This window comes from Oncorhynchus masou, chromosome 1, assembly GCF_036934945.1.
Source record: "Oncorhynchus masou masou isolate Uvic2021 chromosome 1, UVic_Omas_1.1, whole genome shotgun sequence".
Classification (NCBI taxonomy): Eukaryota; Metazoa; Chordata; class Actinopteri; order Salmoniformes; family Salmonidae; genus Oncorhynchus; species Oncorhynchus masou.
This window is the reverse complement of record NC_088212.1, coordinates 27,484,826-27,629,004: the sequence shown is the minus strand read 5'-3', so window position 1 is coordinate 27,629,004 and position 144,179 is coordinate 27,484,826. Positions and strand designations below refer to the sequence as shown.

The 144,179-nt window shown below is 41.2% G+C and overlaps 1 protein-coding gene across 6 annotated transcripts; it reads left to right on the top strand.

The window, feature by feature from the left end:
* The first annotated feature begins 52,172 nt into the window (after nucleotides 1-52,172).
* pbx3b (pre-B-cell leukemia homeobox 3b) lies at nucleotides 52,173-136,072 on the top strand. Of its 6 annotated transcripts, XM_064967119.1 has the most exons (11): nucleotides 52,173-53,122; nucleotides 53,847-53,920; nucleotides 114,703-114,944; nucleotides 116,520-116,710; nucleotides 117,954-118,089; nucleotides 119,674-119,703; nucleotides 125,462-125,627; nucleotides 126,230-126,307; nucleotides 126,752-126,864; nucleotides 128,329-128,418; nucleotides 133,889-136,072. In XM_064967119.1, exons 1-11 carry the CDS (start codon nucleotides 52,929-52,931, stop codon nucleotides 133,979-133,981), a joined length of 1,407 nt encoding a protein of 468 aa, XP_064823191.1. In that variant the 5' UTR covers nucleotides 52,173-52,928; the 3' UTR covers nucleotides 133,982-136,072. The 6 variants fall into 6 exon arrangements, with proteins under 6 accessions (XP_064823191.1, XP_064823187.1, XP_064823188.1 ...); XM_064967115.1 differs by lacking the exon at nucleotides 126,752-126,864 and having other exon boundaries at nucleotides 133,889-133,977; XM_064967116.1 differs by lacking the exons at nucleotides 119,674-119,703; nucleotides 126,752-126,864 and having other exon boundaries at nucleotides 133,889-133,977.
* The last annotated feature ends 8,107 nt before the right edge of the window (nucleotides 136,073-144,179 follow it).

Here is a 144,179-nt window from a genome sequence, read left to right as displayed (position 1 = left end):
CCCCTCAAAAAGATGAGAGAGGCCTGTAATTTTCATCATAGGTACACTTCAACTATGACAGACAAAATAAGATTTTAAAAAATTCAGAAAATCACATTGTAGGATTTTTAATGAATTTATTTGCAAATTATGTCCTACCAACATATTTTTCTTCATAACATCCTATTCTATTCCCAACAGCAGAAATATGACAAACATATATAAGAATTATCTGACCATGTAAATTCCTAACTCAGCCTACCTAGATATAGCACATACATAAAACAGACACACACACAAGTGCAGAGAGAGTGATAGAGAGAAAGAGATAGGAGAGTAGCACAATCATCAGATGGTGCCACAAAGTATTGGCAAAGAAGTATGGGTTGCACCTCTGTCACTCGGTCGTGTCATTGTTATCAACGTTCCACAGAGAGAGGCCTGTAATTTTCATCATAGGTACATCATAGGCCTCAGCCACTTTGGTGTCCAAAAGTAGAATGGGGGCTAATCACTTTGAAATGGAGCTAACGACTGTTTTGCCCAGTGATATAGTGTAGTCACAAAACCTCAAGTCTGAATCGAGTCCCATGTGCTCAAGTCCGAGTCCAAGTCACAAATAGTTGAGTCACGAGTTAAATTACGAGTCCCTATGGCTGAAGTCTGAGTCCCAGTGCTTGAGTCCTGGTCCAAGTGCTCAAGTCTGAGTCACTGGGTCCACATATATTCCAAATAAAGTTATTTACCCAGTCAGATACAGTGTTGTGGCAACACGAATTCAGTCATTGAATTATTTGCTATCCCTTTTTCTTTCTTTCTGTGCCACCAACTATTTATATAGGCTACAAGTAATGTTAGGGTCATGTTCAGTTGGAAAACATTCTCGAACATTGCAGATAGAAATTCCATGAATAGAACATGTCAGAGGAACATGTTTGTTCTACATAGAATATTTCTATATGAGCGTTCCAAAACTTTGCATCCTGCTGGATGGAATGTGCCCCGAAATGTTGGCTATAGGTAACATGACTGAACAAGGACTACACAAATGGTTTACGGTCCGGTCCGCAAATAGACTAGTTTTAAAACAGCCCGCGATATGCTTTTTGAATGTAAAATGCCAGTATTATGGGTCATATCTTTTGAATGGCAATCTCTCAAAGCAGTTCTCTCGGAGGAATAAGAGAGACTTGGCTACAGAACCTGACTATGAAATGCAGTGGGGAACGTGGGAGGGTTGAGTGAGACTACAAATACAAAGACAGGCTACTTTTCTATTCTATAAGGAAGAGAAAAATATAGCTAGACTGTTGCTTTACTATTAAACTCAATGCTGCTATTGTCTTTAATTTAGTAAAGCAGTTTGTGTTTCATAACCAGGCAAAGGGTAGCTAACTAGAAGGCTGGTGGTGACTGGTTGGCTACGGGAAAGCAAGAGAGTCGCCTGCGCGATGTGTATAATCGCAGACGTAGCCTGTCTGCCCACACTCATGCTTGCTCCCCCGCAGCTCACAGGCTGATGCAGAGTGTGGCACATCCTTTCCATAGCTGAACAGAACTGCCTTGCGTATCTGTGCAGCTAATATTATTTGTGCTTATCACTGAAAAGCTCTAAATCGCTCCAAAAACTATTGTCCAGTTCACTTAGTCAGATTTTAGTCAAAGATATAAACTGAAATGAAGAAAAAAAATAGTATATTTAGTCAGTTACTACTGAAAATAGGTCTGACAAATGTTTGTCACTACTTTTATTGATAGAATTAACACTGCCTAGTTGATTATTGTAAGTAATCTTGGTCTTACTGTATCTTTGAGTTCATAATGGTGTAATTGGTTGCTTAACATTTTACACACATACTGTACCTTAAGTTGTAAAAGCTTCAATACCCTCCTACTGTTTGGTCTGCTGTATAGTAGTTTACTCAAGACATGGTGAGTCTGCTAGTACACTATCTGTTGCTAGTGCACGGTGTCTCCTACATCAGTGTCATTCATAAGTCTTGTAAGTTTGGGCTTTCGTTTTTGATTTCCTCTGAGATACATCTAATTTTGGTGAGCACCCTCCCTCAGATTATTCTCTATCTCTTCCCCATTCCCCTCTTCCAACAGTCTATCCAATTGTTTTCAGCAACACAACAGCATCTCCAAGCAACACTCAACTAAAGTAACAAACAAGAGAGAAAACTAACACAAGACCCCCCCCCCCCGCCCCCACCTCTCTCAAGCCTCTTTCTCATATAACTTTGCCAGTCCTTGGAACTTGCCAAATCCAGTCATGCCTGCTTAGCTTGCTGGACTGATTGTGCCAGAAAATAAAATAAGACACAGATGTATACAAAGTCTTGGTGGTGCCAGTGTAGAGACAGCTAATGGCTTCATCTCGACCCTCCCATTGCAGCTGGGCACAGGTGGGGATAATTAGAGATCTCTCCCCGCTCAAAGTCAATTCTTTACCAGTTGTGACAACCGAAAGGATGCTTGCATGCTGTGCCCACCCCCTCCAGAACCCCAACCCATCAACCCTCCAGAAAACAACCATGTGAGCCCATTCCCACTTGATACCACTGGGTACTGCTTACCATCCTAGGTGGGTAACAATTTGTGTTGGCAACGACGGTAGCAATGCAAAGTTTCCCAAACAGACACTCCCCGCACATACGTCCTGCTGAAAACATAGTCCCAAACCAGACCTTCCACTGTCGGGCCAGGCTGCCTTGACTAGCTGGAAGAGAGCAGCCAAAGCATGAAGCAGAGAGATTGGGAGGTTATTACAAAATATGGCAGATCATACCAGTCAGGTTGGATAACAGCAGGCAATATTGGCAGATAATGCTCACAAAGAGAATACAAAACATATACTGTAGTGTATTTCACAGCAAGGCAGTTGTGGGTTGCATTAAAATCAGAGCTGATGCACCATGACCACAAAGATAACAAAGGAAACAACTGCAATTGAAAGGGCTCGTAGGTGAGAATTTCACGGTAAAGTCTGCGCCTTTTCTATTTGGTGTATGTGAGAAATAAAATTGGATTTGAAGTACATGAAAAATACCAAGTTCTGCATTATGTTTTACCTCCGTATCTCCCCGGTGAAGCCAAAAGTGGTCCGAAACAAATATACCGTAAATCACAATATTTCAGTCTCATAATTCTGTTTCATTTATTTATTTAGTCTTGTGGAACTGCATTTAGCAGATGCTCTTATCCAGAGCAACTTGCGTGCATACCTTTTCACACATTTTCATACTTTCTTGAATGAGCTCCAAAGAGAGAACTGTGACCCCAGCCCTCATTCTAGAAACATGAAATAATCCTGCAGGACCAATTCCTAATGTATAGTGCATTACTATCATCAAAGGAGGGTGCCTTACAAGACTTGAAAGCCATTTCAAGCCTTTTTTCCCCTTTGTGTTAGCCTGAGTGACAGCAGAAAGACATGTGTCTTCATATGAGAAGAGGCAAGTCTCATTACAGCATATTTGGTTAAAACTGAGTGATTCAAGTGCTTCTGGATAATTCAGACACACAGATATAAAACACGTCTTTCACAGCACTTTACCTGACACTGTTCATCTACACATATCTATTATCCCCGATGGTCCTTTTTTTGTCACTATTTCAAGTCTAAAATGAAATCAAGTTTCTGGGGAGGAAGTGGGAGGTATTACAAAACCCTGAAGACACCCTGAACCTTTCCAAAAAGGATACAAATTCAGAATGTAGAATTTGAAAATAACAGTCTATTAATTTAATTTTCACAGACTTAAATAATAATATTTGAAAAGTTAACAATGCCTTATTTTACAGTCCTTTCAGCTATTTGCCTGGTATTTACAGAGAAACTATGTGGTGACAATGGAAACTTTCCAAATCTTCAACTCAAAAGAATTTAAGAATTAAACTTGTTCCATGTAATGGGGGTAGTTATTAACACCATAATCTTTCTGCAATGGGTACTCATTAGACAGGAGGACCAGGGGAAGACTGGGACATATGGTAATTCATAGAGGTCTACCATGACTAAGCACAGAAACATAGTGACACACTGAGTTGACCTGATAGAGCCTTTAGAAATGGAACAGAGTGGATCCATCTGTGACAATGGAAGCTTGCTGGCATAACATGAATAACAATGGGGGGAAACTCTTCCCACCTCCACTCCAATAATGTCTCTAACTTAGTAGTAAACACAAAAAGAGATTACATGCAATGATGTAAGAGGAAATTAATGAGGAAAATGTGTAAGCACATATTTGAAGCCAGCAAACAGTTAACATAACTTTCGACAAGGAACTTTCAACCTAAAACGTCTTATTGCATGTACAAGTAGGTTCATGCAGCTAGCATACAGTAAATAGTTGTTCAGTAATTCATAAGAAGATACCCAGGTGGGCAACTTACATTCATTATCAGACTGAAAGAAAAGGGTTTCTCCAGAGCCAAAGCCAAATTGATACACAAGAGTCCATAGTCAGAAAGATTTTAGTTCATCTTGACTTTCTCTTCTCCAGCACCAGGGCAGTTGTCCCCATTCCTGCTGCAAAGGCAAAGAGAAACATGTGAATGAAGGAACAGGGAGTAGGGAGAGGGCAGGTGGGTAGGAGGGGAGAGGGCAGGTGGGTAGAGAGCATGCCAAGCCCAGTGGTCAGTGGGTATCAGGGAGAGGTCGACTGTCACCTCCCGCTGACTGAGCTAAGACAAATCAGGCAATCAGCACCTCAAGGACTGGACAGCGCCAGGGCAGAGCACAACCTGGATTCATCACCACTGCGTCACATATGGCAGACTGATACTGTATGTCAACATACCTATTGGACCTTTAACTTCCACTCAGTGTCTAATTAGTTGAAATATATTACATTATTTCATAATCATTACAAAACAACTTGTTTTTATGACCTTCAGTGATCTATATCAGATCTATTATTATATGATTTTGACACTAGCGTGTCCTCTACTGTATATATGATCTTGCAATTGTATACGTACATGTAAAACTGCTTGGAGCAATGTACTGCTTATCAACTTAACTTGAGTGTGTTTTAACCAAGGTCCTATTTTGTTTTTACATCCCATCAGATAAAGTGTGAGAGAGAGAGAGAGAGAGAGAGAGAGAGAGAGAGAGAGAGAGAGAGAGAGAGAGAGAGAGAGAGAGAGAGTGTGTGAGTGTGTGAGTGTGCTTGTCAAATTTCTCCTTAGCTCCCCCTCCTCTGAAACCAGGGGATATATGGTGAACCCCAGTCCTGCCTCCCAACCTCTCTCCTAATTGCATTGCTTTTTAGCACAGTAAATCTAGCTGTGTCACAAGCTGCACTCAATGACATGACGTACTGCCTCAATGACAGCCTGCCTGGCTGCCTGTTCCCAAACTTGCTGGCTTTGGTTTGAACTGTAATGGTGTGATTAATGGTTAAATTAATTAATTGCTGAATGTATGCTAATTGTTTAATTGGTCGCTTGATCTACATAAGATCATTTATAAATTAAATGAGTTGATTTACAAAGTTTATTGATTGAAGGTGACAATGAGTTATTTGGCTGACTACCTGATTTGCAATTCCCCCAATTAATTCACAAAGCTCTTTAAAGAGTGGTTTTGCAAAGTGCGCCCTATCCAGGTGATCTATACCAGACCTGACACAACTGCACTTATTTATGAAACCAGACAGGTGATAATGATGCATTAATATTAATGCCAACTGTAAATTCTCATAAGGGCTGGCTTCATGGAAACGCAGAGCATTTGTCATTGTAAATCCATTTAAATTTCACATTTCAAGTGCAGATTAATGTGGAGGTCTTTGGTAAGGTCAAGTATCTGATGAGAATAAAGTTTGTCTGTCTTCGAGCCACAGGTAAGGTCTTCCTTTCTATAAAAAGAGAAGCTTCATGTCGAGGCAAGTGCATTTTGCATGAATACTTCTAATTGTTAAGGTCCTCTTCCATAAACCCCTACAATTTCTTAAGATACAGCAGGCCTTTTTAAATGAGGAAAATGCTGCTTTTTATTGCTCACTCTCCAGAATGACCAAAGAGACAAAAAGCTCAGCAAAAAGAATGACAAACTGCTTCAAAACCCATTAAAGGCTTATAACTCGGTATGCATTAAGGCATATTTCAATATTTGTTTACAAGGCTCTAAGCCGATAAATCTAACAAGATTTTTTTTTCATTGCACTTTCCCTGGCACTGATTTACTGCAAGGTTTTAAGACGCTGTGCGGATAAGCACTGAAAGCAGTTGGCCCCTCGCAGAAAAATAACCCATGATGGAACAGAAGGTGGGAAATAAGGCCCAGAAGGCCCCTTCCATACACTGTACTAACATGGCAAAGTCCCAGCACAAACCAGCAGCACCTATGTCCAGCCCTGGCACCACACATCTGCCCCCTGCCTGGGAGACACAGGCTGCCATTTCCGTCATGCCCTCCCCGCAGGCATCCCTCTCCAGCCAAAGACCGGCCTGGATCAGTCAGCAGTGCAATAATGTTGGCAAAGTAAGGCGCCATTGCTCCCATACAACTCCTCCCCAGAGAGAGCTCACCAAGTGCCGGTGCCAGGGAGAGTGTGGAGCTATGATGAAGTGTAGGGACTAATGACTAGCTGTGTCTGGGCTCAAGGCTTCCCAGCACTTTGATCACAGACAGGTCCTGTGTGTGTTCTGAACTGCTGATCCGTTTCACTGTGGTGTCACTCCTCTAAACTCAGAATGTCTTCCCGGAAATTAAACTATTTCAACAGTATCAAATGCGTGCATCTCCACACCTCACTTAATTGAGATACAATGATACTGGAGAATGGAGACATTCCTCTCGCTGATAAAGATAAGAGTTAGATAAAAGTTAAGAGTGGACCTCGTCACTCCCTTCTTACGTAATGGGTGAGAACCGTTTTTTATCACCAGGACAAGCTGTGAGGAGCGTCATTGTTCACTGCATGTACCTGCCTTGTCTTCATGACAGTACACAAAAGCAGATGGTTGAGGATAAAGAAAAAGAGACAGGATCTCACAGGAACACCATAGGCCTACAGTAGTTGCAATATGGCTGGGTGATTGAATAATATGTACAGTGTAGTTATGTTGTATTACAGCTATACCAGTAAGGGGAGAACCTTATGTATGCTGTCATACCTATCATTAAGTCTTTTTCAGTCTTTCAGTGAATAGATTATGAATCCCAGATTTAGTCCGAATTCTGAACTGCCAAGAATTCTACCGTCGGACACATTCATCTTCTTCTTTGTCTTGTCTCCCGCCGTCTGTTTATTCTGGCATTCATCAGCGCCATTACTGTCATGGCCGTCAGCTCTATTTGGCGAAAATTACAAACAGCAGTCATTTTAGGTGCAGGTTAAAGTTTGCTAATTTGTAGTGAGACCCATACATCCCCCTGCAGAGGTGTTTCAGGGATCCCAAGACATCATCACACTGCTATGCACTTCTGGTTGGTCCTGCCTCAACATCAATCCACCAGGCTTGTGTTTGTCTTATTGTTGATCTAGCTGGGTTTCTAAAATAAATCTAAGACTTGATAAGGCATAGTTGAGTGAAGTACTGGTCTCTAAATCCTTCTCACAGCAATCGAAAAAAGGTATTCTTTGATTTGGGAAGACTCATGGCAAAGGATTGAGACAGGCTTATCTGCCACTATGGTAGAGTAGCAAATAAATGGAATGCTAGGCTGGCAGAGAAATGTATTCAGTGTGGTGGTTGTGATGTTAGGGGTCACAGAGGTGGAGGTGCGGTTTTTGCTTGGTTATTTGTGTTTTGTGTGAGGTAATGAATGGCGATGGGTAGTGCCAGTAGCTTATTCTGTGCTGCCAAGCATGATTTATGACAAGAGGGTACTCTCTGACTTTACCATTTGCCATTGGGCCTCCCCCTCCTGTCCATATTGTCTAAGAAGGGTTGGGGGCATCTAATTGACAAAGTAACTGCACACATCTGACTAGATGTATATCTACATACAGTAGTCTGCCATCTGAATCCCTCTTTGGCCATCCAGAGTACTACAGGAGGAGGTCAGAGACTTGGCAGTGTGGAGCCATGACAACAACCTCTCCCTCAACGTCAGTAAGACCAAGGAGCTGACCGTGGACTACAGGAGAACGAGTGAAGCTAAAGGCCACCACCAAATCGATGAGGCTGTAACAGGGCAGGTTGAGAGCTTCAAGTTTCTTGGTGGTCCACACACACCCGCACAGTCGTGAAGCGGGTACAACACCCCTCAGGAGGCTGAAGAGACTGCTTGGGCCTTCAGATCCTCAAAAAGTTCTACAGCTGCACCATCGAGAGCATATCGACTGGCTGCATTACTGCTTCGTATGGCAAATACACCACCCTCGACTGCAACACTATACAGAGGGTGGTGTGGACAGCCCATTGCATCACTGCGGCCGCTCCACCCGGAGATCTATCAGGTACCGTCAGAGAAAGACCCAAAAAATGTACAAAGACTCCAGCCACCCAAGCCATTGACCGTTCACTCTGCTACTGTCCAGCAAACGGTACCGGAGTTTCTGCTCTCGGACGAACAGGGTCCGAGACAGCTTCTACCCCCAAGACATAACAGTGCTAAATAGCCATAAGACTGCTAAAGAGTTGATTAAATGGTTACCCGGACTATCTGCATCGACCCTACATTGCACTGACTCAAAACTGTACACACACACACACACACACACACACACACACACACACACACAAACACACACAACACACACACACACACACACACACACACACACACACACACACACACACACACTACTCCTACTCTGTTCTTTATTTTACTCATATTATTATATATCCTGGTGCCTAGTCACTTTACTTTGCCTTTATATACAGTGCATTCGGAAAGTATTCAGACCCATTGACTTTTTCCCCCAATTTTTTTTACATTACAGCCTTATTCTAAAATAGATTTTTTTCTATTATCCTCAGCAATCTACACACAATATCCCATAACGACAAAGCAAAAACAGGTTTCTAGAAATATTTGCAAAAAATAAATATCTTATTTACATAAATATTCAGACCCTTTGCTATGCATCCTGTTTCCATTGATCATCCATTATATGTTTCTACAACTTGATTGGAGTCCACCTGGCTATAAGAAGACAAACACCTGGCTATATAATGTCCCACAGTTGACAGCGAATGTCAGAGCAAAAACGTGTCGCCACTTGGGTGTCAGAAGGAAGAGAAGTAGAAAAGTTGTTGACTGTCATCCGCATAACAATGATAGACCATGTGAGTAAATGATGGAGCCAAGTTATTTGGTCTATTGAGAGAAGAGGGCCTAGAACCAAGCCCTGGGGCACACCAGTAGTGAGAGTACATGGTGCAGACACAGATCCTCTCCACTATCATCTGGTGAGACCCACCTGCCAGGTAGGATGCAATCCAAGAGTGTGCACAGCCTAAAACGCCCAGCCCTGAGAGGGAGGAGAGGAGGATCTGAGGGTTCACAGTGTAGAAGGAGGATGAGAACAGAGGAGAGAGAGTCAGCTTTGGCAGTGCGCAGAGTCTCCGTGACACAGAGAAGAGCAGTCTAGGTTGAGTGACCCATCTTGAAGCCTGACTGGTTAGGGTCAAGAAGATTGTTCTGAGAGAGATAACGAGAAAGTTAATCAGAGACAGCACGCTCAAGTGTTTTGGAAAGAAAAGAAAGAAGGGATAGAGGTCTATAGTTTTTGATGTCAGATTAGTTGAGTGTTGGTTTCTTGAGGAGGGGAGCAACTCGGGCCATTTTGAAGTCAGAGGAGGTGCAGCCAGTGGTCAGAGTCAGAGATGAGGGAATTGAGGAATGGGAGAAGGTCTCCAGAGATGGTCTGGAGAAGTGAGGACGGGATGGGGTCGGGCGGGCGGACCTCACTAGCCGCAGGATATAATCTGGAGAGAAAGGGGAGAAAGAGGTCAAGGCATAGGGAAGTGACAGTGACAGCATGGAATTCAAATGAGGAGGTGGAAGGTGAGAGAGGGAGAAAAGTGAAAATATTCATTTAGGAGAAATGAGTAGCCCTGTGCTACCATTGTGACGACCCAATGCTCTCAGACTATGAGAGAATACATAGTCAGATGAAGAAAGAGCAGCTGGAGTAGCAGTGTTCGCTGGGGTGATCCATGTCTCCATCAGGGCCAAAAAGTCAAGGGACTTAAGAGCAACATAGGCTTAGATGAACTCAGCGTTATTGACTTCAGTTGGGCAGTTCCAAATGCTGCCAGAGACTCGGAATTCCACATGGGTTCACTAAATTAGAAGGGTTGCAGGCAAGGGGTGGGGAGCATCTGTAAAGCCTACAGGGAGAGGTGTGAACAGGTATTGAAGACACACACATAGTTGACAAAGCTACAAAAGTGATAAATTAGATCATCTATAAATAACTAGGTAATATATTCAAGAGAGAGAGTGGTGTGGAGTCTTCCTCTCTTTCCTGTCTCGAACAACTCCGCAGAACTTTGTTTCGGCGACGGGCTTAGTTATGCCACAAAACCACCACTGACACAACCACTGCTTAAAGCTGCTGCTGAGAAACCAGGGAGACTGAAGAAGTACATTAATTGCCTAGCAGAGGTGGAGAGCACACCTCCCTGTAGTAATTGCTGACCATTGGTTGATTGAGCCTGTTGTCTGGGAAGCTAGGTCAAACCACTCCTCCTTCAATACAGCCTCTGATTACGAAAACAAGTCACAAATTGCCCTACCCCTTGATCGTTGTTGATTTGTCAACAACTACATGTGTCTGCAAATTATGAGCAGTCAGCAGTTCACACACCAAGTATGCCACTTGGAAGATAGGCAGCACTTAAAGTAGATGTCCCTAGCTAGCAAAGGTCTTGGTAGATTTGCAGTGGTCTGATACTCCTTCCATTTCAATATTATCGCTTGCACAGTGCTCCTTGGGATGTTTAAAGCTTGGGAAATCTTTTTGTATCCAAATCCGGCTTTACACTTCTTCACAAAAGTATCTCGGACCTGTCTGGTGTGTTCCTTGTTCTTCATGATGCTCTCTGCGCTTTTAACAGACCTCTGAGACTATCACAGTGCAGGTGCATTTATACAGAGACTTGATTACACACAGGTGGATTGTATTTATCAACATTGGATCATTCAGAGATCCTCACTGAACTTCTGGAGAGAGTTTGCTGAACTGAAAGTAAAGGGGCTGAATAATTTTGCACGCCCAATTTTTCAGTTTTTGATTTGTTAAAAAAGTTTGAAATATCCAATAAATGTCGTTCCACTTCATGATTGTGTCCCACTTGTTGTTGATTCTTCACAAAAAAATAGTTTTATATCTTTATGTTTGAAGCCTGAAATGTGGCAAAAGGTCGCAAAGTTCAAGGGGGCCGAATACTTTCGCAAGGCACTGTAAATACATTTGATTTGATTTGATCTTAGCATGGCTAATTTAGCCACATAGCTAATTTAGCCAAACAGCACAACCCGTGTTCATCTTTAAACAAAAAAGGGTACAGTTGACTGTATGTGTTTTGTTACTCTCAGAGTCAATGATGGAGCATTGAGATGAAAAGTTTGAGGCGGGCATGACTTGTAGACGGTCTAGTCGTGTATTGTTGTTTGTGAGCACCTACAGTTGTGCTGTTGAGTAGACAAAGTGCTGCCAACAATTCAGTGAAAAGGCCAGAAGATTTTACTACCAGCCCCTCTCCCCATGCCAAAGAACAGACTGCAAGGGTGTGAAAAGTTTGAGGAGCACTTGGTGTGTGCTTTCATAAACACCTTTGGCTGTCTGGGCTTGTTTGCATCCCACGTTCTCGTGATGCTCCAGGATAGCAGGATGTCCACAGCAGGACACACACTCATCAGTGATCAGCCAACATTTTACTACTTTATCCTAGTCAATACACAGGTACTATATCCACTCCTTACCCTAGTCAATACACAGGTACTATATCCACTCCTTACCCTAGTCAATACACAGGTACTATATCCACTCCCTTACCCTAGTCAATACACAGGTACTATATCCACTCCTTACCCTAGTCAATACACAGGTACTATATCCACTCCTTACCCTAGTCAATACACAGGTACTATATCCACTCCTTACCCTAGTCAATACACAGGTACTATATCCACTCCTTACCCTAGTCAATACACAGGTACTATATCCACTCCTTACCCTAGTCAAACAAGGTACTATATCCACTCCTTACCCTAGTCAAACAAGGTACTATATCCACTCCTTACCCTAGTCAATACACAGGTACTATATCCACTCCTTACCCTAGTCAAACAAGATACTATATCCACTCCTTACCCTAGTCAATACACAGGTACTATATCCACTCCTTACCCTAGTCAAACAAGGTACTATATCCACTCCTTACCCTAGTCAATACACAGGTACTATATCCACTCCTTACCCTAGTCAAACAAGGTACTATATCCACTCATGCCCCTCATGTCAATAGATCATGCATACTAACCTTCACACACAATACCCACCACCAACAAACACCAGTCACCCACACCAATAGCTCTGCTTTTCTCCAATTTAGACTTCAAGCTTAGCATAAACAATCAGCTAAGCCTCCATAATACAGAGAACTTGTTATGTACTTGAGTGAAGACCCAAAAGCGGTTTTAACAGAAAACAGAGTTCTTTAATGAAAAAACAGGAATGGCATAAATCCTCTTCCAACGTTGACAATGGAACAAAAAGAACGTAGTATAGTGCAGGATGCACCTGCCAGGCAGACTCCGACAGGATAGGACAAGGTGGAAGCAAACGAGACGACAGCTTGCTTCTGGCATCAAAAACACAAACAAGAATCAGACACTGAAAGTAGCAGGAACAGAGAGAGAAATAGAGACCTAATCAGAGGGGGAAGAGAGAACAGGTGTGAAAGAGTGAATGAGCTAGTTAGGGGAGATGTAGAACAGCTGAAGAATGAGAGACAGAGAAGGTAACCTAAAAAGACCAGCAGAGAGAGACAGAGTGAAGAGAAAGGACAGGAACAGACATAACAAGACATGACAGAACTGCCGTGTAAATTGTAGCCTACTTACATTATAAACATACCAACTATGACAACAAGACACCGACCATGCTCATCATGGTCATGGAAAACTTCTGTACAACGTTTACCAGTGTGTGCTGTAGTAAAGTGGAGCTGTTTTGTTGAAAGTAAATTTGGTTCTATGCCGAATTGTAGTATTGAAGAGAGTTTAGAACATCTTTCATTGAACTGCTACAGAACAAAAAAATATGACAATCTTTCACAATGTTTTGATACTCACATGGATGACAACATCTATGGTAGACAATAATATGCATTGTCAACAATAAGATTTGGAAGAAAATATGTATTACAATGTAAAACAACTTGTCCCCTCAAACACTATTTTTCATCAAAACAGAAAGAATACGAAGATAAAAGCTGGACTCCAACAAACAAGTTGACCTGCAAAAACTTCCATAGACAATATTAAATATGTAAATAACGTTAAGTTGCCTAATTATAAACTCATGTGAAAACAGATTTGTATTTATATTAATTAATCTATTATGTTATAAAATGTGAAATGTGAAAAAGAAAACATTAAAGATAGATTAGATTATTAAAATAAAAATGATTTATCAAAGGTGACTTACACAAGCTCCTGGTGCTGAGCTTGATGTTGATGCAGCTGCAGATGTTGATGGGATAGAACACATAGAACAGTCACATAAGCCTCTGTGGTAGTTAGTTAGCAAGCTAGCTAATGGTTAGATATGGTCCGGTCCGATAGGCTGTAGATTAAGTAACTTAACGTAGCAGTTGTCTAATAACATTGATTTGTTTTGGAATGTCTAGCTAGCGTATTATGAAACTTAGCTAGCTTGATTTTGGTTTACATATACAAATGTACAGTGGGGAGAACAAGTAATTGATACACTGCCGATTTTGCAGGTTTTCCAACTTACAAAGCATGTAGAGGTCTGTCATTTTTTATCATAGGTACACTTCAACTGTGAGAGACGGAATCTAAAACAAAAATCCAGAAAATCACATTGTATGATTTTTAAGTAATTAATTTGCATTTTATTGCATGACATAAGTATTTGATACATCACAAAAGCAGAACTTAATATTTGGTACAGAAACCTTTTTTTTGTTTGCAATTACAGAGATCATACGTTACCTGTAGTTCTTGACCAGGTTTGCACCCACTGCAGCAGGGATTTTGGCCCACTCCTCCATACAGACCTTCTCCAGATCCTTCAGGTTTCAGGGCTGTCTCTGGGCAATACGGACTTTCAGCTCCCTCCAAAGATTTGCTATTGGGTTCAGGTCTGGAGACTGGCTAGGCCACTCCAGGAACTTGAGATGCTTCTTACGGAGCCATTCCTTAGTTGCCCTGGCTGTGTGTTTCAGGTCGTTGTCATGCTGGAAGACCCAGCCACGACCCATCTTCAATGCTCTTACTGAGGGAAGGAGGTTGTTGGCCAAGATCTTGTGATACATGGCCCCATGCATCCTCCCCTCAATATGGTGCAGTTGTCCTGTCCCCTTTGCAGAAAAGCATCCCCAAAGAATTATGTTTCCACCTCCATGCTTCACGGTTGGGATGTTGTTCTTGGGGTTGTACTCATCCTTCTTCTTCCTCCAAACATGGCGAGTGGAGTTTAGACCAAAAAGCTCTATTTTAGTCTCATCAGACCACAAGACATTCTCCCATTCCTCCTCTGGATCAACCAGATGATCATTGGCAAACTTCAGACAGACCTGGACATGCGCTGGCTTGAGCAGGGGGACCTTGCGTGCACTGCAGGATTTTAATCAATGACTGCGTAGTGAGTTACTAATGGCTTTCTTTGAGACTGTGGTCCCAGCTCTCTTCAGGTCATTGACCAGGTCCTGCCGTGTAGTTTTGTGCTGATCCCTCACCTTCCTCATGATCATTGATGCCCCACAAGGTGAGATCTTGCATGGAGCCCCAGACTGAGGGTGGTTGACCATCATCTTGAACTTCTTCCATTTTCTAATAATTGCGCCAACAGTTGTTGCCTTCTCACCAAGCTGCTTGCCTATTGTCCTGTAGCCCATCCCAGCCTTGTATAGGTCTACAATTTTATCCCTGATGTCCTTACACAGCTCTCTGGTCTTGGCCATTGTGGAGAGGTTGGAGTCTGGATTTTTTGGGGGATTCCGTCTCTCACAGTTGAAGTGTACCTATGATAAACATTACAGACCTCTACATGCTTTGTAAGTCGGAAAACCTGCAAAATCGGCAGTGTATGAAATACTTGTTCTCCCCAATGTAGTTTGCTAGGAAATTAGCTAAGTTAGTTACGTTACCTCTGCTCGACTTCTTTTCTTCTGAACTGTTGGCTGATCAGATGCTTTTGTCTTTGAAGCGGAAAATCGATGGAATAGCTTCACTTTTCAACTTTTGATGACCTGGCAACCCCTCATTTAAGACTTCAGGTCCGTTTCGATATCCTCTGGCATGAAAGCGTTGGCTACAAACAGGGACATTTGGACAATTCTCCATGGGAGTATTCACATCAAAGGCAGCGTTCTATATTGTCGCCAACAACTGTCGGCTGAGGAATATATCCATCAGGCAACAAATGAAATGTTGCCCCAGATGGAGATGACAGGACGGGGAGAGCGGTGAAACCAATAGACAGCGTGAACATCATTGTGGATCTTGGCTAGAAGTGTGCTTGGTAGTTTGCAAAATTGTATAGGTCTCTGCAACTTAAAATGAATGGTTGTGCTCCCCCGTGTCTACTTGCGCAGGCGTTGGATGGCATCAACCAATACGTCTCAGAACCTTTGATCTAGACAGAGGGAAACACACTCAAAGAATCCCTGTCAGTTATATTTATTATTTATATAGCTAATACCATCAGTAGCAAGCCAGATTTGCTGGCTATTTTTATTATTTTTATGGGGAATGACAGCTGACCGTGAACAGTGTTTGTATGTCCATGAAAATCCTGGAAAAGTCATGGCATTGTAATGTTGTGTTTTCCAGGGCTGGAAAAGTTTTGGAAAATAATCAAATCTGAAATGTTTTGGAAAAGTCATGCAAATATTTTATATACATTTTTTGCTCATGTAATTCAGTAAGGCACACTTTTTTTAAATATATATTTTAGAAATCAATCCATTAAGACTTCTTAACATTTGAGAACTTTCAAACCCACACGATTGCCTGGACTTGAGAAGTCACATAATTAGTTAGATTGCACACAGGTGGACTCTATTTAAGTGTCACATGATCTCTCGCATGATCTCAGTATATACACCCGTTCTGTAAGGCCTCAGAGTCTGCAACACCATTAAGCAAGGCGCACCAACAAGCAAGCGGCACCATGAAGAGCAAGGAGCTCTCCTAACAGGTCAGGGACAAAGTTGTGGAGTACAGATCAGAGTTGGGTTATAAAAAAATAGCAGAAGCTAACATCCAACAGAGCACCATTAAATCCATTATTAAAAAATGGAAATAATATGGCACCACAACAAACCTGCCAAGAGAGGGCCGCCCACCAAAACTAATGGACCAGGCAAGGAGGGCATTAATCAGAGAGGCATCAAAGAGACCAAAGATAATCCTTAAGGAGCTGCAAAGCTCCACAGCGGAGATTGGAGTATCTGTCCATAGGACCACTTTAAGCCATAAACTTCACACAGCTGAACTTTATGGAATAGTGGCCAGAACAAAAGCCATTGCTTAAAAAAAAATAAAAAGCAAACATGTTTGGTGTTTGCTAAAGGGCATGAGGGAGACTCCCCAAACATATGGAGCTTTTTGGTCATCAAGGAAAACACTATGTCTGGAACAAACCCAACATCTCTCATGACCCTGAGAATACCTTCCCCACAGTGAAGCATGGTGGTGGCGGCATCATGCTGTGGGGATATTTTTCATCGGCAGGGACTGGGAACCTGGTAAGAATTGAAGGAATGATGGATGGCGCTAAATACAGGGAAATTCTTGAGGGAAACCTGTTTCAGTCTTCCTGAGATTTGAGAATGGGACGGAGGTTCACCTTCCAGCAGGGCAATGACCCTAAGCATACTGCTAAAGCAACACTCGAGTGGTTTAAGGGAAACATTTAGATGCCTTGGAATGGCCTAGTCAAAGCCCAGACCTTAATCTAATTGAGAATCTGTGGTATGACTTAAAGATTACTGTACACCAGCGGAACCCATCCATTTTGAAGGAGCTGGAGCAGTTTTGCCTTGAAGAATGGGAAAAAATCCCAATGGTGTCACGCCCTGGTCGAGGTATTTTGTGTTTATCTTCATTTATTTGGTCAGGCCAGGGTGTGGCATGGTGTTTTTGTATGTGGTGTGTTGGTTTTGGGTTTGGGTTTGTAGCTTAGTGGGGTGTTCTAGTTAAGTCTATGGCTGTCTGAAGTGGTTCTCAATCAGAGGCAGGTGTTTATCGTTGTCTCTGATTGGGAACCATATTTAGGCAGCCATATTCTTTGTGTATTTCGTGGGTGATTGTCCTTAGTGTCCTTGTTCCTGTATCTGTGTTAGTTTACACTAGTATAGGCTGTTTCGATTTTCGTTACGTTCTTTGTTTTGTAGTGGTTGTATTTAGATTCGTGTTACGTTTTGTTCATTAAACATGGATCGCAATCTACACGCTGCATTTTGGTCCGACTCTCTTTCACCGCATGAAAACCGTTACAAATGGCTAGATGTGCCAAGCTTATAGAGACAAGATACTTGCAGGTGTAATTGCAGCAAAAGGGTGGCTCTACAAAGTATTGACTTTGGGGAGGTGAATAGTTATGGCCACTCAAGTTTTCTTGTTCATGTCACCCCCCAAAATAATTTGAATCTTCAAAGTGGTAGGCATGTTATGTAAATCAAATGATACACACACCCCAAAAAATCGATTTTAATTCCAGGTTGTAAGGCAACAAAATAGGAAAAGCCACCAAGCACCAAGCAAATTGCTTATTTTGGGCATAAACTAAAATGAGGTGAACAATTATACATTGTTCGCCTAATTTCAGTTTGTCATACAATAAGCAATGCATAGTATAGAGAATCTTTTTACCATCTACATCGCTCTGAAATATCTTTACATTGACGAAAACATATTGTATTTTATGTTTGAAGCTGCTGGACAAAACCTGAAAGTAAAATACTTAAAAAAGCAACATTTAAGGAGTTTGCGAGGCTTTTAAGCTAAGTGTTGTTGCAATTTGCCTAGTTTCCACAAAGGGTTTTTGTTTTACATGTAGCTCATTTAAAGCTGGAATCCTTTTTATTGGTGGAACTGCCAACAACAATGAAGAACTGCAAACAATGATCACAGTTTTTTTCCCCTCGGGCATCACATTGTACACACGACAAAACAGCAGAATAGGTACTGATTTTACAATGCTTACCACGCTGCCCTCCTTTGTTCCTCTTCCGTTACATCAACAAAACAAAAGCAATATCAAAGGCGCATGGGTGAACATTTTTACGAAATAGCCAATCTTGACTTGGCTATATAGTGGAAACCACAAGTTAGGTAGCTGACTGACTTCCACTTGTTGCCATCTTGAAGTGCTGTGCATCCAGTGCAAATGATTTGGATTATATTATTGGGGTGTGCAATGTGTGATCAGGTACTTAGCCAAAAAGATAAGTTTGAGAGTTTGCAAGATAAGTTTGCAGTGTTGTTGCTTGCTTCCAGCGGCTACCACTATCGTTTATGTGTCCTGTGCATGCTATTCCATATTGCCTTTGCTATAGACCTAAGTAGGTTAAGCGCAATCATCCGCAGTGTATTTATATTGCTCACCCGCTAGCACAGCAATGTATAGGCTAGTGTTCCATGTTACTACTGTATTTGTAGGCTGCCATTGTATACATTCTGTTTCTAGAGGTTTCCAATAGAAGCCAGTTTGTTCTTGTAGCTACCTCAGATCTAAACTCAGCAAAAAAAGAAACGTCCTCTCGCTGTCAACTGAGTTTATTTTCAGCAAACTTAACATGTGTAAATATTTGTATGAACAAAACAAGATACAACAACTGAGACATAAACTGAACAAGCTCCACAGACATGTGACTAACAGAAATGGAATAATGTGTCCCTGTGCCAAAATCAAAAGTAACAGTCAGTATCTGGTGTGGCCACCAGCTGCATTAAGTACTGCAGTGCATCTCCTCCTCATGGACTGCTCCAGATGTGACAGTTCTTGCTGTGAGATATTACCCCACTCTTCCACCAAGGCACCTGCAAGTTCCCGGACATTTCTGTTAGGAATGGCTCTAGTCCTCACCCCCTGATCCAACAGGTCCCAGACGTGCTCAATGGGACTGAGACACGGGCTCTTCGCTGGCCATGTCAGGAAATCACGCACAGAATGAGCAGTATGGCTGGTGGCATTGTCATGCTGGAGGGTCATGTCAGGATGAGCCTGCAGGAAGGGTACCACATGAGGGAGGAGGATGTCTTCCCAGTAATGCACAGTTTTGAGATTGCCTGCAATGACAACAAGCTCAGTCTAATGATGCTGTGACACACCACCCCAGACCATGACGGACCCTCCACCTCCAAATCGATCCCGCTCCAGAGTACAGGCCTCGGTGTAACGTTCAATCCTTCGAAACGATAACCGCAAATCCAACCATCACCCCTGGTGAGACAAAACTGCGACTCGTCAGTGAAGAGCACTTTTTGCCAGTCCTGTCTGGTCCAGCGATGGTGGGTTTGTGCCAATAGAAGACATTGTTGCCAGTGATGTCTGGTGAGGACCTGCCTTACAACCATCCTACAAGCCCTCAGTCCAGCCTCTCTCAGCCTATTGCAGGTAGTCTGAGCACTGATGGAGGGATTGTGTGTTCCTGGTGTAACTTTGCAGTTGTTGTTGCCATCGTGTACCTGTCCCGCAGGTGTGATGTTCAGATGTACTGATCCTGTGTAGGTGCTGTTACACATGGTCTGCCACTGCGAGGACGATCAGCTGTTCGCCCTGTCTCCCTGTAGCGCTGTCTTACGCGTCTCACAGTATGGACATTGCAATTTATTGCAATTTATTGCTTTGAAAGACAGGGTCCTGAAAAAGGGACGTTTCTTTTTCTTGACAAGCCAGGAAGAGGCCAGATCAATCCCATATCTTCTCTCTCTCTCTGGTGATGTTGCTTTTACTATATGTGAATGTGATGTAATTGCATCCACTAATGTGTAAATATCCCTGGGTTTAGAAAAGTAATGTCATTGCAATGCATTCATTAGCATGTTTATGTGTTTACACATCTATTGAGGTGACATTCTCAAGTAATTTTACCAACCAGTGTTTTAGTACAAGCTTTATAACATAATGCAAGTCATGTACATAGGGGGTCTAAAGGGTTAACTCTATATGCTAGCCATTGACATAAGACTTTGAGTGAATTATTAGTAACTTTGCAGCATCATATTCAAAATTAAAGAATGAAACTCTAAATGCTAAGTTGTACTTGTCACAAGTGATCAACTTGACAAGACATGGCTTAATGGCCTACATGTCAAGTTTAGTACTGTTTGAATTATCTGAAGCTGAATTGTAAAACTTTCTACTCCACGTAATTGCCACGTCGGAGGTGTTGTCAGATCAATCGTTTCCTCTGCAACATTTTCTCCAATTAAGCTCAAAATATTATTTTAGGGATAAACAAAACATTACTTCTGTGGTAATTATCAAGTTGCTGCTGTCAGAGAAGTTGAGTATCTCTCCCTCTTTCAGAAAACATGACCCAAAGCTCAAAAGGCCAGTCATACTTATGATGTCCCCACAGGCTGTCATAATAGACCTTCAAACTGCTACAGAGCTAAGCATTTCCATGTGTTTCTAATTTAAATGTTTTAATCTGCGTGTTCAATATTGGCAGCTTGTGTCTGAACTTGCTAATTGATTTAAAGATCCCATTTATTGTAACCTTTAGGTAATACTAATGGCCACAAATAATTTGTTATTCAGTACTGATAACCCCAAGTGGGTCTTGATCTGTGATAACTTTAAGTGAACATTTCTTATCCGTACCCAATGTTCTGACCCTTCTGGAGAAAAAAGTGGACACAATCCAAGCAGACAAATTGTAGCTCGGAGTAAGCAGTTGCTGTCTGTGCGAACTCTGACAGGTAAGATGTTGTTTCCCTAATGAAGGAGAGTTGTTAATTAAGAGCACCATACAGGGTTGTGGCATTGATGGCTGGCAGACACATCTGTGTCAGGACAGACCTGGCAGGAAGCAGCTGTACACAGGCAGCCGAAATAACAAAACAAATAAACAAACCAAGAAGGCTCTCAGATTGAAGTCAAAAGTGTGTATTTCATTTTACTGAAGACATCACATGTCCTGTTGGTACCCATAGGTTAATCTGCTTTATATGCTGAGATTGAGTGCACTGTGTGTGCCAGCTATGTGCCCTTTGACCCCTGGCACATTCAAACAGGAGTGACAAATGTACTATAGTTTGTTTTTCAATCACCCATCAAGAGACCATTGAGTTCATAAATAATTCACTCTGCAAGGTGATCTATATTGTTAATGCCAAATTCTATACTAATGATGCAACATAAATGCCACTTGATTTCAGTTGAGCATTTTTATATTTCAGATGCATTTTTAAGGACCTCTGTCTCCTTAAATCATATTTGTATAATAAAATAAATGCAGTTAAAATGTTCCAGAAGGATTTCAACACCGTAAGGATAAATTACACATATGGAAACTCTATTAATTTCAGTGGTACATGGCGTCATATTTAGATTTAATACAACGTTTTTAATGAAGCAGATTGGAAAAGGGATCCTCTCCTCCATTATCGGATGATGGATAACTGGGAAAGGTTAGCAGCCACTCATTAACACTCTTAAATTACAAAAGTACTTGCAGCCTTAAATAAGATAAAATAATATTGCGGGGAGGGGCGTTGAATCTAGTCCAGGCATAATTAAATACACTGATGTTAAAGTGTTCTCTGGCAAGGCTGGTTGGAAATGTTGCCATGAATTAAAATCAGGTGGCACACTTATCTATCAAACCATGTCAAAATCATGGAAGCTCAAAACTATTGGTGAATCTGTTGTAGTTAGTACAGGTGGCTGGCTAGCTGTTCAAGACATTTACATTTACATTTAAGTCATTTAGCAGAAGAGATTCAAATTCCAGTGTAATTTTTGTTGTTGTTATGAACAGCATTAAAGCTTACCCTGTTTTTTCCCTTTTCATACTTATTTAATATTTAATTAGAACAAAGCAATCAGAACATTACAAAATGGTGGGAATTTGACCATGTCTCTCAAAATGTGTGTTTGTCTAGGAAGATAGAAAATGTCACAATGCCCTTTCCAAGTCAGCCATGCTAATCATCATACTAGGATGAAGTAATGCACACGGTATGTATACAAAAATATAGTCAATTTGTGGCCGGCCTTGTGTGTATATTTTTTCATTAATTATAGCCTGACAGCTACATACTGTACTTGCAAAGGGGTTAAGAACTAGAAAAAGAAAAGGGAGACTGGTAACAGAGCATCTGATAAAAATAGAGGTCATGGTAAGGTATTCTTCATTTTGCTGAGTCCTACAGAAATGGGCCCACTTGGGATGTTGCTATATAGGACATATGCTGCTAAAACACTGGCGTACAACCCAATGATTACTACTTGATCCGTCCTCAGTTGAAGGATCATGCTTGTGGCAATCAACTTCCCTGAAGCTTACAGTGCTCAACCCTAGGCTTAAAAGGTAATGGCCTAAAATATAGATAGAGAGGAGACAGATGTTTACGTAGTGAGCCGGCATTAAGACAACATGGTGCCCCCCTCCACTGCAGAGGAGCCCGATTAGTAACGTTGGGAGGAATGAGGGTGAAATAAGAGGGCCTCTGGCTGTGTCTGCGAATAGATCATTAGCACACCTCTTTAGCTTCCCCATGTGACGCTTTATTGCTCTCCTCTCCTGTCAGAGAATCATTAGGCCTGATCATTAGTGACATCGGCACATGCACATCACTCAAAGCGGTGCAATATTGGCAGATGAACTGCCCCTGGACCACAAATCTGAAGGAATGTTCACGTGGCATCACAATGACAGAGGAGTGACACTGCCTGCCTCAGACCAGACGGACAGACTGTAGCTCTTATTTGACCTGGTTGAGGTGTGCTGCTCCCCTCACTCAGCCAAAGGACATGTGGATTTATATCTTCTCAGAGTTTAGGTTTAATTAAATGTAAAGTAGGGAGATACATCTATGGAGAAACCGTTCATCACATTGTGTAGTTAACACCTAGCCAAATTGTTTGTTCTATGACCAGGAAGTGTAAGACAATATTGCTGCCCTACTGTACAGTCAGATCAAGCAGGTGAAATGTAGAACTTTGACCTCAATTGTGAGGCCAATGACTTGTGGTTGTTTACATATGTACCTCAAAACGGAATACAGAATTAAATCATTACGCGTAAAATCAAGTACAAATTCATTCAAATTGAAAATTATTAACCAAAATACATAAAATTCCTTTAGCTATCTTGCATTACAGATATTGTTGGAGTTTTGAGTATTATCTGTAAATATATTTTCATTCTTTAGTGACTGCGAACAATTGTTGCCCCTTTTCTGTGATCCATAAACAATGATAATTCAATTGTCTCGTGTGACTGGAACACCAAATAATGCAATTTTATCAATTACATTTTGTCTTAATTGTTGACTTCACTTAGCAGAAGTACCAACACAGCAGAGCACCATGCCATTTTTCAATTAAAAGGTCCAGATGTTTTTGGAGGCTTCAGTAGACACAAGCAGTTATGAGAAATGCGGTATCTGCATTGTAATAATCACTACAACATCAGCTCCAGGCTGCATTTACATACTCATGTTTTATTCCAGCCCTTTTTCTAATGTACCGTTTAATTATACTGAGCGCAACACAATGCCAGACTCCCATAGCCCAAAATGTATTATTTTACAGTTGTGTGGAGAGGCTACAATCAAGTCTGCTACTGAATCCACATGACAACATGCACTACCACATACATTCGATACTGTATGCATATACATGTATCCTATACAGTACATCATATATACCATGCATGACATATACATGTCTCCTATACAGTACATCATATATACCATGCATGACATATACATGTATCCTATACAGTATTTCACATATACTATGCATGACTATTGTAATAGTGGCAGACAACTATGTGTTTTGCAACTAGCTACTATCTGATATTATAGTGGCAACACATGTTAAGTTAAAAGGAGACTGCCATTCTGAGTGCACAATAAATACATGGAAAAAACATTTGTCATACAAATAAGCAGACATCTATCATGTAAAGGTCACAAGTTCCGTTACGATGAGAAGGTGAGGAGTGAATACCCCTGTGCAAAGCAAACAACTGGAACCAATTCAGTGTGCATTCTATTTCCCCCTCTGAAACAGCCAAGCATGAAAGGACCACTCCAATTCAGATGGAGGGTCTGTGAGAGGTATATAGAGATACAGTGTGGCACGCGTTGAGGTCTAATCCAAACACACTCCTCTACAGAAGGCAATCAAATCTGGCGTTCATGTGTAAAGACACTTATCTGCTTGGGGAGTATTTCAACATCATATTTTCCTAGGGAAGTAAGTATCAGTACTGACAGCAGTTTGCCACTGTGAATCATTCAGAGCATCTCAATAGGAATGCCACCTAGGAAAGAAGAAATAACAGTGACATTTTCTCAGAGGTCAATCCTGCAATCACAAAGACAACTAACAGATTTGCTTCTTAGTATTTCATTTATCCATTTATTGAAGTCACGGTGGATGAGATCATAGGGAGATAATGATACAGATTTTAATCAGAAAATCTCATTTCGCTAACATGCTTTACCCTACTTTCCATGTTTGCTGCAGGCATGTTTTTGTCATTTGTTTGAAAACAATTTTGCTCTATCATCGCCACGCAGGTAATATATGGCACATTATACTGCTCGAAGGAAGGGAGACTTAATGCGTTTCTAAATTCAAAAACAAATAGCTCACTTTTGATATTGTTGTTCAGATGGTGTATATTTCTGTTAGTTCATGCCATGCACACCACACTTACCTGTTTAGTCAACTTCCATAAACAGCACATCATTCATTCTCTACTGTCATTGGTCGCTTTCAGTGTAGCATGACAAAAATCCTGCTGAAGAGAGAGACTGATGTTGACAAAAGAGCTGTAATATGTTCCTGCAAGTCTGTACTTACTTTCCCAACCTCCAGTGAAATGAGTTACTGTTTTAGAGAGGGGTGATAATCACATTTTCCCACTCTTACTTTATATCTTTAGTTCATTGTCATGGCTAATGGAAACTCCCCCACAGACTGTCACTCCTTCCGTAAATTAGTGAACAAGTCCTCTTCCAAAACAATGACTAATACTGCACTTAATCTTGGAAACGCTCAACTTCCATGAAAAATCTTAGAGAAGCGGCAGGAATGACACTGATGCATCGGAGTATTGTCTGCCATTGCATTCATCATGTTCCTGACTTAATTAATCTTGATAGGCTCGATACTAAATTACTTTAGCTCACACATTGTTCATCAAAAGCGTTGAACAAATGTTTATTGTACATTTCTGGTACCTATGATAATTATGGATGTGTGATAAGACATGTTACATAAAAATGAGCTGACAGTTGAGATTCACTAGTAGTTTTAAATGTTACACAGACACAGCAGAGACGAGTGCTATGCATTGTAGTTGGAAGTCTACAACTCGTCGTTTCACTGACCAGTACCTCGGTAGACGCATCACAGTAATGGTAACATTAATAACATGAATTACCTTTCACTCCACATACTCCCTGATTGTAGACATCCCCCATGTGTCGTCTCCATATTCACATGCTTTATTTCAACTCTTAATTGTCAGGTGGTAGATGATTGTTCACTAAAAGGCAACCAATCAGTTTATCATGTTAATGCACTTTTTCATTGAAACAACGTACAAACAGTTAATCAGAATACAAATTGTGGTTACACTTTACTTCACAGTCCTGTTTCAGCTAATATTTTACCAGTATTTATTAAGGACGTTTGTGGTAACTATGGGTAACTTACCTGGTACCAAATGGTAGGTAATGGTGCTTGTTAGAATTAATAGAGAAACAAGGGAGTAAGTATAGGTCATTACTAAATTATTACACTTCTGAATACCAGGTAAATAACAGACTGTAAAATAGAGCCTAGCGGAAACTTCATGAGGTATATGCAAATTAAGTCTCTCAATTACTTCCCTGAAAAAGCCCATGCAGAGAAAAACACCCCTGAGATGTACACATCTTTAGCTCTGACATAAGGAAACAGACATGCATAGCTCATGTTATTTATCTCCCAAATGAACTCATTTTTCATGACTAATTCATATATGTCGAGGGGACTCCTGGGCACACACTGGTTGAAATTACGTTGAACCAACGTGGAATAGACATTGAATTGACGTCTTTTCCCAGTGGGGAAGAGGAACATTGAAGGAGGAAAGCATTGTTTGCAAATTGCATAGTCATTCATTTTGATGTATAATCGTCTTCTGTAACTTATAGAGAAATAAAAAGTGATGTTCTTAGAACAGAGCACACAGTCATCACTAATAGGTAGACCGAAGCATTTGTATTGTTTTGCTAATGCTGACACACCAAACGGATTGACAGTGCCTAAACATACTGGGAAGTTTGCCAACCTTTCCAGGCGCTACATTTTAAAATACATCATCATGTCACATCTTTAATGTAACATCATCTATTAGGCACATGGCAAACTAAGAAGAATATTTTTAAATGATGGGTTTTATGGCTTTGTGTTGGTGATTAATTCAATAAAAAAGGTGTTTCACAAATCATCCCTTTAATTAGTGGCAGCGCTACCTCTATCTGAGGCTGGTATGCGCGTTGGGGGCATAGGGGAGCTGGAGGGGGGGGGTCCTTCACCAGCTCCAGGCAGCCTGAGCTGCACACCCAGGTGCTGGTGTCAGCTGGAATCCAGCTGCTCACACAGATTAATTTAATTATTTTGTTATTTCTGTCCTCTCCTTATTTTCCTTAATTCTTTGTCTACTTTCTGTCAGTCTTTCTTTTGCTCTCTCTTTCTGTCTATTGTTTGTCTACTTCGATACTTTCCCTGGGTCTTCAAAACACCTGTATCAAAATCACTGTAATGTATGGATAGTTACGGAATATTGTGCATGTTGTAGAACTGTAGTAATTACGGTGTTATAACTAGAGGTTGACTGATTATGATTTTTCAGTGCCAATACCGATACCGATTATTGGAGGACCCAAAAGGCCAATACCGATTAATCGGCCGATTATTATATTTTTTTTGTAATGACAATTACAACAATACTGAATGAACACTTATTTTAACTTAATATAATACATAAATAAAATCAATGTAGCCTCAAATAAATAATGAAACATGTTCAATTTGGTTTAAATAATGCAAAAACAAAATGTTGGAGGGGAAAGTAAAAGTGCCATGTAAGAAAGCTAACGTTTCAGTTCCTTGTTCAGAACATGAGAACATATGAAAGCTGGTGGTTCCTTTTAACATGAGTCTTCAATATTCCCAGGTAAGAAGTTTTAAGTTGTAGTTATTATAGGAATTATAGGACTATTTCTCTCTATACCATTTGTATTTCATTAACCTTTGACTATTGGATGTTCTTATAGGCACTTTAGTACTGCCAGTGTAACAGTACAGCTTCCGTCCCACTCCTCGCTCCTCCCTGGGCTCAAACCAGGAACACAACGACAACAGCCACCCTCGAAGCCACAGGCTCAGAGCGAGTGACGTTTGAAACGCTATCAACGTGCACTAACTAGCTAGCCATTTCACTTCGGTTACACCAGCCTCATCTCGGGAGTTGATAGACTTGAAGTCATAAACAGTGCAATGCTTAACGCACAATGAAGAGCTGCTGGCAAAACGCACGAAAGTGCTGTTTGAATGAATGTTTACATGCCTGCTTCTGCCTACCACCGCTCAGTCAGATACTTAGACACTTGTATGCTTGTATGCTCAGTCAGATTATATGCAATGCAGGACACGCTAGATAATATCTAGTAATATCATCAACCATGTTAACTAGTGATTATGATTGATTGATTGTTTTTGTAAGATAAGTTTAATGCTAGCTAGCAACTTACCTAGGTTTACTGCATTTGCGTAACAGGCAGTCTCCTTGTGGAGTGCACAAGGACTAGTTAACTGTAAGGTTGCAAGATTGGATCCCCCGAGCCAACAAGGTGAAAATCTGTCATTCTGCCCCCAAAAGAGGCTGTTAACCCACCGTTCCTAGGCCGCCATTGAAAATAAGAATGTGTTCTTAACTGACTTGCCTAGTTAAATAAAGATTAAATAAAGGTGTAAAAAAAATAAGAATAATCGGTGTCCAAAAATACAGATTTCCAATTGGTATGAAAATTTGAAATCGGCCCTAATTAATCGGCCATTCCTATTAATCGGTTGACCTCTAGTTATAACACAGGTATAGATCAACTGAATGTAAAGTGTAACCAAACAGTCAGCATGTCAATGCATACAGTATGTATTGTCTTTATCATAATTTATTTAAAGTGTGTATCCCTATACCTTAGTACATGTTACATTTGCTAAGTATGCAGTAATACAACAATATTGTACAATGCTATACAAAATGTAAATGTTTTCATTGTTCAATCCAGATTTGAATAAATAGTTTATAGAATTAACCATGCACATTGACTGTATAGATTTCCTGTACAATAAATCATAGCAGCAAATGACATACAGTATGTGTGATAGCCAAGATCTAATTCACCTTCCTTAAACCTTAATGGGAAACCCTTTGACGCACTTGCTTAATCCACTTCTCTTTATCTGGAAAATATTCAGAATAATGAAAGAGATTCATTTTATAATGATACCATTTACATAAGTACTGTATTGTGACAGTCCATGTAACTACTGAAAGAGATTTTTGTTAAACTACTAGTTCTAGGTCATGTGAGTTGTGTTATCAGTCCTCGGCCATTTCCATGTAGATTCATCCTCAATGTTAACTTCATGTACACATAAGAGGGCTGATAAAGAAGCATTGGTCTCCTTAATGAAATCATGGGTTCTATCCATCCATCCTTTTCTATTGAAAACTGCTCTTCGCTTCAAAGTTGTTCTGCTTTATTAAAGCTCATTACCATTTCACTTTTAATAAACGCTCTTTAGAGTCATTACCTGCAGTAGAGTTAAAGGCTCAGCTATTAAAAGGTTACTTTAGTGTGAATAATGGCCTCCTGATATACTCAAGTTAATTACTATTGGAAACTGGTACTATTCTAATTTAATGCTGAAAGCCTAGTGGAGGATATGCCAGAGTAACAAAATTGTTTCAAAAAAAGTATTCATGGTCAACAGACCTATGCTATCTCTTTTCACAAGGATAATGTCCTCTTCTAACACTAAAGAAACTAAACCTGAAGGAATTCAGTTACCCCACCCCCAATATAAAAAATGGGAAACGAGGAACATTATTTTTAAAGAATGGAATTGAGTCTCAGATGTTCTGTCTGAATCAGTCGAAGCCTACTTCATAAATGACACTCCCCATAAATGAGAAAGAGAAAAAATAGTACAAATGTCCCTCATTCTTTTACTTCCTATCTTTAAAAACCTCAAAGTCAATTATGTAGATATAATTTCAATTCAATAGCATTCATCATTATATCCTTTCTGAAGAAGATTATTTAAAGCTATGAATGAGTGCCCGTCAGCCTGTTCAACAAAGTCGTGGGCAACTTTAAATAGTAATGGTCAAATTGGGCAGCAGGTAGCCTTGCAGTTAGAGCGTTGGGCTCGTAACCAAAAGGTTTCTGGTTTGAATACCGGAGGTAAAAAAAATCTGTTAGTGTGCCCTTGAGCAAGGCACTTAAACCTAATTTGCTTCAGGGGCGCCATACTACTATGACTGACCCTGTAAAACAACACATTTCAAATAAAATAAAATAAAATTTTATTTGTCACATACACACGGTTAGCAGATGTTAATGCGAGTGTAGCGAAATGCTTGTGCTTCTAGTTCCGACAATGCAGTAATAACCAACAAGTAATCTAACTAACAATTCCAAAACTACTGTCTTATACACAAGTGTAAGGGGATAAAGAATATGTACATAAAGATATATGAATGAGTGATGGTACAGAGCAGCATAGGCAAGATACAGTAGATGGTATCGAGTACAGTATATACATATGAGATGAGTATGTAAACAAAGTGGCATAGTTAAAGTGGCTAGGGATACATGTATTACATAAAGATGCAGTAGATGATATAGAGTACAGTATATACGTATACATATGAGATGAATAATGTAGGGTATGTAAACATTATATTAGGTAGCATTGTTTAAAGTGGCTAGTGATATATTTTACATAATTTCCCATCAATTCCCATTATTAAAGTGGCTGGAGTTGAGTCAGTGTGTTGGCAGCAGCCACTCAATGTTAGTGGTTGCTGTTTAACAGTCTGATGGCCTTGAGATAGAAGCTGTTTTTCAGTCTCTCGGTCCCAGCTTTGATGCACCTGTACTGACCTCGCCTTCTGGATGATAGCGGGGTGAACAGGCAGTGGCTCGGGTGGTTGTTGTCCTTGATGATCTTTATGGCCTTCCGGTAACATCGGGTGGTGTAGGTGTCCTGGAGGGCAGGTAGTTTGCCCCCCGTGATGCGTTGTGCAGACCTCACTACCCTCTGGAGAGCCTTACGGTTGGGGGCGGAGCAGTTGCCGTACCAGGCGGTGATACAGCCCGCCAGGATGCTCTCGATTGTGCATCTGTAGAAGTTTGTGAGTGCTTTTGGTGACAAGCCAAATTTCTTCAGCCTCCTGAGGTTGAAGAGGCGCTGCTGCGCCTTCTTCACGACGCTGTCTGTGTGGGTGGATCAATTCAGTTTGTCTGTGATGTGTACGCCAAGGAACTTACTTAACTTAACTTCACTACACCTATCTGGTGCATGTGACAATAAAATGTATTTTTTATTGATTTTCTACAGAGCTTCAATAATTCCTAGTACAATAATTCCTAGTTCCAGTACAGTTACGACCTGTGCCCCAGGTCTCTATACCACATATGCAGCACATGCATTAGTATGTGGAGCACTGATATTACAGGGGGCTCCCATCAAACTGTTATCAGCCTGCTTGATTCAACTCTCCAAAGTATTTATCTGGTCAATATGTCAGTGTATTATGTCTGTTTGTAACAGTGAAAATGTGAATGTATTATAAATTGTATTTTTATTTTTAAGGACTCTTGGAAGATTAGTCCAAATGATGACTAAAAAGAGATAATAATAATAGTAACTTATTATTATTATTATTATTATTATTATTATTATTTTCCTAATAAAATAAAATCAATCCAATGACCATTACTGTAATCACCATACTACTGTATTATCCTTCTGTTGAACTCTATGTTATCTTCTTCTCACAGACTTTAAGAGCACTTAAAGCGGGCCTCTTCATCTCCGGCACTATTTCAAGAGGTAAAAGCCTAATTCCAAGAATGACGGTATAAAAGGCCAGCACAAGGGCTTTTACCTCACATTGGTATTCAAGGTTTGCTTGACAACAAATCAAATGTTTGTGTTTTTTAACAAGAAGCTGCAGAACACTTTACATGTTCTTATGGAATGTGTTATGGATTACTTTGACTTTAGGGACAGAGAGGCTAAAAACACCCACTAGAACCAATGGTAAAACCAGCAAGTGATATACAGTAGTGGTGGCTAAGAGTCACTTCCTGGTTTTACTGAGGTGTGGGTTTGACAGGAAGGGGAGAATCCATTTAGGGAATTTGATTAAGCTGGCCCAGGGTGCCTGGGTTTTGTCACGCCCTGGTCGAAATATATTATGTTTATTCTTTTATTCGGTCAGGCCAGGGTGTGACATGGGTTATTGTGGTGTGTTTTTGTCTTGGGGTTTTGTGGGATGTCTAGCGTAGTCTATGGCTGCCTGAGGCGGTTCTCAATCAGAGTCAGGTGATTATCGTTGTCTCTGATTGGGAACCATATTTAGGCAGCCATATTCTTTGAGTGTTTCGTGGGTGATTGTTCCTGTCTCTGTGTTTAGTTTCACTAGATAGGCTGTATAGTTTTTTCACGCTTCCGTCTGTTTTCGTACATTTCGGTATTTTCATGTCAAGTCATTTTTCCATCATTAAACATGAGTAACCACCACGCTGCATTTTGGTCCGCTCCTTCTTCAACAGAAGAATGTCGTTACAGAATCACCCACCACAACAGGACCAAGCGGCGTGGTAACAGGCAACAGCCGCAGCAGGAGCAGCGTAACAAAACTTTCTGGACTTGGGAGGAAATCCTTGACAGGAGAGGACCCTGGGCTAAACCAGGGGAGTGTAGCCGCCCCAAGGTGCAGCGAGAGAAGGTGTAGACATGGGAGGACGAACTGGACGGTAAAGGAACCTGGGTTCAGCCTGGAGAATATCGCCGTCCCAAGGAAGAAGTGGAGGCTGCGAAAGTGGAGATGCGATGGTATGAAGAGGCAGCACTGCGACGCGGTTGGAAGCCCGAGAGTCAGCCCCAAACATTTCTTGGGGGGGGCTCACATGGAGTATGGCTACGCCAGGTAGGAGACCTGCGCAGACTTCCTGTGCTTACCGGGGGGCTAAAGAGACCGGGCAGGCACCGTATTATGCTGTGGAGCGCATGTTGTCTCTAGTGCGGGTGCATAGCCCGGTGCGGTACATACCAGCTCCTCGTATTTGCCGGGCTAGAGTGGGCATCGAGCCAGGTAAAGTTGGGCAGGCTCGGTGCTCAAGAGCTCCAGTGCGCCTGCACGGTCCGGTCTATCCAGTGCCACCTCCACACACCAGTCCTCCGGTGGCAGCTCCCCGCACCAGGCTTCCTGTGCGTGTCCTCGGCCCAGTACCACCAGTGCCAGCACCACGCATCAGACCTACTGTGCGCCTCGCCTCTCCAGCGCTGCCGGAGCCTTTCTCCTCTAAAGCGCTACCAGAGTCTCCCGCCTGTTTAGCGCAGCCAGAGCCTCCCGCCTCTCCAGCGCTACCAGAGCCTTTCTCCTCTCCTGCGCTGCCGGAGTCTCCCGCCTGTTCAGCGCTTCCGGAGCCTTTCTCCTCTCCTGCGCTGCCGGAGTCTCCTGCCTGTTCAGCGCAGCCAGAGCCTTCCTCATCTACAGCGCTGCTGGAGTCTCCCGCCTGTTTAGCGCAGCCCGAGCTGTCAGTCTGCATGGAGCAGCCTGAGCTGTCAGTCTTCATGGAACAGTCAGAGCTGTCAGTCTGCATGGAGCAGCCGGAGCTGCCAGTCTGCATGGAGCTGCCAGTCTGCAAGGAGCTGCCAGTCTGCAAGGAGCTGTCAGTCTGCAAGGAGCTGTCAGTCTGCATGAAGCCGCCAGTCTGCATGAAGCCGCCAGAGCCGTCAGTCTACATGGAGCAGCCAGAGCCGCCAGTCAGCATGGAGCAGCCAGATCCGCCAGTCAGCCAGACTCTTCCAGATCTGCCAGTCAGCCAGACTCTTCCAGATCTGCCAGTTAGCCAGACTCTTCCAGATCTGCCAGTCAACCAGATCTGCCAGTCAACCAGACTCTTCCAGATCTGCCAGTCAACCAGACTCTTCCAGATCTTCCAGTCAGCCAGGATCTGCCAGAACCGTCAACCAGCCAGGATCTGCCGGATCCAACTACCTGGCTGAGCTTCCTCTCAGTGCTGGGCTTCCTCTCAGTGCTGGGCTTCCTCTCAGTGCTGGGCTTCCTCTCAGTCCCGAGCTTCCTCTCAGTGCCGAGCTTCCCCTCAGTCCCGAGCTGCCCCTCAGTCCCGAGCTGCCCCTCAGTTCCAAGCTGCCCCTCAGTCCAGTGGGGTTCTGGGCGAGGACTACTAGGCCATGGTCGGCGGCGAAGGTGGACTATCCTAGGACGCGAGGAGGGGGGGACTAAGACATTTATAGAGTGGGTTCCACGTCCCGCGCCAGAGCCGGAGCCGCCACCATGGACAGACGCCCACCTGGACCCTCCCTATTGTTTTGATGTGCGTCCGGGAGTCTGCACCTTAGGGGGGGGAGGGGGGTTCTGTCACGCCCTGGTTGAAATATATTATGTTTATTCTTCATTTATTCGGTCAGGCCAGGGTGTGACATGGGTTATTGTGGTGTGTTTTTGTCTTGGGGTTTTGTGGGATGTCTAGCGTAGTCTATGGCTGCCTGAGGCGGTTCTCAATCAGAGTCAGGTGATTATCGTTGTCTCTGATTGGGAACCATATTTAGGCAGCCATATTCTTTGAGTGTTTCGTGGGTGATTGTTCCTGTCTCTGTGTTTAGTTTCACTAGATAGGCTGTATAGTTTTTTCACGTTTCCGTCTGTTGTTTTTGTACATTTCGGTATTTTCATGTCAAGTCATTTTTCCATCATTAAACATGAGTAACCACCACGCTGCATTTTGGTCCACTCCTTCTTCAACAGAAGAATGTCGTTACAGGTTTGGTGGAACCGGGCTGCGTTCTGGGCGTGAGCCAGGTGCGCCGTTCTGGCTGACGTCGAATTCGGCTTAAAACAAAAGTGACGTTAAGTACGTGGAGTAATGCGTAGGATTCTATGTTTTTATATTCAAAAATGATTGAAATAAAACCTAGTTTGAAAATGTGAACACATATTTTTACGGAAAGAGATGTATGCATCATGCTGCCTTGTTGACAAAATGACAGAGCGGTTCAGATTACTGTTTGATTTGAGCAGGGCGTGCCTCCCTTGCCGGCTTTGCCCGGGCCAGTTTATTCGAAACGCCTCATTTTGACTGCCATATTGTGGTCAGAAATGTTTGGTAACTAGGAAACTGTTCATAGTTTAAGAGCCTAGTTTTCTCACTCTAGTGAGAACTTTCTCAGTCTTGTAAGATATATTAAAACCAGGTCTGCCTAGAGTTGCCACAGGCCAGATCAGCAAATAGATGCCGAACTCGCTCCATTGTGAAGGAAGAACACCAATGTCTGCAACTTCCAAGCACACCACTACATATAACATCCCTAGTCCAACTTTACTCCCTCCACCCCTCCGTTTCCTCCAGAGACTGACAGCTGGGCTTAGTTACAGCATTTAAAGATGCTCTCACTGGCAGACCACAAAGCTTTCAAATAATCCATTTTCTCTCAATCACATAATACAGGAAGAAAAATAATAATAGCATGATGATATCACCACCTAACAAATTACACATATTCCACAAGCTAAAGAGAAAATTACCTTAATGTTCAAGATATAGTGAAAAGAATCAATCTAAACTTCCATTTTTATTTGTCTACTTAAAAAAATGTACTGTAATTGCCTTATTAATTAATCTAGGCAGAATGCACTATGTGAACTTTTTTTCTAGCACTCTGTTTCGCTCGCTCTCAAGGTTGTGTGACTTTAACTCTACGCCTAAGTAAGACTTATGGGTGTCATTATGAACCCTTTCATAAATCCCCTGGCCCTTTTTGCTGGACACTAATAAGTACAGGTCAGGAGATCATCTGATCACTTTTTCACACAAGATTGCATTAAAACAAAGTCAACGATTAACCAGGTGACAGAGCATGCAGGAGGAATAGGGAGAGGCAAGTTGAAAATGTAGTCATGATGAAAATCTGAATAAATTTTGCCAACAGTAGACAGGTCGTTGATGTTTTGGATAAATCGTGTGATCATTGCCAGTCTCCATGATAGACAGATTATTTGCTGAACAATGTGTCTTTGAAGCCCACAGGTCAGCCACTGTCAGCCGAGCAGATACTGCACATTATATATGAAAGAATGGGCAGCCGACTTCCATCAAAGACATGATGAAGAGACGTTATGCAGACATTTTTCTTGATCAAGAAAATGCAACCGCTATTGAGCAATGGCATTGTTTTACAATAAATTCTTTCATTTTTTCAAACAAACTATTGCATGGGCTGAATGGCTTTAGAGTAGCACTACTATTGTTCACGTTTCACATTAATGAGTAGCCAACAGAGAAACCAGTCACACTGATGATACTAACAGACATGCTCAACAAAGGAGTTTGAAGTATAGAAACAATAGAAAGCATTTTCTGTTGATGAGAACAAAATATAAGGGGATTGCTGTTAACATGTATGATACTGTAAGTGTACCTGAATGCACAGACACCTCATTCAGACAAGCTGTTTCTTTTCAGTCACTGTTACCTTTCTATTGCCTGCCTTTCTGCTTGTTATGTCTTTGAGCTTTTAGACGAGGACACAAAAGAAAAACTTGAAACCAAACGTGACTATCACACAGTGCTGTCCAACATTAATCAACTATTTTTCATCTATTGTGAAATATAAAGTGTGCTTTTGTGGCATCTGAGGCATTTCTCATGAAAGATGACTGGTGATATGGGTAAAATGAAGTGAATCTGTCTACTGCTTAACAGTGCCAGTCCAGCAAGAGAAACAGTCTTACAATAACAACCAAATCCAAGTCCTAGACCTAGAGTATACAGTATAGTAAAAGTCCTGAAGAATACATTAGAAGTGATGATTCGGCATATAGCATAATAAAGACAACAACAGGGAAAAATAGGTCATCTAATTTGTCTTTATACGCTGAAGTATTAAAAAAAGACAAATTACAATTAACAAAAATACAGGTTTCTTGTATTCCTCTGTTCTACTGAACCTAATTAAAAAAAAAAAAAAATATGAAATATGAAAAATATGATTACAAAATTTTACCAATCCGGCCAGGAAGATCTGTAAAGAGCACCACAGTATGGTTCATAATACCCATAAAACCTAGCATTCAAATAAGGAAATGGTTCCAATCATTTTTCCATCATTAATTTTTCCCACAGGGGATTTTAGAAACACTTAAAATAAGGGCTGTGTTTTGTGTAGGCTTACCCTGGCGTGACGTTTTGATAACTGTGTAAATCTCATGTATTTACCCCCCAAAACTAAAATGCTAATTAACTGCTAATGTGGCTATCATTAAGAACTACAAATGCCATGATGATCTGGACGAGACTGCCGAATCTAAGCAAAGGTAAGAATGTATACTATCTAATGTAAGCAAAATGTTGTAATTAATAAATTGCCTACATTGCTTTAAATTGACAATTCTGTGAACTGTCTTGTGCAAGTTTTAAATTTACACAATACCTGTTAGCAAAGGTGTCAACTAGAGATGACGTGCAGGAGTTGCAGGGATTTGTAGTCGTGCATGATATCTACTTTGAGGTTAATTAGCATTTTAGAATCTGAGAGTAAATAGAGCAGAATATATTGATAAAAGTCACCTTGTCCGAGGGAGATTATTAACATGCTTATCCAAACGTCACGCCAGGATAAGCCTACACGAGACACAGACCTTATTTTAAGTGTTTCTAATATTCCCTATGGGAAAAGTTAATGGTAGAAAAATGATTGGAACCATTTCCCTGTTTGACCGCTAGGTTTTATGGGTATTATGACACCTCCACTGTGGGGCTTTATGTCCACTGGACAGGAAAGTTGTCTCTATCCCACCCAAACAAGTGCTTGCATTACACTGATGAATGGAGCACCCTGCCAGATTACTTGATTTGATAAGCAGTACAAATCATCGGTAACATAATACATCACAAATTGTTTTGTCAGAAATTTATGGTACAATTTATCAAATGACCATCGCAGTGGGCTGAGTTATGGTGTCATATCTGGCATGATGTCAATACTCAAGTAGAGTTGAGGGCAGCCTGGCTACAGTGATTTAGACACACTGTGATATGACCTTTGCACAATGTTTAATTCATGTAGCAGGAAAAAAAATGCTGTAGCATTTTAAATCAAATCAAATCGTATTTGTCACACGTCCCGAATACAACAGGTGTAGGTAGACCTTATAGTGAAATGCTTACTTACAAACCCTAACCAGAAATACAATTACTTTTTTATACTAAAATAAATACCTACAAAAAATAAGAATACCCATGCCAAATCCTTTCAGTCTCCTGAGGAGGAATAGATTTTGTTGTGCCCTCTTCATGACTGTGTTGGTGTGCTTGGACCAGTTTGTTGGTGATGTGGACACCAAGGAACTTGAAGCTCTCAACCTGTTCCAGTACAGCCCCGTTGATGAGAATGGGGGCATGCTCGGTCCTCCTTTTTCTGTAGTCCACAATCATCTCCTTTGTCTTGATCACGTTGTGGGAGTCCTTGCTTTGTTGTCCTTGCTTCACATCACATGTTGTTACCTACCCTTACCACCTGGGGGCGACTCGTCAGGAAGTCTGGGATTCGGTTGCGGAGGGAGGTGTTTAGTCCCAGGGTCCTTAGCTTAGTGATGAGCTTTGAGGGCAGTATGGTGTTGAATGCTGAGCTGTAGTCAATGGATAGCATTCTCACATAGGTGTTCCTTTTGTCCAGGTGGGAAAGGGTAGTGTGGAGTGCAAAAGAGATTGCATTGTCTGTGGATCTGTTAGGGCGGTAAGCAAATTGGAGTGGTTCTAGGGTTTCTGGGATAATGGTGTTGATGAGAGCCATGACCAGCCTTTCAAAGCACTTCATGGCTATAGACGTGAGTGCTACTGGTCGGTAGTCATTTAGGCAGGTTACCTTAGTGTTCTTGGGCACAGGGACTATGGTGGTCTGCTTGAAACATGTTGGTATTACAGACTCAGACAGGGAGAGGTTGAAAATGTCAGTGAAGACACTTGCCAGTTGGTCAGCGCATGCTCGGAGTACACGTCCTGGTAATCCGTCTGGCCCTGTATCCTTGTGAATGTTGACCTGTTTAAAGGTCTTACTCACATCAGCTGTGGAGAGCGTGATCACACTTTTGATATGAATTGTGGGTGTATCATTCAGGTAACACAATTGCTTTATTTCTCATAGTCATCCAAATGTTCTAATCTTTTAGATATCTGTCTGATGATATTTGAATAAGATGATGGATATTCAAAGTTTACGTTCCAAGCTGTTAACAGAGTATATTGAATAATACACTGTTATCAGAATGTTTCACATAATTATAGGCTACAGCACATCACTGACAAGGCAAGCAACTTATATTATTGATGGGAAGATACTTTAGTCCTAATCAAAAATCTATCATATCACCCTAACACACATACCAAACAATTAAAACAACTGAATAACTAGAACTCACACCCTTCTCACGATTATCATTATTGCTAGTTAGCATCCTCACAGCTTCTTCTATGATAAATACACAACAATGATCTCACAAAACTTGCTTGTGAATCATATCTGGCATATTGATTACTCATTGATTTATAATGCATTGTTTGATGGGAAAATACTGTCATGTTAGGCTAATTCTATGCATAATTACTTCATCAACAATGCAGTGCAATTTCCTCCAATATTTCATGATCGGTTTTACGATGCCAGACATGTTTTATTTGCTCTCCAGTGCAAGCCTTGAAATAAAGGCCTGAGTCCAATGTAGTCATAAGATAATCAAGGAAACTGCAGTAAACAGTCAGCGAATGGCAATTAAAGGGAAAGACCTTAAAATGGTTCCTCAAGTCAAACCTTGATCCTATATTGGATGGGAAATATTGCCTGTGTCCATCCCACCACTGGCCAGTCTTAAAGCTTACTGCGACGACTACATGGACTCCTCACTCTCAGGGTTTATGGTCTGTGTAATAATTTTAAGCAAAGAAACCAGTGCATTCAGTGGAGACGGTGTAACAGCTGGAGTCTAGGGAGGACAAGTAGAGTATGATTGATCATTGGGAGCAGTATAGCTGTGTACCTCTCACCTTCCCCTCGTGCTTATTGCCTGGTTCTGATCTCTCACATCTGTCTTGACTTCCAAAAGAAACAGTCCCCCAGGATACCTCTCACAGTTACATTCCTAACTCTGTTTTTATGAGCGAGAGGAACTTTGGGGTTAGAGACAAGACATTCAAACAATAGTTTTGTGATTTCCAGTATTTTAAATTGTACATGTTGTTGTATTGTTAGTTTTAGGGTTACAGTAGGTTAAGGTAAGGATTAGGGTCAGGTTCAGGGTTAGGGTTAGGTTTAGCGATATGGTAACCGGTTCGCAAGAGTTTGCACAAAAACGGAAAACATCAAATTGTACATCAAGCTGAATGTTCAAATTCTCAAGCTTCATTTTGTATTGACTACAATTCTCATTTTTGCTTCAATTGTAAAACCTGTCATAAAACCCAGCAACCATGTCAAATCACAAAAACCATACCGCCCTCATCTTATTATTTTAAAATTATAGTGGTTGCCAATATACAGTATCAGGGCCTTTAGAGGAGTCTACGGAGGAGCGGTGTAAACAGCCATGGTCTACAAAGCAGGAATGACCAAAGATAAAGAAATGAGGGGTGAAATGCACATGCTCGAACCCAAATCTATTGGGTAGTTACTCATTTCTAATGACCCATTAAATCAGGGCACATCTTGAGACCTCTTTTTCAAACAGACTGCAAACTAGATGGTGTTTAGAAATGGTCTGCAAATTCCCTCTCAAAAATTACTGCTGTCTTATGAACATGTCGTATAAATGTCGGTATGCTAATTGTGCATTTATAACATTCTTAATGGTTTGTTAATTTACCTCCTACACTAAGATTGCACTTGAAATGAGTTAATGACTACAGTGGGAGTGAACAACAGACAATGGCAGATGCAGTATTTTAAACATATTTACCTACCTTTGCAAAGAGCATACATGGACCTGTAGATAATCAACATTAAAGTAGGCACCATGGAATATTTTCTTTGCAGTTTAACCCTTTATCATGAATAAGACCATTTCATAGATTCATTTTGGATTTCAATACACAGTCCCATATTAAATGCTTAATTTCATAAAAATGTCCAGGTAACTGCCAAAATAAAGGAAACATCAACATAAAGTGTCCAGAACTGCATGGCCAGGCACGACTCCAACACCATCATGAAGTTTGCAGACAACACAGCTGGTAGGCCTGATCACCGACAACGATGAGACAGCCTATAGGGAGGAGGTCAGAAACCTGGACGGGTGGTGCCAGAATAAGAACCTAACCCTCAACGTAACCAAGACTAAGGAGGTGATTGTGGACTACAGGAAAAGGAGGACCGAGCACGCCCACATTCTCATCGACGGGGCTGTAGTAGAGCAGGTTGAGAGCTTCAAGTTCCTTGGTGTCTACATCAACAACAAATTAGAATGGTCCAAACACACCAAGACAGTCGTGAAGAGGGCACAACAAAGCATATTCCCCCTCGGGAAACTAAAAGGATTTGGCATGGGTCCTGAGATCCTCAAAAGATTCTACAGCTGCAACATCGAGAGCATCACTGCCTGGTACGGCAATTGCTCGGCCTCTGACAGCAAGGCACTACAGAAGGTAGTGCGTACGGCCCAGTACTTTTAAGTGGGGCTAAGCTGCCTGCCATCCAGGACCTCTACACCAGGCGGTGTCAGAGGGAGGCCCTAAAAATTGTAAAAGACCCCAGCCACCCCAGTCATAGACTGTTCTCTCTACTACCACATGGCAAGCGGTACCGGAGTGCTACGTCAACAGGTAATCAAATGGCTACCTGGACTATTTGCATTGTGTGCCTCCCCCCAACCCCTCTTTTCACGCTGCTGCTACTCTCTGTTTGTCATATACAGTGCCTTGCGAAAGTATTCGGCCCCCTTGAACTTTGCGACCTTTTGCCACATTTCAGGCTTCAAACATAAAGATATAAAACTGTATTTTTTTGTGAAGAATCAACAACAAGAGGGACACAATCATGAAGTGGGACGACATTTATTGGATATTTCAAACTTTTTTAACAAATCAAAAAACAGAAAAATTGGGCGTGCAAAATTATTCAGCCCCTTTACTTTCAGTGCAGCAAACTCTCTCGAGAAGTTCAGTGAGGATCTCTGAATGATCCAATGTTGACCTAAATGACTAATGATGATAAATACAATCCACCTGTGTGTAGTCAAGTCTCCGTATAAATGCACCTGCACTGTGATAGTCTCAGAGGTCCGTTAAAAGCGCCGAGAGCATCACGAAGAACAAGGAACACACCAGGCAGGTCCGAGATACTGTTGTGAAGAAGTTTAAAGCCGGATTTGGATACAAAAAGATTTCCCAAGCTTTAAACATCCCAAGGAGCACTGTGCAAGCGATAATATTGAAATGGGAGGAGTATCAGACCATTGCAAATCTACCAAGACCTGGCCGTCCCTCTAAACTTTCAGCTCATACAAGGAAAAGACTGATCAGAGATGCAGCCAAGAGGCCCATGATCACTCTGGATGAACTGCAGAGATCTACAGCTGAGGTGGGAGACTCTGTCCATAGGACAACAATCAGTCGTATATTGCACAAATCTGGCCTTTATGGAAGTGGCAAGAAGAAAGCCATTTCTTAAAGATATCCATAAAAAGTGTCATTTAAAGTTTGCCACAAGCCACCTGGGAGACACACCAAACATGTGGAAGAAGGTGCTCTGGTCAGATGAAACCAAAATTTAACTTTTTGGCAACAATGCAAAACGTTATGTTTGGCGTAAAAGCAACACAGCTCATCACCCTGAACACACCATACCCACTGTCAAACATGGTGGTGGCAGCATCATGGTTTGGGCCTGCTTTTCTTCAGCAGGGACAGGGAAGATGGTTAAAATTGATGGAAAGATGGATGGAGCCAAATACAGGACCATTCTGGAAGAAAACCTGATGGAGTCTGCAAAAGACCTGAGACTGGGACAGAGATTTGTCTTCCAACAAGACAATGATCCAAAACATAAAGCAAAATCTACAATGGAATGGTTCAAAAATAAACATATCCAGGTGTTAGAATGGCCAAGTCAAAGTCCAGACCTGAATCCAATCGAGAATCTGTGGAAAGAACTGAAAACTGATGTTCACAAATGCTCTCCATCCAACCTCACTGAGCTCGAACTGTTTTGCAAGGAGGAATGGGAAAAAATGTCAGTCTCTCGATGTGCAAAACTGATAGAGACATACCCCAAGCGACTTACAGCTGTAATCGCAGCAAAGTACTAACTTAAGGGGGCTGAATAATTTTGCACGCCCAATTTTTCAGTTTTTGATTTGTTAAAAAAGTTTGAAATATCCAATAAATGTCGTTCCACTTCATGATTGTGTCCCACTTGTTGTTGATTCTTCACAAAAAAATACAGTTTTATATCTTTATGTTTGAACCATGAAATGTGGCAAAAGGTCGTAAAGTTCAAGGGGGCCGAATACTTTCGCAAAGCACTGTATGCATAGTCACTTTAACTATACATTCATGTACATACTACCTCAATAGTATCCAATTGTACATACTATTTCAATAGGAACCAATATACACCGGCAGTTAGGAAAGCTATGGCTAGCCTTTTCAAGCAGACATTTTCATCCTGTAGCACAAACTAAAAAAACGTTCTGGGAAACTGTAAAGTCCATGGAGAATAAGAGCACCTCCTCCCAGCTGCCCACTGCACTGAGGCTAGGAAGCACTGTCACCACATATAAATCCACTATAATTGAGAATTTCAATAAGCATTTCTACGGCTGGCTATGCTTTCCACCTAGCTATCCCCAATCAACATTCCTGCACCCCCCACAGCAACTTGCCCAAGCCTCCCCCATTTCTCCTTCACCCAAATCCAGATAGCTGATGTTCTGAAAGAGATGCAAAATCTGGACCCCTGCAAATCATCCGGGCTAGACAATCTGGACCCTCTCTTTCTAAAATGATCTGCCGAAATTATTGCAACCTCTATTACCAACCTGTTCAACCTCTCCTTCGTATCGTCTGAGATTCCAAAAGATTGGAAAGCTGCCGCGGTCATCCCCCTCTTCAAAGGGGGAGACATTCTAGACCCAATCTGCTATAGACCTATATCTATCCTACCCTGACTTTCTAAGGTTTTCGATAGCCAAGTTAACAAACAGATTACCGACCATTTTGAATCCCACTGTACCTTCTCCGCTATGAAGTCTGGTTTCAGAGCTGGTCATGGGTGCACCTCAGCCATGCTCAAGGTTCTAAACGATATCATAACCGCCATCGATAAGAGACATTACTGTGCAGCCGTATTCACCGACCTGGCCAAGGCTTTTGACTCTGTCAATTACCGAATTCTTATCGGCAGACTCAATAGCCTTGTTTTCTTAAATGATTGCCTCGCCTGGTTCACCAACTACTCTGATAGAGTTCAGTGTGTCAAATCTGAGGGCCTGTTGTCCGGACCTCTGGCAGTCTCTATGGGGGTGCCACAGGGTTCAATTCTCAGGCCGACTCTCTTCTCTGTATACATCAATGATGTCGCTCTTGCTGCTGGTGATTCTCTGATCCACCTCTACGCAGACGACACCTCTGGTCCTTCTTTGGACACTGTGTTAACTAACCTCCAGACGAGCTTCATTGCCATACAACTCTCCTTCTGTGGCCTCCAACTGCTCTTAAATGCAAGTAAAACTAAATGCATGCTATTCAACCGATCACTGCCCGCACCTTCCCGCATGTCCAGCATCACTACTCTGGACGGTTCTGACTTAGAATATGTGGACAACTACAAATACTTAGATGTCTGGTTAGACTGTAAACTCTCCTTCCAGACACACATTAAGCATCTCCAATCCAAAATTAAATCTAGAACCGGCTTCCTATTTCGCAATAAAGCATCCTTCACTCATGCTATCAAACATACCCTCGTAAAACTGACCATCCTACCGATCCTTGACTTTGGCGATGACATTTACAAAATAGCCTCCAACACTCTACTCAACAAATTGGATGCAATCTATCACAGTGCCATCCGTTTTGCTCCATATACTACCCACCACTGCGACCTGTATGCTCTCGTTGGCTGGCCCTCGCTTCATACTCGCCTCCAAACCCACTGGCTCCAGGTCATCTACAAGTCTCTGGTAAAGCCCCGCCTTATCTCATTTCACTGGTCACCATAGCCGCACCCACCTGTAGCACTCGCTTCAGCAGGTATATCTCTCTGGTCACCCCCAATTCTTTCTTTGGCCGCCTTTCCTTCTAGTTCTCTGCTTCCAATGACTGGAACGAACTGCAAAAATCACTGAAGCTGGAGACTTATATCTCCCTCACTAGCTTTAAGCACCAGCTGCCAGAGTAGCTCACAGATCACTGCACCTGAACATGGACCATCTGTAAATATCCCATCCAATTACCTCATCCCCATACTGTGTTTATTTATTTATCTTGCTCCTTTGCACCCCAGTAAACCTACTTGCACCTTCATCTTCTGCACATCTACCATTTTTCAAACAAGAAATAAGACAAATAACTGGAAAACTTGAGCGTGCATAACTGTTCACCCCCCCGAAGTCAAAACTTTGTAGAGCCACCTTATGCAGCAATTACAGCTGCAAGTCTCTTGGGGTATGTCTCTATAAGCTTGGCACATCTAGCCAGTGGGTTTTTTGCCCATTCTTCAATGCAAAACTGCTCCAGCTCCTTCAAGTTCTTTAAGTCATACCACAGATTCTCAATTGGATTGAGGTCTGGGCTTTGACTAGGCCATTCCAAGTCATTTAAATGTTTCCCCTTAAACCACTCGAGTGTTGCTTTAGCAATGTGCTTAGGGTAATTTTCCTGCTGGAAGGTGAACCTCCATCCCAGTCTCAAATCTCTGGAAGACTGAAACGGGTTTCCCTCAAGAATTTCCCTGTATTTAGCGCCATCCATTATTTCTTCAATTCTGTATAGTTTCCCAGTCCCTCCCGATGAAAAACATGATGATGTTCTCGGGGTGATTGGAAGTGATGGGTTTGCGCAAGACATAGCATTTTACTTGATAGCCAAAAAGCTCAATTTTATTCTCATCTGACCAGAGTACCTTCTTCCAGTACCTTCTTCCATATGCCTTTTGGCGAACACCAAACGTGTTTGTTTCTTTTTTTCTTTATGCAGTGGCTTTTTTTCTGACCACTTCTGTAAAGCCCAGCTCTGTGGCGTGTACAGCTTAAAGTGGTTCTATGGACAGATACTCCAATCTCTGCTGTGGGGCTTTGCAGCTCCTTCAGGGTTATCTTTGGTCTCTTTGTTGCCTTTCGGATTAATACCCTCCTCGCCCGGTCCATGAGTTTTGGTGGGTAGCACACTCTTGGCAGGTTTGTTGTGGTGCCATATTCTTTCCATGTTTTAATAATGGATTTAATGGTGCTCTGTGGGATGTTCAACGTTTCGCATATTTTTTTTATAACCCAACCCTGATCTGTACTTCTCCACAACTTTGTCCCCGACCTGGTTTGAGAGCTCCTTGGTCATCATAGTGCCGCTTGCTTGGTGGTGCCTCTTGCTTAGTGGTGTTGCAGACTCTGGGGCCTTTCAGAACAGGTGTATATACTGAGATCATGCGAGAGATCATTTGACACTTAGATTGCACACAGGTGGACTTTATTTAACTAATTGTGTGACTTCTGAAAGTTGCATTGGTTGAATCAGATCTTATTTAGGGGCTTCATAGCAATGTGGGTGAATACATATGCACACAAAACTTTTTTTTGTTTTTTTGTTTTGTTTTTTGCAACAAGTTATTTTTTAAATTTCACTTCACCAATTTGGACATTTTTGAGTATGTCCATTTCATGAAATCCAAATAAAAAATACATTTAAATTACAGGTTGTAATGCAACAAAATAGGAAAAACGCCAAGGGGAATGAATACTTTTGCAAGGTACTGTAGTGTGTTTACACAGATAGTGGTGCAACAGTGCCTCTTCAGCCACCCGAGCCTCGGCCTCTAAAAAGCGGAGACAGTACAGGTGCATTAAAGCTGGGACCAAGAGAGTGATAAACAGCTTCTATCTCCAGGCCATCAGACTGTTAAACAGTCACCACTAGCCAGGCTCCACACAGTACACTGCCCTGAACTTTAGCTAATGTTACTAGCAGGCTACAACCCGGTACTTAGAGACTGCTGCCCTATGTACGTGGAATCATTCAACACTGGTCACTTTAATAATGTTTACATACTTCTTTGCCCACTTTATTTGTATACTGAACAAAAGTATCAACACAACTTGTAAAGTGTTGGTCCCATTGTTCATGAGCAGAAATTAAAGATCCCAGAAATGTTCTTCTACAATTTTGTGCAAAAATTTGTTTACATCCCTGTCAATGAGCATTTCTCATTTGCGGAGCAGTATTTCTGTTTGTAATAAAGCTCTTCTGTGGGGAAAAACGTATTCTGATTGGCTGGGCTTAGCTCTCCAGTGGGATAAATACCATGAAATAAATTAACAACGTACACAAACCAAAGAAAATACTGTTCGTAATTTCTCTGGTCATTTGGTCATTTACTGAAATCTCCCTCAGCAAGGGGATCACAGAGCCAACACTCAGACCAGGATCCACCTCACAGTCTCCTTACGACCGTTGGTAAAAGAGGTGGACACATCACCAGTATTTATAGTTCCTTTTGAATCTAAAAAGATTGAGTCATAATAACAAATGATACATTGTTAATTCCTATCATTTTGACATATTAAAGCACAAACATTTGAATATTCAATTAATTTGGAAATGTTGTTGAATTCATTCGTTTTGTGTTCAACAAGATTTACAGAATTGTCATGTTTTTTTTAAACTCTTTAGTATTCCCTGACCCCTTGCAGACACCAGGCTTCTAAAATCATACACCCATAACATCCTCACTTAAACGTTATCCACCCATCACAACAAAGCAAGCCATTATATCAGTGCATGCTAATCTCCTAATTAACAAGCTAATTAGGCAATTACAGCTTTGCAGAAGGATGCTTAAATGAAATATGTCAACACAGTCACTGCTTTCTATGGCACCTGTGGGTCTTTTCAGATGTCACATTGAAAAGCATAATATACATTTGAACAGATGAAGCATAATATCAATTTAAACAGATGACGAAGTGTTGTATATGCACACTCATGTGTAGTTCAAACAGACTAGCATTCTCTGTGTAAAAGTCCTCATTTCATTACTAGTGATGAGTTCATTTGGCTCAGTAATTGAAAGTCCTTAAACATTTTTTACCACACATCCTTTCCAACTATACCATGCCCATTCCCAACAAAATCCACAGAAGGTAAATCATAGATCATCAGAATATTTCATTATGCAATGTGATGCGTAGATTTCTTGCCCTGGACTCAAGTGGTGTAACTGTAACAGCAATAATTTATTTCAAATGTTAATATGTTCTTTATAGAAGTGGGGCTTGTTTCAATGAATCCTGATCAACCAAAAGCAGGTATACAGTATAATGAACTTTCAGTTATGACTAACTCCTCTTTAAACCAACTGAGGTGGAATTACTAATGCATTAAAAGGTGATTTTTGTATCCCTCAGAAGCAGTGGTTTCCTACTGCAGATGATTAGGGAAGTTAATAGAAGAAGAAGAAATTATTCATTTTAGATTAGTAATATGGTTTCAGAATTGAAATCATAGTTTTATGACAATAATGCGCTCCTGGTTATGTAAACTGTGCGGAGAATGTACAATGCTACTGTGTCGTTTTGCAGGGGGCTGTCATAGTACGGAAATGAATTATGTTGACATATGGCTGAGAACAATGGTGAAAAGTCATGCTATGCAATGCAATGAAGAATCATGCACTGCAACAGAGGAGAGGAGCTCGAGCTGTACCTTTGAGCCCTCCTTGACAGGTATGCAGTCTGACTTGACAGCTCAGTATTTCAATGATAAATGCAGTAGTCCTGGGACTCCCTATTCACTAAACTCAAGACTGTGTTGAGCTGATACTTCAAGGTCAAGTGAATAAGAAAGAGCGGAACCACACAGTTTGCTAAAGAAGAGAATCTCATTTGCTTTTTGACTTAGTAGAAGCTGCTTGCCGCGATCTCAACCTTCAGACCTTTTAGGTTCTTGACTGAGTCTAGAACCAAATCTCTCTTAAATGTATTTCATGATTTCTTTCAAAAAAGAAATGTAAAAAAAAAAATATGTACCTGCACGGTGTTCAATGAAGTGATGCAAAAATAGTTGGTGATCCATTCTGATAACACTAAACCCCTTTTGTCCATGTCCAATAATGGTTGTTTGATCCAAGAACATTTTGTAACTTATCTCAAGAGTTTTGAATGCACTGGGAATGCTCGAGTCAAAAGGTGTGCCCTTTAGTTTTCATTAAAGAGTCTGTAAGTTTAGTTACTGTTTTACCTCAAAACAGTAAATCCATTTCTTAACTAATGAAACCATACAATCTTGTCTTTTAGGCTAACAGGGCTTTTGCTCATTGGCATGGATGAGCCCCTTTCTGTCTAATGAGGTCATTTCTGGTGAATATCTGTCCATTTATGGGACCCCTTTTGGCTCAAGAGCACCTCCAGAGGCAAAATTTCTGTATGGCCTCTTTAATTAATTAAGATAATATAACATGTTATGTGATGGTTTGTATGGTGCCACCAGGACAGAGTTTGTGTGAACTTCACTATCACCAACATGTTGAGCTCTCTGTCTAGTTTACCAAGGTAGGGTGTGGTCCTTTGTAGTTCAGAATGGGGCTTGTAACACCAGGGTAGTGGGTTCGATTCCCAGGACCACCCATACATAAAGTCTATGCATGCATGACTGTAAGTCGCTTTGGATAAAAGTGTCTGCTAATGGCATACAGTGCATTTGTAAAATATTCTGACCCCTTGACGTTTGTTACATTACGGCCTTATTCTAAAATGAATGAGATTGTTTTTTCCCCTCATCAATCTACACTCAATACCCCATAATGACAAAGGTAAAACAGGTTTTTATAAATGTTTGCAAATGTATAAAAAATGAAATACTGAAATATCACATTTACATATGTATTTACATTTACATATGTATTGTTATTGTTTTTTTATGAGGATCCCCATTAGCTGTTGCAAAAGCAGCAGGGTCCTCCTGAGGTCCACACAAAACATGAAACATAATACAGAATGACATAATACAGAACATCAATAGACAAGAACAGCTCAAGGACAGAACTACATAAAAAAAATGTAAAGCCGCACGTAGCCTACATATCAATGCATACACACAAACTATCTAGGTCAAATAGGGGAGAGGCGTTGTGCCATGAGGTGTTGCTTTATCTGTTTTTTAAATACCAGGTTTGCTATTTATTTGAGCAATATGAGATGGAAGGAAGTTCCATGCAATAAGTGCTCTATATAATACTGTACGCTTTCTTGAATTTGTTCTGGATTTGGGGACTGTGAAAAGACCCCTGGTGGCACGCCTGGTGGGATAAGTGTGTGTGTCAGAGCTGTGTGTAAGTGGACTCTGCAAACAATTTGGGATTTGAGACATTAAAGTTTCCTTTAAAATGAAGTGATGCAGTTAGTCTCTCCTCAACTCTTAGCCAAGAGAGACATGCATGCATAGTATTTATATCAGCCCTCTGATGACCCTTTACTCAGTACTTTGTTGAAACACCTTTGGTAGCGATTACAGCCTCAAGTCTTCTTGGTTATAACTCTACAAGCTTGGCACACCTGTATTTGGGGAGTTTCTCCCATTCTTCTCTGCAGATCCCCTCTAGCTCTGTCAGATTGGATGGGGAGCGTAGCTGCAGAGCTATTTTCAGGTCTCTCCAGAGATGTTCGATTGGGTTCAAGTTCGGGCTCTGGCTGGGCAACTCAAGGACATTCAACGACTTGTCCCAAAGCCACTCCTGCGTTGTCTTGGCTTTGTGCTTAGGGTCAGTGTCCTGTTGGAAGGTAAACCTTTGTCCCAGTGCTCTGGAACAGGTTTTCATCAAAGATCACTCTGTACTTTGCTCTGTTCATCTTTCCCTCGATCCTGGCTAGTCTCCCAGTCCCTACTGCTGAAAAACATCCCCACACCATGATTCTGCCACCACCATGCTTCACCGTAGGGATGGTGACAGGTTTCCTCCAGACCTGACACTTGGCATTCAAGCCAAAGAGTTCCATCTTGGTTTCATCAGACCAGAGAATCTTGAACATAGGCCACTGTGTTATTGGGGACCTTCAATGCTGCAGACATTTTTTGGTACCCTTCCTCAGATCTGTGCCTCGACACAATCTTGTCTCGGAGCTCTACGAACAATTCCTTTGACCTCATGGCTTGGTTTTTGCTCTGACCTGCACTGTCAACTGTGGGACCTTATATAGACAGGTGTGTGCCTTTCCAAATCATGTCCAATCAATTGATTTTACAGCAGTTAGACTCCAATAAAGTTGATCAATGGAAATAGTACGCACCTGAGCTCAATTTGGAGTCTCATAGCAAAGGGTCTGAGTACTTATTTTTTTATACATTTGCAAAATTATCTAAAAACCTGGGGTATTGTGTGTAGATTGATGAGGAAAGAAGTTATGTATTCCATTTTAGAATTAGGCTGTAACGTAACAAACTGTGGAAAAGGTCAAGGCGTCTTAATATTTTCCATATGCACTGTATATTATATACTCATCCCAAACTTGCTATTCTGGGGTGTTTGCATGATTTCAATGAAACAGTCTTATATGAATGGTGTTTAGGTATATGACGCTTAAATGTTGTAGCCATGCATCCAGCTCAACAACTTGTCTGCTGCCATAGCAACTGCAGGGGAGGCTGAGCAGCGCTGCCTGCCTGTGCAATGCATGTCACCCATAGCAACGACCAATCAGAAGTTTCTATCCTTTTGTTCAAGCACAGTGAAGATAGAGGATATGATGGGTGGGCTTTCGGGACCATGCATCTGCCAGCAATAGGAGACTCTGGTCGTCAGTCGCATTCAAACACAACATTGATTGGTCGAAGTGGTTTATTTCAAATATTATAAACATTTTTACTGCTTGCCTACCCTATGAGCCTCGGCTTGGTAGAGATGACTATACCATAGCCCTGAAAAGGAAAAAGTCTGTGCAATTCATTATCAGTGCTGTATTAAACTATATACTGATTAGGCCTATGCATTTAATGGAATGACAGTATTTTGGTGCACTTGTGAGGCATACGACAAGTGGAACTACACCGTTATTTCGTCATTATAATCACCATCTCAAGCAATGCACTAGAATTTTAGCTTTCGGGGTTCCAGAGAAGTGACAAGAATATAGACCCCTCCTCTGATGGGCGGAGCGTGCATTTGTATTTCGATGTTGTCTTTTTTTTCTCCAGCTCTTGTTCTGACACGTTTGCACTGAGTGAGTGGCATTGGCACACTTTCAATCGCTCACTACCTCTGCCATCAAACAACATAAAGCACACAGAGGCAGAGGCTCGCGCTCATAAATTTCAACAGGCAGATATTTTTGCGCATCGCTTTACAGCGTGTAGCCTAATTAATTTCTCGCTGTTCTTTTTTTAAATAATTTTTCCACTAATGCAAAACATTAAAAAAAAAATTGCAATAAATTTACAGGTAGCAGGTAGGCCTACTAATTTACTGCCTAAGTGTTCTATTTTTTATATTTTCATTCACATGTTTATTGTTAATTTTCACTGGATATTTTGTTTCCTGCTGACAATAATGGGGATTTGAACATTTTCAAGAGGAATTGTACGAGGAAACATAATCAAAAGAAGACGACTAATAAATGACAGATCAGCAAGGAGCAATCATACACAACTCGTCAACTCAAAAGAGAAAGACGAATTGACAAGAGGACTCCTGCAGGATACGAGGGACAGCGGCTGTCATTTTGACAAATAAGTTTGAACAATTATAGCTTATGTATTTTCGGACAAAAACATTTATAGATACTCACACTTCGGACCGTGCATAAAGAAGGAAGATTGCAAGAAAGTGATTACTTGGACACGCGATATTGATACCATTACTGGTACTCAGCTAACGTTAGCCTATTTATTTTTTCTTATAGGCTACGCGTAAACGCAATATCACCAATATACAGCTCTCTAACGCAACACATGTTGTAGTTGTTTTTTTGTATGTGAGTTTTTCAAGCCAAGTTTCCATTTGTGTGGCTTCGTGATTCTGTTTCGGCTGACTATGGACGAACAAGCCCGGATCATGCAGGCTCTCGGCGGTGTCAGCTTGGCTGGCCACTCGATACAAGGAGGCATGGCACTGCCGCCTCCACATGGACACGATGGGATAGATGATGGGAGAAAACAAGATATCGGTGACATTCTGCATCAAATAATGACCATTACTGACCAAAGTCTGGACGAGGCGCAAGCAAAGTTGGTTCATTTATATGTTTTCTTTACAAAACACTTTACGCACCATTACTCACTATAGCTAATTAACATTAACATCCATGTAATAAAAGGCTGGCTATAAAATGCTGATCCATATGGCAATCCCATGGTCATAGTTATTTGCAGGGGCCAATGTAGATTAAAAAGGTAACACCTGTCATCCAGTAATTCTAATAGTTTTGAAACTTGCTTCTGGCTGGGGGGAGGCAAAAAAAACTTGTATGTGCAAAGTGCAGGCTTTACATTGCATTTACATATAATGTTGCGAATTGGTAGGTTGGGGCTCCTGTAAACATTGATGCGTATTTGTAAAGTACTATTTTACAGTAACTCCTGATATTTAAAAATAACGTTGGCTAATGTCCAAATTTAATTCCATGTTAAGTTATTTACCAATAACAACAATTTTGAATGTAGGCCTACACTCTTAGTTTCAATTGTGCATTTTCTACTAATAAACTTTTTTTAAACAAACTTTGAAGTCTTACAAAATAGCATTTCAACAAACAATGCATCCATCGTCAATCGTGTTGACAAATCACTGTTTATGCTACAACTTTGCGATGCATGTCAACATGTGCAAAAATGAGCAAGACCTCGAAGTTATTGTAAAGAACAAAGACACATTATTATCTCAAAAGTTTTAACAACTGAGGTGTTATAGTGACTATATTTCAATGTTGGTTCTTGTCTCAAACTGAAACAGGAAACATGGACTGAACTGCCACAGAATGAAACCTGCACTCTTCAGCGTCCTCTGCGAGATCAAAGAGAAAACAGGTAAGACTTCACATTAATTCAAGTGGAAGATGTAACAACAGGAGGACTGTATCAATAGGCAACATTGCTGAGCCCCAACGCATTTGCACACCGCCATCTTTACTCTCCCCGTTGGCAGCTTTATCCGAAGTTATCAAGCGGGAGACAGAATCAGCTCCCGTCCGTTATGACATTTTAAATGGGAAAATTCAGGTTATGGTTAACGTTACAGCCTTTGAGAAGCATCTGCAGATTTCCGCAAAAAGGTATCGGTGCTCTCATGTAGAAATTGATATAGGGTTGTTGTCCGATGGTTACATAGGGGTGGAATGGACAATGAGGTGCGTAACATTCCTCCATATTTTATCATAAATAAATGAAATTCACTTGCTTTGGTTTTATTAGGCTACACCACACCATGTGCATTATATGAGCCGTTTCTGCGCCATGCATCTAGTTTTTTTTATTAAAATGGAAAGTATAGCCAACAGTGATGGTAATTATTAATCCTATATTTAGTCAGTTAGATTGTAATCTCGTGCTTAATGAGGTTTGCTGTCCAAAGGATGGATCACTATTGGCATTATTGGCACGAGTCTAACCATTGTTGCCTTCTGTAACGCACATAAAGCATTCAGACGATCAATAGAGCCAGCCGTTTCTAACGTGACAAGCTAAGTGCAATGATACTGTGGAAAGTATATATAAGAGCATTGTGTAGCCTAATAGAAAACATAATATTCAAATATCTGCCCAGCATGTGGGGACACAGATTTTAGAACCAGTCTCTTGCCCACATTAATATTAATTTCCTAATACAAATGGGTAGCCTACGAAGGAGTAACTGTATGAGGGTTAATATATTGTTAGGAAATAGGACATGATTTAAGATTGCTATATTTTTTTAACAGAAAATTGGTTTGGTCGTCCTTAGTAGCATTCTACAAGGTGATGAGTTAAACTCAAAAAGTTAAATAGGCTTCCCCCAAACAACACTATTGTGTGTGTGTACAGGCTGTGTGAGTGAGTTTGTGCATGCCAGTCTGCGCGAGCGCATGAGTGAACAATTGTGGGCCCATGCTACTTTAAGATAACCCTTTTCAAATTCTAACCATGATAAATCCACAAGCTACTAAGGTTAGCATACTAATTGTGCAACCTGTCTTATGAATCGTTCTTGTGCGTCGCAATGCCATGCAATCCTGACATCACAGCAAATCAAACACCATACATCGATAGAACAGTATTTTATTATAATGCACATTTTCACTTCTGTTTTTTTGCCCAAAGTCTTTCTAGTGGGCCTGAGGGTTTTGCCCAAAGTCTTTCTAGTGGGCCTGAGGGTTTTGCCCAAAGTCTTTCTAGTGGGCCTGAGGGTTTTGCCCAAAGGAGATTGCTCATAAGAAGACACGAACCACATGCTACAGTCAGTGATGTGACGGTGTGCATCTTCAATACGCTTTTGTTAGGGTAGGTAGCCTAGACCAGTCGTTGCAAGGCCAGATGCATATCATATGGTCCTAATAAATATAATATCACTTTTGGATATGACAACAAATACTATGATTTTACGCCCACGCTATTGGAGAAGGTGTTTTCTGTGGACAGGATACTTCTGAAAATGTTGATGAGCCAAAAGGAGGTTAGTGCTAGTCAACTTCTCACATATAAACCTGTTACAAAGATGTGTTTGTACCGCAATGCAATATACAAAATTAAAATTTTCACTATTGTAAGTGTCTATATTTGTAATATTTAATTGAACCTTTATTTAACTAGGCAAGTCAGTTAAGAACAAATTCTTATTTACAATGAAGGCCGATATGAAAACATGTTAAAAATATTGCTGTTGAGTCATTGCTAAAGGGTGTCTGGCTGATTTTCTGGGGGATACTTTATACAGTGTAAAAGGCAGAGGCTCTTCATTTTTATCCACAATATTTACTCAATATTTGTTGTTCAAAGTCAATCACACATAGATACCATAGACTGTATGATCCTGTGTCTGGGTCCACACACAGAGAGACAGGGAGAGCGCTCAGTATCTGCATCTTATCCTTGTCCCAGTTCTTCTGTAGTTGACATCACAGGGGCCAGCAGAGACATTTATATTGCCCTTTAAATATTTGACATGACTTGAAGTGTAGGTAGGCCATCAGTAAAATGTCACAGGAACACAATACTTTATTTTATGCATTTAACATTTAAATCATTTCAAGTTATTGAAATGTTTTATTCTAAATCAAGCTGTTGCAGAAGCATTATAAGCTGTCCACTTTACTCTTGCTAGTGAACTGTGATCTTCGATACCAATGGTGAATCATATTATGTCAAGTTCCAGTTGTTTATGACTACAAGAGACAGTATTACAACAGCGGTGCAAGCATTTGGCATTTTTCCCTACATGTTGCTCAAGGCCACGTTTGGTATTTTGGTATCCTTTAAAAGAGTGAGAGAGAGAGAGAGAGAGAGGGATGACAGTTGTCAAATACCGGTAAACTCCTAAACTCAGCTGAAAGTTGCCTATCATACAGAAATCCCTTAAATGACATTCATTTGCTACTGCTTTAAAATAGTGACGAGGTGTCAGAATCATGGCCTCTGTGTGGCTTATAAGCAGAAGTGACTTGGGTGAGATCATAAAACTGAATGAACTTTTCGGCCACAGGAGGTGTCTGCAGGGGCAGGAGAAGGACCCTCGTGGCTGCCTAGCCTACTTGAGGTATTCTTTATGCCTGTCGAGAAGAAAGTGGGAAAGTGAGAGAGTGATTGTCTTAAGAAAAAGGGGGAACATGATCACTGGATGTTTTAGCTCTATGTAACGATGTGTGAGCAGCTGTGAGTATACTGTATCAACACACACGATATGCATGTATCCCTACACGCTTTCAGATCTAAACCCCACCTGTAGGACTTATCTCCGTGGGCACATGTTGGATTACTTTTGACATTTTTATATTTTATATGACATTAAATATCTAATTAATTATGCATGAGAAATAGAGTCTCTAAGTATGCTAATTATTTAAATGAGCTTGTTCACTATTCCAGTTGTTGTAATCTTCTTTAATCCCTTTGATGGTCTTTGTTTCAATGTCATTTTCCACAAGAACTAAACCAGTAAATAATATACTGTACTTCTGTGCTACTTTGTTTGAGCACTCAATTTGGAAAAGCCTGTGTGTAGCAATGCTTCTGGTTGTACATTTTCTCTATCCCAGTCCCTCTGATCAGTATGTGTTTTGTGTGCTGTGTGAAGTATGGGGTAGCTGTAAAGTCTTTGTTTTTACTATTGAGAATTTAAATCCAGTTTTAGTTTGGAATCGAGGTGTGTGTGTGTTTTGACTTATGGACATTATTGATCTCATTTTAATCAGATAATCCAGTGCTTTATTTAATTATACTGTATCAATAGATACATAATAAAACTGTATCAGTAGTTTCATAATACAATTAAATGCAATTAGTACAATGTACATGTAAGGAGAGAGAAATCTTTGAAAATATAAAATGCTTATTATTATTCTTGGATCACATTGTACCAGCTGTAAATAGAAACAGGCTAAATCAAACCTGAAGTGTTTGTATTGTAGCCATGTAAACAATGACAGCAAACATACTTGGATTTACAACTGTTTGAAGAGGTAATGGATGATGTGTGTGTCTGTCTGTGTGTGTATGTGCATATATCTCTGTGTGTGAGAGAGTGTGTCTGTGTGTGAGAGAGTGTGTGTATCTGTTTGAGTGTGTGTGTGGTTATTCTGCGGTTTGGAGTCACAGCCTTCCCCCTCTTAGCCATTGACAGAGCTCAGCTGGTCTGGTGGCCTTCTTAACCAAACTGTTTTTCTCTCCCACTGAGGGTCATTCACATGCCCCCGTGGCATCATATAGAGGGATTGTTTGCTCCTTTCATGTCTGTTCACTGGCACATAATCTCAATGTCATTTAGCCACCCAATGATCCCATCCGGGGAAAACCATTATCAACCATGAATTTGACAGCAGTCCAGCAAACAGATATGGCTGTAACTACTTTATGTTTACAGGATATGCTTCAATACTGTGCAGAACATTCATTTTTTATGCATTCATATATATGTTAGACGTAAGAAGGCCATTTTAACTCACCTATAATCTCAGAAACTCACTAGGGAACTTGGTGCATGGCGGTGGGGGGAGGCTCAGTAGCCGTGTTGTGTGGTTGGGAAAGAAAGTGGGATGTACTTGACTGGTGAACAGACTATTTGTAGTGTTCAGAGGAATTTTGGCACTCTTCTTACTCTTATTGTAGACCCAGAGCAGATTTCCTCATCGCTAATGCCCTAGAAATATTAATTCACTTTGATATGCTAATTAGGGGGCATTATGCAAGAAATTAGATTAAGTGGCAGCATGAAGTCATTTGCCTGTCAGTAAATTGAGTGTTTTTAGCAGGAGGGGTTTGTTTTTTCACTTTCTCTTGTTTTTGCATTTCAATGAGCTGAATGTGAGATATTGCTGAAACTGCTACAATTCTTTACCTTTTTATTGTCCATTGTTTATTTTCTCTCTCACTCATCATGTTTGATACCAGCAATCTGCAAATGATGACACGTGTTTGTTCTTCGACACATTCCTTTTGCCCACACCTCTTCTGAATTGTGCCCAGCATGTCAGAGGTAGATAAAAAAAGAAAAGTAAACTCTAAAAAGATACATTTGCAGATTTTTTTTTTTACTGTAGCTTGAGGAAGACATACAGTGCATTAGGCATGAGATCTCAGTGCTAATCAGATGGGTTTTGCAGTAGTTTCTCTGTGCCTGGTTTGTTTTCTCTCCTCTCCTCTCTCTCTTGCCCTGGAAGCGAGGCTCGCGTCAGCAGCGGGAGCAGGAAGAATAACAAAGGTGAAAGATTACCTCCATATGGTATTTCTGACCAGGAAAAGGAAAGGTTCTGCAAAAGCACTCCTCTTTGATGTGAGGTTTAATCAATAGAAAGAGATTACAGAAAACTATTACAGGCTAAATCAAAGCGCGCCACAGAGGCTTAGTCCTCTCCACAGCTCTCTCAGCTGCACTGCACTCCTCCTGGCTGTGTATTGACTTGTTGTTTTCCTGACCTTTGACTCATCAAGTTCAGAAATGGGAGGTCTGGTCTGGAGAGGTAGGAGATTGCAGGAGGCTCAGGCTGATAAATGCCCAGATCCAGTGTGTAGAGCAGTGGATTAGAAAGACTAGTTACAGTGTCTGACTAGGGGGGGTAGGGCTAGCCGACATGTTAGCCTCCTCATACTGCTGATACCACTGCTGAACATGCCACAGTATTTGTTTGTTAGTTCATCTATGTGCATGCTGTGGTTATGAACAGTGGACTGGCTGAGTAACTTTCAGATTGAGGTTGTAATTAACCACGTGCAAGGCTGACTAAAAGCATTACCTTGAGTAAATATAGTTAGGATTGAGGGTGTAAACGTTTGTCAAACCTTTAGGGAACATTCATTTTAAAGCTCCCTGACAAAGAGTTAATGAGACCCCTAAATCTAGTTTGTTGTTAATTTGACATGCCATTATGATTATTATGAATATTATGATTATAGTTATATTAAATTGAGAAAACAATGAAGTTAACAGTGTTACAATCCTTAACATGGCCCAAGATCAAAAGTCAATATTTGTGAAGACTGCCTTGTTCTTTACCCTTTGCTTTTTATAGTGTTGATTTGTGCAAAATACCACAGTCAATGTATGCCGTGGAACAGAAATCCATTCAACAGACAGACAATTGACTTTTGGATGCTTTTTGTTCGAGAGTGCCTCAGTGATGCGGCTGCAGCGACTAGATAGCGCTCGGCAGAATGGCTCGCTCACAGCTGGGTTCCTGGCCGTCTCAATGGCAGGGCTACTTGTGCTTCCTCTGCAGCGGGTAGGGGATTGGGAAGATGGGGAGGTTATCTAAGCAGCTCCCAAATCCCCTGCTTTCTCCTAACAGCAGAGAAAAAAGCATATGATAAAGAGAGAAAATAGAAAAAGTGGGGTGCGTATCAGTATCGATGGGGAAGGAAATCTGGAATGTCATATGTTCATATTCTCCCAGTATTTGTCATATTTTGTTTTCCCGACTGCAACAGTATAACAGCACCTGAATCTGATTCTGATCTGAATGAGGTGCTTTGATACGATAACCTGCTGCTGCTGATGACCCTCCGTCTGTACTCACACAGACCCCATCTTATGCTTGCCTCTCGCTACCTCTTCTATAGCTGGAAGCAATTTCTGTGGGCTCCTGTGCGAACAGCAGCCCATGATTGTATTTTTGCCCATACATTATACCAATTAGTCTTTATGGCAACTGGCATAAAAATATGCATCCTCCAACAATATTTTAGTAAGTTAATTGCAACATTTCTCAATTGTACAGTTGGTGAAATAGTTCTCTTCAGGAGGTGGCAGCCAGGAGAGGCTGCTCGGGATGCAAAAGGGAAAGCTTGATTGAAACGTTTGACATCGGTAAAGCTTGGAGCAGCATGACCCTTGCTTGCATTCTGTGCACTCCATTATCCTCAGTGTTCTGGTCCCTCTCTCAGCTAACCAAACAGAGTATCCCACCTGAACCAACATGCTGCTGAAGCGTGATGAATAATAGAAAAGAAAATTAGAATAAATCTCTCAGATCCTCCTCAGCATTGTTCGGCCTCATCCATCAGGAAGAAAGGCCCCTCCCACATTGACCCAGTCTGGGTATCAATGACATTGTCTTATATTTGCTAATCTCATTTAATAAATGTGGTCCCTGCACCCCCACCCTCAACTCTGGAGATGAGCTCATGTTTCATTTAATTACTTTCTACCTCAGATTGTTCGGTTTGCTCCATTCTTTGTTATTCAAGGAAATACAGTGATTATGAACATGTAGAATATTTCCTCATAGACACAATTCTGTTTGGAATTGGAATTTCATTGGATTTTGTTAATTCAGTTGGCTTCAAAACTTTTTTTTTGTCAATGGGAATACGTTTGTCTGTCGTGTTCGTTAATTCAAGATGTTCAACCCCTGTATAACTGATTATAATCTATTTTTTAACACACTTATTTCCCTGTGATCATTGCATATAGCTAGGCCCTCCTCTACAGTGGTCAGATGTCATAATGTTTCCCCCATGGGCCACCTGGTGCTTTATGTTCATGTTGGATACATTTTTTGCAACATGGAGGTAGCTTGTTCCCCATCAGGACCCTGGCATCTGTTAGCGAGGCGTCTCCTCTAATATATTACTGGAGTTGTGCGCCCTTCAGACCAGAAAGAGACCGGCTGATGAATTCGATATCACCTCTGACTTGTCAGCTATTCTTTGCAGGTTAACTAAATTGTGCTAAGTATGAAACATTACATTTTCATTCAATGAAGTGAATGTTAAGCCAGCCACAGCTATTTTCAATATTTTATGCTTTTCCCCTGACATGTATATGCCATAAGTACAATTTGTGATGTGTTGTCATCAATAATTTTGTCAGAAAGCATAAAAGCTTGAAAAGCCATCCAACCACAGCAAAATATAAAATTACCATTTACCCATGCTCACCTCGCTGGACGGTTCCTGTCAGATATAGATTGAACAGCGAGTAATTCTGTTAAATCAATTAGTTTTATGTTTATTTATTGATGTTGTCATAAGTATACATTAGTATGCCAGATTTGTGTTGGTACTATTCAGTTCAAGCCCATTGAGGAATAGTCTGAATGTATCTTATGGAGCGATAAGTGATATTGATTGAGTAAGAGCTAATCACAGATCAGGTCAGGTAACAGAGACACTGGACCAATACAATGGGCAGACTGTTACACAGTAATAAGAATGATACAACTAGAAACAGAGCAAAGGTTTGGTTACCGGATGTTTCCTATAGAGTTTCTTTATCTGAGTCCAATCCTGGTCCTAATGTTTTAAAGCAGTATCATTAGATGGTGGAACAATATTTCCATAGAGTGTTATTAGTAGAAAGAGTGTCAGATAGAGATACTGGTACAAAGCAAGTCCTCTCTTGGTAATGATACTGCTATTTATAGGTCCCCATTTCATTAGCTCCAGTGTTTCAGAGAAGATATTTTCTCATGGGGCAATAGATGCCTGATGTTCATTTACTCCCCATACACATTAAATGTAGACAACCAACATGCCAGAATGTTTTTTTTAGTAAAGAGGGGCCCCTCTGCTATTACAGGAAATATATTTGGATGTTATTTGTTTTGGTGTTGATCTATTCTATGATTGACTGACTCATCTTTAGAGGTTTGATGATACATATCATATTATCCATGTAATACAGTAACAGGGTATAGTGAATGGAACTCTTACAGGTGATCATTTTTCCTTTAGAGAAGTGTTGGCATTTTCAGTTTCATCTAGATTATTAGATTTACCCATTTTATTTGAACAGTTCTAACATTTGAACAGGCTTCAAATCATTATCCGTGTTATCACACACATACTGTACAATGTTGAATAACGTTATGTAGCTATTATAGAAAACAGAACAATGTCTTATTGTTGTCTATTTCTGCCCTCATCACATGTATTGTTTTCACAAAAGGTGTTTTCTAAAGTTCTCTCCTTATTTGTTCATCTGTAATTGAATCCCTTCTTCTATTGTTCCACAAGCCATTGTTCTACACGGTTCGTGCATTAGAGTGATATATTGAAGGCAGAAATGGGAAAAAGACTGCAATGCAATGAAAATTTAATCAGCGTCTTCTGCTGCTTTAATAAGGCAAATAATTCTTATTGGCTGCTGTGTTAAGATTTCTAATATTTAATTCATACCAAACCTTGCATTATTCTGCCCCTGCCCTGACAAGCCCCACTCTGCTGCCTGCCAAAAGGCAACATTAAAAACTTAAAAGCAGATGTAAATGTCTGAAGGCATCTGGATGGCCAGTTTTGAAGTCATCACTAAATGGTACTACCTTGCATTATTAACTATTATTAGGGACAGAGATTGTTTATCAATTGATAGTCTTTTTTACTTAACATTAAAATGAGAACAGAACATTTTGAATATTTGCCAGGCCAGATGGAACATAGCATCAATCATTTCACTGAAACTCCTTGATGGCCTTGTATTTGTGTTTTTAAAGGCAACTTATTGGCTCCTGGTGTTGAACACAGAGAAACCTTATATTATTGAGTGATTCAGAATTACTATCTTTACTCCTAAAACAATATACAAGGGACTGAAAAGCCCTTCCACTTCTATCGTCATATTTTCTTATGGGTTGGTGAATGTATAAGACTACTCTAAATGTACCTTTCCTTTTCTTCCTAGAAGTTCATTTTTGTGGGCTGAAGCAACGGAAAGGTGGCAAGTGGCCAAAGGCTAGGTGATGGCTCATGTTAAAGTGAAACGGCGGGTCCTGTTTTCCTCTCTTGGTGAAATGGCTTAATTGGTGTCAGAGCCCCAGGGATAAAGGCCTCTTGCTCTGAACATAGCCACACCGTCATAGTCTTTCCTCAGCCAGGACAAGCGGGTAACGTCTGGTGGTGAATGAGGACTAAGCCGTGCCATAACAATATGCAGCGATGTTTGGGATGAGAGAAATGAATACGCGCTTGCTCCCAGAAAGCCATGATTAATGACGGCGAGTAGGGGAACGCTGTCCCTCCTCTTACTCCACTTTGATGGGGATTGAAAAGCAAAAGAGGCTGGTTCCTCTTCTCTTTAGAAAGTGGATGTCACCCAGAGTACATTACTGCTGTTTGTCTTTCCCGTTTTTCCTCAAGAGGAATGCGGTGGGGGATTGGATGGTCCCTCCTAATGAATTTAGGATGGCTCCGCTACCCTGATTTGGGAGTTGACCCATCCTGTCCAGTAGCAAGCTGGTGGGAGTACTCAGTCTTCCTTGGAGTTATCGCTGTTAAGAACTACATGGGAAAGGAAAAGCACCTATTGATATAGATAATTACTAATATTACAACATAACAGTTATTGACAAATGTATGTTTCATTTGATTATCAGATTCTCTTATTAACATCTTTACTACATGTCTATAGATTTTATAAACCAGTTAATGACATGCTGGCAACCTATATCCATATATCAAAATTATTTATGGTGTCTGTGCACTTGGAAAAAGAACAGAAAACTAAAATAAGATATATTCAATGTTGTGAAAAAAGAACGATGACAATGTGCTTTTTCATAGTATCTGTGTTTTTTAAATTACCAACATAAATTTTATTTAAAGGTCCGATGCAGCCATTTTTATCTCAAATAATTTCTGGGTATCAATTGTGTATCTTACTGTGATCGTTTTCAATTAAAATGGTTTTTAAAAATGGCTTCTGAGCAAAGAACATTTTCTCAAACAAGAATGTAGCTAGTACTGTCATGGATAGGTCTGAGGGGTAGGTAAAAACAGAAAACTAGCTGTTATTGGCAAAGAGTACGAACTAGAGGTCGACCGATTAATCAAAATGACCAATTAATTGGGTCCGATTTCAAGTTTTCATAACAATCGGAAATCGGTATTTTTGGACACCGATTTGGCCGTTTTTATTTTTTATTTTTACACCTTTATTTAACGAGGCAAGTCAGTTAAGAACACATTCTTATTTTCAATGACCACCTAGGAACGGTGGGATAACTATCTTGTTCAGGGACAGAACGACACATTTTTACCTTGTCAGCTCGGGGATTCAATCTTGCAACCTTACAGTTAACTAGTCCAACGCTCTAACCACCTGCCTCTCATTGCACTCCACGAGGAGCCTGCCTTTTACGTGAATGCAGTAAGAAGCCAAAGTAAGTTGCTATCTAGCATTAAACTTATCTTATAAAAAAACAATCAGTCAATCAATCATAATCACTAGTTAACTACACATGGTTGATGATATTACTTGTTTATCTAGCGTGTCCTGCGTTGCATATAATCGATGTGGTGCACTTTCGCGAAAAAGGACTGTCTTTGCTCCAACGTGTACCTAACCATAAACATCAATGCCTTTCTTAAAATCAATACACAAGTATATATTTTTAAAAATGCATATTTAGTTAATTTTGCCTGCTAACATGAATTTCTTTTAACTAGGTAAATTGTGTCACTTGCAACAGAGTCAGGGTATATGCAGCAGTTTGGGCCGCCTGCCTCGTTGCGAACTAATTTCCCAGAATTTTATGTAGTTATGGCATAACATTGAAGGTTATACAATGTAACAGCAATATTTAGACTTCGGGATGTCACCCGAACAGTTCCGTATTTCACTGAAATAATAAATGTTTTGTTTTCGAAATGATAGTTTCCGGATTCCACCATATTAATGACCAAAGGCTCGTATTTCTGTGTGTTATTATGCTATAATTAAGTCTATGATTTGATAGAGCAGTCTGACTGAGCGGTGGTAGGTAGCAGTAGGCTCATAAGCATTCATTCAAACAGCAATTTTGTGTGTTTTGCCAGCAGCTCTTCGCTATGCTTCAAGCATTGAGCTGTTTATGACTTCAAGCCTATCAACTCCAGAGATTAGGCTGGTGTAACCGATGTGAAATGGCTAGCCAGTTAGCGGGGTGCGCGCTAATAGCTTTTCAAACATCACTCGCTCTGAGACTTGGAGTGGTTGTTCCCCTTGCTCTGCAAGGGCCGCGGATTTTGTGGAGCGATGGGGTAACGATGCTTCGAGAGTGGCTGTCGATGTGTTTCTGGTTCGAGCCCAGGTAGGGTCGAGGAGAGGGACGGAAGCTATACTGTTACACTGGCAATACTAAAGTGCCTATAAGAACATCCAATAGTCAAAGGTATATGAAATACAAATGGTATAGAGAGAAATAGTCCTATAAATACTATATTAACTACAACCCAAAACCTCTTACCTTGGAATATTGAAGTCTCATGTTAAAAGAAACCACCAGCTTTCATATGTTCTCATATTCTGAGCAAGGAACTTAAACGTTAACTTTTTTACCTGCCACATATTGCATTTTACTTTCTTTTCCAACACTTTGTTTTTGAATTATTTAAACCAAATTGAACATGTTTTATTATTTATTTGAGGCTAAATGGATTTTTATTGATGTATTATATTAAGTTAAAATAAGTGTTTATTCAGTATTGTTGTAATTGTCATTATTACAAAAAAATAAACAATAATGTCAGATTAATCGGTATCGGCCTTTTTTGGTCCTCCAATAATCGGTATCGGCATTGAAAAATCATAATCGGTCGACCTCTAGTACGAACTGTCTTTCTTGTTGGTCTATTCACTTTTTTACGGCCAAAACTCCATCCCACCAAAACAGGCTGACATTTCAAGCGGTCCTTTCAAACAGCTCATACACTAGAATGCCATTATCAACACTTTCACAATTGGACAGTATCATTCCAACCTCATAGTGTGGAAATATATATAAAACACAGGAAATCATGTTTTTGACTGCACTGGGCCTTTAACATCTTCAACATTGAGGCTTTTCTGAAAGTGAACGATTCAGGGCCCAATGTGTGAACACAATGAACTGATGTGCAGTAGCCATGATATGAGTATCTGTTGTGTCCTAGCAGGAGACACATTCATATTTAATCCTGTCTGCCATAGAGATCACCAGAACCTTCTTTTCAGGCTTTACTTTCACTAATGTCTTTTCCACCTTCCCAGGTATTTCATTTCTACTTAATGTAGAATTAAAGCATGCATTAGGATGATACCAGGCACCTTGTAACCGATCTCTAAGGACACGTGTCTCTGCACATTGCAGTGAAAATTCAAAAAGCAAGTTTTGACAACAGACATTTTGCTGACGCAGAGTATTTCTCTCACTTATGCTTCTCAAATAAACACTAGCTCTTTCAGAATGATTGATACATATTTAGGTAGCCTTTTCCTCCTCGTACTACTGTGGAAGGTAGGAGTTTATGCAAGCAGCAGAAATATCAACGTTTTAAACAGTCAATCACTAAGCCTCATAACGGTCTGTCTCTGCTCTCAGATGGGTGTGTAGGAAGACAATGTCAGCTTTTATTTTGATTCTCTGTTATCTGAACAGTTACTGTCTCACCATTCATCATTTCAGTTGTTTCCGGTTGATGATTTCTACTGCAGTGTACTAAGACTCAAAGCCCACATCAACAAGATCTCATAAAGTCAATGAATGAGCATAGTTGCAGGGGTTTGTTGACTATTTCAACCTTGGGACAGTAACTGAAAGGTAGTTGGATTGAATCCCCGAGCAGACAAGGAAAAAATCTGTTGTTCTGCCCCTGAGCAAGGCAGTTAACCCACTGTTCCCCGGGCGCCGAAGATGTGGATGTCGATTAAGGCAGCCCCCCCACACCTCTCTGATTCAGAGGGGTTGGGTTAAATGCGGAAGACACATTTCAGTTGAATGCATTCAAGTTGTACAACTGACTAGGTATACCCCTTTACCTTTCTATATAGTAAGTTGCTGCACATGTCAGTCTGTATTTTGTACTGTAATGTCCTCAATTTGCTTTTGAACTTTGAAGATAATTATGTAAATTGAGAGGCCTGCCATGCAAGGGTAAACATAGCTGTGTTAGGACAGAAGGCGTGGTTCCCCTCTTTCTCTAAATACTGAAAAATAGACCCTAACATCATGTGTGCGTGTGTGCGTGCATGTGCGCAAGTCAGCCAGCCTGTCAGGTCCCGGTGTGAAGGCTTGGTTCGAGGGCGCTTGGTGCCTCTGTCTGTAAGTATGCCGAGCCTTGCCTGGCCTCCCGGGTGCTGAAGGAGAGCATGGAGTGGCAGAGTTAATTTATTTAATGACTGAGCGTCTTATATCTCCCGAGCCCTGATTAGAATCCATGCTTGATGAGAGAAGCGATAGAGTGGTGTGCACCAGCCTCATGCACGTAGACCCACAGGCTCCGATTCCTCCATCCTCTCTCCTCCCCACACCCACTCTATCTGTCTCCACAGCTTTCTCCAAACCTTCAGATCAGAAACAAGGCTTAGGGAAAAACCATGCCATAGAGTGAGGTGTTTTACAATTCTTGGCTGTACACCTGTGATAATTTTGTAGTGTACCTCATCTATAATTTAGTATGGTGAGCTAAAGCGAGCGATGCTGGGAAATCCGAGTGAGGAGTAATTGTGATTAGTTGTGTGATCAAGATGAAGATCTGTATGAACGTGGCAAAGCCAAACAGTGTGTGTCACTTTGGCAGCAGTGGCTGTCAGCAGTGGGGAGCTGCGGTTGTAAAAACCATGCCCTCGCTCTCTGCCAGCATGTCTCTTGTGGAGCCAAAGCACTGCCCTGTAGATCTGGACTGGCTGTGGGAGGGAATGCAAAAACACTGAGGACTGTGGAAATAAGTGCTTAGAGCCCTAATTGTGAACGGGTTGAAGTAATGACATACTTCTCCGAGCTATCATGACTAAAGAGGTGAGAGAGAGGGGGAGAGAGGTGAGAGAGAGGGGGAGAGAAGCGGCGTAGAGGGAGAAAATACTCCCTGCTTCTAACATTTCCATAAGCCATCATCAGTAATGCAGCAGCAGCCTCACAAACCAGAAATGATTTCTTCAGACATTGCTGTCAAGTCTTGTTCAAATAGCAGCCTCACATTTGAATAACAGCCGACATTTTGAATTAATTAATCAGACAAGATAGTCTAGGCCTTTTCTCATTACTCTACGGGTCAGGCTGGGGAAGATATATGCGGTGGTGATGATATACTTGTCTTTAATAGTGATTTATGGAGATTTTGGATTGTACTCAATTTGTCAAAGGGCCTGGTAGAAGAAAATAGGGCAGTACATATTTCATTACCTAATCTTTGATTGATTCCATGATGCTAAAATATATAATCTTGTTGTTTAGGTGCATGGAAATCCCCTTTTAAGGCTGCAGCCTGGCATCAAGAGCAGAAATACACACGCATGCACACTTGCACACACACACACACACACCATTTTAATCTCCTCATAGACCTTTCCCATTTTACTTTTCCTATGCAATTAAGCGAGGGCTGTAAATTACAACTGCGCAGTACTTTAATTATCACAGTGTTAAAATAGAGTTCCTGTCTTTGAGAGGATTTCATTAACTTACTGACTATCCTGTGTGTGCTCATTTTTTATTCCATAATCATAAGATTTGATTTACATGATGTAGTTTTTGGTACACGTATGTAATGACACAGCCAGCCTATGACACAGGGCTATTCTGGCAAGTGAAAGATAAGCACCTATCCTAAAATAGAGACAACATATTCATGTCAGTTTCCAAAGTCAACAACGATCTTGACATTTGCTGACAGTCTTGTGTTAAACTATTTTGGCTTTCAAGTTGTAATGTAAAGTAAGTTAAATATTTCATTTAGGTGCGAATCCAATACATAATAGTTTTATGACATGCATCCTTTCTTGTTTTTTAGCCACAACAACTTCATCTCCACATATATTTTTTATAATTGTTGAAAATTATCATTCTTTTCTATTTACATAATGCCATCGTGTTTGACCAGGCTGTAAGCCAAGAACAGTTCACATAGTGGAATGTGAAATGCCTATTACATTCAACCTACTCTGTTTATTGCTCTTAGAGACTTGAGGTTGTGGTTTCAGATTGATGTACAGCAATGTTCAAGCTGGCTGTATATGTCTGGTGTGTGTGTGCATGTGTGTGCCAGCTACCTTGTTTTGGGCATGTGTTGTTAAGAGTGTGTGAGGGTGAGACTGCAGTATGTTCTGTTTATAATTCTCCACATGGGTATGACTTTACAGACGTGTAATTGAGCATGCGCCTATACTTATGAGGGTAAAGGTGTTTGTAAAACCCAGAGGTGCAGAGAGACTGCTGATCTTCACCTGCTACTACTATTCAACAATGACTGAGGCTATATAACACACAAACATTCTTGTGTTGATTATTGTCTCTAAGCCTTACATTGGTGGAACATGTCAATGTGTCTTTGACTCAATTTATTTAGCACAAATCTGTCATTTTTGTGGTTTTGATGGTTGGATATAAGACATGCCGGGGTGTGGGTTGTGGATAAGTCATTAAAAACTGTGTCACCTCCTCACTGGCCATTTGGCTCATTTGACAGGACTTGTGAGAGCACTACAGTGTGTGTGTGTGTGTGTGTGTGTGTGTGTGTGTGTGTGTGGTGCACACGGGCATGTGTGTGTCAGAATGGTATGAGCTGTTGCCATTCTAGTGTGCAGGCAGCCCATCACAAAATGCACCACCGACCATTGTGACAAAACATTCAAATAAATTGCTGTCAGGCTGCCGAAACACCAAGTGCAGCGATTTTTATCTGACGTGTAGAAGACCCAGACATGCAGCCGTGACAAGTAATGCTGGTGCACCTGTGAGAGACTGACGATAAACATCAGAATATGCCTGATCCTCGGCATAACAATACCTACCATTACTTGTTATTACTCTTCCTGAAGAGAGAGCTCAAGATGGAGAGATATGTGAAATGTGGCAGCGTTTTTAAAGCCTGGCTAATGAATGCACTGCAGTTTTTTTTACTGCACAATTCATTATACAGTAAAATGCCGGACTACTGATATTGAGCTGTCAATTATTTTTGCATTATAAATATATGTAATTAGTTTCAACTCCCCTTTCTTTGAATTGCAAAATTGGGAACAATGGGTTTACTTTTTGGACAATTCCGATAGTGATTTATAAACATTATGTTTTACTCATAGGTCTCCAGTGCTTTAAATTTACGCTATAACATTTTAGTTAACCTTAGAATGAGAAAAAGCTCTCCAGAAAACCAGAGATGGAGGACACATTGTTGAATCTGACATCCATCCTACTCAGCATTGTTATGTTCTACCTTATATGTTGTTAATGAGGAATAGGCCCTCATTATGATTTTAAGGATGAGAGAGGAAAGCTTTTAATTAATGATATGTAAATGGTTCTGAATTGATTATGTTAGAATATCAAGAGAGATGAGTAGAAGCTGTGGTGTAATATATTTTAATTAAGAATTAATTAAAAATGATGGCAATTTTAAAGAGCCTCACAGAAAATAGTGGAATTTACTCTCTGTCAGAAGTAAATTAGCCTTTGATTAAATAAACGAGCACATACTGTATTTATAGAAGAGTTATTTTTAAACTTTGCCAGGAAGAATTACACCAATTTCAAAAAGAATGACCATCCAGTGGTGGACCAGTAACTGAGTTTGCCATGGGTTAATTGTGATTTATCCTAATTATTGGATTTCCTTGATTTGTGTCAGTTTATAGATCAATAAAACTGTATTTCATTTCATGTATTCAGTGCCTGAAATTACATTGTGCATAATAAAAGCAATTACAGTGCATACAATGGCATCACACAAAAACAATGTATATGTATTACCAACTGTATATACACATTATTATCATATATGACAAGTCATTTATAAACCAAAAAAATATCACTTTTTTTGGGGGGGGGGGTCATACAATTTCTGTAAAAAGATTAGTTGTGACTAGTGTGAAAACATAGGTATCCTCTTTAATAGTCATCTGCTTTCTTTTATTCTTTGGAGAAGAGATAAAAATTTGAGAACTTAGATGCACTTATCGTGTGCAGTAGTTTAACAAGGCAGCACAGGCCTTTGTTCTCTGCTAATACTAGCATGCATGCTCTTTGCGATACTCTGCGATCAATGGCAAAGAGGCTGGTATCACAGCAGTTGGAGCAGGCATAGCTCGGGGGGAGGGGAGGGGGTCCCTGGTGGTTCATTTTGATTGGAGCACAGAGTTTTGTGTTGAAAGGCCAGGGAGAGACAGGCTGTTGGAACCAAATCCCCCTGGATCAGTTAGAGCTTTGCAACAAAAACACCTTGATATTCCGAGAGAACATTTTGCTAAGGAAAAGAATGAAATTAAATGAGCTATCTGAAAACAGAAAACAGAAACAATGAAATGGATTTAAACGACTTGTGAATGTTTGTGTGTTTACACTGTATGTGTGTGTGCTGTGTAGTGTATGGTGTGGAATGAGTTTGACACCTGTGGTGTATAGCCTCTACGGTGAGGCTATATTGCTTTTTGCAACAGTCCTGAAGTATTTATTTGTCATTCTCAGTTTTCAGTATTCAAAAGGCAAATATATGGATATTGATGTGAAATAGGCTGTTAGCTGAGTAGTGCTGTTAACAAGCATAGTGAGACAGCAGGTAACAGTACAGTATCTTTCCACAGAGAGAGAGAGAGCATAGGAGAGAGGGGTTTGTGATGGGAGGAGAGGAGGGCTGTGATGGGGTAATGAACCAGTTATGGGAGGCAGTGTGTACATGGTGGCTAAGAGGGGAGGGGATGGTAAATAGGGTATCAGTCCTACTCCACCATAACCCCCTCTACACACACACACACACACACACACACACACACACACACACACACACACACACACACACACACACACACACACACACACACACACACACACACACACACACACACACACACACACACACACACACACACACTCAGCCAATGGCTGGCAAAGCCTCTCTCTTCTTTTTGACACCTGCAACCAGTTGCAATACATCACTGTCAGGATCGCTTTCACCACCCATCTGCATTTGCACGTTAGTTACCCATGGAGGCCCTCGTCAAAAAAGTTGAGCAGTCCTGACACAAGCTCCCTGGTGGGAACATGAAAGGTGATGCAATGTTGGGAGGTGTCATGGCGGGTGTCACTGCTGGCTGCACTCTCTCCCAACACAAACCTGATTAATACTGAAGGCAAAAATGGATTGTTAGCTCATTGGCTGTTAATGCACAAATACCACACCATTCACCTTCTATGTTTAATTCTGAACGTATCGCATGAATATCTGGGCTTTGTTTCTTGATTTCCATCTTCCATATAGCTGATATAGGCACAGATGTAATGTTGTACCCCTGCACATCGACTCGGTACTGGTACACCATGTATATTGCCAAGTTATCGTTACTCATTGTGTATTTATTATTACTTTTGTTATACTTTTCTATTATTTCTCCATGCTCTTTGTCTCTGCATTGCAGGGGCCATCAGTAAGCATTTCGCTGTCTACGCCTGTTGTTTACGAAGCATGTGACAAATACAATTTGATTTGATTTGAAAAGAGATTACATCACATTTCCATAGCATATTTCCATCGGCAGGTATCATAAATAGTGTATAATACTGAAATAGTTCATGAGTATGAGGTAGTCTAAGTTGAAGTTCAGATTCATTGGCCCTGTATTAGTGGCTCCTGTATTGTCTGCAAGGTTGTGAAATTGGCTGTGAGTCTGGTCATTGAGGAGGAAGTGACTGCATGGCGCCTTCAGTGTGAGTGAGCTCACTGTGGCGTGGTGGGGGTAGTAGTAGTCGTCTGACAGTGCCACTGTTAGCTAGCGGTCGGTGAGTGGAGCGGCGGCTCCGGCCCCGATGGAGGGGGGTCAGCGGCTGAACTCGATGATGGGAGCCAGAACATGAAACAATGCCTGGGTAACGTCTGGTGGGTGAGCTGCACAGAATTACAAGCGAGGGAGCAGGCCTGCTGAGGCAATTACAGCCTAATGGGGTCATTTGGAAGGCAATTGCCAGGGGTTAATGTAGTATGGAGAGATGAGGTGAGATTGAAGTGAAATTTGGGGCTAGATAATGTGTTCAAATGAAAAGGGAGCGATCAGACAAGTTGTGCATTGACGAGGTGGGAGGTTGAATTGGGGAACGAGAGCATGGGCACTCGCAGCGACACAGATGGACACAGGGCTCTATCTTTCACTCTAATGCACACACAAACATCGTATGCCCTGGAAGCACTACCTCTCTCCCTACTGGAGGTCTTCTTCTGTTTCTCCTCTGTCTCTTCTGTCTGCCCCTTTGCTCTCTCCATGGCCTCTCCTTGTTGGCTGCTCTCTGAACAAGGGCTGCTGTGTTTCACCCCTGCTGATGAACAGTCTACACGGAAGTGTTATTTTACAGATGCTCACGCTTGACAATGTTTGTGTTTCAGCACTTGTGATATAATCCTGTGTATCATATGTGAGAATACCAGTTAAGATGATCATAGTTGGATGAATACTGTGTAATACAGGATAGGGAAGTCCTCAGTTAGAGACATGTCAAGCTCTCCTAGTATCAGTTGTGATAGAGTGGTAAGCGTGTTGGAAGAAGTAGGAGAGGCACCGCAATGGATCGGGATAAAGAGGATCATTATGCGCTCTTACGTTATCCAGTTCATTACCTTAATTGCCAAACATAATCCTGTTTTGGAAGGGTGCACTGGAGCTTTGGGAACAGATCTTAGCCCAGGCTTCATCCCCTGATCCCCTGGCCGGATTTGCAGGAGGCAGCCCAATCATGCTAACGCTAAACTTTGATCAAAGCCAAACTTCCTTAAGGTCAGCCATGTGAATTCCCCTGGAGCTACTATGTGCGCTGAAGCGAACTGCAGTATAGGAGCTTGTAGAGCACTGTGTGTCTTGCTGCTGCTGCCTGTGACCGTGCTGGATCACCGGCCAGCAATAGCATTATCATCACCTTTCAAGTCTTCAGCGTTTTTACACGATTATGCTCAACACTGGAACTTAACATCATCCATGGGGTGAAGATTCTTAGAACAGTCTCTCGCCCTCTCTCTTCCACTCTTTCTCTCTCTCTCTCTCTCTCTCTCTCTCTCTCTCTCTCTCTCTCTCTTTATTTCTCTCTCCCCCTCTCGATCCCCAGTCCCCCTTTTTTCTCTCACACTCTCCTGCCATCTCTGTGAAGTCTGCTCCTCCTCTCCCCTTCCATTCTACACAGTGTTTTGGCCTGGAGCCGGCCACTTCACTGAGGCATATTTTCCCAGACTCCCTGAAGGCTATTTTATCAGGATTCCCATTAGGTCTTAACCCATTACCAATGTTCCAAATAATTTACGGAATCATCTATTTATATGGTAATTAATTCATTTGACATGCTTGCTCAATGCTCATGAAAGTCAGCATTTCATACCTATATCACCCATTTCTTCTGTATGTACTTCATGCTTTTCTGTTACATTTTATGACATTTGGAAAATCAAAAGAAATCAGCCAAGACCTCAGAAAAAAATTGTAGACCTCCACAAGTCTGGTTAGAAACGCCTGAAGGTACCACGTTCATCTGTACAAACAATAGTACGCAAGTATAAACACCATGTAACCACGTAGCCGTTATACCGCTCAGGAAGGAGACGCGTTCTGTCTCCGAGAGATGAACGTACTTTGGTGCGAAAAATGCAAATCAATCCCAGAACAACAGCAAAGGACCTTGTGAAGATGCTGGAGGAAACAGGTACAAAAGTATCTATTCCCACAGTGGAACAAGTCCTATATTGACAGCAAGGAGGAAGCCACTGCTCCAAAATCGCCATAAAAAAGCCAGACCAATGGTTTGCAACTGCACATGGGGACAAAGATTGTACTTTTTGGAGAGATGTCCTCTGGTGTGATGAAACAAAAATAGAACTGTTGGCCATAATGACGACCATCGTTATGTTTGGAGGATGCATGTTGTGTGGGGTGCTTTGCTGCAGTACATCTTGAGAAAGGACAATTATGTGGATATATATATATATTTGTATTATTATTATTATTTTATCCCTTTCTGTGGTGTCCAATTGTTGTAGTGGCTACTATCTTGTCTCATCGCTACAACTCCCGTACGGGCTCGGGAGAGACAAGGGTTGAAAGTCATGCGTCATCCAATACACAACCCAACCAATGCTGCACTGCTTCTTAACACAGCGCCATCCAACCTAGAAGCCATGCACCTGGCAACCTTGGTTAGCACGCACTGCGCCCGGCCCACCACAGGAGTTGCTGGTGCGCGATGAGACAAGGACATCCCTACCGACCAAGCCCTCCAATTGTGCGTCGCCGCATGGACCTCGGCCGGTTACGATAGAGCCTGGGTGCGAACCCAGGGTCTCTCATGGCACAGCTGGTGCTGCAGTACAGCGCCCTTAACCACTGCGCCACCTGGGAGGCCTTATGTGGATATATTGAAGCAACATTTCAAGACATCAGTCAGGAAGTTAAAGCTTGGTCACAAATGGTTCCAAGCATACTTCCAAGGTTGTGGCAAAATGGCTTAAGGAAAACAAAGTCAGGTATTGGAGTGGCTATCAAAAAGGCCTGACGTCAATCCCATAGATAATATGTGGGCAGAACTGAATAAGCGTGTGCGAGCAAGGAGGCCTACAAACCTGACTGTTACACCAACTCTGTCATGGGGGAATGGGCCAAAATCCACCCAACGTATTGTGGGAAGCTTGTGGAAGGCTTCCTGAAACATTTGCCCCAAGTTAAACAATGAAGCTGGTTGAGAGAATGCCAACAGTGTGCAAAGCTGTCATCAAGGAAAGGGTGGCTACTTTGAAGAATATAAAATATATTTTGATTTGTTTAACACTCTTTTGGTTACTACATGATTCCATATGTGTTATTTCATTGTTTTGATCTCTTCACTATTATTCTACAATGTAGAAAATAGTAAATATAAAGAAAAATCCTTTAATGAGTAAGTATGTCCAAACTTTTGTCTGGTACTGTACATTTACATTATGTATGACAGAAGATTCAGTCATTCATAATTTGCACTCAAATGCCTGCAGCAGCCTGCAGCCTTTATTTGTTTAGTTCTTATTGGAATACATTAGGCTCTCTTGTCTGGTCTGTTCACAGTGTAGCCTCTCATCCATAGCACAGCCCCATGTTGAGGAGGGATTGTGTCAGCGCCATGGGGAGTACTAGTATGATGCAGCTATGTTGTCATTTCATAATGACAAATACTCACTGGCAGACAATCAGGATGGGGGAGAGGATGGAATGGTGCCACTGACAAAGTGCCCTGACCTCTAGGGCCCCTGGCCTCCAGAGAACCAGGCACAGATTCACCTCAGGTCAGCAGTGGTGTGAACATGGTGCTCCCTCATGGAAAGCAGCTCATCCCATCGCAGGCAGACTCTGCTGGTGGAGAAGGTAGCCATCAAACCATTTGCCTATAGAGTAGGACAGAAATTGGGTATAGATTTTGTTTGAGATATTCAATTGGTAAACGTGTAACCGTTCTGTACCTTTATGATTGCCACGCTGTTGCATTTTAAAATACCATCACTGGTCCCCATGAAACCTTTGTACCTAGTTTGTGAACAGGCCATGAAGTAAAGCCTTTACAACTGCAACAGAAAAGGAGATGTAGAAAGCCCATGTCAACAAAGCATCCCATCAAAGCCAGGCTCTTTCCTGTTGTAAGGTAGGGAAAAATCAATGCTGCAATCTTTTTATTTTTGCCTTCTCCAATCCGTAATTGAAATGGAAAATCAAATGATAATTGTTTTATCAATATTCCCTTGCTGCCCTACAAGGGTCATCGCAGAATGATCATGAGTCGGGGATATGACGAGGACAAAATGTGAAATTGAATAGCTAGGAGGCAATAAATCAGCTTTGACAACTAAGAGTGACCAGCATGTATCTGGAGCAGGCAGCTCTCCCCTCAGAATTTGTCCTAATGCTGTCCACGCTAAATAGGGAATATTCATCTCATTATGCCTGCAGTTAATATTATTATCAAATAGAATTCATGCTGGAAGTCAAGGTCAGTTTTGGTAATATTGTTGTCATTTTGACTCTGGTATCAATACTAGAATAGAGGACAAAGCAATATGGCATACGCTGAGCTAAGGAAGAAAAACTGAAGATGAAAAACAATTCCTACAATGTAAAGCATACAACATAAGTGCATTCTAGTCATAATACAAGCATTTATTACCTTCAGCTTGTTAGTTAATTAGGATTTTGGTTCAAATCTAGGACTATTTGTCTTTTAAATTATTAAATAAAATGTTGTTTTTTTTTCATGCTCCACATACACAAATAATGTATCTCTTGACTCATAGAATGAGCATGTTTTTATGATCTTTCTCCACAAACCATTTCTTTATTTTTACCAGGCAAGTCAGTTAAGAACAAATTTGTATTTTCAATGATGGCCTAGGAACAGTGAGGTTAACTGCCTGTTCAGGGGCAGAATGACAGATTTGTACCTTGTCAGCTTGGGGATTTGAACCTGCAACCTTTCGGTGACTAGTCCAATGCTCTAACCACTAGGCTACCCTGCCGCCCCTTTAGACAGGTGGTTTAGAGGAATATGGGTAGCTTGTGGCAAACGACAGCACATTTTTCCTCCTCTCTATTATATGTCCTTAAATGAACACGTAGTGCCAGCTTTATAAGTCTTGTAAAAACTGCAGATAAAACTGTTGCAGAAAATCGAAATGCTAAATCATGTGAAGTCCCTTTCCATTGGGCTCATCCTCTTGCAAGGCATTGACAAAAATATGAAATTGATTTGGTTGAAGGGTGTTAAAGAGGCGACAGGAGAATGTCACAAACAATGAATGGTCGCAGCTTGGAGGAAAATCAATGGATGAGGTTGAAGCCGGTCTTGAGAGCAACTTGGCAGGCGCACACTGTTCCAAGAACAGATCTGTCTTCTGGCCTTGGTTGCATGATCAAAGGGAACACTTGATAGGTTTAATGAAGGGAGATACCATTCAATTGACAACCGAAATATAGATATTGCAGCACAGTGCATTTCTACTTCTGTGCAAGCCCCAGCAATGCAGTAGGCCGGATTGATAATACGTCTTAATTGGCTGCTTAGTGGAAGTTAAGAGACAACTTTTGCTCTGCGTACACATACAGTACTGTAGCTTGTCAGTGCAGGGGCTCACAAGGCAACAGCCATCACTGCAATATTGAGGTATTATACTTTTCTATATAGTTTTTATCTATCAAAGGATTTATTTTACTGATATGTTGTGACAAGTGGTATTACATGGTAGGATGGGTAACATGGATACTTCCCCACTTGTGCCGGTTGTAATCTATTAACCATATGGTGCCATGGTGCATTATAGCGCTTATGTTGCAGTATTACGCTCTTGTGATGTATATTGACATGATCTTTATGGGTTTTATTATCCCAGATTCAAATCAGGACAAAACAAAGATCCTCAGTACCTGTACATTCCCATTAGTCAGGTCAATCTCTTGACAGTGTTGATGATAACCTGTGCAATTAAAAAATGGTATTGGCTGAATATCATTCATGTGGACGTTGTGACCCCCCCCCCCCGTCACCACACACACACACACACACACACACACACACACACACACACACACACACACACACACACACACACACACACACACACACACACACACACACACACACACACACACACACACTTAGATGGAATTGCAGTTGTAAGCCTGATGCCATATGCTACTTTCCTCTTTAGCTGGGATTATGCCATCATTATTGCTGATAAAAGCTGTTTACTGCCTTGGCTCTAAATCGATGCTCGGGGCGCTCTGAAACTGGCATTCCCTCTCCAGAATAGTTCATTTCATGCCAGCTGCTCAGGATTCAACCCTTTTGTTCAAGATTTCACAGGTTTTAACAATGTTTATTTTCTGATTTGATTTTTTTTCTTCTAACAATAGACGTGCTTTCTCTTCCAATTGGACAGATGTTTTGACAATATTCCCTTTCCATTTCTGTTTAAGCTATATTTAAGGGGGCAATACTGTTTGTTTAGTTCTGGCAGTTTGCCATCAAGCAGACTGAATAAACATTTGTTTTCAATATTAAAAAAATGACTTTTTTGTTTTTAGACCAAAATATCTGGCATTTACATTTCAGAGATCACCAAAGATTACCCAGAAGCGCTGCACAGCCCTGTGTTATCAATCAGTGTCATATCAGTCAATGCAGGTTGACAACTGTGTTAAAATAACAACCAGTTCCCAGGACTATCAGGCCCCAATGACCTTGTGTGTCTCAAATTAATAATGAAATACCAACATGAAATCACAACCCACTGGTTCCCAGGCAGTGATGCATGCCCTATACCTGACCAGCTAAAGCCCCTCCACTCAAAAGAAAAACAGAATTGCAATGATTGATTTCTAAAACAGGATCACATGCTTTGATCTAGTGAAAATAATGGCATATTCCTCTCCAAAGTTTAGAGGGAAGAAGTAAATAGCTTTTCCTATTGCATCCATTAGATGTTGAGCTAGAGACAGTGTAGCCAACAGTCCCTGTTGCCTGTTGCAAATTCACAACACATACAGCACATATAGTATGAGGCAATTATGCTTGTCATCTGTCGTCTTGTTGACAGGAGTGTTGGGATGTATAAATCGTCTGCACAAACATCTCCTCTACTACTCTACGTTTTGGCTCCATGTCCCTTAAATAATGTATCTCACTCGCTCTGCCTGGCTCTGGCTCCTGGGGTACCCAGGGAAATCACGTTGATCAATATTGACTATTTGAGAGGAATTGCGGCAAACATTAAAGGAGAGTAGGATTTACAGTAGCCTTCTACTAGGCTCTAATCTAACCATAATTTAAATCCATTGAGCGAATGGTTAGAATTCTTATTCAAATGTGATACAACACAAGTCCTTAGGAAGGTTTATTTAAACATCTCAGTCCTTTGTTTTCCTTCTTATGAACTTATAACAATTGTAGTGTGTTGTAACGAGGCTTTTGGAGCAAAGTGTTTGTTTGTGTTTGTATACATGCATAGGCATGTGTTCACAGGGCATAAATCAGGACATGCAATCCAGTATTTCTTTATTGGTCAAGGGCCATTGAGCAAAATGGCTTAATGCTCTCTTAACCATTTCAGCGCTGGCAGCAACTAGAGAACTGCTGCTTATTGCTGGCCAGCTGGCACTTGAACCAAGGAACAGTACACACACTCTCAGTGTGTTCATCTACAGTATGCAATCTCAACAGCATTGCAACTCTCCTTTGGGCTAGTCGTACTGCTTCCTCCCTTCCATAGGCCTCTGTGTTAGCTAGCTAACTCTGGTTAATAGATTTGTCAGGAATGTGTGAATCCCGTATTGCTGTGAAGTAATGCCATTAAGTATCTGTACATTTGACAATGCTTTCTTATTTAACATCAGATAATGTCTTCTGGCTGTTATTATGTATGTGTTTTTGAATCATAGGGTTAAATATCTTGCTATGGTGTCCTGTCTCAATGAAGATCCCCTAATGTCGAGGATATTCTTTTCATAGCTCTTGGGTATTGTGTAGCACTTTCTCACTCATGCATGAATGTCTGCACACCAAATCACGCTTTAACCTCATCCAGGAAACCCCATCCCAAGGGTCCTGCAAGCTCCAGCAAGATCTGTGTGAGTGAGTCATTGCCAGGATTAAGGTATGCTGCACTCATAGAAAAAGGGTTCCAAAAGGGTTGTTCAGCTGTCCCCATAGGAGAACCCTTTTTGGTTTCAGGTAGGACCATTTTTGGTTCCAGGTAGGACCCTTTTGAGTTTCATGTAGAAACCAAAAAGTGTTCTACAAAGTGCTCTCCTATGGGGAGAACACTTTTAGGTTCTGGATAGCACCTTTTTTTCTAAGAGTGTAGTCATAACCATGCTCACTATGACATATAACATAACTTTGCCCTATTGTATTCTTGCTCAACATTGAAGGCCAGGGCACTAGTTTTCATACTGGCATACTGGCACAGGAGAGCTTGAGCTGCAGTTGGGAAAGTCAGAATCAGGGGACACAGGACTGATGTTGAGAGTTTTGGAGAGGGCCTGTAGGTTGGGTATGGAGTAAGAGGGACATACATCTGCTTTCATAAGACTCCATTATAGACGTTGAGAATTGGAGCTGGGGTTGGGGCTGGGTGGCAGGACTTTGATAGTGAGGGGATTACAGCGTGCACTCAGCCTGCTCCCTATGGCAGGTGGTGACAGGGCATGTGTGGTCCCCGACGCAGGTGTGTGCAATTAGCCTGACAGCTAATCCTGGACAGCCATGAAATAGGACCTCTTCTAGAATGCTTGTGTGTGCATGCATGTGCACATGCAATAAACATCTGGCTTTTGATAAACTATACAAATTATAGATAATATTACACAATATGAGCTACTTATTCTTAAGAACTAATTTACTTACCATAGCATTTCAGGAGGGTATTCATACCCTGTTTCCTTCCACTATGTTGGAAAATGCGTATGCCATTTATACAGCTCGTAGTAATGGTGAATGGACTTGGAAGGGAAGAGAAGGTAATGTATTGGAAAATATTGCATTACTTGTCATAGGTCAGGTATAAAATGCAGCTTGATACAGTTATTACCTGTAATCCGGGCATAAACACAAATCCTCAAGCACCAGCCCAATTAATAATTTGCATAATTAACATGCATTTTTAACAGAGGCTGGCCCTGTGGTTGCCAAGGCAGGACTGTGGGTAATTAGGGCTAACGAAGCAGTGCCTTGGGCCCTTACCCGCGGACGTACTGCACTCATTCTCAGTACAGGGATTGACAACTGCAAGAAAAGCTCTTCCAGTTTAGAGCGAAACAGCATTTGACAGAATTAATAGTTGACAAACTGCTCCTAAAGCCCTGGCATTGTTTCTGTCAGTTGTTTGGTTTGATGTCACTGTTAGACATTATAAATCAATAGTGTCAGGATTTGGTAATGTTTATAGCAAGACAAGGTTTATTATTTCATGTGACTGTCATGGACAAATAGTATTTATCATAGTTGTCTATAAACTACTGGAGACAGACTGTTGGTTTACCCAAACCCACTCCACTCTTGCAGGGTTAATTCCAATGTCCACTTACATATTTAAAGTAATTTATTTTCTCAGCCCTGGGCCTACATTAACTGTGTGCTTTCTCATTCTCCTGTGGGACTCTGTCTCTTTGTTAATTACCAGGGTGCTGCTGCCACATTATCACATACCAAAAGATGATCAAAGCTATGATCAAAGCTAGTTGAGACCCTGTCAAATATATTTCAGACGCTCACTATCTAGATTTTTTTGAGACGGCCTGTTGTGAAGATGGAGAAATACTGGTGTAATCCTCCTCCTTTAACAGTAAATATGCTTTTATGTTTTTCTTGATAACATTGTCTGTCTGAGTGATCTGAGAACGGGAGTGCAAACTTCTCAAGGAAATGCCAAACTGACTAAGGTCAGGGAGTGGTCATCGTCATGTCAGAACAAAGAGTAGCCTACCAGGTCAAGACGCTGAGGAACATCTACTCCCCTTCCATCAGTAAAGCACAAATGTACGTGTCAAATTCCGACATACTGTAGCACATCAGCCACTCTGGGCTGAGCCCAAAGAAAGGGCCTTAACCTTTGTTTCCGAGCTGCACTAATCAAAGCAATTAGAGCCATCACTTTTAATAAGATGATAAATTACTCATCTCAGACTACAACTTTGTCAGTGCAGTACATAAATTGTTGCTGTATTCGGTGATTGATGTCTTGTACTCTATTAGCCATGCTATCTAATTTGTATTCATTATTACAGGAAAATAAACTCACAGCACGATCATTATTTACAAGTTAATGGCGAGCTAATTACAGAAAAATAGCTGTTGGCTAGTTAGCTAACAGTATGCTTTAAATTGCAATGAAAACAACAATCTGACAAAATTAGAAACATATCACGGATGCCATGGTTGCCCTTAGTTTGAAGATATAATCCGGAGACAGGTGTTTTATACAGCCTGTGTTCTCTGCAGTCAAACACTTGAATTTTCTCCATCTCCTTAGCTATCATACTCTGCTTCCACTGGGCATTCCACTGATTTCAAAACTCGTCCTTCCAGAAAGTAGAGAGCCTTAGCAACACTTTTGCAGTTCTTCATGATATCTTTCAAAAATGGCGTGGTAGAAAGCACTATCAACACATACTGAGCAGCTCACATTACAGACAGAAGCATGCTACATGGCAGACCAATTCAAACTCATCTCCTGGCATGTCCAACCCATCCATTATCTCAGCCAATCATGGCTAGCGGGAAGGTTCCTGACTTTTTCAGTGGCTAAACCAACTAAGCTCGTAATTTAACAATTTAATTTGTATTTACGGATGGAATAAAAGTTTGATTAAAGCACATGAAAAGTCACATTCCAGAAGGCATTTCTTCCAAAAAACGCATTTTGATTAAAAAAATTTTTTTTTACGTTCAAATGCCTCTCCTGTGAAAGGACATACGCTTTCCTGAAACAAGTCACAAATAGTTTCTATAGTTTTCTTGATTACACAGCCCTGATCATCTTAAATTTCTCTCCCTCTTGTTTCATGCTTATGACTCTCATGATAAACAAGGATTTTATCTTTGTATTGAAGATGCATCTACTGTGTCTTATGAGCCTGGGAAATCAACAAAAGGATTTTAACAAAAAAAGGAGAGCTGAGGATTGGGTATTGATCAGCAGTGCCATTGACTATCAGTTCCACTTTCAGCATGGAGGTTATCAGTTAGCCCAGTGCGCTAATTCATCCCTGGATTGCAGTGCATCCGTTAGAATGCTAATTCTCTACTATGATCTGACAGCTGGGCCAGAGGAAGGATCAGAAAGGAGGTGTAGGATTTTGGTGTGGTTCTGGTGTAAGAGGAGGACTGTGGTATATGGGATGTGTCTAGGTAAGGGGTGCACAACTGTCCCCTCCTGTCTTTGTCCCATAGCACTAATGATGTAAATGAAATATGACATTTGGTGTCTACATTTAACTTGCATTTGCAGTCCACTTGAGAGGGCCAGTATGCATGACCTACCTTGATTACGCCCAGGGCTGCCTTGGACTGTACCCTTTAAACTGCAAGAAAAAGTGAGAGTGCAGAGGAGAAAGCTGAGCCTGTATAATTGGGCCAAGTAGAGCGGTGGGAGGCAGCCAGTCTCCGCTTTGCCTTTTGTATATTCATGACCCCCCCGACTTGATTGATGGAAGGATAGCATTTGGTGACACTGTCATTTGCAAGTTGAAAGGTAGTGCAGTGGCTGGAGTGGTGCTGTGGCTGTGCCTTAGAGGGGGCAGTAAGAGGAGCCTCATTCCTATGCTGAATATATCCAGCCCCTTCTCATTTTCTTTGTCTCCGTTAGAAGAACATCTGCTGACAACACAGAGTTTAAAATGAACCAAGTTGAGAATGAAAAGGGGGTGAAAAGAAACATCCATCTGTGTGTTTGCATGTGAAAAGCACAGGCATGGGCCACATTACTTGGGCCACCTTTGTAGCAGGTTAGTGTTTTTTGTCAGTAATCGATTTCTGGAGGGAGCTCTGCAGTGGTCACTAGCTGGCACTGCCACAAAGTCATAAAATCTGATTTTAAACCTAACCCTAACCTTAACCACACTGCTAACCCTAATGCATAACCCAAACCTTAAATTAAGACCAAAAAACAAATGTTTTTTTTTCATTCTTTTTTACAACATAGCCCATTTTTAAGGGGAAATCGCTCAGTTCTGCCTACAGGACAAGACTCAAGACAATTAAGGTCAACCTGCACGTTTGTAATCAGCTCCAAGTTGTGTGATTGATCTGTATATTATGTCTGATCATGTTATTATAATTTTTTTCTTAATTAATTGATAGCTTTCAAACATTTTATGGTGTTTGCATTTCCCCGTTGTTATTTGTTCAAATCAAATCAAATTTATTTGTCACATACAGATGGTTAGCAGATGTTAATGTGAGTGTAGCGAAATGCTTGTGCTTCTAGTTCCGACAATGCAGTAATAACCAACGAGTAATCTAACCTAACAATTCCAAAACTACTACCTTATACACACAAGTGTAAAGGGATAAATAATATGTACATAAAGATATATGAATGAGTGATGGTACAGAACGGCATAGGCAAGATGCAGTAGATGGTATCGAGTACAGTATATACATATGAGATGAGTAATGTAGGGTATGTAAACAAAGTGGCATAGTTTAAAGTGGCTAGCGATACATGTATTACATAAAGATGCAGTAGATTTATATGGTATAGTATATACATATACATATGAGATGAGTAATGTAGAGTATGTAAACATTATATTAAGTAGCATTGTTTAAAGTGGCTAGTGATATATTTTCCATCAATTCCCATTGTTTTATTTGCTTCTCTGCTGATCATTGTCCATGTTCTTGTACAGAAATACAAAAAAATGGTATATTACATTTACAATATATGATGATTTTATGAAGAAGGTAATGTAGATATTAATCCCCACTCACCATGTGTTCATACGTATGGATTGTTAGAAACACCTTGTGACAATCACATCATCAAGTTTGTTGTTGCAGTTGGACGGAGAAGATCTAAAACCTGCGACAGAAATCTCACTCTGTTCCTTTGTAAACATTTCTGCTGTCCCTCCAGAAAGACAGCCCACACTTATCAGAGCCACAATTTATAGCTGGCAATGTGAAATGTTCGCCTGCTGCAACTCCCATCTTTGTATTTACATCAATTAACACATAAACTCTAATTACCCAGATCACGGCAGTTGGGAGTCCATAAATGCAAAGCGGCATGGAGAACCTAGCCAGCTGACAAAGAAGGAAGGTGACGATAAATAGGGAACTATCAATTAAGTAGAGGCAGTGACAGTGATGCATGTGCGTGCTGGGAGGTGTCATGCATGGGGTGGAGGTAGGAGTGAGGAGTGTTCCGTGCGGGGGCAGAGGGGTCTACAGATAGCTAGCTATAGACAGAGGCTGTGAGGTTCCTCCAGCTCACACATTGACATACTCTGTGGTGGTGATGACACACTGGCTGCATATCCCTTTGCTGCTTTAACAGCACGTTACCCCAGACACTTTTTTTAAGGTGTTGTTTTAGGTGATCATGTCTGTGTGTGTAAGGATTAGCACCCGATTCACTTGTTATTACGATTATCTTGGATTTATTTTATTTGTTCAAAATGTACAGTAATAGCCTTACGGGGTGGTTTTCATAGTGGCTTGACAGACAACCTGACCGTTTATGTTTCTATATAATAACTGTGCTTTGCAGACTCAATCATAGAGAGGAAAAAATAGTGGCTTCTTATAATGATTTTGAATGGATCACAGACCAAGCTTGAACCACAGGTTAATCCCAATAAATTGAACTTGATCAAAGACCACAGCAGTAAAAAAGTATGACTCTGTACATTAATCTAGCAAACACATGAAACAGGCCCGGGTCCGCTCTATAAATTAAACACTGGCTGCAATAATGCTGATCTTATAAAATTCTGCAAGTGTTGGCTCCAGTCAGCTCTGTTAGGACATCTTATTATCCACGTTTCTCAATCTCAAATGCTGTTCTATCTGCTCTCTTTTCTCTACAATACCCGGGTTTAGCAGGATAGCATGGAAAGGATGGCTAAATGATGGATCTGCTAAGGAGTTGTTTACAAGAGTGTGTAAAGCATTAAAGAGCTGCCAGAAGGCCATTAACATAAATGTTTAAATCAGACAAACAAACTTATATACCCAAATGAAAATGTTCCCTGCATTAATCTGGCACAGAAGGCACCAGCCTAACAATTAGTGCCCCCTCTGCCACCCCTCCCACACTCACCCCACCCAGTGCTCATTCAGTAGTACCAGTAGTGTTTATGTAAAACAGGAATGGGCTACTTTGATGGGGGTGGGGGCCATAGAAAATATGTACTCATCATGAGGGGCTGCAGTGGCCCGCGGAACTGCGTACCTACATCCATACCCACATAGCCCTAACCTTTTGGGGGCCCTAAGTGAAATGTGGTCCCCCCCCCACCTTGTGATCAAAACATTTTAGAGTTAATTTCCTGCAATTCTACATATTTTGTGGTAGGTTGAGGAGAAATGTTTGCAGATTTTAAAACGATATCTGAGTGAGACTGACTAACAAAATCAATGGGTGCCCCCCCCGGTCGATAAATTGACCATGATTAGATAGCTGGCTAGACTAATTTACCTATCTGAAACATTTCAGCTGACATGGGCTAATTGAGTGACTGTCAGTGACATGACAAAACTTGAGAAAAACTGCTGATGCAATACCAAATTTCAAAATTGCACCTCATGTTTTATTACCTTTATTTAACTAGGCAAGTCAGTTAAGAACAAATTCTTATTTTCAATGATGGCCTATGAACAGTGGGTTAACTGCCTGTTCAGGGGCAGAACAACAGATTTGTAACTTGTCAGCTCGGGGACTTGAACTTACAACCTTCCGATTACTAGTCTAACGCTCTAACTACTAGGCTACCCTGCCGTGTGTTCTACTATTCTAACTCACAACAGGAAGTTGATACCCTGACTGAGTCCCCCCCCAGAAAAAAACAACAACAAAAGGAGGTGGTCTCCTGATGTAGAAACTACCTGGGACAGCAGATTTGGAGTGCCATGTCACTGCTGAAGCAGCATCTTTGCCAGACACCACTCCAGGAATCTGAAAATAATTGTCAGACTTGTATATTATGACTGAGTTTGTCGAGTTGCTGTGAGGTTGTGCAGAGCTGCTGTAAAGGAGTAGAGTTTATCTTTATATCTCTCTCTCAACACACAGAAGGCTCGCCACATAGCTAGTTGGGCCAAACTGGAACGACTGATTTAAGTGCTAGTAAAAGTGTCTGATTTTAAATACTGTTTGCATGCCACCCCCTGGAAGACATTTTATATTCAGCAGATTTACATTATGGCCATTATTATGATTTTATGAACCATGAGCATTTAAAACTATTGCTTTAAAAGTGCATGGGGATATCTCAGGCTCCGCACAGACCGGTGTAAATCTTTGTCTATGTCTGTGTAGCTCTGACCAAAGCCAAACAGACACCCCACTGAAGAGGAGCTCATGACTAAAAGCCATCTCAGTAAAAGAGTGAGAGAGGTTGTTGCTGCATGACCCCCCATCTCTTTCTCCTAGCGGACTCCCTGAAACCTCCGGGAAAAAATGAAACTGATTTAATTCTCCCCATGTGCCACACAAAGATAAATTCTGCCAGTTTTCAGGGAATAACCTTGAACATGACAGAATGGTGTAAATTCTCCCAGTGTTTCATGCATCTCTCTTTTTTTGATAGCCGTGAATAAACCATCCTCATGCTGTTGACCTGGAGGGAGAGGATGAGGAGCAGAGTTTGAAGCTAAATTAGCCCTTTCATATGCTCATGTTTATTCTCACACATTGACTTTATTTCTGTCCTCTTGGTTCCTCCAGTCTGTGCTTTCTGCCGACGTAGCTTTCCTGTGTTTAGTACCATCATGCATCATCTCTGACCACGACTCACTAGTTAACCAAAACCTTGTTACACCATCGTTTACGCTTGTGTTGAAGTAACACTTTCTGGAACATATATCTGTTGGATGTTTTAGATGTTTGGATGCACCATTGGAAATAAATGAATTGAAACAGAGACAAATAAAGCATTTGGATTGATTCCTCCATTACCTGGATAGGCTGTTGACTTTGGGGAGAGTTATCGCTGTTTTCTTAAGTGTGGCGTGGATATTTGCTGGAGGGCTGAGTGATCGAGTCAGAAGCCTGGAGCATCCTAGTGTGTTTATACATTGCTTGTATGGCAGCTTTCATAAGACATTTACCCCATGATTTGCGATGAGCTTATGTGTGAATAATTAATGGCAATTAATCCTTAATTACAGTAATTAGGCAAGTCACAGGAAATTAAGCTGCAGCTGGAGAAGCCTGTGCCTTGGAAAAGGGTGGACTGGGGCTGAGCGAACGTGCCATTTAGTGACAGTGGAGCTGTGGCACATTGAGCTTGCACCAGTGTGCCTGTTTGGCAGCAGGGGCAGGGCGTGTGGAGACACAGATGCTCCTAGGCAGTGGGCCTCTGTCACCGTGCAGCCAGTCCTGCTCTGCAAGCACAAGTAAAGGGCTCATTGGCTGTGTGTGTCTATGTGTGTGTGTATGTCCACCACCACACTCACCCCATAAAACCCACCTACCTACAAAACACCTTGGAACACCACATAGCATTTTCAGTTTTTACAAAATGACATCCTATTTGGAGGGAGAGATGCTGAGAGCTGCTCCAATCAGGATCAGACAGTCATTAGATTCATTTACTCCCTTGTATCTTATTTTTTTTAAATAAAAACTGAATTTACAACTTGGTGGAGCACCTGAGCTATAAAACTTGAATGCCAAATTTGCTATTAAGATCCAGTTTAATCTCAGTTGATGTGGCTTGAAGGACCAAGGGTTCTGAAATAATTCACCAATATTTGCTGCAAAACCATTAACTCTCCAGGGAAGGAAACAACTAAACAAGACCGGTGTCTGGTTGCTGATTTAATTGTTTGGTAAGCATTGGAGATAGTAGGTGATTTTATTATTGGCAAAGACTGAGTAGGGGAGTGGAGGAGCGTCTCTCTCCGTTTTGTTCAGAACCCATTTGTGCTGTTCCGTGCTTGCCTTGATGAATTTCCGCTTCTTTCTGCTCCTGTTGCTTCCAATTACACTCTTATTCAGAATCCTAATTGATATGCCAGTCCCACTAGATGGACCATGGCTTTTTTACACTCCATTTTTCCATTGGCTACTTTGTTTAACTTCCTCCTATGACCAAAATTGGGTTTATGAATTTCTCAGTTAGTGAAGAATAAAGCTAGAACTGTAGTGTATATGTAAATGTGATTCTTTTTTACAAGCTGTTTTACCAACCTCAGTATTATTACATGTGTTATACAGTTGTCTTTTCATATAATGTTTGTTACAATCGATTGTGCATTGTTTCTCCCTTATCTCCTCCCTATATGTCTACTCCCTGAAGTAGCCTAGACAATGTTACTGCTCTCATTTTTTTGTGCATAGAAGGACTGTTTTACTAATAGGGAGTTTAAGTGGCATGGGGAGGCATCCAACTGTGATATTACGTTAACCCATATTACTTGGCTGTGTCTGTCAGTGACTGCCTTCAAAAATGCTATTTGAAATAATAAGGATGTATAGGGCGCTAAGAGATGCTCTCCTTGATCCTGACTTACAGCCACACATCCTCCTCTCTCCTTAAGGCCCATTGGTATAATTTTAAAGCACCTTTAAGACTAATGTAATGTATGCTTAGGTTCTGTTATACTCAGCATATGTATAAGGAAATATTTATCTTCTTTCAAAACCAGATATACCCCATTATGTCCTAGTCATCTGATATAATGATAAGACCAACATGTTATCTTACTATACAACAAGGCTAGTTATGCCTAACCCTACAACAGACATCTTTTCTGCTGTTACACAAAAACCCTGTCTCTTTTTTGTTGTGTTGTGATGGACCAGAGGGAGGATGGGTAGCAGTACCTTAGCACCAACAGCCTCCTGCAGCCTATGGAGATAGCCAGCCTACCCCCAGAACGACAAGGTCAGCATGTTCTACAGAACATGCCCAGGGTCCTCTCTATAAATCAAATAAATTAGGCTGGGTTAGCCGTAAACTAACAGCGTGTCGCCCGTAAGCTACAGGGTAACTGCACAGGAGCAATGCTTCCAAATCTCCTCCTGCGCAGGTCAGGCTATGCAGGGGTCCTGAGAAAAGCTTTGTGAATCAAAGATGGCCCTCACGGCCTTAACTGCATTTCTCCGTGCTGGCATGTTTTCACCCATAAGCTTTGCCACAGAGCCAATCATGAGCAATGTAAAGGCCCTAAAACAAGCAAGCTAAATAGCGTACCTAAATTGCTTACCACAATATACAGTGGGGGAAAAAAGTATTTAGTCAGCCACTAATTGTGCAAGTTCTCCCACTTAAAAAGATGAGAGAGGCCTGTCATTTTCATCATAGGTACACTTCAACTATGACAGACAAAATGAGAAAAGAAAAATCCAGAAAATCACATTGTAGGACTTTGATGAATTGATTTGCAAATTATGGTGGAAAATAAGCATTTGGTCAATAACAAAAGTTTATCTCAATACTTTGTTATATACCCTTTGTTGGCAATGACAGAGGTCAAATGTTTTCTGTAGGTCTTCACAAGGTTTTCACACACTGTTGCTGGTATTTTGGCCCATTCCTCCATACAGATCTCCTCTAGAGCAGTGATGTTTTGGGGCTGTTGCTGGGCAACACGGACTTTCAACTCCCTCCAAAGATTTTCTATGGGGGTGAGATCTGGAGACTGGCTAGGCCACTCCAGGACCTTGAAATGCTTCTTACGAAGCCACTCCTTCGTTGCCCGGGCGGTGTGTTTGGGATCATTGTCATGCTGAAAGACCCAGCCACGTTTCATTTTCAATGCCCTTGCTGATGGAAGGAGGTTTTCACTCAAAATCTCACGATACATGGCCCCATTCATTCTTTCCTTTACACGGATCAGTCGTCCTGGTCCCTTTGCAGAAAAACAGCCCCAAAGCGTGATGTTTCCACCCCCATGCTTCACAGTAGGTATGGTGTTCTTTGGATGCAACTCAGCATTCTTTGTCCTCCAAACACGACGAGTTGAGTTTTTACCAAAATGTTCTATTTTGGTTTCATCTGACCATTTGACATTCTCCCAATCTTCTTCTGGATCATCCAAATGCTCTCTAGCAAACTTCAGACGGGCCTGGACATGTACTGGCTTAAGCAGTGGGACACGTCTGGCACAGCAGGATTTGAGTCCCTGGCGGCGTAGTGTGTTACTGATGGTAGGCTTTGTTACTTTGGTCCCAGCTCTCTGCAGGCCATTCACTAGGTCCCCCCGTGTGGTTCTGGGATTTTTGTCTCACCGTTCTTGTGATCATTTTGACCCCACGGGGTGAGATCGTGCTTGGAGTCCCAGATCGAGGGAGATTATCAGTGGTCTTGTATGTCTTCCATTTCCTAATAATGCCTCCCACAGTTGATTTCTTCAAACCAAGCTGCTTACCTATTGCAGGTCTACAATTTTGTTTCTGGTGTCCTTTGACAGCTCTTTGGTCTTGACCATTGTGGAGTTTGGAGTGTGACTGTTTGAGGTTGTGGACAGGTGTCTTTTATACTGATAACAAGTTCAAACAGGTGCCATTAATACAGTTAACGAGTGGATGGAAGAGGAGCCTCTTAAAGAAGAAGTTACAGGTCTGTGAGAGACAGAAATCTTGCTTGTTTGTAGGTGACCAAATACTTATTTTCCACCATAATTTGCATATAAATTCATTAAAAATCCTACAATGTGATTTTCTGGATTTTTTTTCTAATTTTGTCTTTCCTAGTTGAAGTGTACCTATGATGAAAATTACAGGCCTCTCTCTTATCTTTTTAAGTGGGAGAACTTGCACAATTGGTGGCTGACTAAATACTTTTTTGCCCCACTCTATGTACAATTGACATGGTACAATTAGTCTGTACACAGTATCTTTGCAACATTGGCATGTATGCACAGGCATAACCAAATTTGTTGAGTCTATCGCTTTAAGAGGGTGTGTGAGTGCGTGCATGCCCGCGGGCTTGTGTGTGTGTGTGTGTCGAGGGGCATTCTTGTATCTACAGTGGTGTTTACTCACATTGCCAATCAAATATAAATTCAGTAACAGTGAGAGGTTACAGCGATATGGTGCTCAGGCTTTCCAAGAGCCGTCTATGAATGAACAGTCAACACAGTGAGAGCTTCAAAGAATCTCTCTGAAGCGTTTGAGCCTCTCATGGAGAAAAAAGCTTATTATGGTTGAAATGTTTTTCTAGGAGGCCCAGATATTCTTTGTGAACGTTATTACCCAGAAATATAGGGTATTTCTATGTGTTTATATCAAGAAGCACCTACAAAGAACCAGTTAGCAGCCTAGTGAGTTTGAGTTGTGCAGTTCAAAAATAAGAACTCCATTGAAAAATATTGCAATATTTCATTGTTCACTTTTCAAAACTATGTCATTTCAATTACTAAAGTATTATCTCCAAAGGTATGCTTCTTAAATACAACAGATAAAGCTACACACGTGTTACAGAATAAACAACTATTGTGTGGATCTAATTAATGTCCTCTACAATCTGTGTGATCATGTGTGTGAGCACGCTGAAGTTATGGTTGTAATGATAATGAGTGTTGTTGAATAGTAGCCTGTAAGAGGCCTACTTCCTGCCCTGCCGGTAGAGCCGTGCAGATGACACCTCTGCTGATCTGCTAATGGACCAGGATCTGTAAGGCTATCCCCTGGCCTCGCTCTGACCCCTTTGTGCAACTGAATTCTTCAGATGTTTGCAGGATCAAGTCACTTAATCTGTAGCACAGGCCAGGGCCAGAATCAGAGGACAAGGGAGAGAAAGAGAAAGAGAGAGGGCAAGAGAGAGTTAGAGAAAGGGGGAGGCAGGAGCAGACAAGCACAGCACTCTGCTGAAGGTCGGAAGGAGCAGCCCAATGTGCAGACTAGAGGACTGCAAATGTCTGGCTCTCAGCTATCTTTCCTAACCAGTTTTAAGCTGATACATTTTTTACATGCACATAAGAATATACTGAATCTCAATACTGGTAATTGCATAAATGAAAACAATGTATACTTCATTACAAACAGGCTTGAATACAATATTCCTCCAACATTGTTCTGTGAGATGGTACTCGGTTTGTGAAAACAATGTATACCTCATTACAAACAGGCTTGAATAGAATATTCATCCAACATTGTTCTGTGAGATGGAACTCGGTTTGTGTCCCTGACTGCATCCCTGTCGCTCACCAATCATGAGACTTCCCATCAAGCCCCAACTGCTCCCACATGAAAGCAGCAATTCATAATTCCAGGTCTGTGTCACACACAAAAAGCAGGCTGTCTGTGCCTAATGGTTTGGCGGGCCTGATGTGAAAAGAATATAGCTTAAATAGGATGAAACCTGGAGAACTATTTGACAATCAGACAGTGATGTATTCTGAAGGTGGAGAGGCTAGGGTGGGCCAGTGTAATGTATGTGCTGAGGCTCCTAAACATAAGCTGGAATTTGCTTCAGTACTTTTTTGTTCTCAATCACCTTGATGAAACAATCCTGAAGGAGCCTCTTGAATGGCTGCTTGAATGAGACCCCTGACAAGCTGATTTTCCACCCCTGGCGCCAGACTGCTTTCTCTAGTTAATATTCCTAGATAAAGTGTTGCACAGAAGTAAACCAGAAGAACCTCCACTCCTGACACAAGTGACAGCATTTGCATCAATTATGTAGTCTGTGGCGGCAGAGAGGAAAGAGAGAGGAAAGGAGAAGAGGGATAGGAAAAGGGTCTGTGACAGAATGAAGAGGCAAAATGAGCATTTCTACTAAAAAGGTATTCCTAAAAAATAGCATTCAAGATCATTTACATGAAAGCAGCAGAGGCATTACAATTGGTAAAGGAGCGAGTGAGTCTATGCAGCATTTACTGTAGACACTAAACCCCAGGCAAAAGAGAGGGGAGCGGGTGTTTCTCTGTCTGCTTTTCATTGACTGTAAGTTGAATATCTTGTGGCAGAAGCAGGGCAATGGAGAGAGAGAAAGAAAATCCCTGCTCTGAGTGAACCTCCAGCCCTCTGATTGCTTTGTCAAACAGAGCAGGCCTCAGCTGCTCCATAGACTCACCAAAGAGACCGTCTCTCACAGCCCAGAGTAAGAAGCCAAATAAACTGCATTAATGAGGAGTGCACTAGGAAAGCTGCACTTTGTTCACAGGCTTACTGAAAGTGATGGGGCACTCTGTGCATTACAGTAACAGTAGAGTAACGTTGCCTTCTCCAATAGATGTCTTATGTTATAAATGTGATATAGAGTTTCAATTATATTACCATGTGTTTACACAATGCACTTCCTTCATCGGAGTGTGTGAGCAGTAGCTCTAGTCCAGCATCATCAGAGGTGTTGTGGTTGCCTAAGAGACGCTGCCAGTGGTACCTGGGTCCTGCCACCTGTGTGGGGGGAGATGCCCAACTGCTGTACTGAGCCAGTGGCAGTGGCGTGACCAAGCTGCACTGGCAGAACTGTGGCCACACTCCCTGGCAGAGGTGCTAATTTTAAACCATGTCCCAGATTTAATATACCCCAGTGCAGCACTTCTTTACTGTGTGTCCAACCTCATCTCATGTGCCACCGAAAAACACACTCAAAGCTGTTGGGCCATGATCCACACACACACACACACACACGCACGCGCACGCGCACACGCACACGCACACGCACACACACACACACACACACACACACACACACACACACACACACACACACACACACACACACACACACACACACACACTCATAAATGCAGTGTACACATAAACTCACACACACACAATCACACACACAGCACCTGTCACTGCCTTTTATTCAATGTCAACCTTCAACTGTCTCACATATCCGTAGTGACACTGGCAAAGTGCTTGACTGCTTTTTGCCAACAGACTGCAACACTTTAACTGTAGTTAGTCATGCATCATTATGGCAGATTCAAAGCAGTGTTTCTGGGAATGCCTGCAGATGGTGGAGGCAGAGCCATTTGGAAGGGAAGGAACTGTGACAATGATGCTTATTGCATGAGGAAGTGTGTATGGAAATGAGAGTGAGTATGAGTAACAGTTACTGAAAGGAAAAGCTTGTGATAGACAAAACAAACAAATAACAACTAAAGATGACCATAGGTCAGAAGAAAACAGTATTGTGCTACTGTTGAGTATTGTGCTACAGTGGAGAGTTACAGAGTGACAGTGGAGAGTTACAGAGTTACAGTGGAGAGTTACAGAGTTACAGAGGAGAGTTACAGAGTTACAGTGGAGAGTTAAAGAGTTACAGAGGAGAGTTACAGAGTTACAGTGGGTATAGTATGTGCTATTGCAGTATGCTTGTGGAATGAGTCTTACAATATTTATCCAGAACTATCTGTTTTTGAGATATGATACTGTACATGAAATCTGCATGCAGGTCTTTGTTAGGAGGAGGCTTGTATGTGGGTATTGACCAGGCATTGTTTCCTAGAATCAATGATGTTGGTTGTGTAACATAGGACCACCCTGCTGTCTATATAAAGCCTTAACCCTCTTGCATCCAGGCTTTGTACTTCTACATAAACTCATCTCTCGAAAATTGCCATACCATAACTGTCACTTGTCAGTTACTCTTTTGTTAAATTTATAAGAAACCTGTTACATTTTCAACTGAATATCCCTGTTGAAAAATAAAATGCTTTTAACCACTTTCAATAGAAGCTGATTCAAGGTTCATAAAAAGGACTGGTTTCTTTATTCTTAAAGGGAATAATGAACCCATTAACAAAATACTCACTCATGGAGAAAAAAATCTTATCTTTATTCCACATGATCATACAGTGACATATTCCTTTTGACATCATTGAAAGCAATTTCTCTCCCATATTAATTCTGCTCAGCGACATTAGCACATCTATAGACTCCCAGTCCTTTATTACAAAGTAGGTGGCCTGGAGGAAAATATATGTATTCGTTCCCTATGGCATAAAATATGGATTAGTTCCCTATGGCATAAAATATATCTATGTATATTTTGACGTGGCCTATTGATTAACGAGACACATTATTTATCTTATTATTAGTATTATTTTGTGCTACAATTTGCCATTTACCTTGAAACATATAATAATTATTATTTTATTACATTGTTGTTTCTCAATGGTCCACTAGGCTATAAATAGGAGCTAAGTGAAAATGTCAAATCAAATTTTATTGGTCACATACATGTGTTTAGCAGATGTTAATGCAGGTGTAGCGAAATGCTTGTGTTTCTAGCTCCAACATTGCAGTAATATCTAACAAGTAATATCTAACAATTTCATAACATATACCCAATACACAACAAATACCCAATGGGCAGGTCACTCTGAGGAAGATGTCAGCTTGACCTCAAAATGTCAGCCACCAATTCACATCCTGTACAAAGGATTAAAGTGAGCTAAAATAAATCAATCTCTGCTTTTTTTGTTGAGTGGTCCAACTGCTTTCTGCCTTGAATTAGTCCTTTTGGAAGTTTTTCTTGGTAAGCCCTTCTAATGATTTTTGTCATTGCTGTTGAGCATCCCTCATTTCCTCAGTGGACAGCCTGGTAGAGAGGGACACAGGAAATCAAAGTAATGGAGTTCATAGGACTACCGTACTGGGCATCTATTAGCCCACTGCACTTCTGCCCAAACCTACAGTTTTTCCACACATTCCTTATTGTTTCCTTTCTTTTCCCTACTTTGACACAAATGCTATTGGTTTGCAATTTTAGCAAAGAACATGCTAGCTACTAATGTCATGTACATGGCGGTCTAGTCACTAATGTCACATTTGTGGTATTTTCTACTATGCCCCTTTTTGTTATGAACCCCCCCTTATAGACAGCGTCTGTTTCAAAAATGTCTTTAAAGTATTCCGATCTGAGTTGTAGTCAACATGGCAGATGCCATGTCTCCAATAAGAGCTTTTAGTAGGAAATACTTACTTTGTTAGAGTGAGCTTGTTGCCAAGGATCTGACTGAATCTGAAGATTTCTGTGCCTGTTTCCTTAAAACAAGTTGTACAGTTGACTTACGAGATACTCAAAAGTCATTCAACTATCAGGGAGAGTCACAGAACAATGACAATTACTGTCTGTCTTTTCTTAACCGTTCTGATCTTTAGTGATCACAGATTGTCCATCAAGCTAGAGAAATAATTACCCTAAATGTCTTGTGAACAGACTGGGAGCAGATGCTCAAATAGCACCACTGTTTCTACCAAGGTGAATGTGTTTGCAATTTCCTCCTGTATCCCTGCTTAGTGAGATGGCCAGACGATAAATAATGAAAAACTCAAATGAATGTAGTACCACTGGTCCAGATGAATGGGCTTGGTGCCCCCACCTCCCACCTAGCCCCCACCTCCTCCCTGTTCAGCCTTATTACAGCCCTATTACCACAAGGCCTCTCTACCAATCTGGCTATGTTGGGCCCCCACTGTGGAGCAGCATGGCACTGGGAGTTGTGGAACAGTCCCCCCATAGCCCCAGGCTGCCTCTACCTTTGGTATGCTGCTCAAGGTTAAAAGGATCCCAGTTGGGTGTTTAACACTGCACACAGCTTGGACCCGGGACAACACTAATACTAGCTATCTTGAACAAGAAGAGCAATGCTGCCGGGTGATGGACCTTGAGGAATTTCTCCCTCCTATTTCCGGGTGAACTGTTTGTCTTTGGGTCTGAATTAGATGGTTTTTATGGTGGTTTTCAACCATCAATATGGGAGCTAGAAAAGAGCAAACAACATCATTACTGCCATTTCCAGCCAAACAGGGAGGTTACAGCTACTGCTCCAGAGTCACTACCATTGGAATCTATAATAGTTACCCTGTAACATCCTACTAAGTCAATGTACCCTGTTTGTAAGACAACAACTCCTGGACTGAGATGCATGATTTATAGGCTTCTCCTGATTGTCATACACTTGCTGCTTTTGCTGGTGTTCAGTTTAATAGCTGACACAGCACTTCTGACTTTGAGTAACAGAGCTCAGAGAAACTGCGTGCTGGGCTCTATAGTGACTCTACCTCTGACCCAAAGCGAGGGAGGCTAGATTTATGAAATCCACATGTTTAATACATTTCATTTTGTCCAGGGGATTTGTATCGCTTACCGCAGGATTGTAGGCTTGCAACATTTGGTGTATAGTACCGGTGGTGGTATTGTCTGAGGGGAAAAAAATGCCTAATATTTGTTCCTGTAGATTTGTCTTACGGCTTCTCCCACTCCATGCATTTCCATAGAGATAGATCAGACGTGTGCAGTACATGCAGTCATGATACTTCATACATAATCCCCCTAAAAACCTGCACAATAATGGAAATGGGGAAACACATACAGCGATTGAATATCAGGTGGGTTTTTAAAGGACTGAGGTTGGCCTCAATGTCATATACGACCTGTGTGTATTCATACATAAAGTCAGAAATATGAAACATACAGTCCTGTAGCCTGTTTGCAGCGGAACTCTTCCCATTGGTAAACATATCCTCTGTGGTTTGCAGCTATGGAGACAAGGGAAAGAACACCAAATGGACTGGACCTAAGAATATTTGCTTTTCTGAAGTGTTGGCATAATGTAAAAAATAGAAAGCCATGATTTGTTCTCACCTGTAATTAGGTAACAGTTTTTATAGTTAGTGTTTGCCTTCGTAATGGTGTTTCGATTTAGGTGAGTCTGTGTCATACCCCTCCTATTTGGAGAGCAAACAGGAAGGGAACTATACCTTCCTACCTGTACTGCCTCATGCTGCTGGGCCTTATGAGAGAATAAATGAAAAGGGGTAGGGAGAGAGGGATGGAGAGAAAGTTCACGGCCTGGGTCAGTAACTAGGCAGCGTCACTGCCCAACACAACCAGCTGTGGACTGACAGTCCTCTCTGTGGAAGTGGATGCTTTGTTTACTCCTAGGATGCAGGCTAGTGTACTGTTGACAGATACAGTACCAGACAAAAGTTTGGACACAACTATTCATTCAAGGGTTTTTCTTTATTTGTACTATTTTCTACATTGTAGAATAATAGTTAAGACATCACAACTATGAAATAACACATATGGAATCATGCAGTAACCAAAACACTTCACCTGGAATTCTTTTCCAACAGTCTTGAAGGAGTTCCCACATATGCTGAGCACTTGTTGGCTGCTTTTCCTTCACTCTGCAGTCCAACTCATCCCAAACCATTTCAATTTGGTTGAAGTCAGGTGATTGTGGAGGCCAGGTCATCAGATGTAGCACTCCATCACTCTCCTTATTGGTCGAATAGCCCTTACACAGCTTGGATGTGTGTTGGGTCATTGTCCTGTTGAAAAACAAATTATAGTCCCACTAAGCGCAAACCAGATTGGATGGCGTATCACTGCAGAATGTTGTAGTAGCCATGCTGGTTAAGTGTGCCTTGAATTCTAAATAAATCACTGACAGTGTCACCAGCAAAGCACCCCCACAGCATCACACCTCCTCCTCCATGCTTCACTGTGGGAACCACACATGCAGAGATCATCCGTTCACCTACTCTGTGTCTCACAAAGACACGGTGGTTGGAACCAAACATCTCAAATTTGGAGTCATCAGACCAAAGGACAGATTTCCACCAGTCTAATGTCCATTGCTCGTGTTTCTTGGCCCAAGCAAGTCTCTTCTTCTTATTGATGTCCTTTAGTAGTGGTTTCTTTGCAGCAATTCGACCATGAAGGCCTAAAACACACAGTCTCCTCTGAACAGTTGATGTTGAGATGTGTCTGTTACTTGAACACTGTGAAGCATTTATTTGGGCTGCAATCTTGGGTGCAGTTATCTCTAATGAACTTATCCTCTACAGCCAAACTAACTCTGGGTCTACCTTTCCTGTGGCGGTCCTCATGAGATCCAGTTTCATCATAGCGCTTGATGATTTTTGCGACTGCACTTGAAGAAACGTTCAAAGTTGACATTTTCTGAGAGACCTTCATGTCTTAAAGTAATGATGGACTGTCGTTTCTCTTTGCTTATTTGAGCGGTTCTTGCCGTAATATGGACTTGGTCTTAAGCCAAACAGGGCTATCTTCTATATACCACCCTTACCTTGTCACAACACAACTGATTGGCTCAAACACATTAAGAAGAAAATAAATCCAGAAATGAACTTTTAAGAAGTTAATTGAAATGCATTCCAGGTGACTACCTCATGAAGCTGGTTGAGAGAATGCAAACCTGTCATCAAGGCAAAGATTGCCTACTTTGAAGAATCTAAAATCTATTTACATTTGTTTTACACATTTTTGGTTACTACATGATTCCATATGTGTTATTTCATAGTTTTAATGTCTTCAATATTATTCTATAATGTAGAAAATAGTACAAAAAAAAAAAAACTTGAATGAGTAGGTGTGTCCAAACTTTTGACTGGTACTGTATGTGTAGCTAGTGGCGAGTGATAGTCAGAATGTATGAGGGCTCATAATAATGCTGTCATCCAGTGGTGCCATGTTGAAATTAAGCAGTTCACCTGTTTTCGTTCAGGAGAGTCGCAGCAGACAGCTCGGGCTTCCTGTATTTATTGACTTGTTTTACTAGCCTTAAATAGGGCGCTTTTATACGGGCCTGCTCAGTCTTAAGACTCTCTAGACGTTTACATTATTCCTGGCTGAGTTACACACACATATACAAGGGCACGTCTGCAGGCCAGAGCAGGTGTGCGCACTTCACACATGTATGGGAGCCCGGCACATATTCTCAGAAGCACTTTATCATATCGCCATGCACTGTGCAGTGTGTTACAGGCTACACATTAACCATACAGAAACGCTACATAGCTACATATTCTACACTACTATAGTAGTTTGTAGTTTTTTTTATTATTTTATATTTATTTTAATCAATGATTTTGCCCATGCATTAAATATGCACAAATAAGGAAATATTTGAAGCCCTTTACATTCTTTTCTTTAGGATTGTACATTGTAGTTGAATATATATTATTTGCACATGTGTCTGAGTAATAGAAGTAAAGATTTGGAAAAGCTCTAAACATCATCTCTCCCTGGCTAATCTGCAGAACTAAGATGTCCAGTATGTTGGGCAATTAATGATAATGAATATGAACACCAGTTACAGTGGAAGTGATGATCCCTATCCCAGCCTAAACCCTCGGACAGTATTTACATTATTTTTTATTTCTGAATAAACCCCTTTTATTTCCCGCTGTGAGGATATTGAAACCTTTTGTAGTGGGGTAATATTTGATATGTGTATATTATACTGTATATACCTCACATGCGACCCGTAATAAGACTATATGCCTACTAAATGAATTATTTGACTCCATAAAGATAATTTAGCAATATGGAGAGACTATAGTTGAGTTACAGGAATTGGGAGGTTGAGAAAGGTCTAAGAATTGTCTATATCAAAGCCCGATATTGAATTACATTGTTAATTGGATGGAATCACATACAAGCCATTAAGCTTAAGTTACATGGCAATACTAGCATTACAAGGCATTCACAATCTAGGCATTTTTATTTTACCTTTATTTAACTAGGCAAGTCAGTTAAGAACAAATTCTTATTTTCAATGATGGCGTAGGAACAGTGGGTTAACTGCCTTGTTCAGGGGCAGAACGACAGATTTGTACCTTGTCAGCTCGGGGGTTTGAACTTGCAACCTTCCGGTTACTAGCATGAAGATCACAGTGTTACAAAGCAAAGCATAAAAAACATTTCAGGCCTACAAGAGAAAAATGTTCATACAACCTTTCTGCAGAGTGGATAACAGCAGCAAGAGGCAGAACAAAGGCATTTCATTCCATTTATAACATCTGAATGTGTGACTCTTTAAAACCGAAACCAACCACCATTGACCAATCAAACTAAACCAAGTTACAGTAACCTAATCAGTCAATCTCCACAAGATGTCACAGCATCTAAAGGCTTGTGTGGGGAGAGTGAGCACAGTGCAGATAAGGCAGAATTCCTAAAGACACTAAAACCCCTTTGCGTAGAGTGGTTTAGAATTACCCTGTACAGTTACAAGTTACCACAGAGATCATACATCCATGTCGATAGCGTCAGAGTTCTCCTCAGGGGACAAGTTTCAGATATGCGGTACATTCGGAAAGTATTCAGACCCCTTTACTTTTTCCACATTTTGTTATGTTACCGTCTCATTCTAAAATTGATTAAATAAAACATCAATCAATCAGATGTATTTATAAAGCTCTTTTAATATCAGCCGATGTCACAAAGCGCTATACAGAAACCCAGCCTAAAACTCCAAACAGCAAGCAATGCAGATGTAGAGGCACGGTGGCTAGGAAAAACTCCCTAGAAAGGCAGGAACCTAGGAAGAAACCTAGAGAGGAAACAGGCTCTGAGGGGTGGCCAGTCCTCTTCTGGCTGTCCCGGGTGGAGATTATAACAGTACATGGACAAGATGTTCAAACGTTCATAGATGACCAACAGGGTCAAATAATAATAATCACAGTGGTTGTAGAGGGTGCAACATGTCAGCACCTCCAGAGAAAATGTCAGTTGGCTTTTCATAGCCGATCATTCAGAGTTAGAGACAGCAGGTGCGGTAGAGAGAGAGAGTCGAAAACAGCAGGTCCGGGGCAAAGTAGCACGTCCGGTAAACAGGTCAGGGTAGGCAGAACAGTTGAAACTGGAGCTGCAGCAGGTGGACTGGGGACAGCAGGTGGACTGGGGACAGCAAGGAGTCATCAGGCCAGGTAGTCTTGAGGCATGGTCCTAGGGCTCAGGTCCTCCGAGAGAAGAGAGAAAAGAGAGAAAGAGAGAGAGAGAGTTAGAGGGAGCATACTTAAATTCACACAGGACACTGGATAAGGCAGGAGAAATATAACAGACTGATCCTCGCCCCGACAAACTATTGCAGCATAAATACTGGAGGCTGAGACAGGAAGGGTGTGTTAAAAATAAAAACAGAAATACCTTACTTACATAAGTTTTCAGACTGCTATGAGACTCAAAATTGAGCTCAGGTGCATCCTGTTTCTATTGATCATCCTTGAGATGTTTCTAAAACTTGATTGGAGTCCACCTGTGGTAAATATAATTGATTGGACATGATTTGGAAAGGCACATCCCTTACTATATAAGGTCCCACAGTTGACAGTGCATGCCAGAGCAAAAACCAAGCCAAAGGTTGAAGGAAATGTCTGTAGAGCTCATAGACAGGATTGTGTCGAGCCATAGATCTGTGGAAGGTTACCAAAACATTTCTGCAGCATTGAACCTCCCCAAGAACACAGTGGCCTCCATCATTTTTAAATGGAAGAACACAATTGTCACTCTGACAGAGCTCAAGAGTTGCTCTGTGGAGATGGGAGAAACTTACAGAAGGACAACCATCTCTACAGCACTCCACCAATGGCCAGACAAAAGCCACTCCCCAATAAAAGGCACGACAGCCCGCTTGGAGTTTGACAAAAGGCACCTAAAGACTCTCAAACCATGAGAAACAAGATTCTCTGATAAAATCTTTGGCCTGAATGCCAAGCGTCACATCTGTAGGAAATATGGCACCATCCTTTCAGTAAAGCATGGTGGTGGCAGCGTCATGCTGTGGGTATGTTTTTCAGTGGCAGGGACTGGGAGACTAGTCAGGATCGAGGGAAAGATGAACGAGGCTTAGTACAGAGAGATCCTTGATGAAAACCTGCTCCATAGCGCTCAGGACCTTAGACTGGGGCAAAGGTTCACCTTCCGAAAGGACTACGACCCAAAGCACATAGCCAAGACAACGCAGGAGTGGCTTCGGGACAAGTCTCTGAATGTCCTTGAGTGGCCCAGCCAGAGCCCAGACTTGAACCCGATCGAACATCTCTGGAGAGATCTGAAAATAGCTGTGCAGCAACGCTCCCCATCCAACCTGACAGAGCTTGAGAGGATCTGCAGAGAACAATGGAGAAACTCCTCAAATACAGGTGTGCCAAGCTTGTAGTGTCATATCCAAGAAGACTCAATGCTGTAATCACTGCCAAAGGTGCTTCAACAAAGTACTGAGTAAAGGGTTGGAATACTTATGTGATATTTCCTTTTTTTTTTAAATCTAAAAACCTGTTTTGAATTGTCATAATGGGGTATTGTGTGTCGATTGATGAGGGGAAAAAACTATGAAATCCATTTTAGAATAAGGTTGTAAAAGTCAAGGAGCCTGAATACTTTCTGAATGCACTTTATATCAAACATGGATACATTAGCATCACTAACACACATTACAATAGCCGATCCTCTGGATACTGTTGAGAGAGAAATCTATTTTGGCTCCATGACGGGGGAAGGGCTGACTGGTCCTTGGACATTGTCTTGTGTTTCGTCTAGTCATTTTGCCATGTGGCCGGTGACAGAGAGCACATACATTAGGGCCGAGCCTACACTTTCACACAGATGCCATCTTAACCCAAGCTTATAGGTGCCCATTTGTCGAATATCACTAATTAGCCACCACAGGCAAGACAACAACACACTCCAAAATAGAAGGTGTGGAGCCGTTTGCCTGAGAAAGAGGATGTCTTCAGTTCTCTCTGTGGATTTATTGCCAATTAATCCTAATTAATGTAAAAGCAGTGCTTTTCAAAGGGGTATGGGATTTCACAAACACATTATGAAAGTCGATACCATACCTTAACACTTGGGGTTTCTTTGTGCCCAGTTTCTTTGTTCAATATACTGTATTTGACCTGGAACCTCATGGTCTGCTTGATGTCTATAGGGATTTTGTACATAGAAAGCGTTGACATGGGGCAATACAGTCTGAAAAGGTCAGCTGGTTGCTTCAAGGAAATTGAGATTAAATGTATGTTTCCACACATCTGTTTTAAAATTCTAGGTTGTCTGGAGGTATTCAACGTTAGCCATTTTAAAAAGGCTCATAGCTACAACCCTTTGCCACTCCATCACTACATTCAACTCAGAGGCCGAGGTGAGTAATGGGCTATATTTTCCACACAAGTGGGCAACAAAAAAACACAAAAACAAAATCATTAATTGCCCACATACAGTAACCAAATGCCATCAAGGGCCCATGCTCTCATTAACCTGGCACCTAATTATCTGCCTCCAGTCTGAGTCGTGACAAGCCCCGGCGTCTGAACCCAACGCTTGTTGTGTCAGCAGTGGGATGCAGCGCTACTGCAGCCAGCCAGCCATCAAGCCAGGGCTCCATTATGTGTGTACCAGACAAAAGCCCCGTGCCGCAAAGGTTCCCTCTGCACGCGCCGCTGCAATGTTCCTTCCGTTAATGCCTTCCCTTCCAATTAAATCTGCAACTGTTAATTACTGTAATTATGGGAGCGAGCCCCTCGCTCTGTCCCCCCCACCTCCCTCTCTCCCGGTACGTCGAGACAAAATGGCACGGTAGCTGTTGTGCTGCTTCAGTTGTGCGTCTTCTCTGCTCCGGTGAAGCCCTTTGTAGGGAATTGAGTGGGGAAAGGGACTTGATTCACTTGATGGGGGTGATGTGGTGGAGACTGCACAGTTCATCATGGATAACTGGGGAAGGAAGTCACAGCCCATGGCCATGTCTCCAGACGCACTAATTAAATGGTGTGTAAAATACACTCCTAGAATAATTGGAAACAAATCATATTTTTTACCTTTTCCATTGGATATTAGACGAGGATTAGCACCATCATAAAACAAACTTTTTTCCCTATAGCAATTTTTTGTTGAAATTATTATTTCAAACGGTTATTTCATTGTGCTATTATAATAGTCTGTATTAAACCACAGTACCACTTTAGTACTGTCACAGTTCTTGCGATGGATATGATGTGATGCGTTGAGTAAAAGTGGAGCTAATTAAAGAGTAGATTGGCAGCCTTCCTGGTAGTCTCTGTTCTAATGTCCATCCTCTCTGTCCTGCATCTGTCACATGGTGTTGTTGGCACTGTACATTGATCTGACTAGCTCCTCCTCACTGTCACACTACAGACCACCGCAACCTGCAGCATCAGGCACAATGATGCTCCTTTTCAGGTACATGAGACTTTGGCTGAACATTCTGTCCCTCCAAATCACAGCCACTATTTACCTTAGGTTATAAACACTGTAAAAAACAAATGTATATGTGTTCTCATTGGTGAGCATCTCAACATGTCTCACCGCTCAGCAGTATGATGGCTGTCAAAGACACCCATTTCCAACAGTACAGCCTCTGCCTCCACCTGCAATTGGGGCTATATATGTTAGCTCGTCTGGGAAGAGAATGTTAATCTATAATTTGGAGTCATATTCTTCCCTATAAAATGCACTCTTCAGAGGGAAACAGCTCCCTCTTTTTCAGGCAGTGCAGTCTCTCCCGTGGATTCACTGAAACAAATCTAAATGATGGACTGTCATCTCTCGTGTAGAAATGCCATTGCAAAGAATATTGTGTCTGGCACTGGATCATGGTCTGCTGTATGTTCCCAATGCTGCTTTATGGTTCATGAGTACATACACACACTCACACACACGCACACGCACACACACACACACACACACACACACACAAGCTTGCACGCATTCATGCGTGGACTCATGCACACAAACACACACCACACAAACACACACAAATGCCTCAAGCCGAAACCATTTATTTGGAGGAATACAGTAAAAACATGGGATTAATGACAGAAGTAGTATTATTTGTTTCACCCTTAGCCTTTAGAGTAATGTATGCATGGCTTCATGCACATTATATTTAGATGAAGTGGTATCTATATGTGCCTGGTTGTCTGTGTGTACAGGACCTGCTGTGTGACCTGGTTTCGTGCAATCTCCATCTTCTAATTAGGGAGCTGCAGAGAAGCCTGCAAAGGAAGGAGCGATTAGTTGCCTTTGGGTATTTCATAACTGGCTTTCAGTGCCACATTTGCATTATGTGCTTGGGGTCTGAATAAAGAATTAGGGTACATTTGCAGTAAATTGAGGCTAGTAGCTAAAAAACAAAAGTACATCAGATATGAAATGAAATAAGAGAGGAAAAAGCAGCAAATGCTGTTAGTTATCTTGAAATGCTATAATACTACTTTACTGTAAATCTCATTTTCTTTGTTACTAAATAATTACACGAAGGTACCATTTAAAAAAAAAAGAAGGTATTTTTGTATTCTAGGTTTATGTGAGTATTGATGGTAAATGCTTTAACAGGCAGTTACTAATTGGTGCTGATTCTGGGCTGCTAGTGCAGCCCTGTGCTTGAGCCCCGTGCTGTATGTGTTCTGTAGGGTCAGTCAGTGTGATGATCTGTAGAGGAGGTCCTGTCCACTCATTTGGCCAGTCTCCCCGACCACTGCGTGCGGCCGCCACAGCCAGGCCTGGTCAGCCATCACTGCGCCACTTGGCCACCTGCCCACTCAAAGCCTTGTTTACCCAGTGTCCTTCCCTCAGTTGTCTCCAATCCTCTCCCTGTGGTCTGTCATGCCATGTGTCACTTTCCACAAATGTTAGTGCCACAATGGGACAGTGATTAATTTTGGTGTGTTCGGCAAAATGTCTACAAGATGTTTTTTTTTGTTTGTTTTTTCCCAACCCCTAACTTATCCTCTCTGCCATCTCTCTGATTCGGTGAAGCCCGACCCACCCATTCCCTTGTCAAGGACTTTCGAGAGGAGAGCATCATCATCGAAGGACAAAGGCTACCTGAACTGGCAAGGATCTTCTTATTTGACCGGAGCCACTTTTTGTCACGTTTTCTTTCCCGCCCCCTGTGCTGTCCGTTTAGAGTGTGCTGGTGGTGTATGATGGGAGAAGTCTTGACCCAGCACCGGGGGGCTGTAACACTTCACTGTCAATGGGCCTTATCACTCACCGCACTGGGAGGAAATACATCATCATGCTAGACAGGGATTCCCCAGTTTAGGGTCCCTTCCGTGCCCTCTATTACTCTGTATTTAATCTATCTGCATGCTCACTTGTTGATCCCCACAGTATCTCTGCCTGCCTCAACTCTAAAGTCAAACCCTCTGCGGTCTACAGTGGATACAACAAGAACTCACATGCTTAGAAGTCTCTTTTATAGAGGTGGAATAGTAATGTAAGGTGTGTATCTTTTCCTATTGATGCAGTTTGAAAGAGGGAGCGTGAGCGCGCATTGACAGATGTGCAGGGAACTGTCAAATTCACAGTTTCTGTCTGTGGGGAAATATAATGATTTAGCCCCTGAATTAGACAGGATCCTTTTCAGCTTTTTAATCGTAAGAAAGAAAGTGAAACCAAATGTGGCTAATGCGTGCTAGCTTTCCCTCAGTGTGGTATCAGGTATGGTAATTACCCTACCATTAACATTGGGAATAGCTAATGTGTATTAATGTGTTAATTACTGTACATGCTTGAGAGAGCCCGAAGGCATTCTCCCAGATTCTCTGTGCCATGTGGATGTAGGCCAAGCTTTAAAAAGACTTTAAGGACATCAATGAAATAGAATCTTTATGTTTTATTGGCCAGAACAAAAGATTTCCAATGGTAATTTGATGCACTTCTCTGCTTCTAAAGCGAGAGCCACTAATCTGGAGGCTTTGAAAACGAGATGATATTAAGTCAAAAGAGACATGGAAACAAGTCTGTAGTGACACAGTGTTCTTTGTGTTCTGTTGTCTCTTGTGTGTTGCTTTGGCATTGTGTTCTAATCACATGGTGGGTTAAGATTCAGGGATCCTCTGTAATACTCACCCAGAGAGGGGCCACCTCGGTGGGATCTGTTCAGCAGGCTGAGAGGAGAGCCACGGCCTGCCTGTCTCTGTATTGCTTGGGATTGTATTCTGCTCTAAGAGAGATGACCTTTGCAAATATTGACAGAAAATAAATTTGGTTTCGATTAGTTAGCTTTAGGAGACCTTTGTGGATCAATGCAATTAGATGCACAGTGTGTCGATATTGGCTGGGCCTTTTCGCTGGACGCATTGAGCAGGAAAGGAACTGCATGGGGTCAGGGTTAGGTGTATCGAACAGGATATTTTGAAAGCAGTGGAAGTAACAGAGATACAATGTGTTCTTTAAAATACAACAAGGCACACAGTTCACAATCAATTTGCAACACACTATTGTGCAGTTTGTATTTGTTAATGTTTTTATCCCTCTATATAACCAAATGCGGTAGAGAGAAAATAATTAGGTATATAATTAAATATGTGGAACAAATATTCAAACAAAGTAAATGTAAAAAGGGAAAATCTCACTAAATAAAAATCTCTCTCCCTTTTCCTCTGTGATGTACTGAGGTGTTATGGTCCTCTCTCTGTGACAGTGCAGTACGGCAGTATGATCTGGTGGATAACCCTCCTCCAGCCCCTGATCCTGCTCCTCTCCTCAGCAGCTCACATTAACCCAGCAGGGCTCTGCCTTTATGACTCTCCTGCTCACACTTCAGTGATGAGAGTAAACAAACGCTGGGCCAAAGGTCAGCTAAGCCCCCGGAATAAAAGAAGGCACAGGGGGAAAGAGGTGGGAGGAAAGGAGAGTGGCCAGAGGCATTGCTCAAATCACTGTCAGAACATCAAGCAGGGGTGATAAACGAGACAATGGCACTAAACCGGAAATGATTCTAAACAGTGGAGGGGAGAGAAAGGCCTGCTTTGACTTCATCTGTCAGTTGTGTTATTTCATCGGATCAGATATGACATTGAAACATGTAAAAATAATAAGTAAAACCACACCTCACTGATATGAATGTATTAATCACAATGTTGACTTCCTTTCAACCTTAGATTAGAAATGAGGTAAACAATATGAATACAGATTTCAATGAGAGAAAAACAAAAATCCAAGGAGAGAGAAATCCAGTAGAAGATGGAAATTCACAGCACTTGGTCTTTTGGCTGGGAGCTGCTCCCTGCTGTATGTTGAGGCAGGTGGAGGGGGGGGAGTGTTTCCAAACCCGTTTGTTATGGATGGGCCTTGATAGCTACTCTGGCACAAACACACGCTAGTGGGCTGCTGGAGGGGCGGAACAATCGCAGACCAGTGGAGTAATCATTTTTATCCCGCTGAATTCCCAAATAGAAATGGACATGTATGATAAAAATGTCATGGCCACTCCACACGTTAGCTTCCTAATAGGATTGCACGTCACTTCCTAATGTCTCGCTCTGTTTGCTCATGCTCTGAATGGACACATTATTGCTCACAGGAACTTTACTGTAATATATGCTGAGACAAGTAGCTCTTTATGGCCTGTTATTATTTGGTTTGAATGAAACCCTGTAAATTCCCCCAGCTGTGCTTCCCCTGGATAAAGAGTGAGTGGAGTAAAAGTGACAACATGGGTTTGGTGTGTAAATGTGCACTGCTGCTCTCAGAGTTCTAGTTAATGTACCTGACATGAAAAACATGCCTAACTACTTACTATCACCTCCATCACAAAGGAAAGTGCGGACTTGAGCTTGTGTCTGCAGCAAAGGGTAGGCAAAGGTACTGCACTGAGCAAACCTGCTCAATCAACCTCCAGATATTACCGCCACTATACTAATAGCTCAGCATCTTTACAAATATGATGGTGATGGGTTAAAGATATGATGGTGATGGGTTAAAGATATGATGGTGATGGGTTAAAGATATGATGGTGATGGGTTAAAGATATGATGGTGATGGGTTAAAGATATGATGGTGATGGGTTAAAGATATGATGGTGATGGGGTTAAAGATATGATGGTGATGGGGTTAAAGATATGATGGTGATGGGGTTAAAGATATGATGGTGATGGGGTTAAATATATGATGGTGATGGGGTTAAAGTTATGATGGTGATGGGGTTAAAGATATGATGGTGATGGGTTAAAGATATGATGGTGATGGGGTTAAAGATATGATGGTGATGGGTTAAAGATATGATGGTGGTGGGGGTTAAAGATATGATGGTGATGGGGTTAAAGATATGATGGTGATGGGGTTAAAGTTATGATGGTGATGGGGTTAAAGATATGATGGTGATGGGTTAAATATATGATGGTAATGGGTTAAAGATATGATGGTGATGGGGTTAAAGATATGATGGTGATGGGTTAAAGATATGATGGTGATGGGTTAAAGATATGATGGTGATGGGTTAAAGATATGATGGTGATGGGGTTAAAGTTATGATGGTGATGGGGTTAAAGGTATGATGGTGATGGGGTTAAAGATATGATGGTGATGGGATTAAAGATATGATGGTGATGGGGTTAAAGATATGATGGTGATGGGTTAAAGATATGATGGTGATGGGTTAAAGTTATGATGGTGATGGGGTTAAAGTTATGATGGTGATGGGGTTAAAGATATGATGGTGATGGGGTTAAAGATATGATGGTGATGGGGTTAAATATATGATGGTGATGGGGTTAAAGATATGATGGTGATGGGATTAAAGATATGATGGTGATGGGGTTAAAGTTATGATGGTGATGGGGTTAAAGATATGATGGTGATGGGGTTAAAGACATGATGGTGATGGGTTAAAGATATGATGGTGATGGGTTAAAGATATGATGGTGATGGGGTTAAAGATATGATGGTGATGGGTTAAAGATATGATGGTGATGGTGATAAAGATATGATGGTGATGGGTTAAAGATATGATGGTGATGGGTTAAAGATATGATGGTGATGGGTTAAAGATATGATGGTGATGGGGTTAAAGATATGATGGTGATGGGGTTAAATATATGATGGTGATGGGGTTAAAGATATGATGGTAATGGGGTTAAAGATATGATGGTGATGAGTTTAAAGATATTATGGTAATGGGATAAAGTTCGTGGATTAATGGCATTTTGTTCACATGGGGGATTTGGCTTGGCATGCCTGATGCTACAACTCTTCCAGCATCAATGTCTCCAACACAAATGGCCACATGCATCCTTTAACACCATTACAACTACAAGACAAACATCCAGCCAATAGATACACAAATTTGTCTTGCAGTAGCATCTCCACATCTGAGACACACCAATGTCGATGGCGATTGTTAATGGGGTATGTAATGAGAGAGGTGATAGTATGTTACTTTAAATATCCATATAGTATGGTGTGCTGGGTCACAGTCAGTGCCTGGTAGAGCCCCTCTCTGATTGCTAGGCTACTGCCTCACACAATAGAACGACTAATCTTCTTATTTAAAATTCAAGGGCTCACCATATCTTAATGAAGCCTTAAGAAACTGTTAAATCCCTACATCTCTGGCAGATTATTGAATAGAGATAACCCTGGTAATCATAACATCTAAGTGGGCACTCAGTGTTTACTGCAGATTGGGTGCCCTTTTTATTAATTTATTGGACTGAATAATGGAGATTTATTTGGCTGGTAATTCTGACTGGCTGCAGTCTTTTTTTCATTGTAGCCGTCATGACAACATTCTCTATGAATGCAGGTCTACTCCTATGCTGACTGATGGCTAATTAGGATTGAAATATATAGGAAAGAATGAAAAGAGAAAAGGAAACAGCAGGTCCCGATAGCGAAAGTCGGCGCTCAATGATTTGTTTGCGTGTGTGTATGTGCCCGCGGGCGCGCGTGTTTGTGCGTGCGTGGTTGCTTGTGAGCCCTGAGGTATCTTAGAGTTGCACAGTAATCAAGTGCACAATTAGAAGAGAAAAAGGGAAAATATTGTCCATGAGTAGTTGTAAATGAAGTAGAATAATGCTAAATATGGTAACGTTAAGAATGTGGAAGAACTATGGCTCTGTTGTTAATCACAGAAAACCAACAGACAGTTGTGATTTCAGGCTTTGCATCATGCAGAAAAGGCAGACACATACTTGAGGTTTATTCCTCTGTTTAGCATCCTTTCGGAGAATAGAAGTGCCACCTCGCAGTTGAGCATTTGTCAGTTTATGGATGTTGCTGTCATGTAAGCCTCCCTGTACACACAGTGTGCAGTGCAGTGTGTAGATAAAATAAGGCAGGCCCGGGCTTTAGGCGACAGGAACACAGCACGTACACAGGAGGTACCCAATCCATTCCCACAGGGGATTACCCGCACTGCACTTTGGCTATATGACAGACATCCAGGGAAAGGTACCTATAGAAAATAATTTTGGCTTTAACGGCTCACTGCTCAGGATACTGTACAAGACAATACTTGTGAGGCTGGCACTGCATAATCTGGGCTGTTGTATGTTTTTTACCCGCATGGAAATCAGCCAGTCAGCCATGGAGGAGTCAGTTTAAGAGTGTGTCTCGGTGTGGTTCTTGGTGAGTCCTCCAAACCCACCCTCTGGTATAGAATGAACACTAAACATATTACAAATTATTATTCAGTTACCATGGAGGTTCTGCCCTATCAAACAAAAGAACAGTATCAAAACTCCTTTGTGTCCATCTACTGTATCTTGCCTATGCTGCTCTGTACCATCACTCATTCATATATCCTTATGTACATATTCTTTATCCCCTTACACTGTGTATAAGACAGTAGTTTAATGAATTGTTAGTTAGATTACTTGTTGGTTATTACTGCATTGTCGGAACTAGAAGCACAAGCATTTCGCTGCACTCGCATTAACATCTGCTAACCATGTGTATGTGACAAATAAAATTTGATTTGATTTTTATTTGAAATTTGTCATGTCTGGAGGTCTGGACGCCCTCATGTCTAACTGTCACTCTCTCTCTCTCTGATGTCTCTCAGGCCTCAGCATCCGTGGTGCCCAGGAGGAGGACCCTCCCGACCCTCAGCTCATGCGTCTGGACAACATGCTGCTGGCGGAGGGCGTGTCAGGACCAGAGAAAGGGGGTGGATCCGCCGCTGCCGCCGCTGCAGCCGCAGCTTCAGGAGGGGCCTCAGACAATTCCATCGAACACTCAGACTACAGAGCCAAACTCACCCAGATCAGACAGATCTACCACACAGAGCTGGAGAAATACGAACAGGTTGGTGTGAGTCACACCTTTAACCAGCTTCACATCACACCTTTAACCAGCTTCACATCACACCTTTAACCAGCTTCACATCACACCTTTAACCAGCTTCACATCACACCTTTAAGCTTCATAGACGTATTATTAGAGTACAAAACCAGGAACAAAATATTTGTTGTAATATTGGAAACGTACATATTTTGTGGTTCGTTAACTAAGTCTAAGTTAACTAAGTTTCAGGAGTAGTGTAGACTAAGTTAACTAAGTCTCGGGAGTTATGTGGTCTAAGTCTAGGTTAACTACGTCTGGGAAGTAGTGTCATCTAAGTCTACGTTAGCTAACTCTGGGGAGTAGTCTTAGTAAGTTAACTAAGTCTGGGGAGTAGGGTCTAAGTTAAAAAAATATATATATATAATTTATAATATATTTTTTTAACCTCTTTTTCATGGCATCCAATTGGTAGTTATGGTCTTGTCCCATCACTGCAACTCCTGTACGGACTCGGGAGAGGCGATGGTCAAGAGCAGTGTGTACCCGAAACACAACCCAACTGAGCCGCACTGCTTCTCGACATAATGCTCGCTTAACCTGGAAGCCAGCCGCACCAATGTGTTGGAGGAAACACCGTACACCTGGTGACCGTCCTGCGCCCGTCACTTATTTTCCACCATAATTTGCAAATTAATTAATTAAAAGTCCTACAATGTGATTTTCTGGATTTTTTTTCCTCATTTTGTCTGTCAAAGTTGAAGTGTACCTACGATGAAAATTACAGGCCTCTCTCATCGTTTTAAGTGGGAGAACTTGCACAATTGGTGGCTGACTAAATACTTTTTTGCCCCACTGTAAGTCTAAGGTAACTAGGTTAACTAAGTCTGGGGAGTTATGTAGTCTAAGTCTAAGTTAACTAAGTCTGGGAAGTAGTGTAGTCTAAGTAATGTAGTCGTCTCAGTAAAATGAGAATATGATCAACTCATTCAGGTGCCATGTTGAGCTTCAGCAATAAAACAGACACATTATAAGAGAAAATGAAAGGTGGAACACTGATGCCTCAGCAGTGCAGCGAGGTGAATCAGACTAATTTACTCCCGGCACTCTGAGAGGAGAGGAGTGAGGGAGGAGAGGAGAGGAGGGAGGGGAGAAGAGGACACACAACACTTTGCCTGGAGTGAATGCATCTTTCTTAGGGGTGTTTCCAGGTTTTAATTATCTAAATGTAAATACTTAACGAATTTTACTCAGAGTAATGAGCTAAAGTGTGCACTACGTAAATGAGTTATTCTAATTAATCATGTATGAACTACTGGTTTAACGAAAAGCTGTTTAAATTCTGTCTGTGCTGGGCCAAAGCCAAATTGCAAATCGGCATTTGCATTTATAGATGACTTCACCAACTAAGTAATTGAAGTGCTCAGCAGTCGTATAAATACTGGGCTGTGTTTTTCAAAAGCACGATCAGTGAAGATACTTTTAACTAAGGGAGAAGGCTAATAAACACATTCAGCTACTGAAAGTTGTTCCTAACCAAAGGATACTAGCCAGGAGGGTACTAACAGGGCTGGGTTGGGCTCTGTGATTTCTCTTCAGGCGTGTAACGAGTTCACCACCCATGTGATGAACCTGCTGAGGGAGCAGTCCCGCACGCGACCCATCTCTCCCAAAGAGATAGAACGCATGGTTGGCATCATCCACCGCAAATTCAGCTCCATCCAGATGCAGCTCAAGCAGAGCACCTGTGAGGCCGTCATGATCCTGCGCTCTAGATTCCTTGATGCCAGGTCAGTGTGTATATATGAAGTGCATGTGTGTTACTGTGTGTCTCTGTGTTCCAAAACCTTTCTTAGACCGTGACCAACAAAATCAATGTTTTCTAGACCCACAAAATCAATGTTTTCTAGACCCACAAAATCAACGTTTTCTAGACCCACAAAACCAATGTTTCTAGACCCACAAAACCAATGTTTCTAATGTACTTCTATATCTGCGAAAAACGAATCAACAACATACAGCGCCAAACAGTACACTGCAAATATTCATAGATGATCTTGCCATAAAGCGCACGTGTTATGTGTTATAGCCACCTTTCAAGATAATCATCCGCTATCACCTGAATGCATTTTAGATTAAATGAAGTAGGAACAAAGTCATATGTAATCAGCAGGTGTTCTGGATTACTGTAATCACAAACCGTTTGTGGAGTGGAGCTCTAAGGAGAGTGGGAGGAAGCAGAAACCAAGCAGAAGCACATTTGCTGCCCATTGCTTGTGTGAAGTGCAGTAAACAAGGCAAAATAAGCAGCAAATGCTAAATAACATGATAAGTTGTTCCCTGGGGGGTAGAAGGGGACCCAGATCTAGTTAGAGTTGGTTTGTTCCCACTGGAGTTCCCTGTTGTGGAGTGGAGCTCTAAGGAGAGTGGGAGGAAGCAGAAACCAAGCAGATGCACAGTTGCTGCCCATTTGCTTGTGTGAAGTGTATTAAACAAGGTAAAATAAGCAGCAAACACTCAATAACATGATAAGTAGTGCCCTGGGGGGGGGTAAAGAAGACCCAGATCTAGTTAGAGGGGATTTGTTCCCACTGGAGTTCCCTGGGGCTGTGGCATTCCAGGAACAATGCTCAGCTGGGCATGTCTTGATTTCTATAATGTACCGAGATGCAACTGGGCCTAGCACTCCATCACCAAGCCTGTCCATCTGCTGTGCTAAACACTACACATTACATGCTTGGCCTGGAGATCAGAGACCAACAGACCAAATTAAGCAATGTATGTGTTTTTGTGTTTCTGTGTGTGTTGTGTGTGTTTGTGGGTTTAGTGGTTGGAGGATGGCTTGGTGTGTGTTGATGAGGATGGTGCTAAAAGGAGGACACAATATTCCGCTCCTGAGACCCCCATTCCTCATTATTTTCACAATTTATGTGTGAGATTGATTGTGCTATTTGTCCGATCCAAATGGATGAGTTAATGCTGGTTTCCCTAATGAGCTTCCTTGGCATTTCTCTCATTTTGTTCACTATTCAGGCGGAAAAGGAGAAACTTCAGCAAGCAGGCGACGGAAATCTTGAACGAGTATTTCTACTCGCACCTCAGCAACCCATATCCCAGTGAAGAAGCCAAAGAGGAGTTGGCCAAAAAGTGCAGCATTACAGTATCCCAGGTGGGTGCAGCTTCCTTATCTCAGACGCAGTGGCTGGTGGGTATTCAGGGGAGAAAAGGCAGTATACGAGGCCCCTGGCTGCAACTCAAGACCATTCTGGTAGGACGGCTAGGCCACACTATCAGAGAACAATGTCCTTATCTTACCTTGACATTGAGCCTAATGACACCTCAGCTAGGGCAGGTTCAGCCTATCACAGCAGTGGCCACGGGGAGGGGAGGTCAGCGTCCTAATATTGGCCGCAATCAGAGGCCTTCAGTGGGTAAGTCCTCCATAGATGTCCTCTCTGGGCCTGTTAGTCCTCCATAGATGTCCTCTCTGGGCCTGTTAGTCCTCCATAGATGTCCTCTCTGGGCCTGTTAGTCCTCCATAGATGTCCTCTCTGGACCTGTTAGTCCTCCATAGATGTCCTCTCTGGGCCTGTTAGTCCTCCATAGATGTCCTCTCTGGGCCTGTTAGTCCTCCATAGATGTCCTCTCTGGGCCTGTTAGTCCTCCATAGATGTCCTCTCTGGGCCTGTTAGTCCTGCATAGATGTCCACTCTGGGCTTGTTAGTCCTCCATAGATGTCCACTCTGGGCCTGTTAGTCCTCCATAGATGTCCTCTCTGGGCCTGTTAGTCCTCCATAGATGTCCTCTCTAGGCCTGTTAGTCCTCCATAGATGTCCACTCTGGGCCTGTTAGTCCTCCATAGATGTCCTCTCTGGGCCTGTTAGTCTTCCATAGATGTCCTCTCTGGGCCTGTTAGTCCTCCATAGATGTCCTCTCTGGGCCTGTTAGTCCTCCATAGATGTCCTCTCTGGGCCTGTTAGTCCTCCATAGATGTCCACTCTGGGCCTGTTAGTCCTCCATAGACGTCCTCTCTGGGCCTGTTAGTCCTCCATAGATGTCCACTCTGGGCTTGTTAGTCCTCCATAGATGTCCTCTCTGGGCCTGTTAGTCCTCCATAGATGTCCTCTCTGGGCCTGTTAGTCCTCCATAGATGTCCTCTCTGGGCCTGTTAGTCCTCCATAGATGTCCTCTCTGGGCCTGTTAGGCCTCCATAGATGTCCACTCTGGGTCTCCGGCCATTTTCTTTGTCATTCTCTCTGTCTGCTCAATCAGTCCAGGTGGCTGGATGTTAACCTGTATAGGTTATCCAGTTAATCCATATGATGTTTAAGGTACATGTGAAGTCACAGTGCTCAGGCTTAGGCTTGTACATGCAGACGACACTGCTTCACCCAATAAACATTTTATTTTTACAAACAATTTATGTGACTTTCCCACTTGACCTTTTATCTAATAGATGGGTTAACCTGAAGGCAATATAACCTCTCACACCCAACCCCCACACCCAAACCAATTCAGCATTGTTATCATCCTTCACTCTGTTCTGCTACTATTGTTAAACTTTGGATAATTTAGATTTGTGTATTCTAGTTCAGATGTTAATCCATGGTTGTTCCAATTTGAGAATTACCTATACAATAAACACTGATTTGCAATGTTCTCTCTTGTCTGTGGGGAGGGGTTGTGGAGGGGTATATTGAGTGTAGTCATGCAGAGTCAGATACTGTAAAAGCCCATTCTTTTTTGCCTTCAGGGGGTGGGAAGCACCATCACAGTATCACAGGTATGTCATGACTTCTCCTGATCCACTGTTGTTGTTTTCATTCTTTTGTATATTTTCTTGGTTTCTGTATGTGCACCTTCACAGTCTTCCACTGCACACAGATCCCCTTCCTCACACAAATGGACTGATATCCTGGCATTCAAAATCAGTCTGATGCTATTTTAATGTAGGCGTACCATGCTTACAGCTTTACTGTAAGTTTGGCACCAAGCAAGTTCCACTGTGATGCATAGAATGTGTGTTATTTTGCTGTTGAATATCACACAATATTGGGTGAGCAAATCATATGCCAAGACTAGGTATCATACAACATTTTCATTGTATTTTCAGCGCACTTTTGATCATTCTTTATGATTGCTAAATACCATTTAAAGACAACAACCATACCACCACATTATATGTTGGTTTTGATGTCTCATGTCATATAATTTTACTTTTTTGTTATTTATATTACACAAATCATTTGTTTTCTACACAGTATGCATTTTTTGTTAGTTGTAGATCGTCTGCTAGTTATGTCCTTCTTGGTTTTAGAACATGCAGCGTGTGTCTAATGTTCTGCTTTCTGCCAGTGTGGTTCATGTTCGTTGAAAGAGTGGGCATTGACCCTCACAAGTGGAACAGTTCTCTGTTCTGAGTGCTTGACTTAACAGGGCACTGTAGGAGTTCCCAGGAGGACAAATCAGTCCAGAAATAAGAGGCCTTTTAAGAATTCACTTGAACTCATCTCAAGCCCCATTAGCAGGGTTCTCCTTGACAACCCTAGTCCACTGCAGCAACTCCTATTGACTACTTTGTAGTGCTTTGGCTCAGTCTTAGTGAGTTAGACTATGTCAAGTCCTCTCTGAGTTTGTTGTCTTACCCAAGCATAGGAGAGCCTGGTGAAGTCAGAAGAGTTACTCCAGAGAATGGGCAGTAATGGCGTGTTTGGGTATTTCCAGATACTCTCAAACTCAATGGTGAGGTTTGTTCACTAAGGAAGGCATTATGTACAGTATTACAGTACCTTTGTATACTTCCTTATATAACTTTCTTTCATATACACTACAGTGACTGTAGTATAAATATGTGAATCAATAAGCATTAGATATCAGTCTGATGGTTATCACAGATGTCTAGGTGGAATCTACTGCTTTGATTTATGTATTGACTAAGTAGGTTTAGGTGGAAATTACACAATGCCAATATTGTTCTTTGACTAGAGGGAACTGAGTGTGTGTTTCATTGCATGAGCATATACTGAACAAAACTATAAATGCAACATGTAAAGTGTTGGTCCCGTGAGCTGAAATAATAGATCCCAGAAATGTTCCATACTCACAAAAAGGTTATTGCTCAAAAATGTTGTGCTCAAATTTGTTTACATCCCTGTTAGTGAGCCTTTCTACTTTGTCAAGATAATCCATCTACCTGACAGGTTTAGCATATCAAGAAGCTGATTAAACAGAGTGATCATTATACAGATGCATCTTGACAGTACGTGTTCCATTTGTGTTTTTGTTCAGTATAATTTGAGCCAGTTTGCTACAGCAGGAACATAATCCTGCATCAACAGGAAATGTGAATTATTACTTATATTATAATTCATGGGCATTTTTTGTAGTGGTTGATAAATCTTTCCTTAGTGAAAATCAAGTCTGACATTTTAAAGTGGATATTACAAACTTTAGAAGCATTTTAAAACCTTGAATACTCGACAAGTTTGCATTTCCTGATCTGCAGGAAAATCTTCAGCACCAAAAGAGTGTTAAAGATAAGATCCTACATCTGTAATTCTGTTGTTCAAGATATTACCTCACTTCATGAAGCAATGGCCCTCTAAATTCAGGATGCAGTCTTACTGTATTATTTCACTCTGTCAGTATGCATGTGTGACAATAAGGGTGTGGGATTGGACGGCAGTGGTTTCTGTCAGTGTTTATGGATGTGTCAGGGGCCATAATTTATATAATCTCCAGACAATGCTGCTGTGAGGGGGAACTCTGCTCCCAGGGCACAGACAGGGACAGGCAGCCCTCTAAACGGACAAAAGAGAGAGAGAAAGCTCAGAACACAGGGCCGATTCAGCACCACAATCTGTGTTTACCAATTTCAGAGCTCACAGTCTTCACACTTATCAATATTTCAGGTCATTATATATTTAGGCGAGGGATGCCTTGGGTTAAGGTGTTAAGTATTCATGTTCTCTGTTCTATTATTGATAATATTAGCAGCAGGATGGCCACTGAAACCACCTTCGTCTGTATAATTAAGACCCATGTTTTAGGTTTCGTTAAAGAGTCTCCTGAAGAAGACCTTATGAATCCAGTGGTATTGAGATCTTGGAAAGATCATCTATTCCCTTTCAATGACAAGAGCAGTGTATTGACCTGGAGTGGGGTAGAAATGTTAGTGAATTATTAACTACTGTTACATGCCCCCTCTTGTGGGTCACTGAGAACAAACCCGGTGTCGTGTTCTTGCAAGGAGTCTGCATGACCATTATACAATCGCTCCCTTTGATGCAGCTGCTGAGGTCAGGTAATTCAGTCTTTCAACTTGGCTCCCACTACACAGGGAAGTCAATTGAATGCACAGTCTGTCACAAGATAAAAGGGAATTAGTTCTGTGGATTGGGTTGTGGTCCCTACCTTACGGTGCCTGCATTTACACAATGTTTAGCTCAACTGTGAATCACCAAAGCCAGAGTTGAGTGGGCAGGAGAAAAATGTGTGTGACCAGGGGAAGTGGTCCCTTAATACCCAGGGTAGAGGATGCTAACACTGCTGAGGCTGTGCAATCTAACAACACCGTACAGTGGTTAAACACAGTCATCACAACTTGTCCTGAATAATAGAATAACCATGATCAGGTCTTCATTAACTGATATATTCAAAAGAATTTCCCCATGATCTGTCAAAAGCAATTCTGTTTTTGAATTGATTGTAATACTTGTATATGTCAAGCATTCATGTAACACAATGTTGAATACTGTTCATTATTTCTATCAATAATCAGAAGCAAATATATTTGAGAACTACTGTTTCCAGTAGAACTATAGTCCCAGTAGAACTATAACCCCAGTAGAACTATAACTCCAGTAGAACTATAGCCCCAGTAGAACTATAGCCCCAGTAGAACTATAACCCCAGTAGAACAATAGCCCCAGTAGAACTATAGCCCCAGTAGAACTATAGCCCCAGTAGAACTATAACCCCAGTAGAACTACAGCCCCAGTAGAACTATAGCCCCAGTAGAACTACAGCCCCAGTAGAATTACAGCCCCAGTAGAACTATAACCCCAGTAGAACTATAACCCCAGTAGAACTACAGCCCCAGTAGAACTACAGCCCCAGTTGAACTACAGCCCCAGTAGAACTACAGCCCCAGTAGAACTACAGCCCCAGTAGAACTATAACCCCAGTAGAACTATAACCCCAGTAGAACTATAGCCCCAATAGAAATATAGCCCCAGTAGAACTACAGCCCCAGTAGAACTATATCCCCAGTAGAACTACAGCCCCAGTAGAACTACAACCCCAGTAGAACTATAGCCCCAGTAGAACTATAGCCCCAGTAGAACTATAGCAAAACCACAACCAGCGATAGTCACCATGGTGATTACCATTATAACCATTTTTCAAAGGCCTCTCATATATTGCTAATCCAAGCTCATTGTCATTATCATTGTGTTTATTATGCACTATAATGCCATGTAGATGGGATTCATAAAAGTGTCTGGCTGTGGTATGGCTAGGTAGTTTTCATCATGTTGTGGCCCTTGTGTTAAAACAGCGCTGCTGATAAGTGACTTCTTTATGATGTGCTGTGAGGCCCATAGATGCCATTGAAGCAGACAGGTACGGCCTCGGTCCTCCATGTGATTTCATAAAGAATCGATTAAAGGTTGCTACAGCCATTACCCAGCAGCACACACACACACATAGGCAGACAGACAGGCAGCTCAACTCAGTCGTTACTATTAGATGAAACAGGCCAGAGGCTTTAGAGAGCTGTCTGGAGGCTTCTTTTTACCTATGCTTTGTTTTAGCTCTCTTAAATGTTAGCCCAAGTACTGTACCGCAGAATCATTACTGATATTAAAGGCATTATAGTTCTACATTTTCTGAAATATAACAATGCCATTGTATTTGTCTTAAAGTGATTTCTCAAAGCATGGTAATGTGTTTTTATTTCTTGTTAAATATATACAGTAATATATCTATAAATATAAATAAAAACATATATAAAACATACATTTTATGCATAAAAACCTCTCTCTGAGTGGTATCATTATTGGGATATTACTGTGTGTGTGTATATATATATATATATATATTCACAGTAATATCCCAATAATGATACCGCTCAGAGAGAGGTTTTTATGCTCTGCAGTGCTGTGATCTGGCTCAAAGGTTGGGACTGCCTGCATCCTCACTGCCCTTAACAGCCACTGTAAGCAGGTTAAGTAAAAAGGATGATGGCTAGGGCTTTCATTGCTTCCAATTAAACCTTGCTTGTTAGTTTAACCTCTAGGTAAACACATTAAACAATTGATGTCAAGGAAACCCTGCCAACAGTGGCTTCGCCTGAATGGTCATTCATTTTAATTGCCTAGATATTAAAGATTTAGAAGCACAGAGACATGCAGGATAGAAACGATCTGATGTCATGCAAATCCAGTCAGTTTGCGCTTGCTGCAGCATTGGCGGGCTGCTGGAGATATTAAAATGTAAGCGCAGGGGTGGAAATGAAATAAAGCTTCATTAGGGGCAGCTGCTCTTTGGCTGGTCCGGCAGAAGGCTGCAGGAGCTGAGGGGAGCCATAGCACGGCGACAGGCCACTCTAATTTATAGGCCTATTAAAACACAACCCTAATCTCTTTATTATTCCACTCTTATTGCAGAGCCAGCGCTCACAACCTGGAACATTTATTCATTTATTTTCTTTCTTTCTACCATGAGGTTGGAACGATTTATTTCTGCCACTGTGCTGTAATACTGTAGTATTAGTCATAATGATATAATACAAATATAAGCATTTAGAAATAGTAATATAGGAACTGCACTTTTTAATTATAGAAGCTACACTTTTTACAGATTTGAATGTTAGCATGTATTGTTGTTAAAGTGATAGCTAAACTGTGATGATAGAGTTTCAATGAATAGAGACACAGCAAACATTTTGCCCTGAGATTGTATTTCATATGGACACAAAAGTTCCTCATGAACGTTGTGTTGTAGGCCTCACTGTACCTCATTGACCTCACATAGTACCACAATGCCTGCGTCCTTTATTATGCAGCCTGGCTGACTGAATGTGCAGTGGCCAGACATGGGTTTGATGCTCTGCACTGGTGGACTAAGAAATCATCTTCATTAATATTCATCTGTGTATCTGTTAAGCAACTTCTACCACCAGTACAGTAGCAAACAAGTCTACACATAACATGTCAGAACTTATTTACTTAGGCCTGGCAATGTAATACAATCTGAGAAATGTTCAGTGTGTGTTGTGGGAGAGAAGCAGCCCCTTGTGTGTTGGTTTTGTCAAGAGACAAACAGAGAGCATGTCATGCTCCTTTCTATGATAACGCACAAGTGATTCCTGATTATTGCTTAATTAGCCTGCATACCCAGTGGACATTACTGCAGGGGCTGGGAATTGAGTACTTGATGGACCCAAACGTGACATCTTGAAACAATCACACTGCTCAGTGCACAGTGCCTTGGCTGCTTGACGTCTGACACCTCGGCTCTCCCTCTGCTCTCTCCCCCAGGTATCCAACTGGTTCGGCAACAAGAGAATCCGGTACAAGAAGAACATAGGCAAGTTCCAGGAAGAAGCTAACCTGTACGCTGCTAAGACTGCAGTAACAGCAGCGCATGCAGTGGCCGCCGCAGTGCAGAACAGCCAGACCAACTCCCCTACCACACCCAACTCCGGTAGGCACCCCTGTGCAGGCCCTAACTCTGCCATCCACCCCCAGCCCTCAGCCCCCAGCCCCCCATGCTCAACCCCCACTCACGCACCATTCACACAGGCAGGAGTGACAGGCACTGCTCCCAGCCTTGGGATCACAGTCTCCTGTCTTTGATACAGTCGATGCCAAATAAGACAAGCAAACTCATGCATAAAGAGTGCATTCTTGGTTTGTGAACCCGAGAACAGATGTCTATCTGACAAAAAGACAATTCAAAATGATGTCACTGAGGTTTTGTTTTCCCTTGACTTTTCCTCAGCCCCCACTCTAATTTGTCAAACTGTAGCTCCAGTGTATGGTAGTGCATTTTATTCTAAGAGAGATTGAAAATAATAGCTGGGAGCAGTTAGAGTAGACTGTATAGGTTACACCAATGTGAAATAACAACAGCAATGCACACAATTGTTAATGAATAATGGGACTCACAAATGACAGTACAAAGACATCCAACACAATGTATAGTCCAGGAGAATGACTGTGATTTTGGACTTGGCTGACCTGACAAAGGGATGTGGTCTGGTAAGCGATAGCTATTTGAAGTGGTCCCCTTTTTCTTGCACCCAGGATTCCAGATGAAAGATGAAGAATTTCAGCTGGACTCTGCAGAGAGCAAAAACACTCTTTTAACCAACATGTTTACTGGTACTGCTCTTTTCATAAGCTTCTTATTGTCCTTGTCATTGGTATATGATATTTCCCCACTAACAGTATATAGGAAGTTAGGGATGTGGAACAAATTGGGAGCTTAAAGCAATCAGCCACATGTTGGATCACTGTTTGTTTCATGTGATTTTTATTCAATCTGTTTTACCTCCTTTTTTTGTGGACAATCTGAATACCCTCCTCAGAATTATGACATGACCACTATCCTCTCCTTTATCATGTGTTTCCTTGCTTCCCTTCCTTTTGTAGTTGCTTGCTTTTTGGGAATCTAGTAACTGAGTGTAGTAGTGGGTGGTGTGTATGTACAGTAGAGTGTGTTTGTGTCTCTCTGTGTGCTTGTGTGTGTGTGTGTTTAGTTAGTATGTACTCTTTCCTCATAGCCCTCTATATAGTTATTCAGCTACTTACATCTTCCCTTTCCAGGTTCTTCAGGTTCTTTTAACCTCCCAAACTCTGGGGACATGTTCTTGAGCATGCAGTCTCTGAATGGGGATTCTTACCAAGGGGCACAAGTCGGAGCCAATGTGCAGTCACAGGTAGGAGCCACAAACAGGGACAGGTCTTATGTGCAAATGCACAGAGCCGTCCCGGTTTTGCCTGTGTGCTGAGCCGTCCACAGTGCAGTCTTGAAGTACAGTAACTAAGACATGCTTCCCACATTGGGCCAGCTCAGATTCCCAGTGTCACAGTCTCTACTGTAAAAGTGACAATGTGGGCTCCATTGTCTATTTTCAGAACATTGAAAGTGTTTACTGACTGTAATTCGCTTTGGATGGAATTTTCTGGCTTACCTAAAAATATCCCACCCCATTGCTATCAACAATTATTTCTAAAATACTCCAGAAAATGTATTTATTTAATCTCTGTAACTGACTAGATTGAAGATTCCCATTTTGTGAATGCATTTGGCTTTGACTTGAGCTCATGGGTTGGTGTTGGGTTTTATTGTATTGTATTCTCCCTACAGTCCTGTCTTGTATTCTTTCCTGTCTTTGTCTCATTTTGGTTGTGTTGCATTTTGTTGCTGTTGTTGTCATCCATTATGTTATTTCTTCAGGTTCAGAGACAGACATAGAGAAACATTGCCAGAAGATACTGACCCTACCGTTACACTTGTTTACACTGAGCTGCATGGGGTTCGGAACACAATCATGGTTACATTAAGACACCAGGGAGCCGTCGTGAGATATGAGTTGGAAAACGTACCTCAATGCAGGGATGGGATATTCCACTGTACTAAAAATGTTACCTTTATCCACACTGCTCCATATAGAAGACTGGAATACTACCAGTTTTCCCCTTTTTGTTCTCATTCTAGCTAGCATTAGCCACATCAGCCATTATTGAATGGCATGTGACGTTGAACAACAAAGGAGCTGATTGGCTGACACTGCCATTCCAAAATGCTAGCCAACATTGAGGATGAAAAGGGCAGTTTTCCCCGAAAAGTAGAAGTATTTCATTCTTGTCGGTGTATAAGTATGAATAAAGATCCAATTTGGAGGACAGTGGCATATCCCATCCCTGCATTGAGGTACGTTTTCCGACCAGTATCTTGCGCCGGCTCCCTGGTGTCTTAATGTAACCATGATTGTGTTCCGACCCCAATGCAACTCATTGTAAACAAGTGTAACGGTAGGGTCAGTATCTTCTGGCAAAGAGAAACATATCCATAAACATGTCAGATGCCCCCATCAGAACTAGAGATGAATGGTTTTGGACATAGTCGCAGGAAGTAGGGGTGCTGAGGGTGCCCCCCCCCCCCTCCCAACAACAACACCACCAACCCATCTTCCAGCTGCCATGGTTTCATAAAGTGCACACACCAATCATAACATCATGGAGAGATTAGTCTGGTTAACGTGTTGTCTGTGTCTCATAGTCCCTTCCCACATGGAGTAAGTTTTGTATGTTTTGAAACATGGTATTGAGCATGTGTTAATGTAAAACCCCATGCCATAGTGAGTTGACAGCCATGCCCAACCTCTCTCTCCCATCAGGTGGATACCCTGCGCCATGTTATCAGTCAGACGGCAGGATACAGTGAAGCTCTAGGGGGGAACACTATGTACAGTCCACACGGCTTGGATGTAAGTGTCTCTGCTTCCTCTTTCTGTAGGTACCATTCTGGAGACAGTGGTTATACCTTGAGCAGACCTTGTCCAAACTGGATCCATTCTACTGCAAACATTAGTCACAGTATGTTAGTAGTAAGCTCGGATACAGTTCACCTTGACTTGATTCCAACTGTGTGTTAAAAGTAAAAGCTTAGGCAAATGAATTGCACTCATTTATTTTCTTTCTTGACCCGTTAAACATTTCCTTTTCTCAGAACAAAGTTTTGAATGTTACTAGAAAAGGTTTTATGGAAATCTAGGCTGTCAGGAACATAGTAAGAATAGATGGCTAATCTGAGCTCAGTGAGCCAGGGAAGTGAGAAACTCCATTCAGCACTGCCATAGCAAATGATTGAGCTTCTTAAAGGATGAAGCGAACATGTGACACAGGAGATCAGAGATTGTAGGTATGTTGGTACATTTTCATTGCAGGAGGATAAAAGCATAGTTTAATAAAGCACACATAGATCATAGTGCAGGTGGAATAAAATCCCCCTGTTTTTGCTTTTATAAACATCTTGTAATATCTTATGTGACTGAAACCAAAATGAAATGAGTAGGCTTTTAGTTGTGTATCTATGTTTGGTTTAGCTTTTTTGAAATGCTTCAGAGACATTGCCATATCCTTATCATCATGATAAAATATGAAAGTGAGATCGCCTGCAGCCTTTTACAGACGTGAATTCCATCTTCCTTGATGAGGCCTGATATGGTGCTTCTTTGTAATACAGTGCATAATGTGAAGCCATCAGAGTAAAGATTCATTTATTTGATGAGAGAGAGCAAGAAAAGAGAGAAGCAGAGGGATGATGAGAAATGGCTATTGACATATTTCCCTTAGCAATATCAGAGAGAAAATATGACCATTTGTTGTCTTTATGTTGCCATGGTTGGTACAGTGAAGGCTCAGTTATCTTCAGCTTCCCATCAGGACAGCTATTGTTATTGAGAGGCATTTGGATATCATGAGTTTATATGTACAGTCTAAAATAATAATACTCATAATCATATACAATTATATAAAATACATTTTCAGTAATACAAAGAGATAAACCGAATACTTTCGACATTATGAACCTTGGTCAACCGTTTCAATTATAATTTTTTTCTTCAAACTTGACAATCACTCCAGTCCCAATTAATTGTATAAAAGTTGGATACATGCAGTTGAAGTCAGAAGTTTACATACACTTACGTTGGAGTCATTAAAACTTGTTTTTCAACCACTCCACAAATTTCCTGTTAACAAACTATAGTTTTGGCAAGTTGGTTAGGACATCTACTTTGTGCATGACACAAGTCATTTTTCCAAGAATTGTTTACAGACAGATTATTTCACTTATAATTCACTGCATCACAATTCCAGTGGGTCAGAAGTTTACATACACTAAGTTGACTGTGCCTTTAAACAGCTTGGACAATTTCAGAAAATGTCATGGCTAATTGACATCATTTGAGTCAATTGGAGGTGTACCTGTGGATGAATTTCAAGACCTACCTTCACACTCAGTGCCTCTTTGTTTGACATCATGGGAAAATCAAAAGAAATCAGTCAAGACCTCAGAAAACAATTGTAGACCTCCACAAATCTGGTTCATCCTTGGGAGCAATTTCCAAACGCCTGATGGTACCACGTTCATCTGTACAAACAATAGTATGCAAGTATAAACACCATGGGACCACGCAGCCGTCATACCGCTCAGGAAAGAGACGTTCTGTCTCCTAGAGTTGAACATATTTTGGTGCGAGAAGTGCAAATAAATCCCAGAACAACAGCAAAGGACCCTGTGAAGATGCTGGAGGAAACAGGTACAAAAGTATATATATATCCACAGTAAAACAAGTCCTATATCGACAGCAAGGAAGAAGCCACTGCTTCAAAACCACTATAAAAAAGCCAGACTACGGTTTGCAACTGCACATGGGGACAAAGATCGTACTTTTTGGAGAAATGTCCTTTGGTCTGATGAAACAAAAATAGAACTGTTTGGCCATAATGACCATCGTTATGTTTGGAGGGAAAAGGGGGAGGCTTGCAAGCCGAAGAACACCATCCCAACCGTGAGGCACGGGGTGGCAGCATCATGTTGTGGGGGTGCTTTGCTGCAGGAGGGACTGGTGCACTTCACAAAATAGATGGCATCATGAGGCAGGACAATTATGTGGATATATTGAAGCAACATCTCAAGACATCGGTCAGGAAGTTAAAGCTTGGTTGCAAATGGTTCTTCCAAATGAACAATGACCCCAAGCATACTTCTAAAGTTGTGGCAAAATGGCTTAAGGACAACGCAGTCAAGGTATTGGAATGGCCATCAGAAAGCCCTGACTTCAATCCCATAGAAAATGTGTGGGCAGAACTGAAAAAGCTTGTGCGAGCAAGGAGGCCTACAAACCTGACTCAGTTACACCAGCTCTGTCTGGAGGAAAGGGCCAAAATTCACCCAACTTATTGTGGGAAGCTTATGGAAGGCTACCCGAAACGTTTGACCCAAGTTAAAGTTAACAATTTAAAGGACAATGCTACCAAATACTAATTGAGTGTATGTAAACTTCTGACCCACTGGGAATGTGATGAAAGAATTAAAAGCTGAAATGAATCATTCTCTGCTATTATTCTGACATTTCACATTCTTAAAATGAAGTGGTGATCCTAACTGACCTAAGACAGGGCATGTTTACTAGGATTAAATGTCAGGAATTGTGAAAAACTGAGTTTAAATGTATTTGGCTAAGGTGTATGTAAACGTCCGACTTCGACTGTATTTGGAAGAACATTAAATGAGCACACTGTTTTGTGGTGTTTTCAATGTAAGCAAGCACTCTCTTGCTAAACTATAACACAGGCCTTCATTAGTGTTCTCAGACACAGCTTGCTGTCATTTTGGTTTTGTTGAGCACCCTTTAGCCTGCAGGCCTTTAGAAGAAGTGTCAACCTCTCGCAGGCTCAACTGAAGTGTTTCACACTCTCCCACAAGGTTTCTCACTTTCCTTCACTGTTTAAGCCAGAGCTCACTTAATCACCGCATGAGAATATGCTCTAAAATCCAACATTAATGACAACACATCCAACAAGGGCACCTGCGAAAAGAGGAAAAATATCCAGGCAACAAAAAAACATGCTTTGAATAATTAATTTCAAGAGATGGAGAGGCCTTCTCATCCAGCAATACTCTTATTTCAATGCAGTACCGACATTGTGACAACGCAGACCAGCTATAGCTATTTATTGACCTATTCCAGGCGATCTAAATCATCAAAATACTAATTCCACCAATGAGCCACATGAGTACTAGAGCTCCCAGTTTACGGTAATGCAGACAAATTGTTTTGATAATGAAGTGCATCATAGGTAAATGAGCATACGCTAACCTTTTGTTTTGTTGATGTGACGGAGGTGATCCAGCAAAGGCTAGTCCCTGCCGCGAGCCAAGCCAAGTAAGGCTGGCTCAGACTGGCTCTCTTGGAAATAGCCTGCCCTGTCACTTCCACTCATTTCCACCTCACCCAGCCCCAGCCTTCCCTCTTCCTGACTGACAGAAGAATATGTAGCGACAAACTGCTGAAATCTGATTGGACATTGATTTCAGAGTTCGCCCCCATTGGCTGAGACATAAGGCCAATTTGTTTCAATGAGTCTCATTGCTAATCCTAATATAACGCAGAGAATGTCCATTTGCTTGGCAGTTATACTATATCAAAGGAGACTATGGATGGGAGATTAAGTCAATGAATTCTAATGCATCTTTTTGCGCAATATTCCAAATACCTGTATGGCAATAGTCATTTTTTTAAATTATTTTTATGAACATTTATGTCCGCTTGTTCTCATAATGTATTTTTGGTCTTGTATCTTTTGCTCCTCTGTGCTGTGTGCACCTTCCGATTTACATCTGAGATCTGTATCTAATGACGAGATGCTCATGTTTCCACCCTAACAATGGGAGTTGTTGTGCCAAAGGCGGGAAGGCAGGTGACAAGCTTACGTCCAAAATAAGCATATAGAAACGCATTGGGCTTATTTTGGACAGATTTTAGTGAGAGTGAAACCTCTTGCTTCGCCTCTTCCTCTCTGTTTACACACACACCAAGCCACTCCCCCTGCCACTCACAACAACAAAGATGAGAGAGCACTTCTTCCTCTCTGACAAGCGGTTTCAACTCACCATTTGCATTTGAGGTTTGGCCCAACAGAATATGGACACAGAAACACATTGAGACATTTTACTGTAATAAAAAAGTTAACCTTTCTAACGATACAGTTTGTGTCTCAACTCCTCAAATTGTGCGCAGAGCTGATGCTACTAAAACAGGAGTATCAATTAACATGATTGTGGAAAATGTATGCTCAGTTTGTCCAGCTAGCAGCAGTTATACTAGCTGTCTAGTTTGTGTTTTATAGATATGCAATTAACATAAAACACAATTGTATAAAGAATTGGCAACTCGTTCTCATTCTGAGAAATAAGGTAGGCCACTTGATTTCAACATCTGAACAAAGTGGACAGGCTAGCATGCTAACAACAATTCAGCTGTTCAAACTTGTTAACTAGCAAATAGATACAATTTTGCTCAACTTTAAATATCAAGATTATCTGGCTACTCACTGAAATATAAGCTTGTGTTTGACTGATTGTTTATGAGACCTGTGTTCATTTTCAATCATGCCTGCTGCAAAAAGTTAGTCAAATCAAAATCAAATGAAATTGTATTTGTCACAAGCAACGACTAAAACCGGTGTTGACTTTACCGTGAAATGCTTTTGCTTACGAGGAATTCCAAACTATGTTTAAAATAATTAAAATGAAAATATATGTAACACGAGTAATACAAGTGCATTTTCATAAACAGAATTGAAAGCCAGATCACTGATTATTGCCCAAAAAATTCCCAGGTTAAACTATTTTGATGAAATAATACAATTATTACTGTCGCTTTTGGTTTTTGCAATGCTTATATTTAGTCTATTGTAGGTATCATTTCACAAGCCCTGAATTCATTACTTTATTGCTGACTGTTTAAAATGCAGTGTATTGACATTTAATTGTACAACAGAGCTTATTTAGAAAATTGCTCATATATATTGTGAATCGCCCAAGTGTGTAAAAATGTAGCCATATTGTCCAGCCCTAAAGGTGACACCTATTTTTTATTAATTAATTAGTAAATGAGCATACGTACACACACATACTGTGTACACAATGAGAATAACTATTATACCTTATGTTTTGGTTATCTGTATTCTACTAAATATATTTTATTGTACAGAAATATCTTATTCTCCCTCACATGAAAATGTCTGGGGAATAATAACTGGTCTTGATTACAAATAAAGGCTCCTTACAACTGCATTAGGTTGTTAACATGGACTTCTTCATTTGTAGTGATATATTATATTACTAATTATTTAATTGTGATCCCTTCTCTCCTGCTTCCTTCCTAGGCTAATGGGGGATGGCACGATACAACTACTCCATCTGCTGTAATCTCCCCAACAGAAGGACCTGGAAGTGTGCACTCTGATACCTCAAATTGATTTGTTATCGATGCATCTGATCCCCAAGCTGTAGAGCCTGAACTTTTACTGACTGACCAACCAGAGAGGATAAACAAAACTTTTTTTTCAGAACTAATTGTCTGCTGCATCTACCAGAGTCCTCAACTCCCCTCGCAATGACTTTCTACAATGTGGACACCTGATGTTTTCTTGGTAGTTCAGTGAAGTTGTCACTCAAACTTCATCAGTCTCATGATTATAATTCACCATTGCTATAGTTATGTTTGTCATTTGAAGGGGTAAGCACGTACTGTACAAATCAAACAAGACCCAGCTCTTTATTGTGCAACATTCATTTCAATTGACAATTGATTTAAGAAATTATCTTTCCCAAGCTGAAATTATTCCCAGTGCTGAGTGTATGACATTGTGTTGTCATAGGTATTCTAAAACGTTTTGGTTTTGAAATGCAATATATATACAGTACGAGTCAAATGTTTGGACACACCCACTCATTCCAGGGTTTTTCTTCCTTTTTACTATTTTCTACATTGTAGAATAATAGTGAAGACATAAACTATGAAATAACACAGATGGAATCATGTAGTAACAAAAAAGCGTTAAACAAATATATATTTTAAATTTGAGATTCTTCAAAGTAGCCACCCTTTGCCTTGATGACAGCTTTACCCACTCTTGGCATTCTCTCAACCAGCTTCATGAGGTAGTCACCTGGAATGCATTTCAATTAACAGGTGTACCTTGATTTGTGGAATTTATTTCCTTCCTAATGCGTTTGCGCCAATCAGTTGTGTTGTGTCCAAACTTTTGACTGGTACTGTATATATTTCTTATCTATTTTTTTGTTTGTTGATCAATCAATTACCTTGTTTCTTGGGTCTCTTTCCGTATATTGACTAACAACCTAGCGGTTCTATCACTGAATGCCAGGAGTGATGTTTGTCTGTAATGTTGTACAGCAACTAAATAAGGCTCCCATTGTAAACTCCATTGAACCTTGGAGAGTTACTTTCAATATTAGTTTTGCTTTACAACCACCAGTTTGAAATGCGTTAGAAGTAATTGACAGTAGAAGTTCATTGACAATGCTAATGGGATAACTCTGTATTTTACAAACTTGCAACATATTTGACAGTTATCAACAAAAAAAGCATAAAAAGACTGGGGTGATTGTCAAACATAGAAAAGCATGAAAGTCATGTGATATTTAAATATGTTTTTGTTTTTGCTATGGGTTGACATAGTCATGGGTCTAACCGTAAATCCAACCAGTTATAGCACTTCCTTTTGGCATGTGACAAGATACCAGTCACACAAAATATGTTGTATATAATATAGCTTAAGAGTATTTATACATCCCACGAAGTCAATACACAGCTTTATTACCTCATTCAAAATCATAGAAACCAATAGATTTTCAACATTTCTATAGCTTAGAGTGCTCACTTACTACCTCTAAACAATATCACGACCATAGTTTTTGACTTTTTATTTAACATTTTTATTTAGTTGTTTTGATTATATCTTGTAATTAACTCTTTGTTTTTGTTCATGTAATCTAATGTATATTTTAATCTTTTAAGAAAACAAAGTTGCTTTGTTGCAACTGTAAAAAAACAAAAACAAGAACATTGATGATGTTAACAATAATATTAATACTAAGAATAGTGAAAAAATTCAATTACATAAAAATAAGAGGGAGAAGTGCAAAGTTGTTGGTTGGTGGATTTTGAGGGAGGGTTGGGAGAATGTTGGTCATAAATTAACACCAAACAGTAAAACTGTTGTAAATACTGAAGAACATTTTGAATGTTTCTCATCTTGTTACTAATTCACGCAAAAAAAAAGATAAAAACTGTAATGCATAGAGGTTTCAGTATTCTGAACTGGACATTTCAAGCTCTGTTTGACAGGGTTCAAACTTTCTTTGTCTTTTTTGTATTGTATGTGATTCTGAAACAGAAAAGTCATGACAAATGATTTGTGGCAGTGATTCTAATGTATTACAAATGTTTAGTGTTTCTTTCTAACCAGACTACACCCTGGACTGAAAAGTCTTCCTTGTGGTAGTTGTGTAATTTCAAACATGAATAAACTTTTTGCTTTCAAGACAGAAATTCCTCTTATTATTATTATTAATTTGTTCATTTATACATTACTACTAACAGTCTTTCCCCATGTACACTGAGTATAACAAACATTAGGAACCTCTTCCTAATATTGTTGCACCCCCAACTCCCACCCTCTGAATGGCACACATACTGTACACAATCCATGTCTCAGTTGTCTCAAGGCTTACAAATCCTTATTTATTCTGTCTCATCATCTTCACTGATTGAGGTGGATTTAACAAGTGACATCATCAGTAAGGGATCATAGTGTTCACCTGGATTCACCTGGTCAGTGTATGTCATGGAAAAATCTGGTTTTCTTGATGTTTTGTACTCTTAAGGTAGATCATTTCAGTTTCTTTGACTTTGACATTGTCATGACCAGAATGCATTACATTAACTAATACAGTGAAAAGTAATAACATGACTGTATATGGCTCATTATACCCCTACAGTCATTGCCTATATTATGACCAGTCTAGATACTTCATTCTATTGTGGCAAACTAAATAAATATCAACCAACCAATCATTTTTAACGGATTCCATCTTTATAAAAATGATCTCACAAAGACTTACTATGCTGACATATCACAGTAGACCATGGTAGGATTTCTGAGTGAATTCAGCCCTTCCCTTAAAAAAGCATGGTTTATCCACAGGAACAGGCCTGTGTCAAAGACTTTAAGACTTCAGGGCTCATTTCAGGCATTTGCTTTGATAGAAATATGAGGAACAGCTTGCTGTTACATGTGGTAGGCTGACATGTGACAAGATCATATTAATAGTGCTAATTATTGCCTGAGCCCCTCTGACAAATGCAACTAAATTAATTACCTCAAGTAATTAGGCTGTTTGGAGATCTGGGATTATCCCAAATCCTGGATTATCCTAAATAAACAACATGTAAACCATTGGACAATGAAGTAAGCTTTTCATGAAGGTCTGCATGGAAATGCATTTAGATGCAATGAGTTGGGTATTGTAGAGCCTGCCAATTATGAAGATTGGTGTGAAGATTAGAGTGAATAAATAGACAAAATCACCTGTCTAAAAGAACATCAGAAAATTGATGATCAGAGACAGAATTGAGTGTACAAAATCCAATGACCCAATGTGGTTTTCCTACAGGAACTTGTCTCAAAAGACTGCTACCCAATATCATGTAGTACACCTCTTATTTCATAGGACTGTTTAAGTGGCCTCTCATTTGAAACTGTGGCTGGAAGGGGAAGACTTCATTGAACCTGGTTCTGAGGTTACTGCTTAGACAGCATGCTTTCTGCAATTAACTGAAATGTCAGGCACTTCTAATTCCAGTTATTCTTTCTGTCTGTGGTAGAAAGGCTGTCTCAATGGGTCCTTGGTTACCAATATAAAATGGAAATTGACACCCATGTATTCCTATTTTCGTAGCAGACTCCTTGAAAATGAACCATGCATTCACTGTGACTGAAAAGGGAAGCATGCAGCTATGTTAATAGTATGAACCCCTGAAGCAATTGGTTCCATTTTGGTAACACTAGCTAAGAGCTAACTGTTGTATGCTACTCCTTTAACGCCCAAGGACCTTACATGTTATGTTCAGAACTGTCTCTGGCAGCCAAACCAGCCAAATACTCAATTGCGAACATAGCCCTTTACTTTAATTTCACATCAAAATAATTTTACAAATTACAAATTTACACTTACTGTACATGGTTTTAACACAGTTGCAGCCAACAGTATTTCTCATTTACAACCATTTTCTCATGTCCTTCTTCTCTTATACACAGGTGGAGACACAAGATTGCTAATTAGAACAGATGGTTGCCTCTCTCTTCCGTAAACAAGCGGAAACATGGAAATATGGTCGGGGGGGGGGGTAGTAATTGTACCTTTTGTTTTATGAAAATTCTTTCTCGATTATATGAAAGTAAAGTCCAAAGGTTTCCAAAAACGTATCACAAGTGCCGGGACAGTTGTACACAGTTCTGCTCCGTCATCAATGCTTCAACTGAGAACCAAAGAGGGAGCCCTTAGATTTCTTGTTCACCAAGAAATCTATTTACTATGAAATCTCAGTTTCAGCGGTAATGGATGGATGAAATATCACAAATGTAAAACATATGGCATTATTTAATTTAGGCTAGCACCTGACAAGGTAGCTACTGTAGCCACACCTGCACTGTACATCAGGCAGTATGACCCAAGCGTGACAATAGATAATTTGCTACTGTTGTATTGATATTATATAGCTCAATAGTAATGTTACAAAACTCTGAATGAGTACTGCACATACCATAGGAACCCTATGTGGTATGTAACATAAATAAATAACACATTTAAGTCTGTCTTTATTGTTCAAATATTATTCATTGGGCTTTTGTATTAAAATAATCAAAAGGACCAAAACACCTTTAGAAATAATATTTGTCACAGAAATGCCTACTAGAGTTTTCTCTAAGGTTCATTAAAGACAACATTTTCCAAGTAAAATTTACAATGAAAATCATGCATCATTAAATATGGAAATCCTGAATTATACTAGCAATCGGCAAGATCTGAGATGGTACCTATTAAATTAAAGAAAGATATCATTTATTTTATTAAGGTAGAGTTCATATTCTGTTAAATGTAAATGTGAAATGCAATATTTTACTCTTTTTGATTTATTGCTGCTAGTACATTGTTCAAAGACCCATGTTACATTTCAATAGGGGACAATATTTATACGTTAAAATGTAAACTACTCTTGTATGCCTGGCTCTACTCACCAAATGAAATTGGTATGATTTAAAACATAAATTAATAAACACATTTGAAAGTGTGCAGAGAAAGGCAATCTTCCTATTTTTCATTAGGATCCTTTAATATTTCATTGAAGTACCACACTCCCATTACAACACAGGGCCTGCCTCTCCCTGCTTGGTGGGTGATGTATAGACAAATGCATTGCTTTTCCACCACACATTTTATTAACAATGTGCACAGACATCTCCATTGCAGGAAAATAGCGATGAAGCTGAAAAAGTATTGCTGTTTTCTGTTTGGTTCTATGTATATGTAAATTACCTAGGTTGAGTATGTTAGCATTGTGTAGGCTTATTCTGTTGTTTAAAATTGCCACCTGTCACCTAATAATGTACAGTAGGCTTACCCACCACCCTTACTAGTAGTTGAAGACTTCTGAAAGAATTGTCATAATACTATTTCAAAGCATGTATTTTGCAATATTCTTGCATTTTGATAATGGGATAGTTATACAGAAGTCAGTTAATATTTATAGAGCAAATGTTGCCAGTCTGGATGTAGTCATCACTCATTACACAAAACTGCAGTTTGCCTTCAGTGGATATGGTTTTATTATAATACACTCCTCTTACTTTATCAGAACTTGTTTTGTCATACATAGCGCACAAGCTATAGACTAGTTTGATTTATTGAGTGTGAGCATAATGGGGCATGGACTCGCTATACTGAGTAGATCTGGAGTGCTGATTTCTATAAAGAGATGAGTCCGGAGTGGCCTTTGAGCTTTAAACAGTTCAGTTAATTAACATTTGATCCCACCTATCCTTGCATCTATGATGTTCATTCTCAATTCCATTTCAAAGCCTACTGAACCCATTCAGCCATCTTGCCCTCCTAGAGCTAGTACAACATATGCTGTTATATGAGGATTGCAACACGGTTTCAAGTGGCCTCCTTCCGAAACTGATGGTGGCTTATCTTACCTTGTTGGGTAATGGCAGACCTGTGAAGGCTTGTGACAGCAGACAGATGTTCTCTTTACCTCTCAGCAGAGGCATGTCAGCAAACACGGGATGCCTTTGTGCTGGTAAAGTACACTGACATCAAGTCCCAAAAATAGAAGAGGGAAAAAGGCACATTCTCTCTTTCTCTCTCTCTCTTTCTCCCCCCCCCAGGTCATGGACTGTTCTCTTTAAATGCTCTGTGTACCTAGAGCACAGTCAGATCAGTAGGTTATATTCTGTAATGGGAAGTCATTAGCTTTGGGTCTGTGTGCTGTGTGTTCTCAATCCCTTGCTGTTACATTCATATTTTATATCTCATGTTTCACACGGTATTAACAGCTGCAGCTTGTTTTCACCATCTGTAGACAATTACTTTGAGTTTACTTGGCTTTGTTATAATAGCATGTTTTCATCTAGCATCTCTCTCAATAGGCACCATACCGCAATCTCTGACAGGTGCTGAGGAATTTGCTCAGGAGACACAGTGAGTTGAATTATTATTGCATTATTTAGTCTTGAAATAAACAAACAAGTTCCTTACAACCATTGTGTGCTACCAAGTCTGCATTGTGTAGCTATTACATTTCACGTGTTCAATTGTTCTGTGCAGCCAATTATTATTCATATCAACTAGCAAGTACCCCCATTGCCCTTTAACTCCAACAGGCCACCGTTAATATGTAATACTTCCCCGACCGTACGCTCTCATTTGCTCCTCACTATCTTTTTGTTCTGTGACCTTTCTACATTCACCTTGCCTTGTTTCACCTAGTTTCTATCACCAGAATAGCTCAGATTCCTCAGTCTAGTTTCAGTATAATAACTTGACACTTCACATTGCATTAGTCTTAGTCCCGACAACAAGGTTATGTGACCTATAGTGTCAGAGAGCATACTCCATACTTGCCTGGAGTAGCTATTTATCAAGACAGCTTTGGGCCACCTATGATTCATAGCAGAACAAATACAAATATGAGGCTGTGGCTAGTGGCGATGGCTAGAGGCAATGTTTGTGTGACAACAACACCTTTAGTGACCACCATAAAGGCTATACAGTAGCTCTCTCTAGAAAGGATAACCATGGCACAGGACTTGTGAAAATGCATATTTTTATTTTATTTACCCTTTCTTTTGTCAAGGATTGATAACCTCGACCAAGGTCTCTTTTACAGATGAGCCCTGAATTCCAGAAATACATTCAGGAAGTCAGTTTGATTGTTTTTATTATCAATAAATACCTTCTACTCCTCAGTTCCTTCACGAGTCATAAACAATTGATGGTGTTTTTTCAAATTCTGAATGGTTATTTACTTCCGGTATTTACTTCCTGAATTGACTGCCTTCAATTCGATTTGACCCCATCCTTGAAGTCCAGGAGTTTTTTGTGACCTGACCGGGTAAACGTCAGGTGCCTAAATACATACATTATTCCCAATAGTATGAGGTATCAGGAAAGATGTTATGCTATCACAAAGGCAGATCCACAGTATCAACTTTGACAATGAGCGTAGAAGCTAGCCGAGCATTGTACTGGCCAGGGTGGGGTGGATACGGGGAGACCCAAGGCCGGACAGAAGGAGGTTGTGTTGGGAACCCTGAGGAGGTTGTTAGGAGACCACTGGCATGACCACTGGCATGATGTCATATTTCACATGTCATCACTCATCCCGCTGGCACTAACAATGACGAGCATAGATACTGACCATTCATACAATCATGACAAACAAACGTGTTAATGTGAAATTCAGAAATGTTCCAAATGCATACAAATATTGTTTCTCTCAAACTTTGTGCACACATTTGTTTACATCCTTGTTAGTAAGCATTCCTTCTTTGCCAAGATAAGCCCTCCACCTGACAGGTGTGGCATATCAAGAGCAGCATGATCATTATACAGATGCACCTTGTGCTGCGGGCAACAAAAAGCCACTCTAAAAAATGTGCAGTTTTGTCACACAACACAATACCACAGATTTCTCATGTTTTGAGGGAGCGTGCAATTGGCATGCTAAAATGGCCCCAGAGGAAATTGCAGCAACCAATTGTGCTATTATGTGTTTTTTTCCCGTGTTATTTGTAACCTATTTTGTATATAATGTTTCTGCAACCGTATCTTATGGCAGAAAAGAGCTTCTGGATATCAGGACAGCAATCACTCACCTTGGATTAGACTAAGATATTTTCAACAACAAGCAAGACTCACATGATACCCTCCAAACACCCGGCAGGGCCGACATCCCAGTTATTCGCAAGAGGAAAGCGATGCAGGTACAGAGGATGAAGAGCCGGATGCCTCGTCAGGACCCGCAGAAGGCGAGAAGGAAAGCTGCCGTTACCGTCAATATTATTCGCCAACATGCAACCATTGGACAGTGAATTGGATAATTAGATATCACGAATATCCTACCAACGGGACATCAAAAACTGTAATATTCTATGTTTCACAGAATTGTGGCTGAATGACGACATGGATAATCAGCTAGCGGGATACACGCTGCACCGGCAGGATAGAACAGCACACTCCGGTAAGACGGGGGGGGGGGGGGGGGGGTCTGTGTGCATATTTGTAAACAACAGCTGGTGCACGAAATCTAAGGAAGACTCTAGATTTTGCTCGCCTGAAGTAGAGTATATTGTAAAAAAATTGCAGGTCACTCTACTTGCCTAGAGTGTTCTCAGCTATACTTTTCGTGGCTGTTTATTTACCACCACAAACAGATGCTGGCACTAAGACCGCACTCAGCAGAAAGGAAACGACTCACCCAGAGGCGTCGCTCCTAATGGCCGGAGACTTTATTAATGCAGGGAAACTTAAAAAAGTTCTACCAAATCTCTATCAACATGTTAAATGTGCAACCAGATAGGAAACAATTCTAGATCACCAGTACTCCACACACAGAGATGCATACAAAGCTCCCCCTCGCCCTCCATTTGATAAATCCGACCACAACTCTATCCTCCTAATTCCTGCTTACAAGCAAAATTGAAGCAGGAAGCACCAGTGACTCGGTCAGATGAAGCAGATGCTAAACTACAGGACTGTTTTGCTATTACAGACTGGAAAATGTTCCTGAATTCTTCTGATGACATTGAGGAATACACCACATTAGTCACTGGCTTTATCAATAAGTGCATCAAGGACGTCGTCCCCACAGTGACTGTACGTACATACCCCAACCAGAAGCCATGGATTACAGGCAACATTTTCACTGAGCTAAAGGGTAGAGCTGCCGCTTTCAAGGTGCGGGACTCTAACCCGGAAGCTTACAAGAAATCCTCCTATGCCCTGCGACGAACCATCAAACAGGCAAAGCATCACTACAGGGCTAAGATTGAATCATACTAAACCGGCTCCGATGCTCGTCGGATGTGGCAGGGCTTGCAAACTACTAAAGGGAAGCACAGCCGCGAGCTTCCCAGTGACACGAGCCTACCAGACGAGCTAAAACACTTCTATGGTCACTTCAAGGCAAGCAACACTGAAGCATACATGAGAGCATCAGCTGTTCCGGACGACTGTGTGATCATGCTTTCCGTAGCCGGCTTGAGTAAGACCTTGAAGAAGGTCAACATACACAAGGCTGCGGGGCCAGATGGATTACCAGGACGTGTGCTCCGAGCATGTGCTGATCAACTGGCAGGTGTCTTCACTGACATTTTTAACATGTCCCTGATTGAGTCTGTAATACCAACATGTTTCAAGCATGGCCGGGTGGTACCAGAATAACAACAACCTATCCCTCAACGTAACCAAGACTAAGGAGATCATTGTGGACTACAGGAAAATGAGCACCGAGCACACCCCCATTCTCATCGACAGGGCTGTAGTGGAGCAGGTTGAGAGCTTCAAGTTCCTTGGTGTCCACATCAACAACAAACTAGATTGGTCCAAACACACCAAGACAGTCGTGAAGGGGGCACGACAAAGCCTATTCCCCCTCAGGAAACTAAAAAGATTTGGCATAGGTCCTGAAATCCTCAAAAGGTTCTACAGCTGCTACATCGAGAGCATCCTGACCGGTTGCATCACTGCCTGGTACGGCAATTGCTCGGCCTCCGACCGCAGGAACTACAGAGGGTAGTGCGTATGGCCCAGTACATCACTGGGGCTAAGATGCCTGCCATCCAGGACCTCTACACCAGGCGATGTCGGAGGAAGGCCCTAAAAATTGTCATCGACCCCTGCCACCCCAGTCATAGACTGTTCTCTCTACTACCTCATGGCAAGTGGTATCGGAGTGCCAAGTCTAGGAAAAAAAGGCTTCTCAACAGTTTTTACCCCCAAGCCATAAGACTCCTGAACAGGTAATCAAATGGTTCCCAGACTATTTGCATTGTGACCCCCCCCCAACTCCTCTTTTTACGCTGC

Excerpts from the sequence above, each read along its gene's own strand:
- pbx3b (XM_064967119.1), top strand. The coding sequence starts at position 52,929 with ATGGACGAACAAGCCCGGATCATGCAGGCTCTCGGCGGTGTCAGCTTG. Across the intron at positions 118,090-119,673 it reads GCAGCATTACAGTATCCCAG|GGGGTGGGAAGCACCATCAC; the intron begins GTGGGTGCAGCT and ends TTTTGCCTTCAG. Across the intron at positions 119,704-125,461 it reads GCACCATCACAGTATCACAG|GTATCCAACTGGTTCGGCAA; the intron begins GTATGTCATGAC and ends TCTCTCCCCCAG.